Genomic DNA, 144,179 nt, shown 5'->3' on the forward strand with positions numbered 1-144,179 from the left:
CGGGGGGCGGGCCAGACCCGCTGCCGCCGCCCCTCCTCTCTCTGCGGCCGCTTCTGCCCTCCCCGGTCCCCGCTTCTCCTTCTCCTGGATCAGCAGCCAACATGGCCGCCGTGTCCCTGCGGCCGTATCTTTTTCGGCTGTTCTGGGCATGCGCTCCGCGCATGCCCAGAACGGCCGAGAAAGACACAGGCGCAGAGACAAGGGCACACACCCAAGCATTTTATTATAGAGGATACTAAATGTATCCATGTGTTTAGCCCTATTTATGTTGTCCATGCATTCAGGTTCTGCACACACATACATGCTCTTGTATAAATAACTGTACCTGCATTTATTTTAAAAGTTAACTTAGTAGAGGTCCCTCAAATGCATCATACAAATAGGAAATGTACTGCTGTATGTGCATTCAGCATAACATGTAAGTAACCATATGTGTGTACAGATCTGTACATGTGTACACTGTATACAGACTGTACACATGTTGAATACAAAATGAGAATAGGGCTTGTGTGTAACATAATATTATGTCTTATTGATTTCATCATTGGATTATTAATGAAACATCTATATATTTAATTCTCCTGGGTGAGCCTTGGAATGTGCATCCCGGCGCCCAGCTGATTGGCTGGGTGGCAGAGGTGCCTGATTGGCGCACCCAGGAGAATTGGTCACCGCGGCGGGCCTGGCTGCGGAGGCAAGGCAGAGGTGGGCCCGGCCGCGGTGGCGAGGCGGTGGGCCCAGCCACGGAGGCGAGGCGGAGGTAGTGGGTTTGGTTTGGCTGCGGCCGCGAGGCGGCTGCGGCGGGCCCAGTCCTGGCCGTGGCACTCGGCCCGGCTGCAGCGGCGGCACTCGGCCCGGCAGCCTGGGCCTGGCACAGGCCAGCTGGTGACTGGGGCAGAAGTTGGGCGGGGGGTGGGTGGAGAGGTAGCCGGTCCCACAGAGCACACAGATGCTCTGTGTGGGGGTCGGCTAGTTAGACAATATTACATCTAACTAGCCGGGCTGGGCGCAGAGCATCTGTGCCTCTGGTCGGCCGGCCAGCCCACCCACTGCTGCTGCTTTCCCCACCCCCACCGCCAGCACGCCTGGCCGACCGTCCACTTCCCCCACTGCCCACTTCTCCACTCCCTGCACTTTCTGGTCGGTGGGTGGGCCTCCTCGCCCCCACCCCACGGTTTCTGGCTGGTGAGCCAGCCCACCGGCTCCTTCCGGCTCCCAGTAGCGGCCGCCTCTTCCCACCGGCCGGCCCGGCCCACCACCTCCTTCTCCCGGCGGCTGGGCCAGTCTGCCACTGCCTCTTTCTCCCACCAGCTGGCCCACCTCGCCCAGCCTCCTGCTCCCACCGGCCAGGTTGGCCTGCCTCCTCCTCCCAGCAGCTGGGCCACCCACCGCCGCCTCTGGCCGACCGGCTGCCACCGCCATTTTCTCCTCATCCCCATCGCTATCCCCCAGGCAGCTGCTTGCAAACTCTCGCGAGAGCTGCCACGCATGGGATTAGCAACAGGCACGTTTAGGAGAATTATATATAGAGATATGCTAGTGGAATTAAGCAGTGAGTGGGTTAAAATCAAGTTTATTTGAATTCATTTATTTACATTTCCAAGGCACTCAGTGTAGCTTCATTTCTCCCCACCCAGCAATTGTTGCCCTGTTGGGCTTATGGTGGGGGAAAACTCACCGATACCTATGGTGGGTTTTTATTTATTTATTTAAAATATTTCTATGCCTCCCAAACCTTGCCTCTCTGGGCAGTTTACAATTAAAATCATTTAAAACATTAAAACATTTGAAACCCAGTATTAAAAATTTAAAGCTAGACATCTAATTAAAAGATTTATGCAGAACGATCAGGCAGGTTTAACAGGTGCTGCAATTATTTTTTCATTGCTTTCTTTTGCAAGCTATATTTTATTGTTTTAACTTTTTAGGATTATTGTTTTTGATACATGTTGTAAACTGCCTTGAGGTTTCTTATGACAGGTAATATATGAATTTAATAATAAACAAAGGGGCATTAATTCTGCAGCTCTTCACAGAGCATACAGGGCAGGAGCGTACAGCCCTTTTCACCACGCTGTTTGTTATTACATCAAGATTTGACATGAAGGCCCTCAGCTGATGCACAGTTACTCGAGAGTAAGCCCCGTCTTCCGCTCAGTGGAGCTTACTTCCAAGTAAACACGCACAGGGTCGGGCTGCGGGCATCTCTTTTCTGCTCTGCTCTCGCAAAGCATCTCAGCAGCCGCGGAAGTTTTTGTGGGTAAAACGAGTTTTCTGAAGTAAGAGCTTTCCCCCGCCCATCCCTTGTTAGCCCCGCCCCCTGCTAAGGGAATCGTGGCTCGGTGGACGTCCTTCTGCGCCTGCGTACTGCGCTCGGAGGGCGGTGCCTAGAGCGCAAGCGAAATAGCGAATGCCTGCAGAGCGTTGAGCTTCCGGGTCAGGTAAATCGGTCTGTGTGAAGGGAGGAGTCGACGCCGCGCCGCCGGGAGGCACCCAGGGCGCAATGGAGAGGGATTTGCTCCGTCAGACGCTCAGCTTCCATGGGCCCACGCTGCTCTCCCTTCTCCGTACTGAGCAGCACGACAACCCCGACTTCCGAGGCCTCCTGCCGCCTGGGGGGCCCGGCCTGGAAGCTCTGCCGCCCGCCAGGTGAGCGAGGACAAGCGGGGCTGCCCCCTCCTCCCTCGCGAGGAGGGAGGAAGGGGCGGGACCTCTGGGGCGGGGGAGGGGCGGTGTGCTCAGAAGACCTCAGTGCTTTGCTGACTGCGGTGTGGGTAACTGGAAAGTGGCTGGTTCTTTGTCTTGGAGGGAGGAGGAGAGGGCATTTTTGCTCCAGAAGTCAGATCCGCCAAGCTTCGGGGCTCGCTCAACCCTGGTGTGTATGAAGTACAGGAAACCGTGCCCCTGAACATGTGCAGAGTGCAGGATCTGTTCATCAGATAACCTACAGCAAAACCCTGCATCTCTGGGAGTAGGGATGCTTGATGACATCATTATTACTAGTTAGGTTTCTATCCTATCTATCCTCCACAAAGTTTGGGGCCGTATATAACTTTTTTGAGGTAGGTTAGGACAGTGACTGGACAGTGATTAGCTTTGTCTCTCTTCTTTTGAGAACATAACTGCTAAATTCAAACCATAACTTGTCCCTGTAATATGAATACACACATTCTTTCCCCATGTAACATCTTATATGACCAATGTGCCAAGCACAGCAGAATTGACTCTTGTATTTGTATGTCACGCATTTGAGGGTTAGCAATAGAGATGCCAAATTGCCACACATCTGTGCCCCATGCACTTGTCAATATCTTATGGAGCCTTACTAGGAATAAGACTTGTTGAATTTAGTAAGCTTGTTTCTCTGTAAACATGCTTGGGACTGCATTGCATGAATCTCTGACTTAATTTTTATTAATAAAGTTGAGTATTAGGTGAGTGTTCAGTGTGATGCTGAAGGCTAAGGAAATTGCTGAATAAGATATAACTTATTTTGAGCACACATGGATGAAGGCACCAACATCTGAATCATGTTGTTGAGCATGTAATTATGAAGCATCATCTGAAGAGAGTTGTGTACTTTGAGGCTAACATGTGCCATTCTGTTTGGTATTTGCCATTCTATTTGGTGAGTGAATGTATTAATCGAAAGTAATTGGTATTTGCCATCAAATTGCTGAGTTTCTGTTCAGAATGGCATAATTCCAACTGTTTGTCTTAGGGCATGCTAATCTCCCTTTTTTGCTCTTTTAGAAAAGAGAGAGGAATAGCTAATATTGAGATACAGCACTTCATTGCAAAAAAGGCTGATCTTCTTTTCTCTAATGCTTGGAAAACAAATGTGCCAACAACAACAGAAGGAAATGAAGAGAATGAAGGTATGATTTCTGCTAGTAAAGTCAGTCCTGTTAAGATCAGTGGGACACATTTTCAAATTTGGGTACATACAATTGGAACTTGAAGGCAGGGGCACACCACCTGCACATGAGAAGTTCAGGAAAAAATATTTGTCTTTCCCCTCTGCCTGCCCCCAGTGTGAACTGGAAACATTGGGGGAAATTTCTTTTGAATATACTTTTAGTATGATCTTCCAGTATGAAATACTTCTTAAAGTTGGCAGTGAGCTTGTTCGAGATAAATTATTGAACAATAGTTTCTTCAATACAGTTACTCCTTGAATTGACGCATGAGTAAATATATTTCATAATTAAAACTGCAGTATATTTTTAAGGTACTTAATTGTAATTATATGTTTATGGAGGTTCTGTATATCTATACTATTGTGGATAATAGTTCTGTTTTTGATATTCGGACTCTTCCAGTTCTGGACATTGAGTCTGTATTAATGATCATTGTTAACTTTAAAATGTTTAAAGGCCACATGTTTCAATAAAAAGAAAGCCTTCTTTGTGGCTGTGCCTAGACCTTGAAATTTGCTACCTAGGAAGGCTTGTTGACCTTCCATGGCTATATGAAAACTTTTTCCAGTAGGTGTATTTGACCTGTTGGGTTCGTGAATTTTTACTCTCCCTGATACATTGATGTCCTCTTATCTGCTGTTAATCATATAAATTAATATGTTGTGTGTGTGGTGGTCTATGCTGTGTGCTGTCATGAGTCTTTTAATGTGGAGTAAATGCCTTAATGAAGTTCAGATTTGATGACAAAATTTTGCATTTCCCCCAACATTTCTCTATTCTCCCTCTCTATCAGAAAAAAGTAGAGAGAATTTCCCTTGGTTCTCCTCATACTGATCAGGTTCACACAGAACATAAAACCATAATTTGTTTAGTGAAACCATGGTCTTGCATTTTGTCTGAACTTGAGCCTGTCCACGAATCATAGTTTATTTGGAGCCAACAAACCAAGATATGAAACTGTGGTTGAAGTCTGCTTGCAAACCATTGAACTGTGGCTGATGTTTTCTTGCAAACCTTAGTGCTAACGGTTGATGAACCACAGAGCCATTGCTCTGCCTTCAAACAGCTGCTGTACCATGACAATGAGAGTGAATGAAGTTGAGTACTGAGTGGATGAGAAACAAAAGCTGGCAAGCAGCTCTAAACCATAGTTTGTATGTGGTTTGTTTTGTTAAACCAAAGTTAGCACAAACTATGGTTTTGCATTAAGTTTGAACCTTTCTATTTACTGTTCAAATCCAATTTATACAATGTGGTTGTGAACAGGTTTAAGTAAAATCTGTGGGGCTGTACAAGTCTTGCATGTAGACAATCAGCTCATTGAGAACTGTCCCATATTCTTCTCACTTCTCTTGGCAATAGCCATTTTATTTATTCAATTTATATGCTGCCTTGCTTAAAACTTATCCCAAGTACGTTTTGTAACAAAATGTGAACAAAACCAGTCTGAAAACTACTTCTCGTATTCATCCCAGGTCTTTGTGAAGACAGTTGGCCAAAGACTGTGCTATTTTGAACATAACAGTGATAGGATCTCTATAGTCTCTGTATCAAATGTTCTTGGGAAATATGCTTTTTTGCATGTTTAGAATTTGATGGGTGTTTTACCATAAAGATGAAATTGTGTAGACTGCCTTATGTGTAAAGTAAAGTTGTGCCATCAAGTAGGTGTTGACTCATGGTGACCGCAGAGCCGTGCGGTTTTCTCTGGTAGAATACAGGAGGGGTTTACCATTGCCATCTCCCGTGCAGTATGAGATGATACCTTTCAGCATCTTCCTATATCACTGCTGCCCAATATAGGTGTTTTCTTGGGAAACATACCAGCGGGGATTCGAACCAGCAACCTCTTGCTCCCTAGTCAAGTTATGTGTAAGGTAAAGTGTGCCATCAAGTCTATATCGACTCCTGACGCCTACAGAGCCCTGTGGTTTTCTTCTGTAGAATACAGGAGGTTTTTACCACTGCCTCCTCTTGTGCAATATGAGATTATGCCTTTCAGCATCTTCCTATATCGCTGTTGCCTGATATAGAACCAACTGGGATTCGAACCGGCAACCTTCTACTTGTTAGTCAAGCATTTCCCCACTGCACCACTTAAGGTGGTAAGTTATGTGTAGTTCCATTGAATTAAGTGAGTCTTACCTGCTTGATCTGGTTTCTGAGTCTTTTTCTTTCCTGGATGATTGTGAATTTTTGTATCCATACAACCAACTTCTGAAATATGTAGCTGATAACCTTAAAGTACAGTATTTTTGAATGACCTGGTAGTAAAGCACTAGCACTAAAAAGGTACCATGAGGTGAAGGGCTATAATTAATTTCAAGGATCTTGATATCCACCAATTATTGTTCAATGAAAAAAAAGTAATTTTCCTGTTCAATTTTCCTTCTTAAATTATGGCATTGTAAAGGATTGTTATTGTTTGAAAATGTTGCTCTGATACTACAGTAACAATGTAGTATCAACATTGTTGTATTTCAAATAATAGCTGTGTAGTATTTAGTAACCCTTTTATTTCCATCTGTTACAGATTATTATGCTGTTATGCCACCATTGGAGCAATTCATGGATATTCCCAGTGCAGAGAGGCGAGAGTTGTTTTTCCGAGACATTGAGCGTGGAGACATAGTGATTGGAAGGATTAGTTCTATTCGTGAATTTGGTTTTTTCATGGTGCTCTTCTGTCTGCGAAGTGGTGTCATGCGAGATATAGTGGAATTAGAAATCACCGTAAGTCATGATGATGGCTATTAATTAGTGAATTTTTGCAGAACAGATATAGCTTCATTCTTGGGGTGTTGGGGTGTGTGTGTGGTGTGTGTGTGTGTGTGTGTAGCCTCTTGTACATCTAAATGGAGTAGCTTGCTTAGGGAAAGAAAATGTGAGCTGGAGAGTGGTGGATAGTTGAAAACTTTAATGTGTTCTGACCTTGAAGGTAGTGTCGTATAAGGTATTTTGATGCCTCAGCAGGACACTTCTGCTGAATGTTTTGAGGGCATAAAGGCCTTGAACTGAACTATGTTTCTTGACTGACTTTTAAAAGAAAAATGTTTCTTTCCTTCAAAATTAAACTCTGGTAAACATTTTGGGATTTTATACAGGGGCAGTTGGTTAGGATAGAAAGGAAAGGTGTGTCTGCAAAGACTCCTGCATCTTCTTTTGATGTTTCAAAATGTTTTTGTGATGATTGGTATTCTGTGTCTGGTGCTAGGACCAGTGACTTTGTTCAGAAATCTTTCTACTCTTTTTTTTCCTATTGAAAATCTTCCACTTCTAAAATAGAGTTAACCTAATGGATACAAATATGAAATTTATGAAACAGTGCATTATGAGAATTTATTTTCATTATTTATAAAACAGCTCCACAGGGAATATCCATCTGAGGAGGACTGGTTGTGGTTGCTGCCGACTCATCCAGTGGCAACTCAAGGCTGAGTCTTCTCTGTGGCTGCCCCAGTATTTTGGAATGCACTGCCTTTCAAAATAAGAGCTTCTCCATCTCTGATTGCTTTTAAAAAGACCCTTAAGACATACCTGTTTTCTCAGGCTTTTAATTAAAACTAATTCTAAACTGTTTTGTTCTGTGAAATTGTTTTTTAATTGTGATTATTCTATGAAATTGTTTGTTGTGTTAATTTTATATTGTAATTTTGGATTACGCACACCGCCTAGAGGAGGGGGTATAAAAATGATAGATAAATAAATGGATGCAAATACACTATCAGGTACGTTGGTCAAAGTGTGAGAATAGGCTGGTTCAGATGTAAAACAGAACCACTGTTAAGCCGGGTCCCATGCAACAACCCTGAGGTTTGGAAACATGCACTCCGCCACTCCCTTCGCTGCCTCATGACAAAATGTGAGCATCTCCTTGCAGTTTAGGTTAAAATAAACCAGCATCAATCAGGGCATTCAAACTGACGAGTCTCTCCTGAAATGAACAGCACCCCTGCTAACTTGGCAAAGAGGCACCTTTTAACGTGGTGATTTTCTTTATTTAGCGGGGAGAGTAACTGGCCCTATCCACCCCCAGCACAGTACCTCCAGTGACTGTTGCTGGTGTCTATCTTATGTTTCTTTTTAGATTGTGAGCCCTTTGGGGTAAACTGCTCACAACTGCTGATTTTAATGCTAAAGCTGAGTTGCTTTACCTGACACAGTGAGGGAATTGTAGAATTGGCACATGCCCAGGGAGTCTCCTGGGAAGCATGTACACACCCTCTGCCCAGCATGGTTTTCCTCGCACAAACATTGTTTCCTACACTTGTGATTTGGAGCTCAAATGCTGAATTGTCAGCACACAATGCTTGCGTGCACACAGGTGCAATTGGGTATTTTTTGCTGTAATGCTGTTAATGATATCAGTAACTGTGATCAGTTAGCATGTTCTGAACCAGGGGTTGGAGGCAGTAATGTGCTGGATGTGAGATAGAAAACTGAAATTTAATCCAAATAAGATGAAGTAGGAGACCACGGCAGGGGCGGGGAGGGCTTTGACCATGGTGTTACTCCCCTTGAAAGAGCAACTGCTTAGTCTGAGGGTACTGTTGAACCTAGCTTTGCTTTTGGGTGCTCAGGTGGAGGCAGTGGCCAGGGTGCCTTTGCACAGCTTTGGCTGGGGAACCAGCTCTGCCTGTTTCTTGAGAGGGGAGATCTGGCTACAGTGACCCATGTCTTAATTGCAGCTGGATTACTGCAGTGCAGTCTGGGTTTGCCCTTGAACAATATTTGGACACCTGAAGGGCCGCCTGCTTGGTTATTGCCCCCAGGTTTTGGAATGCTCTCCCAGGTGGTATCCCGTTCTTGACTCCTTGTGCTGCCTTTAAGAGGCAATTAAAAACCTTGCTGTATATCCAGGCCTTTAACCCTTAAATGATGTTTTTTCGGCTTTGGCTGCTGTATTTTACTGTTGGTATTTTTTGTTTTTTGTTTGACATATGGATTTTATGGTTTAAGTAAACCACCTTGGGGGTAAAACTTATGAAAGGTGGTATTAAAAACTTGCATCTACATTTATATGTATAAAAATTACAGTACAGTGGAATTGATGCCTGGATGACTACAACTAACCTAATTCAGAACTTTATTTTAGCATCAAACAAGGTGAAAAATCCTTCCTCTGAAAATGACAATAACACAATTAAGTTACAGGCAAGACTTGGGTATTGTAATTGATACTTGTCCTAATGATGAGATGGAAGTCCTCTTTTTTCTTTTTTTCTCTTTCTCTGTGTGTGCATGTGTCTTAAGTTGTGGAAAAATTGAATAAAAAGTTATTGAAAAAGAATAAGAATTAATTTTACGTAAACTTTTAGTAATTTGGTATTGGGCGCACTCACTTTTTTGGTGTTTCTGTTTCAGGCTCTCTGTCCACTGAGAGATGTGCCTTCCCATAGCAGCCATGGTGATCCTCTATCGTACTATCAAACTGGTGACCTTATCCAAGGCAAGTGTATCTGTAGCTTTTAGTGGTCTCGCTACTAGACTTGCTCCATATGTTTCCTCACAACAAACTTGACAGTGTGGTGTTTTGGGTTTTTTGTATCTTAATAGCTGCAATCAAGGATATTGATCGCTACCATGAAAAGCTTACAGTATCACTGCACAGCTCTGCTCTCTCTCCCAGTCTAGCAGGTACCAAATTGGGAGTAATTGGCTTGGAAGAATCACCTCTGCACTATAGGTATGAAATTGTAATTAACTATATCTTTCTTTATTGTTTCATACTTTGGACCTTTGTTTAAAAGGAAAACACATGCCCTTATTTATTTAGTTGTGGTGGGAGACACTGCTTTGCAGTGGTTCTGCTCCTACCTCTCGGGCAGGTTCCAGATGATGTTCCTTGGAGACATTTGTTCAAAATCTGAACTTTTGTATGGTGTCTCTCAGGGCTCCGTATTGTCTCCAGTGTTGTTTAACATCTACGTGAAACTGCTGGGAGAGATCATCAGATTTGGTGCGGGGTGTTATCAGTATGCTGATAATTCCCAAATCTTTTTCTCCATGTCAGCATCATCAGGAGAAGGCATAGCCTCCTTAAATGTCTGCCTGGAGGCAGTAATGGCTTGGATGAGGGATAACAAACTGAGGCTGAATCCAGATAAGACGGAGGTACTTATTGTGCGGGGTTGGGACTTGAGAGTTTGGTTTGATCTGCCTGTTCTGGATGGGGTCACACTTCCCTGGAACGAACAGGTAATCCAGGGGTGCTTCTGGATCCAAACCTCTCCCTGGTATCTCAGGTTGAGGCAGTTGCCAGAGTGCTATCAGCTTCGGCTGATGTGCCAGTGGTGTCATTTTCTTGAGATAAGCAGCCTCAGAACAGTGATACATATGCTGGTAGCCTCCAGACTGGATTACTGCAATGAACTCTATGTGCCTTTGTATGTAGTCCGGAAACTACAGCTGGTTCAAAATGACGCCGCTCGTCTGGTGGCTACTCAGAGACAGGCCTTCTCCGTTGTTGCCCTGAGGCTTTGGAATGCATTACCTGTTGAAATACGAACCTCCCTGTCTCTGACAACTTTTAAAAGAGCAGATAAGATGCATCTGTTCACCCAGGCTTTTAATTAGATAATGTTTAATAGTTTTAAACATTGTTTTAAATTATAAATTATTGTAATGTTTTTAACCTCTTATCTTGTTTTGTTAGAATTGTATTGTTGTAAACTGCCTAGAGATGTAAGCTTTTGGGCGGTATATAAATGTGTCGAAGAATGTATAAAATGCAGCAGCCAGATTACTGACTGGGACCACTTGCTGTGCACACATAGCTGTCCTAAGGGACTTGCACTGGTCACTCCCCCCCCCCCCCCCGTTGGTGCAATTTAAGGTGCTGGATATTACCTTTTTAAAAGCCCTATATGGTTGAGGCCCTGCTTACTTAAAGGACATTCTTCTCCCATGTGAACCTACTTGTCTGAGGCCTGCTGGGAGGGCCCTGTGTTACATGCCAATATCTAGAGGCTTGGTTGTCATGCACACAGGATAAGACATTCTGTGATTGCCCTCGGATGGGGAACTCCCTCCTGGCATTTGATGAAGGGGAGACCAGAGTTCAAGTCCGCATTCAGTCATGAGGCTCACTTAGCGATCTTGGGCCAGTCATCCTCTCAGTGCCTGAAAGGATTGTTGTGAATGTAAAGAGGGGAAGAAACCATCTGTGGAACTTCTTGAGGGAAGGGCAGGATAAAAATAACCTCCCTGAATTCCTTGATGAAGAGCAAAAAAGACTTGAAACCTGTCGGATGCCTCGTCATACATATTTTCATAGCACCTTTTAGCTAATCCCTCTTCTGAGAAGGATGGGAAAGGTCTAATCTTTTTCAAAATGGTACCAAAGAGAATTCTCATGATTGCCCTTTTAATTTTTCTTCCAGGAGGAGTGTCGAAGTAGCCAGCAGTGTAGAAACATATGACAAAGTTTTGCATAATTCCTTGGGCTTTGCCAATCCAGCAGTAGTTGAGTTTCTGGTAGGCAAACTGGAACTGAGTGAAGCCAGCCCACCATCCTTGATGAGAGGACTCCAAAGGTATACGAGGCATTACAGCCACAGAAAATGCTGAGTCTTGCCACCATGGTTCATTCCCAGGTTTATTTTCACTGTGTGAACATTGACTGATGTGACACATTGTCTTTAGAAACGAAGGTTTGGGACTCGGTCACTTTTATGCAGCCTTACACCAGACAGTATCCTTGGTACTGTGTAGCAGTCTGACCACTTAAGTGGAAATATCTGGACTTAAACTAATTTAGTCACTTTGAAGTCAATGGGTCTGAACAGGCTGAAATGCAACTGTTTGTTTTTGCGGATGAAACTGGAAGTTAACTAGGTAGTCCTAGAGAAGTGATTTGGGAGAACAAAGAAGGAGGTTATATTAAACACAACTTCTTGTTATCTGTGATAATGACATATGACACAACACTTCTGCTATCTTATTACCAGAGCAGAGATGAGTCAGTTGATCCTCATCTACAAATATAGACAATTGCTGGGCCTACAGTATTCTCTTTAATCCTGAAAAAACGGTTTCCCCTGCTTTTTCAGCATTAAGGTATCCTGTGAATAATGTGCTGAATACAAAGTATATGTCTTCTAACCAAATTGTAAGGACTTGCTAGCAATTTTTCTTGACTTAAACATTTCTTGATTATGTTTCCCCCGCCAGCAAAAATTTCAATGAAGAGGATTTTGCCACTGCATTGAGAAAAAGACAGTCTTCCTCTTGGGCCTTAAAATGGTATACACAATTTCATTTTTATTACCAAATGTTTTGTGTAAGGTTGGGAAGAACTGTCATGTTTCTCCCAGCAAAATCCATTCCTAACTTGTTCAGACTGGTAGAAACTGATAATCCTGCCCACCACAGGTGTGGGGAGATACTTGCACACAAGTACAAGTTTCCTGGTTCTTCAGGAAAAGGGCTATGCTATGGTAGTTGAAAGTACATAAGAACAGCCTGGCTGGATCAGGCTCAAGGACTATCTAATCCAGCATCCTGTTTCACACAGTGGCCCATCAGATATCCCTGGGAAGCCCACAGGCAAGAGCTGAGGGCCTGCCCTTTTTCCTGCTGTTGCTCTCCTGCAACTGGTATTGAGAGGCATCTTGCTTCTTAGGCTGGAAGTGGCCTATAGCCCTCAGACTAGTAGCCATTGGTAGGTTTAAATAAATTCATGGAGGACCACCATCTAGGCTGGTGGCTGTCAACACATCTTGAAGCAGAGAATTCCATAGGTTAATTATGCATTCTTTTGTCTGTCCTAAATTTCTTGGTAATCAGTCTCATGGGATGACCCCTGGTTCTGTTATGCAAGAGGGAGAAAGTATTCTGTCTACTCTCTCCACACCATGCATAATTTTAGACCTCTATCATGTCGTGCCTCAGTCATCTTTTTTTTCTAAATTAAAAGCCCTAGGTGTTGTAGCCTTAACTCTTAAGGAAGGTGCTCTACGCCCCTGAGCATCTTGGTTGCTCTCTTCTGCACCTTCTTCAGTTGTATGTCCTTTTTAAGGTATGGTGACCAGAACTGTACACAGTACTCCAAATGTTGCTGCACCATACTCTTGTATAAGGGCATTATGATATTAGCAGTTTTATTTTCAATCCCCTTCCTAATGATTCCTAGCATGGAATTCGCCTTTTTCACAGCTGCTGCACATTGAGTCATCACTTTCAATGAGCTGTCCACCATGACCCCAAGATCTCTCTCCTAGTCAGTCACCAACACCCCATCAGCGTATATGTAGTTGGGTTATTTTGGTCCACTATAATCACTTTACACTTGTGTACACTGAACCACATTTGCCATTTTGTTGCCCACTCCTCCAGTTTAGTCCTTTTAGAGCTCCTCACAATCTCTTGTGGATTTTACTACCATGAATAGTTTGGTGTCATCAACTAGGACCGGGGAGACCCGAGTTCAAATCCCCATTCAGCCATGATACTAGCTGGGTGACTCTTTTCCAGTCACTTCTCTCTCAGCCTAACCTACTTCACAGGGTTGTTGTGAAAGAGAAACTCAAGTATGTAGTGCACCGCTCTGGGCTCCTTGGAGGAAGAGCGGGATATAAATGTAACAACAACAACAACCTCGCAGCTCAGGTGGAATAGGAATGCTGCAAGTCCATCAAACAGTAGAGGAGGAGAAAAGAGGCCTTGAAGAATATATCAAGGACAGTGAAGAAGATGTACTTCAAATGGTCAATAATGTGAAACTATTCAACCGCCCTGAGCCATTTTTGGAAGGGCGGTATAGAAATCAAATAATAATAATAATAATAATAAAGAAAGCAGGCCTACAAGAAAGAACAAGTCAAGAACCAAGCAGAAAAATGGAAAAATAAGCCACTGCATGGTCAATATTTGCACAATCTAAGTGGAAAATCAGACATCACCAAGACCTGGCAATGGCTTAAGAATGGCAGCTTGAAGAAAGAAACAGAGGGTTTAATACTGGCTGCACAAGAACAGGCACTAAGAACAAATGCAATAAGAGCCAAAGTCAAAAAATCCACCACAAACAGCAAGTGCCGCCTTTGTAAAGAAGCAGATGAAACCGTGGACCACCTAATCAGCTGTTGTACAAAGATCGCACAGACTGACTACAAACAAAGGCATGACAAAGCAGCAGGGATGATTCACTGGAACATCTGCAACAAATACAAGCTACCTGTAGCCAAACATTGGTGGGACCATAAAATTGAAAAAGTTGAAGAAAATGAAGATGTAAAAATATTATGGGACTTCTGACTACAAACAGACAAACATCTGCCACACAGTACACCAGATATCACTGTAGTGGAGAAGAAAGAAAAGCAAGTCAAAATAATCGACATAGCAATACCAGGGGATAGCAGAATAGAAGAAAAAGAAATAGAAAAAATCACCAAACACAAAGATCTACAAATTGAAATTGAAAGGCTGTGGCAGAAAAAGACCAAAATAATCCCAGTGATAATTGGCACCCTGGGTGCAATTCCAAAAGACCTTGAAGAGCACCTCAACACCACAGGGGCCACAGAAATCACCATCAGCCAATTACAAAAAGCAGCTTTACTGGGAACAGCCTATATTCTGCAACGATATCTATAACAATTGACAATAAAATTCTGACATCCCAGGTCCTTGGGAAGGACTCAATGTCTGGATAAAACAAACCAGTCAATAACACCTGTCTGACTGTGTAAACAAGAAATAATAATAATCTGCAGATTTAGTCACTTTGCTGTTTACCCCAACTTCTAGAACATTTATGAATAAATTAAAAATCCTTAGTCCAAGTACAGATCCCTGGGACCTCTTACTTCCTTCCATTTAGAGAACTGTCCATTTATTCCTACGCTCTGTTTCCTGTCCTTCAACTAGTTACCAATCCACACATAAACCTGCCCCCTAACCCCAAGACTGCTAATTTTTTTTCTCAAGAGTCTTTGACGAGGATCTTTGTTGAGAGCTTTTTGAAAGTCCAAGTACACTATGTCAACTGGATCACCTTATCCACACACCTGTTGACACTCTCAGAGTAATTCTTAGATGTTGAGGGTACTTGAAGTTCCTGTATTAATTGTCTCATTCCATCATATTGATTTATTGTTCCCAGCTCACAAAAGTGAAATGGGTTTTCCTAGCAGTACACTTGCTGTTCATTTGCATGTGCTTCTGCTCAAAGTTCCCGTGTTTACTGTCAAGAAACAATGGAAGATAGAATTACTGTTCATATTATTCTCTCCCAACGACCTTACCATAATGTGATTAATCTCCCTGCCCTTTGGAACTTTTATTAGCCTACTTTCTGAAAGGAAGGTTTCTAGGTAGGGTACGTGACTCTAGTATGTACAGTCTGATACAAACCAAATTCACAACACATGGAAGGGGGTTCTAGGGGACTCCAATGGGAATTTTTTGTGCCGATCTGTCATGTTCATGATGGCAGCCACTCAAAGTATGGGCAACATTTCCTTGTAACACCTGCGCTGACAACTAGATACAAAGCAAACTCACAGTACGTGGAAAGAGTCTAGGTAAGAGTCAACATCTTAAATAAGTGGGAAGTTCTATTTAGAACTACTTTTAAGGAATTGTGAAGAAAATCTGCAAAGTTGATGGGAAGACCTGGATTTAGGGGTAAAACTAAAAAGATCTACTGGCTTCAGTAAATTCATATCTTTGAAGGTAATTAGTATGTTTAAACTTGCACAACAAATTAGTTCTTAATAAATCTAGTTTGTTTAGATAATCAGTCTACATTAATTTTAAAATGACAAATGTGGTTCAGTGTAATCAAGTATAAAGTGATGCATATTGGAGCAAAAAACATGAATTGTACATTAATCTTAAATGGAAGCTTTTCCAACTATTATAGAGCTGTATTTCTGATTTCTGTGTTTCTATATGTTTTGTCTTTTTTAGTGTAAAAATTGGGGTTGATTATTTTAAAGAGGGCCGCCATGTGGATGCTATGAACGAATACAACAAGGCATTGGAAATAGATGCACAAAATGTTGAAGCCTTAGTAGCCCGTGGTGCACTGTAAGTATCTGTCTGATTGGTAGATGGAAGGTAGCATTTTAATTTTTTATATTAAGTGTTTGTACTTACAAGATTTTTGCACTCCTTCTAGGTATGCAACCAAGGGAAGTTTAAATAAAGCAATAGACGATTTCGAAGTTGCTTTAGAAAGCTGTCCAACTCACAGAAATGCAAGAAAATATCTTTGTCAAACACTTGTTGAACGGGGAGGCCAGTAAGTGCAGCTTTTTCTCTTTCATTTTATTAGGTGTGCCATTCTTCTTCCTGTTACCTCCCCCCCCCCCTTCAATTGGCTGGTGAAGGCAAGGTGTGTCTTTTGCATGTAGCTGCGTGTGCAGCCAATCCGGCAAGTGAAAGATTCTGCCTCTTATTTTCGCTGCCATCTCATTTAATTGAGCAGGTCTCTGAGGGACAAAAGAAGCTCCTTCCATTTTTATTTAGTGTTTTTAAAGTCATAATTAATAACTGGAGGCCCACAGGCAAAATTTAGCTCCTTTAGGGATGTCAGATTCCCCTGTGGCCTACTATAGGAGGTGCAAGTGCTGGTTTGCTTCTTGTTTGCATCTCTAAGTGGCCCTTCAGTGACTAAGTTACTATTTCCTGGCCGACTTGCTGTCCAGTGTGTATTGTGATACCTTTCCCCCACTGCTGTATTGGATGGGATTTTTTTGAAGTAGTCTTCTACCACGCATTGTATATTAACCTCCTTTCTGATGCTTTTATTTTAGACCGGGGTGCACAACTCAAATACCCTAATAGTCCAGAACCAACCATTACTTGGTGTGTGGGGGCCAAGCACATCAGCATTAATAATGAAAGCAATTATTAGCTACTTGTTGAACTTTCCCCCCGTCAAAGAACCCACAATTTTAACTAAGGGTAGTGGCCAGAAAACAGGCCCTGTTAGTGGGGCAACTGGAGTGCATGCCAGCCTCAGACAAATACCAAGTGCTCCCTAAATCGCTGTTGCTTTCAGGCTGCAATCCTAGGCATATTTACTTGGGAGTAAGCCTTACTGAGTGCACTGTGGGATAGATTTCCAAGTACATAACAGCCCTGCTGGATCAGGCCCAAGGCCACTATAGTCCAGCATCCCGTTTCACACGGTGGCTCACCAGATGCCTCTGGGAAGCCCACAAGTAAGAGGTGAGGGTGTGCCCTATCTCTTGCTGTTGCTCCCATACAGTGGGTATTTACAGGTATCCTGCCTCTGAGGCTAGAGGTGCCTAAAGCCACCAGACTAGTAGCCATTGATAGACCTGTCCTCCATGAATTTGTATAAGCCCCTCTTAAAGCCATCCAAGCTAGTGGCCATCACCACATCCCATGCAAGAGAATTCCATAGATTAATTATGCGTTGTGTGAAAAAGTGCTTCCTTTTGTCAGTCCTAAATTTCCAGACCTTCAGTTTCATGGGATGACCCCTGGTTCTAGTGTTGTGAGAGAGGGAGAAAAATTTATCTGTTCACTCTCTCTAAAGTAAAAGTGTGCCACGAGTCGATTTCGACTCCTGACGCCCAGAGGGCCCTGTGGTTTTCTTTGGTAGAATACAGGAGGGCTTTACCATTGCCGCCTCCTGTGCAGTATGAGATGATGCCTTTCAGCATCTTCCCATATCGCTGTTGCCTGATATAGTACCAGCGGGGATTTGAACCGGCAACCTTCTGCTTGTTAGTCAAGCATTTCCCCACTGCACCACTTAAGGTGGCTACTCGAGACATAATTTTATATACCTTGATCATGTCTCCCATTAGTCGCCTCTTTTCCAAAGTAAAGAGCCCCAGATGCTGTAGCCTTGCCTCCATAAGGAAGGTGTTCCAGTCCCCTGATCATCTTGGTTGCCCTCTTCTGCTGCACAATTTCCAGTTCTACAATATCCTTCTTAAGACTTGGTGGCCAAAACTGTACGCAGTACTTCAGATGTGGCCGCACCATAGATTTGTATAAGGGCATTAAAATACTATCATTCTTATTTTCCATCCCTTTCCTAATGATCCTTAGCATGGAATTTGCCTTTTTCACTGCTGCCATGCACCGAGTTGACACTTTCAAAGAACTGTCCACCAAGACCCCAAGATCTCTCTCCTAGTCAGTCACCGACAGTTCAGCTCTCAACAGCGTATATGTGAAGCTGGCATTTTTTGCCCCAGTATGCATCACTTTACACTTGCTTACATTGAATTGCATTTGCATTTGCATTTGCCATTTTGTCACCCACTCGCCAAGTTTGGAGAGGTCTTTTTGGAGCTCTGCACAATCTGTTTTGGATTTCACTACCCTAAATAGTTTAGTGTCAGATATATATAGGATGGAGTTATAAGGCAGTTTCTAGAGAGGACAGAAGCGGAGCACAATTGGGTCCTTGTCTCCACACTCCCAACCTTTCTCACCTCAAAGAGGAATCTTCAAGCCACCCACCTGATGGTCATGGGGCCCAACTGTCCAGTGCTGGGGCCGATCCTCTCCCACTTCAACCAGGAGGGCCTATTTCCACCACAACCTTGGAACACTGCACCACATTTGGAGGCCTCTATTCCATTCTCTCCTTCGGGGCATCTCCTCCTGGCAGACCCTGCTGTGATTGCCCAAGTTGGGCTTGGTCTCCACTGGGGGGAGGAGCAGACGAAGCCCAGAAACAAGCCACGGGGATGGAAGGACTTCAGGCCCAATAGCGGCCATAGGAAAGCCAGGGAAGAGTGGCCACTGTGGAAAGGAAGAGATAGAGGCCACCACAGCACCTTGTATTAAGAATGTAAGAAAAATCCTACTGGATCAGGCGCAAAGCCTATCTAGTCCAGCATCCTGTTTCACAAAGGTGCCCATCAGATCCTTCTGGGAAGCCCACAGTCAAGATTTGAGGGCATGCCCTCTCTCCTATTGTTACTCCCCTGCAACTGGTATTTAGAGGGAGCTTGCCTCTGAGGCTGGAGGTGGCCTAGAGTCCTCAGGCGAGTAGCCATTGATAGACCTGTCTGCCATGAAATTATCTAAACCCCGCCTAAAGCCATCTGGGTCAGTGTTTCTCAACGTTTTTGGAGTCATGGACCGGTACATTATTCATAACACAGGTTCCTGGACCAGCAGTTAGTAAGGGGGTCGCCCCCACCCCCAGACACCCCCTCACCCCTACCCCCAGGCACCCCCCTAAAATACCATTTTGTTCAGTTCTCTGGAGCTCATTTCCGGGCAGCCCTTGCTGCTGGATAATGTTCATTTAGAGGAAGTGAAATGAACGTTATCAAGCAGCAAGACCTGCTTGGAAATGAGCTCTGGAGAGCTCCTGGTGGTCCCCGCTGGCCCAAAATTGTTTTTTTGGGGGTGGTTTTTATTAGTGATGCCTCACGGACCAGCACTGGTCCACGGACCGGTGGTTGAGAAACACCGATCTAGGCTGTTGGATGTCACCACATCTTGTGGCAGATAATTCCATAGGTTGATTATGCATCATGTGAAAAAGTTCTTCCGTTTTGTCAGTCTTAAATTTCATGGCAGTCAGTTTCATGGAATAGTCCCTGGTTCTAGTGTTAAGTGAGAGGGAGCAAAATTTCTCTCTCGACTTTCTCGACACATGCATGATTTTATAGACCTCTATCATGTCTCTCCTCAGTCATTTTTCCAAACTAAAAAGCCCTAGGTATTGTAGCCTTGCCTCATAAGGAAGGTACTCTAGCCCCCCAATCACCTTGGTTTCCTCCTTCTGCACCTTTTCCAGTTCTACACTGTCCTCAAGATATGGTGACCAGAATGCAGTACTCTGAATATGGCTCCATAGCTTTGTAGAAGGGTATTATATTATTAGCAGTTTTATTTTCAAATCTCTTCCTAATGATTCCAATCATGGAATTGGCCCTTTTCACAGCTGCCTCGCATTGAGTCAACACTTTCAATTAACTGTCCACCATGATCCCCTCTCCTAGTCAGTCAATGACAGTTCAGACCCCGTCAATGTATATGTGAAGTTGGGGTTTTTTTGCCTAGTATGCATCACTTTACACTTGCTAACATTGTACCGCATTTGCCATTTTGCTGCCCATTCCCCCAGATTGGAGAGATCCTTTTAGATCTCCTCACAATCTCTTGGATTTCACTACCCTAAATAGTTTGGTGTCATCTGCAAATGTGGCCACGTTGCTGGTCACCCTAACTTCTAAATCATTTACAAACATGTTAAAGAGCACTGGTTTCAGTACCAATCCATGGGGGACCCTACTTCTTACTTCCTGTCCATTTATTCCTACCTTTTGTTTCCTGTCTTTCAACCAGTTGCTCCTTTTTCCTCCAAGTTTCCAGCTTACCCTCTCTTTCCTCTTAATCATCTGACCAACTGTTCAACAAATGGTTTCTGACCTGTTTTCCTCCCACTATGTTCCCTCCTGTGTTCCAGTCAAGATTTCTTTTCTGCAGGGGTCTCACTATTACTGCTTTCGGTCAATCAACCTCCTGCACAGACTTACAATAACAGTTCACACCTTTACAAACGTAAGCTTTAACACATGACACAACAAATACATTCAAGAAGCAGTACTTAAAAAATGCGAACAGTCACAGGGGCCAGCAAAAAAGTCGCTTCATGCTGGAGCCTGCCCCCAGGCCTTCTGTTGTCCAAGCCTGTTAGACTGTCTGTCCTCTTAGTCACGTGGGGTTATGGATTCGAATAGAGCTCATGACCTCACTTTCTCTTGAGTTTCTGGCCTATTCAGAACTGGGAGTGCTTGATCAGGTTCTACCATTGCAGCTCCTTCATGCATGTGGCTCTGTTACCGTTTCCTGTGCACATGTTTTCAAGCTCATGATTTACAGCATTTCCATGGAAGAAGTACATATGAACCATGTTATAACTCCTTGTTGCTAAGGTTATCACAATAGTCCTAAACCATACGGGGGGTGGGGGCAGCTACTGATTCTTTCCTTGTGCTGAGCCTGTCTTCTGTCATGGCTCTTGGCTGTGACATCATCATCCTCATCCTCATCCTCATCATCATTATTATTATTATTTTTCATTTATATCCTGCTCTTCCTCCAATGAGCCCAGAGCGGTGTACTACATCCTTAAGTTTCTCCTCACAACAACCCTGTGAAGTAGGTTAGGCTGACATACTACACAGATGCACAGAAGATGGCTCTGCTCTATACTGAAATTGTGCTGTCGGTAAAAATCTTGATTACACTTTGCATGGCTTATTTAGATGAGCACTGATGCCAAAGCATTTATCAAGAAAGAAGTTGCACATTTCTCAGTCAAAATATACTGTTGCTGGCAGTGAATATTAAGAATTTCAGCATTTCTTAAGCATAAAGTGGTCTAGCCCTCAATGTAATGGAGACTACTTGGGGATGTCAGAATGTTTATATGTGCTATAAAATCATTTGCCAGGTTGGAAGAAGAAAAGCTGTTAAATGCTGAGAGTTATTATAAGAAGGCTTTAAACATAGATGAGACATTTCAAGAAGCCGAGGATGCCTTGCTGAAACTTCGTAAGCAGATGCAGGTGATTCTTTATTTTCTCTTAGTCAGCTAAGGTAAATATTTGAAATAATGCACCAAGTGGCAACTGCGTGTTGGTTATTTGTTGTGCTCTGTGCCTGCCATCAGTGGCATGTTTCAATTGTGAAGAATGTTGCTGAAGTTGTCAAAACCAAATGTCTGGATTGCTTGATTGCTGCTGGTCAGAGCAGGAATGCTTAGAGAGATGTGAAAATAAGCCAGTCTTCAGACTGCCTTATTGTAATCGCAATTGCTGATGCTGAAGACGACCAGATCAGATTAATCTTTCAGGACATGCCAGTGTCACAGGAACATAGAAAGCTGCCTTATTCAGAGTCAGACTATTGGTCCATCTAGCTCAGTATTGTCTACACTGACTGGCAGCAGCTACTCGAAAGTTGCAGGCAGGACAAACTGGACATACTGGTAGCTAAGGGAATTTCCTGAGCACATGTACATGGAAATAAGTATCACTACTTTTGATTGAGTTTATTTCAGTATGAGTACCTTAATTGGAAATTGGTTGCAAATCTGACACAGTGGCGTTTAAAAATGTTGCTCCAAGAGAGCCAGACTATGTTGCTCGGAAGTGTTCTTTGGACACTGTTGCTAATGAGTTGATATGGAATGGCAGATACTTTGTTGGGCTACTCGGTCCTCAAGTTGTACCACCAGTGTATTTTGCAAAGAGCCTTGACAGACAGCTTTAGTCAGCAAGCCTTCAGGGTTTGGTAATTAACGTTTTCTAGATCACAGTTTTATTTATAACATGCATGTCTGAAAGACACTGAAAGTCATGTTGTACATGCTTGTATTGCTTTTTCCTCTATGCTGGTACTTCTCCATCATGCAGAGAACACATGCAAAGTGGGATACCATGTCTGTGTTTACCAACAAATCTCCACATAACATGCCAGCAAAAAGCAGCCTGTAAATGGAAGCATCTTGGTAAAAATAGACACAGTGTCCTCCTTTGCACATGTACCTCTCTGTGTGTGGTGAGGAGCACCAGATGGTGAGAGAAAAGGTCTAAACCAGGCAAGTACAAAGCTGCCTTGAGTTACAACTGAAATTGACAAGCTGTCTTCCCGTAATACTGATGATATGTTTTTCTTCAATGCATTTTCCTCTGAACTGGAACTGTTGCTGCTGTGTCTGACCTCTGGTGCTGCTCATCACCAACAACCCACTGGAATATGATTACGTGTGTAAACCATGCATCAAACTGGGCTGTGGTACGGTTGACAAATGGTTTGTATTCATACATGGCCCCTCCCAATTGCATTTTAATTTGGATCACATTTTATGCATAAATCCCAACATTGCTTTACTTGATCCCTTTCTGCTTTATTATTTTACATGGGCAACTACTCTGCTGTGCTCTTATTTTAATCTTGCATCTGTGCCTTCTATGCTAATATAACTACGTTGGGTTATGGATACAATGTCCCCTCATTGCTTTTCAAAAAAAACTTTTAAAATACTGCAATATGGTCCTTAATACCATTTGTTCATTTCAATGTTCTATTTCTACATGATTCTTTTGTCTTGAATGTCATTTTGGGGCATGATATCCTTGGGGGTTGATGTCAACTGTGTGTGTATTATGGGGTGGGGATGGAATTTGGGGGAAATCCTTGGATTAACATTGTGGCTTGTTAATGCAATATTTTTGATGTTGGGATTCAAAAAAGAAATCTCTGGAAATGAGAGAGAAACAAGCTGCAAAAGAAGAGAGGCAGAAAGAGAAGAAAATAGAAACAAGTGCAGAAAAACTGCGTAAGCTCTTAAAAGAAGAGAAAAGGTAACATTTGTTAAATTCTACATGCTGTTTTCTTGCATCTTCCATAGACCATCACTTAGCTGATAAAGCATCACTTGTGCGTGATTAAGCTAGCCAGTATCGTAAGTATAATGGGCCATTCACCATTAGTATATTGCTTTTTTATTAATTTTTTTTGCTCCCACAGCTTTTCTCAGGTATTAAATTGGGGTTGTGTGTATATTTTAAAAGAGGCTCGGGGAATAAATATGACATGAAAAGCACGAAAGCATCTTCTAATCAAAGCTTAGTCCTGTTCTTAAATACCTTAAGCCTCTTTTTGAAAATGGAATGTGCACTTAAGGAGGGAAGATTGTGAGAATGTGGGTGGGGTTGGTCACCAGGTAGCCATCCCTGGGTGTCAAGGAATGTGTTAACAGAAATGGCTAAGGCTGGCATTGCACACAGTCACTGAAGAGAATATTTACAGTCATTTAGTGAGATCTGTGCAGTGGCCTCCACAGCACAAAATGGACTAAATAAGAATTTTTTTAGGCCAAGAATTGGAACAAGTGGGTACTTCCCAAACAAAAGCAACATCAGTGGAAGAAATTTGGAGCCACTGTTGACTTGAGAACCACCAGAGTTCCTCTGAAGCAGATTGTTTGAAAAATACAGTCTTCATCTCATGGATGCTTTGGAAATTGCACCTGTGTTCTCCGTGGATGCATGAGATTTGAAGAAATTGAGCTGTTAATTATTTTAATAATTGTGTTAAAATGTTCTTGAAGATTTTGTTCCATTTTCTTCTACCTTCATACTCAAAGCAGAAGTATTCATCAAAAGGTTTGTTTTACTCCCTTTAGATGGTTCTTTAATATCAGGATTTGGGATAACACATAGCATGGACCCAGAAAGCTAGTGAAATTTGAGAAATACTGTGAGACATCAGTTCTATACAAAACATCTATCTTGTTATAAGCACACTTTGTAATAAATTGCACAGTACAGAAGCATAACTGAAGGAATAGCCATTTCTTCAGCCTGGGTACTCATTGGATGAGGTGTGCTCTAGTATCTTTGAGAATGAGTCCATCAAGCTTGGTTTCAGACAGGAGTCTTCCCTGCCTTAACTGGAGGTGCCAAGGATTGATCCTGGGAACTTGGTCCCATGCAAAGCATGTACTATAGCGATGACCCTTCCTTGAGATCTCAGGGCTTTGCATGGATTAAAAAAAGATCCCTCCAAACTAGAACATAAGAGCAGAATTCAAGGAAGGATGCAAGAACTATTCATGTACCATTTTGAGAGCAGGGAAAAAAGTGTGTTTGTCTTTACAGAATGTACTTATAAGAGATGTTTGGTCTTTTAAAATATGTATTGTATATTATGAGTGCCTTGTGGAAGATATTTTTTCCACTCTCTCCTCACTGGAGCCTCCCAGAGGCACCCCAAAAGCCATTCCCTAGGGATGCAACATAAGTGGTTGTAGACAGGGGTGGGGGGAATTCTTTGAAATCGAGCAGACACATCTACTTATGGAAGTTTTAAAAAAAAATTAAAATATTCCTATACCGCCAAAACTTGCATCTTTGGGTGGTTTACAATTAAAATAATTTGAAACATTAAATCAATTAACAATTAAAATCATTTAAAAGATTAAAAACATTTAAAACCCAGTATTAAATTATTTAAAACTATAAATCTATTTAAAAGCCTGGGTGAATAAATGTGTCTTCAGTGCCTTTTTAAAAGTTGCCAGAGATGGGGAGGCTCTTATGTCAACAGGGAACACATTCCAAAGTTCAGGGGCAGCAATGGAGAAGGTCCGTTCCTGAATAGCCGCCAGATGAGTTGGCGGGAGTTGCAGGCAAACCTCTCCAGATGATCTTAGCAGGCAGTGGGGCTCGTGGCGAAGAAAACGTTCCCTTAAATACCCAGGGCCTAAGCTGTTTAGGGCTTTATAGGTAATGGCCAGCACCTTGTATTTTGCCCGGACACGTATTGGTAGCCAGTGCAATTTCTTCAACACAGGAGTGATATGGTCTCTCCTAGATGACCCAAAGTCAATCTGGCTGCTGCGTTCTGAACCAACTGCAGTTTCTGGACTACTTACAAAGGCAGCCCCACATAGAGCACATTGCAGTAATCCAGCCTCGAGGTTACCAGGAGATGTACCACTGTTTTGAGGTTGTTCATCTCAAGAAACGGACGCAGCTGGCACATCAGCCAAAGCTGATAAAAAAACACCTCTGGCAACCACCTCAACCTGGGACACCAGGGAGAGGTTCGGATCCAGAAAATACCCCCAGACTGCGTACCATTCCTTCCAAAGGAGCATGACCCCATCCAGAACCGGCAGATCAAAATCTTCTCCCAAGTTTTGACCCCGCAAAATAAGTACCTCTGTTTTATCTGGATTCAGTTTCAGTTTGTTATCCCTCATCCAGCCTATTACTGCCTTCAGGCAGGCGTTTAGGGAGGTTATGCCTTCTCCTGATGTTGACATGGAGAAATAGATGTGTCTGAATGGTTTCTGGGAATTCTCCCTTTCCTCGCAGTCATCTGTGCTGCATCCCACATTGTTTCTGAGGGTCCCTAGAGAACACAGTTTTGGGCTACAGTGGGGAAAATCACTTTTGTGAACAGCACTGATGATGCTATATGAGTGTGTGTGTGTGTGTGTATACACGTGTGCTCATGCATGCACACTTCACTTGGTTCATTCCTTAATATCAGAACTAGTATCTTCATTGAGAATCTGCTTTTCTTCCTCTTTCTGTTTAATCCTGCCTAAAACCATGATTTCTTCCACCGAAATGCTAGGCTATCAATTTAAGACTATTTAAGAAGCACTGAAATCAGGACTTGCCACTATTTGTAGGTTAAGGGTTCGCAGATCTGGATTATGATTGGTACATAAATGAAGGAATGATGCTTTGAATCACAGGAGAATCCATTTTAGGCTAAATATCAAACCATACTTTTAACCTTCAATCTTTAGGCACCATTCTTCAATATGTGCCTGTCTAAAATTTTTCATTATTTATCTAGTCGTCCAGCATCTATGCTGCTTCACACTTCTATAAGCAAAAAGGACAGGTCGCTGACCTTCTGAAAGATTATGACTGTCTTTAATTTAGATTGTACAGGCAAACCCTGTTATCCGCAGTTTCAGTACTCACAGTTTCATGTACCCGCAGTTATGGAATAGGCACCCGACTTAGGCATGTGCGAAAGAAAAAGAAAAGACTCACACATCTGTGGGTTGGCCACAGCCATACTTGTAAAGGGGAATCCAGCAAGGATTCCCTCTTACAAGTAAAGGGCTTGGGTTGGAGGGGGGCAAGGGGAAAGGAGGCAGCATTTTACCGCACCTCTGTGGCGATTTTAGAAGGTAAAATGCACCACCGCTGCCCCAATTCCCACTGCTGCCACCACCATCTACAGTTTTTTTAAATGGCAAAATGGCAAGGATTTTTGCCCAACTTCTGGCTGTTTTTTGGCCAATTTCTATTATAACAAAGAACACCATTTTAGTTCAATCCCCGCCACCCCCCGGAACTTAACCCCTGAGGTTCCATAGCCCCAATTACCTGGTATTTGCAGTTTCAGTATCCACAGCACTAGCCGGGAAAGGAACCCCCGCAAATACCAAGGTTTTCCTGTATACAGAAGATGGGGACAATGGTGATCTAGTGCCTCTGGAGAAAATCGGGGGAAGAGAGGCGAAGGGGAGAAGAGTAGCATGAAAAAATGCAGTTACTCATACTTGGTCTTTGTTATAGTTGTGGGTGAGGGTTAAAGGGTTAAGATGCAGTCTTCATGGAAAAGATGGAGCTCCAGACATAAGAAGCTGCAAGCAAGTTGTTTAGTTAGAGGAGTTGATTCACTTTCAATCTAATCATAGTCTCCAGAAAAGCAGTGCTGAACAAAACAAGTCTTGCGTTGTTGACTGGACTTGGTGGTTTTGTGGAGCCAAGCAACACTTGGGTAGTAAAGAGATTTCTATGGAAGATGCATGGTCTCCAAGTAATGCTTTAAAACTTGAATACTTTTATATTGGCACAGCTTCTCTCCTACAGGATTCTGTGCACTAGGAATTCTGAGCTTTTCCATAACTGCCAAACTTCAAAACATACATACCAGAATATTTTAAAACCAGCTTGCATATTTCAGAAAACATTTTTTGGGGGGTAGATCTGTGTTAAAGCCCTTTCCCTGTACATAAATTATAATCTCATCTATACCAAATAATGTCCAAACCTGTATTAGTTTAATACCTTCTTATTAATCTCTAATATGGAGCTTTGCCAAAAATGTTGAACTTTAAATGTTACTGGTAATGCCTCATGATTGGTTAACACCTTTTTAGGTTGAAGAAGAAAAGAAAAAGGTCAACCTCCTCCTCTTCCTCCTGTGATTCTTCATCTGATGAATCAACTTCCTCCTCTTCATCTGATCATAAAAAGCACAAGAAAAGGAATCGGAACCGGTCCGAATCCTCACGCATCTCTAAAAAAAGGACATCTAGGAGTTCCTTACATGAGAGCAGTAGAGATGACTGCTACTCTCCTCCAGCCAATACCTCTGCTTCCTTCCTTAATCAAAAGCATGAAATGGAGAAACTGCTGGAGAGGCAGGACAGGCTAGTCTATCAAAAGTCTGAGGTAAGAGACAAAGATAGCTATTTCTCTATATCACGGACTTCTGCTGATGATGAAGACCCTTATGGAGGTAGGTCTGAAGACTCCAGAGATTCCTATAACAGCTGCAAGACTCAGGCAAATTGTAACAAAATGGAAAAACAGGGTAAAGTAGACAGGTTTGCCTCTGATAGGAGAGATAGTGCAGGTTCTTATCACAGGAAGTCTGAAGACAAGAATAAAAACTATTTAGGAAAGTTAGAAAAGGAAGAAATGGGGAGGAAGGAATACTATCGAAAACACAGTCCAAGCCAAACAAGATATTCCACATCTCCAACAGGGTCTGATTATTCAACCAAATCGGTTGAACATTACAAACGATACACTAGCCGGTGGATAAATGAATCTAGTAGGTGCAGTGTTGACAGACATGAACTGGCCTGGGGTAAAAGTGAGAGAGCGCCTAACAGTAGGGAAAAGGAAACCACAGAAGCAAAGGACCTAGATGAGGAAGCTGCAGTCAATGGTAAAGGGCAATCAGGAAGTGGTGCTAGGAAAAAACTGCCTCAGAACTTACTCAACATATTTAATCAGATTGCTGAATTTGAGAGAGAAAAAGGAAGTAAGCAGAAAAACCAATAAAAAAATTGAAAATCTTATGCTGGGTGCAAGCAGAGGATATTGTTCAACCTCTAATCACTTAAATCTGTGTTCTTAATAGCAAAATAGAAATCGGGTTTTTTGTTCGTCCCTCTTAAGTATGCTTGTTGGATATTAATGTAGGGAAGGATAAATGCAAGACCTACATCATCTCACTCTTAAAAAAAGTTTCTTGTATTTAGGATGTTACGGTGTGCTGGTGTGGTTAGCTTAAATAACAACCCCTTAGCTACTATTAGAATTGCCAGCTATGCTAACTGGCATCTAAATTGCACTTTACAGAGGGAATCTTTTCAAGGGCACCAATGACTGTTCCTTTGTATTAATACTACCATGAACACAAATGTTTTTTAAATGAATGTGCCATCAGTGTATATAGTCAGCCTTACTATTAAATTTTTTACAAAACAACTTCCCTGGTTTTGTGTTAATGCCTCTTGCTCACTCACTGGCCTTTTAAAAAAAAACAACCTAATGTCATCCCCTCCCCACACCCAAATGAAGACTTGTCAGTTTTCCAGAAGACTACTCCTGGTAGTTCCAGTGCTGATGGTTCAGTGAGAGATACAACCTAAACTACTCAGTGAGTCAGCAGGATAAAGGAAGTTTAAAGGGGGTGGAGAATGCATAGCTGTCTTAATCAGTTAAAATTCTTCTGTACAATTAGGATGACAAGCTACAAAATGATATACATCTGAAATGTTAAAGCTGCCTGCTATGATTCTTAATCATGCTACTGCAGTGATTAAATGTACTTCATTTCCAAGTTATTTTTATTAAACATTTATTGCAGTTGCCAATAACTTAGTTTTACTTGAGATCAATAACTTCTAGCTACTTACAAAGACAAAATATGCTGCAGTTCAGTAAATAAGTATCTCTAAACATGGGGCATACTCTTAAATATTTAAACTCTTAAAAGCTCTCAAGAGATTCCCTGTAGGGCAACAATAAAAACTAATATGGGCTTTTTGAATGAGAGCTTTCAGAGGTAGTAGATCGGCTAGAAAGGCGTGAAGAAACAGGGCCACTAGATCGAGGACTGGACAAAGTCAAAGAAACGACGTTAAGATGTGCTGGACTAGAAGATGAAGCAGAACTTCCAGCAGACCTAGAAGACAAAAAACATCACAATGCTTAATTATAAAATTAGGAAATTAAAACCAGGTCTCTGCATGAAACAAAACATTACATTTGTTACATTAAAGGGGACTTCTAATACTCTTAACAGTTAACATGACATCAATTAATGACAACAGAAATCCACTCCTTAACCTTGACTTCCTGACTTTACCCTTTACCAAATGGAGTCTCCCTGAAATTAGCCTCAAATTCTGAGTTGCTTTTATAGACCCAACATAAGCCTTATGGAATTATGATTTATAAATCTGTAATTTCAAGCAAAGCAGGAGCAATAGGGAAACAAAAGTCAAGGGAGAAAAAAATAAGGTGTCCCTGGAAACCTGTTCTTTCTTTAGGCAACTGTACATGTCAAATGAGACAACCCATTCCTCATAAACTGCCTGGGCTCTTCTGCAGGGACCAGAATGACACTTTGTTTTCATGTACCTAATAAGGAAGAATAATCAGCAAAGCAATATCTAATAAACTCCCACAACCGATGGTGGGACTAAACACTCAACAATGAATGATAGCTCACCAGGACCCTCCAATTCAAAAAGTAGGTACACAGCAAGTAAGAAACTGAGCTAAAAATCATCAAGTTCTTGACCCAAATTTTGACTCTGCCATGAACTCACTAGGTTACCTTGGGCAACAGACTCTTGGCACTGCTTTATCTTGTTAATACTTAAAACCACTTGTAAAGTTCTTTTGAACACCATAAAACTGTTGGCAACCTCAGGGAAGTCACAGCCTTGATTTTGCCATACTCCTGGGCATACACGCTTTTGAGGCTATTCACACGATTGAAGAAAATCGGGCTCAATTGTGAGAACCACCGGGCTCGGCTGCGAGCCCGGTGGTTCTTGAGCGGCTAACCTGCTCAAGTAGCCCACCCCTTAGCCCGGGTTTGTGGAGTGAGTGCACCGTAAACCTTGGCTATCTGATTGTGAGTAGCTGCGGTGTGGTTCCGCGGCTACTCATGAGGGGACCCCCAGAAGGGAGGCGAAAAGCCACCTCCCAGCTCCAGGGGTCTCGCCAGCATGCCCTGCGCATTTGCGCAGGGCATGCTGGAACTTGTGGAGGCCGATTGGCCCCCGCTCCCCCCAGCTGGCTCTGTCACGGAGCCGGCAATCGTGTGGGCGGCCAATCCGGCTGCTGAGGGTTCCCTCCCCGCTCACCGCCCCAAACCGGGCCTCAATGATCGTGAGACCCGGCTCCATGTCTTTGCTTTCTTCTGGTTCTGTGGTGACTGCTCAACACTCAAGCTGACTGGGAGGAAGGTTTTGCAACAAATCCGTTTTGTGCTGCTGAGTGAAATGATTTATGTAAACTGCTTTGGGAACTTTTGTTGAAAAGTGGTATATAAATATTTATTTTTTAAAAAAGAACACCCTGGCCAGGGAGATTCTAGCTCAAACTGCTGCAACCGTCATTTTGGGCACTCGCATGCAGAAGTTCTCTGGCGGCTGTGTTCCTCAACCTTCCATGTCGGCAGCCCCTGATGGTGAGTTGGGGCCCCCTACCTTGTCACCATGTGTCCCATGTTGCCCATCTGCCCCTGCCTCCTTGCCTATCTCCGCCGTTCCCTCGGGTGACTTTGACGGTTCTGAGTCTGATTCAGGCAGAGAAGAGGGGGAGTTGTCTGGGGATGAGTATGCTGTTCCAGTGCCACAAGCCCCCTATAGGTTCTTCACCTAGTCAGATTTTCCTGTTCTTCTCCACAAGGCCTGCAAGACCCAAAGGCTGGGGGCGGGGGTTGTTCCCACTGTCCCAGACAGTACTGAGAGAGATCCTGTGGTCCTGCCTTCTTTTAAAGCCCCTGAAGTGGCGGTACCCTGCCCACAACCTTTTGCGGACATTATTCAGGCTGAGTGGGATCGGCCCACAGAAAGCAAAGGGTTCCTTCCAGGGGTTAGATGCCTTTATACCACCACCAAGACTATCATGGACAGGCTTCAGGTCCCACCAGGGGATGCTGAGGTAGCCGCCTTGGTAACTGGTGCGGTCCTCCCAAAGGATGGGGATGAAGTCTTGCAGAATTAAGATTATAAGAAATGTGATGCTGCTCTGTGCAGGTCACATGAGGTCTCCGCTCTATCTATATGGGCCTCCATGGCTAACTCTATTTTTGCTCATGCATCAGTGCTCTGGATTAAGGAGTTTGCACCCCTGGTTCCGCCTGAGTGGACAGCTCTGAGGCAGAAACTTAACAAGCTGGGCAAAGCCTCCGCCTTTATGGCAGACAGCTCTCTGGAGGCGGCCCAGTTGTCAGTCAGGGCTGTGGCCTCTGATATCACGGTCCGTCGCCATTTATGGCTTAAAAATTGGAAAGTGGACCAAAAGTCGAGGTGTAATCTGGCTAACTCTGCCTTTAAGGGGGGCAAGTTGTTTGGCGAGGCTCTAGAGCCGGTCTTGATTGAGACTAAGGACAAGAAGAAGGATCGTAAACATGTTTCTTCCAATCCTCCTTCCTCCAGGGCTTTCAAGTCTAATTTTCGTCCCTGTCAGGCGAAGCATGACAGATCTGCCTGGACAAGACCACAGGGATCCTTTCGGGACAACACGCAGCCAAGATACCAGCAACTCGGCAACCACCCAAAGCCCGAGTTCATTTTTAAAAAAATAAGAATTTTTATTAAGAAATAGACCAAAGAGGACAAAGACAAATCACCATAAAAACAATTTAAAACCAATCATTCATGATGAAAAACCATTTTTCTAATTAATTACATCAGTATAGAAAAAGTATCTAGAACAAGATAAAGCAAAAGAAATTCAGACTCTTAGAATTGTAAAGTCTAATCTGATCAGCTTCTTGTAAGTTACATATCAAAAACACTAAGTCAAATCCAGAAAATGGGAACAAAGTTTGACCATAATGGATATAACCTACTTCATAGGGTTGTTGTGAAAGAGAAACTCAAGTATGTAGTACACCGCTCTGGGCTCCTTGGAGGAAGAGCGGGATATAAATGTAAATAATAACAACAATAACAATAATATATTATTATTATTAATATTAGGCTCAGTTTGTCAGAAACTGCTGCTCCGTCCCCATCCTGATGTCCTCAGTCTAAGTCAGCTGCAGGGCATGATGGTGTCGACCATCGGGATTGTGCCCTGGGCCCGTTTCCACTCTTGGTCCCTCCAGTGGCTTCTTCTGCCCCTTCAGGACCTGGTGGTAGTCAAGTCCAGAATCAGGGTCCCTCTCAGCCCTCTGGTTCGGCAGTCCTTGGGGTGGTGGATGTCCTCAGCAATCTGCAGGGGTGTGAACTTCTTGTCGGTCAGCCGTGTCATAGTAACTACAGACGCCAGCCTACAGGGCTGGAGAGGATACTGCCACCACCAAGTGGCTCAGGTTCTAAGGACACCAGAGGAACATCTGCAGTCAATCAATTGGCTGGAACTCCATGCAATCCGCTATGCCCTTGCACAATTCCTTCCCACAGTTCACAATCACCACGTTTTAGTGAAGACTGACAGTGCGACAGCCAAAGCGCATGTCAATCGATGCGGGGGGGACGGGATGTGACGGGGACACACAAAATCCTGGCCTCTGATGCGTGAGACCTCTCTTCTGTTGCACTGGGCGGATGGAGCGGAACTTGTGTTTGCTGGAAGCCGCTCACGCCAGTGCAGTGCAGATTAGCTGAGTCACTCTCAGTTAGACCAGGCGGAGTGGTCTCTAGACGACCAGGTTTTCCAAAGGGTCATAGAATGGTTTGGAACCCCCCTCATGGACCTGTTTGCAGCCCCATCTAATGCCAAGGTGCATCACTTCCTCTCCAGATACCTGTCCCTGGGGGCTGAAGGAGTGGATGCCCTACTAATTTCCTGGCCCCAGGGCTTGCTCTACACCTTTCCTCCCCCGCCCATCCTCTGCCAGACCGTCCAAAGGCTTCGTCAGCTGAGGGTGGAAGTCATTCTCGTGGGCCCTCATTGGCCACGCCGACCTTGGTTTTTGGATCTGGTTGCTCTGTCTCTCGAACCTCCGATGTCTCTCAGGTCCAACCCTAATCTTCTCCACCAAGGACCTGTGTTCCATCCAGACCCGGAGTGGCTCGATCTCTACGCTTGGAGATTGAGCGGAGCAAGCTAGACAATTGTGGCTATTCTTCTGCTGTCCGTGAAACTATCCTTGCTTCTAGGCGCCCTCCCACTGTCAGGGTGCCTCAATCTACCTGGCAGGCTTTTTCCATCTGGTGTGACTCAGTTGGGGTGGAGCCTTTATCAGCGTCACTAGTTCAGGTTCTGGGGTTCCTGCAAGTGGGTCTGGATAGCGGGCTCCGGCCCAACACGCTCCAGCGTCAGATGTTCACCATTTCGTCCACGCTTCAGGTTCTGGGAGTTCCCTCCTTGTCTGGGCACCATCATGTTCAGAGGTTCCTGAAAGGGGCAGCAGCTCTTAAGCCCCCTCCTATCCATCAGTTTCCTACATGGGACTTGAACCTGGTTCTCAGGGTTCTTACAAAGGCTCCCTTTGAGCCCCTAAGGATGGTGGTGTTGCATCTCCTCACCCTAAAAGTTCTATATTCAGTGGCCATCACCTCTGCCCATCGGTTAATTCCCTGTTCCACAGAGCCCAGGAGCTTATGCTCCCTTCTTTTTGTCCCAGCCCCTCCTCTCCTAAGGAAAAGGAATGGCATACCCTGGATGTGCGCAGGGCAATTTGTATCTATCTAAGGCGCACCAAGACCTTTAGGGTCTCTGAGTCCTTTTGTCTCTTTCCGAGATTGTTCCCTGGGCAAGAAGGTAGCTATGTCTACTCTAGCATGCTGGATCAACCAGTGCATACAGTTGGCTTACATAACGGTTCGTGTGGCCGTGCCAGAGGGGATCACTGCTCACTCAACTCGAAGTGTGGCTTCTTCCGCTGCCCTTGCTACCCTAGTGCCTCTGGCTGATATTTGTAGAGCCACCACCTGGGCCTCTCTTTCTACCTTTGTTCGTCATTATAAAATTCACAATTGGGTTTCTGCTGATGCCTCTTTTGGCTGGCGAGTATTGAAGCGGGTAGTCCCTCCTTAGGACCAGACTCTGCTTCCCGCTCAACTTTGATAGCGGCTATGGTATATCCCATAATATTCTCAGTTGCAATCCTCTTCTGAGGGAGAATAAATTGTTGGCACTCATCTGAATGGTTATTCTCAGAAGTATGGATTGCATCCGACCTGCCCGCTTGTTCATCCAGTGTCTCCGCCCCCCCACCGCCTTTATCCAGCTTTTCACTGTCCCCTATATATTTGTGGGGAGGTGTCTTTCCTCGGGGGTGGTGTGTCTCCCCGAGGAGTTTGAGTTAGTATTTGAGCTTTGCTTGGTTTATTGTTCAGCTCATCTTGGGAGTTTCTCTGTTGCCTTACCAGGCTGCTGGGTCTCTCTTAGCTTTCTGTGTATCTCTTATCCTTTCTGAATTAGCAGGAGCATCGGCGAGCTAGTTACCGACTGAAGGCTGAGGGGCTTGCCCCTCCCTCCTGGAAGGAGGAAAAGCTCTCTGATTGGGCCTGTCTTGGAGCAGGAGGTCATGGCAACTCATAATACTCTCAGATGCAGTGAGGAAAATGACCATTCAGGTGAGTGCCAATGATTCATTCCCAGGCTTTTAAAGCTTCTAGCTACTTTACATAGTCCTGCCTCTGGAGCATTTAGGAAGGATAACTCACATGAGATGTCCTCAAATCTAGCACCAAAGAAGACTTAACTGTAAGTAACCAATGCTCCTTCCTAGTCTACCCCCACCCCCAAAGTTCCTCCTTGTATGTTTGTAAGACAGAGCAGAAGGCATTTTTATTTTATGATTAAGTTGGGCTATGTGCTTGACATTAGTTTCAGGATCACCAAGCTGGTCATGTTCCTTGGCCTTTCTGATAGGTGTTTTCAGCTTTCCAGATAGCTGTTTTCAGTCATGTTCCAGTCAAGTACTCAGATCCTCCCACACTCCCACCCAGATTTAGGTACACCTTTCAATCTGTAAATGTCAAACTATATTTTCTATAGTGGCTTGGCAGGTCGGTTCCCCATTTCAGGCGGGTCTCTTCCTCACTTTTGCTGAAAACAGGGTTCAGAAACAGAATGTGCTCACAACGTTCTGCATGAGGTGGTCGTTACACTCATGATGCAGTTTCATTTACGCAAGTTCAGAACCTAACCAATAAATTTATATGTCAAAGGGGGTGACAAATTGGAATATAGGTCATCAATGGTCAAGATTAAATCGACCAATCATTATTAGGAAAAGTGGAAAAGAAATGATGTGTGGGTGACCAGTCAAAAAGGTATATAAGTTAAGGTCTGTTAGAGGGAGAGGTAATTAATTAATTAATTAAGCAAGTACCAGGTGCCAGGCAGAAGAGGAGAAAGGAGAAGAACAGAGAAAGTGGTTTTTTTTTTCTCGGCAAGGAGGAGGGAAAAGGAAATTCAGAGACTTAACCACAAGGTATGACCACAGAGCCGGTGGGGGGTGGGGGGGGACATTAATCTTGAGCTGTTAACTTCGGTTTTATATCAGAGACATTGGCTGTTCCTACATCCTGAAAACCGCTCTGGGTGAGAAATAAAATGCTGTTAACCTCTTACTTTGCTTGTGCTTGTGCTTTTGTGAATCTTGGGGGATCATAACAGTCAGCCTTTAGCGAGAACCGGCATTCCTCCATTTGAGTGTCTCCGAGCTTTCCATTTCTCCCTTTTGCAAGGAAGGGGAGGCTTTGAGGCATCTCAAATATCATTTACATAACTGGTGTCCCGTAGGGGGAACCACCAATTCTTACCACCTTCATGAAACATGTAAGAGAGATACATGTTTCATGAAGGTGGTAATGGCAGCAGGCTCTTAGTCTGATGAGTCATTCCTGCTGAAAAGTAAACTGCATGAGTCGAAGGATCATCCCTCCTAGTGTGAAGGCAGGATAAAAATGGAGTGAAAGCTCTGCTAGTAGAACATTTTCCTTTTTAGTTCCCTTTTCAGACTGCTGGACCACTAATGGGCTAACACCCCCACCCCCACTGCTGAACTTCCAAGTCACTATAGTGTTCCCTTCCAACTCCTGCCAAGTGTCTTGCTGGGAAAGCTGAGTTCCCCCCCGCACGCACACACTCCAACATAACCCATGCCTGTCCCACTTGGATCAGTAAAGTATTTGCTATTCATTTGGAAGCAGATTTCATTATAAACCTCATAATACTAGAACTTACATGCTTGAGGATGAGCTCCGAGCAGATACTGGTCGAATACTGGGACGAGAACGCATACTTGCTGATGCTGTAGGAAGTTCTAAGGAAGCCTAAAAGTCAGAAATATATACTGGAGATTATAGTAGGCCACAGTTCAAAATAAACCAGTGTTTTTGTTTATTATATTACTACTAGTATTTTGAAGCCCGTTAAAATAACGGGCGCTAGTACCTTTATGGAGTGTGTGACTGGCAGCTCAGCAGCGACCCAGCTGCCGCCGTCTCCTGTCCGTCCCGCCGCGGCCCCCGCCCCCTCTTGCCGAGGCCGCGGCTTCGCGGCGGCCCCCGCCGCCGCCATTGGGGCCAGTCACCCCGCCGCCGCCTCACCTGCACTCCCGCCGCCAGTTGCCCCGCCGCGGCCACCACCACCTCTGGCCGTGGCCGTGGCTCCGCTGCCACCTCGCCCGCACTCTCCTCCCGGCGTGGGCGGCGGAGGCCACTTCTCCTTCTCCCAGCCCCAACATGGCCGCCTGGTGTCGGCGGCCGTGTCTCCCTCGGTCTGTTCTGGGCATGCGCTCCGCGCATGCCCAGAACAGCCCAGGGAGGCACGGACAGACGCCTTGGTGTCCGTCCACGGACGGACGCCAAGGCTTTTATTAGAGAGGATGGAATTGCATTATGTGGTTTGAATTAGGAACAGTGCATGCAAATCTCTAAAGTGAGTTCTCAAAGATAGAAGCCAAGACAAAATGTTACCTGTTCAAAGTATGTATGAAGGGCTGCCTCTAAATCTGGATTTTCTTCTGAAATGTCAAACAGCATTTTATCTATGGATCTACAGAAGTCTTTCAGTTCACGAAGTTCAATATCTTGTTCTTCAAATGTTTCTGTCTGGCTTTTCTTCAATGCTCTGACATCTCGTGATAGTCGAGAAACCTTTTTTAGCCATGAAATAATTACAAGCATTGCTTAATGAAAACGGTAAGAATGGAAATAAATGTTTATAGTATATTGGCAGTAACTTGCAATGTTGATCTCTTAATTCTGTAATTTGCTTATACTTTTAGTGCATAGCTGAATGTACTGGTTAATTTAACGTAAACCAACCTGTTTTGTGACTCTTTGCAGTTTTGGCTTCTGCTCTTTTGTTTCTTTAGTTAACTGTAAAATGCGTAATTGTTTCTCTTTTAATTTTTCTGTGTGGGCTGCCTCTTCTCTCAGAAGAGCATTAAGAGTACTTTCCATGCTCTGGAAAGATAAAAAAATCATGAACAATCTTGTTTGAAATGGCTTTTAAAATAAATTTTAAAGAACACTACAGTAAGAGCAAGAATATATTTGTATATTATCTGTTTCAGGAGTCATATCAGCTCTCAAAAATCATAGCCATTCCTAAGAGATACAGAGCAGAGATTAGACAACTCTTTAATTTATATCTCACTCTTCCAAGATTCAGGCTGGTGTACAATGTCAAACACTGGTTTAGAATTTAAATACTGTTAAACGCAAACATACTAGACTAATAGGATCTACACATTTGTGATTTTCTACATGTGGTAGGAGGCAGATCATGGCTTGTATTACCAACTTCTGATGTAGCTGGTCCATCTAACATTTACATGTGCGTTTTGTATACACTGACTTTAGTATACAGATCATGTGTGTTTGGCCTACACATACTGAGCTATATGCCATTGCGGTAATAGAGGATGGAGTGAGTTTGCAGAATCTTGTTTTGCCACACCACATATAGAAAAAAATGTTTCGCAGGCATTATAGAGTGGCTTTGAGGAGACCAAATGTAGCGAGAGGATGCAGATGTCTTTCACAGGGCTGGCTTGCCCATTAAAGGCCTAAGTTAGGGTTAGGGTGCAAAGCCAGCAAGGGCAGCAACAGTCTAGGTCACCTAATACCCATGGTCGCCACCCTCCCAGCACAATGAAGAACCCCCACCTGCTTGCTCGCGTGCCCTTGTTGCCGTCATCTCCACCTGCCACTTTCAGGGTGAGTGGGGGTGGCGGCAGCAGTGAGGAGAGTGGGTGGGTGTTCCCCATTGCCCTCCTCACTGCCACAAAGCAGCAAGTAGCAGCAGCAAGGAGGACAGGTGCGTACTCCCCATTGTGGCCAGAAGGGCACCCAGGCGGGTCATGGGGGGTGCTTGGGTGGGCTTTGTCTGGGGTGTTCCAGACATCTGGGGTGCCTTGGGCCAGACCTAGTCTTTCACATCAACAGTTGTTAGATGGAATGTGATCAGGCATGTCTAGACACTCCTATCCTCTTTCTGGCTCCCCAACAAGTAGATTGTCTCTACAGCTTGCTTCTTTTTATTTTGTATGGCTATTTTATGCTTCTATTTTAAATCTCAGATCTGTTTTTATATTTTCGCTTATATTTTAATAATGTATTTTTTATAGTCATGTGCTAATTTCTGTGTAAACCAACTTGAGATTCTTTTAATGAAAGGTGGTATATACATTTAACAATAAATAACTATGAGTACAGGTAAGGAGGTACCTCTTACTTAATCCTGCTACAATTGGCACTGTGAGATATTTCACTCCAAGACTTTAGTCTTGTACAAATATGTGCCTGAGGGCTGTGAAACCTTCAGGCACATATTTATGCAAGCATCAAGGACTTTTGCAGCAAGGGGAGAGAGGTGAAAATGACTGCCCTCCTCTGCACTAGGGTGGCCATATGCCCTCTATGTCTATAGAAGACAGTGCTCTCTTGAGGGACCATGTCCTCTCCCCTCCATCCATGTCAACGTGTTTTTTTTGTTGGTGGGGGGTGATGTGGACCTGGGTACCCAACTGACGATCAAGTCAGGGTATATAATATAGCATGATTTGTTGGGACTGCTGCTTGGTCTGGGATTCGGCCAGCATGTTGGGTGGGCAAAAAGATTTAAAAGACCTTTTTAATGTTGCCATTGGAAAAGGTTGGGCTTTTATGCTAAGTCATATGTTCATCTATACATATAAATTAACATCTGCAGATCTTATGCAAATTAGCATCTGCTTTTGTCCTATTTTTGGCCTACTTTTGTCCTATTTTCCAATAGGCTTATGAGATCACCCGGCTATCCGTGTTTGCATCCCCTGCTATCAACTTTGCAATGCCTGGACCAATATGAACCAAATCAGGTACAGTCATAGGGACACCTCAACAGCATAGTTTGTGATGATGTTATCCACCCCAATTCAATATGGCAGAAACATAAACATTTAAGGCACAGGGGACTAACTTGTGGGCTGTCTGATTTGAACCAAATTTGGTACAGTTGTAGTGAGTGACACACAGGGACACCTCAATGATGTAGTTTGTAATGGCATCCACCCCGATCCAAGATGGCGGACGTATGAACATTTGAGACGCAAGAGACTTGTAGTACTCAATTTGAACCTAATTTGGTACAGTTGTAGAGATAGTGAAAGGAAAATAGGCAGATTAGTTTTTACTAGAATAACTTGTTTTAATGATGAATGTCCTATATAACCATTCTGCTCTGCATCTGCTCAGCTGCACAAGAAGCCTTCAGCAAAGGGATACTGAAAGCTCTTAACAACTGAATTGTGGCTGGGGATGCTGGATGTTGAGTTTAGCAACATTCAGTGGACTCAACATTAAGAATCACTGTTCAAGAGATTCAAATTTGACATAAAAACAAAGCATCCTGTAGCACCTTGAAGATGAACATTTATTTCACATAAGTTTTTGTAAAATCTGCTTCATCAAGCTTCATGCACCTGATGAAGTGAACTCTTATTTCAGCATAAGATTTTGTGGACTAAACTACTGTTTTTTATTGTAACAAAGGCCTACCCTTCTGGAAAGTTTACACAGAATCAAATTTATTTCAGCTACTATTCACACCTTTATTTTACATACAGTATAAGACGCTTACTCATTTTCAGTATTAAGGGACATATGAACATATGCAGCTGCCTTGTACTCAGTCAGACCATATGTTCATCTAGGCCAGTACTGTTTTTACTGACTTGCAGGAGCTCTCTGGGGTTTTGTACAGGGATCTTTCCTAGCTCTACCTGGAGAAGTGACTGAATGTGGGACCTCTGCATGTGCTCTACCACTGAGCTACAGTTCCATCCCCTTGGAGGATTTATACAACTCATATTTGGGAGGAAAGAAAAATTGCTCTTATAGTTGGAAAGCAATAGTTGTGTGAATTCTCACTAAGAAATAAGATTAGAGGTTCCTAAAGTCAGTGGTGAGGGCCAGGGTGAGGGCCATATTTGAAAAACAGAACCAGCTTGGGAAATAATTCCTCTCCAGCACCAGCCTATATGATTAAAATTGCTCACTTAAACCAGCTGTGTGCATGTAGAGAGGGGGTGTTTGGATTATGTGCATGCACACCCCTACGCATGCAACAAAGGAACACGTTTGAATAGCACTGGGGCATTTGTGAAACTCATCATAATGGACTTCTTCTGGGTGTGTCCCCCTCTTGGGGCCAAAGCATCATCTAAGTCTAAATCTAGATAGGAATTATACTTTTACCTGGATATCTTCCTGGAGCTCCTTGATCTGCCTTCTCTTGTATCTGTATTTTTCATCAGCTGCTCTTTTCTCTTCTTCCAGCTTCACCTTTTCGTCATGCTCCTCACCTATAAAAGACCTGGATTTTGTGCTTCATGTTGGACAGGGTGTATACACTCCAGCTACAAAGACGGTTTTGACTTTTCACAATAACATAAGAAATAATACATGAAATAATACATGTGGACTCCGGTGTGGTCAAATCTTCACAAGCTGACTTTTTAAGCAATCTGGATAATATGCAATGAACTGGACTGAACAAATGCACATGAACCAATGAAAATATAATGCTAACCATTAACTGTTTTTCAGTGCTGGTTATCATTATGTCCGCAGCAGCCCAATAACTTTTAACAGAAATTGCCTGATTTGTCTTAAGTTGTGGAGATCCTTGAAAATTTATTTGTGAAGGTGATATAAATATAAGAGAACCAGTAGAGGGAGCACAAGTTAAAAGCAAATATTCTCTCTCTCCCTAGAGCTATGCTGAATATTACTTAACATTCAGTTTCAAATGATTTGGGGAGACTGAGCTGCCATTTAGGCTAGTGTTTTCCAGGTGCTATGATATTTTAGTCTGTCAATTAGGATTAGGAATGTTTTTGTCTTCCTAGGGAAAAAAGCAGGACGATCTTCACCTGTAAGCAAACTCACATTTTATTTCAAGTGCTTCTAAAGGAATAGTGTCAGAGGTGTCCAATCTTTGAAGTCTCAACTGCCAACTATTCTGTTGAGTCTCTCCCATAGTATTATTTATTTATTTTTCAAATTTGTAGACTGCCCTGTCTCCTGGGCAGTTTATGACAACAAAACAGATTAAAAATAAAAACGATGAAACAATTTAACAGGAATATGGTGAGCCACATCAGGCCTGCCAAGCCTCTCTGATCAGTCTGCTGACCATCTTCTGCCTCCCCTCTGTTGGCATTGCCCCCACCGCTTGTGCTTGCCTGGGACATACTGGATGGAATCATGGAGGCTGGGCCTGTTGCATCATCTGCCACCAAAGCATGCACGTATGTGGAAAGGTGATGGCCCTGGGACAACAGGCTGGGAAAAGGGCTGCCTGAGAACCCAAGTAAATTCTGCTTACTACTGGAAATTACAGAGAATCTTACAGTTTTTGTCTCTGACAATCCTGCTGCACTCACAATCTGTCTTTGAATTGAAGAGTTTACATGTAAACTTAAATGTATGTAAAATCTCATTTTTTACATAATACTGTCTACTCCTTCCAGCCTTCCATCCCATTTATAGCCTGCCCTTATTCCTACAATGCCTGATTTAGCCTTGCAATCACCCTAGGAGGTAAGTTATGATGGTAATTATTTGTTCAAGGTCACCCAGTGATCTTGATGGCGAAGCAGGGATTTGAATTCAAATTTGTGCAGTCCAAAACTTCATCCACTACATCACACTTGTTCTATCTAGTTTTCCTGTTCTGACTTCAAAAGAACTAATATGGCATAATGTAAAATTACATTTAAACATGTTTGTGCCAGTGCAGGTGGAAGGTTCACTGCCTTGAATCCAAAGATGCATTACCTCTAGAGGAAGATTCTTTCTATTAGAGAAAAGGTACCTCTGGAACCAACTGACCTTCTTAGCCTACTTTCCAGAAGACTTATGAGATCACCCGGCATTCCATGTGTGTCCCCACCTCCACCCGCTTTGCAATGCCTGGACCAATATGAACCAAACCAGGTACAGTTTTTGGGACACACAGAGACACCTCAATGGTGTAGTTTATGATGATGACATCCACCCTGAATCAAGATGGCGGAAGTGTAGAAGTGCAAGTGGGCTTACCTGTGGACCGTCTAACATATTTGAAACAAATTTGCTATAGAGGTAGGGACACATAGGGACAGTTCAAGGGCACAGTTTATAACAATGTCATCCACCCTGATTCAAGATAGTGAACACATGAGCGTTTGAGGTGTGTGTGGGAACTGATTTGGACCAAATTTTTTACAGTTGTAGGGACACATAGGAACACCTCAAAGACATAGTTTGAATTGCTGTCATCCACCCCAATTCAAGATAGCAATAGCACTTACATTTATATACCGCTTTATAGCCAGAGCTCTCTAAGCGGTTTACAATGATTTAGCATATTGCCCCCAACATTCTGGGTACTCATTTTACTGACCTCGGAAGGATGGAAGGCTGAGTCAAACTTGAGCCCCTGGTCAGGATCGAACTTGTAACGTTCTGGTTACAGGGCGGCAGTTTTACCACTGCGCCATCCACCAAGATGGTGGATGTATGAACATTTGAGGCACAAGCGTGCTAGCTTGTGAGCTGCCTAACTCATTTGGACCAAAATGATAGTGAAAGGAAAGAAGGCAGATTAATTAATTCTTACTGGAAGAACTTGTTTTCTTTGCTCTCGTGTCCTGAATTTATGTTGCTATTTCTAACTTCCACAATTACAACAATTTCTGCTTACTTTTCTCTGTGACCTTCTTGTAGGCGTTTCGATAGTTGCTATTGCAGTTATTAAGCACTTGCAGAGTATTCTCTAGGGCTAGGCATTCTTTCTCTGCTTGCTGGATCTTTGCATCCAAAGTGTCTCCTTCACGCTGAAGATCTTCCTTTTCCTGGGCAGCCTTAACATAAAAGATAGAATTCAGAGTTTAAAGATTAAACCTCCATATTCTGGGAATGCCTTTCTGTTGGGTATTTATTTATTACTGACTCAAATGTCAGAAAGGGATAAGACATAAGGATTTTAATACAACTACTTATGTAATCAAAAATGCTTAATTTCAGTCTTGGGTCAAGATTGAATCATGAAGTCATCTGTAAAGTCCATCAGGCTTATCTGAAGCAGTAAGGCAAATGACTGGTATCAATAATGGAAAACCAGAAGATGCAAATTAATCAACTAAGCAATGTGAATCAATCCCACACTAGATGGAGGCAGGATAGCTAGCAGTGAAACATGGCTTAAGATGCGGTATTATCAGTATGGAAGGAGATAAAGGTGAAAATTGAGAGAGAAATGATAATTCTACTAGGGATGTGCACAGAACTGGTTTGGAAGCCCTTTATGGTCCTCCAAACCAGTTTGACAGTGGGGGTGTCTAACTTTAAAAGTGGGGGAGAGTGCACTTACCCCTCCTGCTACTTTCCCTCAGCCGGCATCCATTTTTATCAAAGCCCATCAGGCGGCAGAGTACCTCCCTGCTGCCCCGTTGTCAGGATATGACTGGAAGTCTCCGATGCGCTGGTGTGCCAGATACTTCCGGTCATATCTGGACAATGGGGTAGCAGGGAGGTATGCTGCTGCCCCGATGGGCTTTGATAAAAATGGATGCCAATGGAAGAAAAGCAGTGGGTGGAGTAAGTACACCCTTCCCTGCTCTTAAAGCAGCACCCACGCCACCTTCGAGCCTCCCCTGCACGGTTCCGTGCACATCCCTAAATTCTACCAGGAGTGTTCAAGATGATAGGCAGTATCTAAGCAGGAATGTTACCTTGACGACATAATAAGTCTGAGTTTTCTCCTCTTCTCCTTCTGGAGGCATCATGACGATAGTAATGATTTCATATCTGCCTTTCAGCTTCTCAATTTTACTCAGTCGCTCATGAAACTCAGTACTAATTTGAAAGGGAAAATTCAAAGACTAACTCAGATGTTTGAGAGGAAAAAACAATTATACTCATGAGCCAATTTTCATTGGACAGCATTTAGTTGCTGATAACGCTGCTTGCCAGGGCTGCTGAAGATGCACAGGAAGCCTCAACGCTTTTAAGAATGAATGACTGTGCAAGCAGCGCTACCTTGGTTATTCCCGTTATGAATGGGAATAACTGTAGCAGCATTGCTTGTGCAAGCACTCAGGACTGCCTGCATCTCTGCAACAGCTCCAATATGGAACATTCTGGCTCATGTCAGTCATGGTTTTCAAGGCGTGTGGTGATGCACCCTAAGAAGCCAGGTGCGGCAGCTTAAGTTCATTTGTCATCCTCTTTTGGGGGAGCCAGAAGATAAGAGTGTAAGTCCCTTCCTTCCTATTGGTGTAGCACAAAAACTACTAATGCTGTGTGTCCACCCAGTTACTGAGCTGACAGAAGTTCTGAAGGTTGGTGGGGAAAACATTTATATTTCATGGATATCTTGTTTCACTAGAGTCCTTCCTGCACTAACCATAATACCTGCTGCAGGTTTCTGAGATCTTTGCTTTGAGTCTTTTCTTTGATCTTCTTGTGGCTGATACCAACTGAAGGCAGAACTATACATGACACCCCAAATCATATACCAAAGTCAGTTCTTCTGAGGAAAAGCAGCTTTGTGTGGGGATGTATTGGAGCAGAGAAAAGCCCTTTCTTGAAGGAGCTGTTTGTTAAATATATTGGAGTCTAATATGAAGTTCCATCTTGCTATGTCCACAACAGCACTCCTGTTATATTTCAGTTAAGTTTTTTCTTCACTGTTCTCAAAGAGGTCTTTCCACATTCCCTCACCAGCTCCTTGTCCCGGGCTGAAGAACCCCACTTCAACTGCCACCACAGAGCAGCCAAGGACCATTTTGCTCTGAGGGGAGGAGAAAGGAAGTAAGGCTCATGTAAAAATGTAAATGTATGGCTTGATGTATTGTCCTTTATGTAATTTTTTTGCAAACCGCTTTGGGAGGTTCGCCTGAAAAGGGGTATATGAATGAATGAATGAAATATGTGCTTCATCTACTTGGAATGGTGAAAGTGGATTCCCCCGCCACCAAAAAATAATGCAAAATTTTGTTAATGACACTTGTGCACCAGTACACACTCCAATGAATCTGATGCAATGTTCCAAAAGGGTAGAGGAGTCTTGCTGCACCACTGTGAAATAACTGCATTTCAGGAGCACCAAGCTATTAAGTCCTGCTAAAATAAATCTACCAAATTTAGCAAAGTGCCTAATTTGAATACATGCAATGATTCAAGTTTGGTGTTAGGAAGACTTCTTTAATGAAAGAGGCAGAGGGGCAACGGCTGGCACAGGAGAACGGTAGGGGACTTCTGTTCAAATTGATCATGAGATCTATTTCTTTACTCGAGTAGACACCTCTGTGCCAAAAATCACAGAAGCAGAGCACTAAACAGGAATAAAACTTGATAGTACGTGGCACAGCTCGTACAACCTCCTCATACAAGGACCTGGTAGCAGACCTTGCACAAAGCCACCAGTCTGGATCCACGCTTGGAGAGATTCATATAGTTTATTCTTGCCTCCTAAGGAGATAGTTTGCAGACACGTATACAGTGTTGGTTGCCAGCTTTGGAGGTTCCTTGGGCAAGGTACCCCTAGTAAGCCTTCCTACCTGACAATATCTACCCTACTTGTCACTGTCTCCAGTGCCTATCCATTTGCCATCCCCCTTCTAGGTCCAATCTCCAACAAAGTCCAGAGGGACAGAGCAAGGTGATCATAAATACTCCTTTTGGTCTTGTCACACCTAGGTGAAAAACAAGTTGGTTATGTGTTACAGGTGAGCTTTTGGTGATCCATGTTTACTCACAAAATGGTACTGGGCCTGCACAGTAACCCCTGTGGAATAAATCTTCAGCTCCTCAAGGTGCTCTTGACTCCTCCCACTGTGCATTATTTTCAACAGTTAGATCGCCAGTTGCTCAGTTCCTGAATGACCACTGTGAGGATCAATGAAGTGTGGATGGATGAGGACAGGTAAGTGATTATTACTGTGGAAGCATCTAGCAGCAGGGAAAGCTGGGCAGGTCTTGTGAGTGAACATGGATCGCCAAAAGGCCTGTAACAGGTAAGCAATCTGTTAAAGATAAATCCATGTTACCTCACAAAATGGGTGATTAGCGAGCTCACCAGTGGCGGGTGCTAGGATGGTCTCTAGAACTGCCCAACCAAAGTAGGCCTCTCCCGCTGCGCTAATGTTTTTCAAATGGGAGGGCTGAAGATTAAGTTGCTGCTTTGCAAATGTCCACCATACTTATTCCAGACATATGAGCTACTGACGTGGCCATTACTCTTATAGAGTGTGCCTTGATTCTAGACAGAAGCTTAACCTTCTGTATGTTGTAGCACATTAAAACTACTTCAACTAACCAGTGTGAAAGTCTTTGTCTGGAGATGGATTGTCCTTTTCTCTTTCCCTTAAAGGAGACAAATAGTCTATGGGATTTCTGGAAACTTTTTGTTCTTTCCATATAGCACAGAATAGATCTTCTAACATCCATGGAGTAAATTGGCTTCTCCAGAGGAGTAGGTTCATGAAGAAAGAAGGGAAGACTATGTCTTAGTTTATATGAAACTCTGGACTACCTTAGGTTAAATCTGTCCTCATAAGAATTTCGGGAAGAACTTTGTGTAAGGGGAGTCAGTCCTAAGAGCTGTTAGTTTGTTCATTTACTCTACTTGCTGATGTTATGGTCACTAAAGAAGTGGTCTTTAGGGAGAGTAATTTAAGTGAAGTCAAGGCTAAAGGTTCAAAGGAAGCTCTGTTAGTGCAGAAAAGACCAACGAAAGGTTCCAGGGTTCCAGTTATTGATCCCTTTCAGGAATATTTCCAAATCAGAAGAAGAGAAAACAGATCATGCATCCCACCCCAGATGTCTTGCTGAAAGTGCAGCCATATAGACTTTTATGGAGGCATTTGACAGGCAAGATTTTTTTAATTAGTTAAGTATAAAATAATCTTTTGGATAGAGGCTTTGTAGGGATCACATCCCTTAGTTGCCGCATAGTATGTGAATCTCTTCCATTTGCATTTATAACTACATCTTATTGATTCCTTCCTTTCATTTAGGGGGACGTCATCTAAAAGTTGCGCTTCCATGCAGTAAGGGAAAGTACTTGGAGGTTGTGGTGGAAGCAGAGATGCACCTAGGTAATTTTGGAGCCTGCCCCCCTCCACCATTACAAGTTAAGCATCATCACCTAAAGGCTGATGCCCCCGCCCCTTAATATATTCCCATCCAACATATTTCTTTCTCCACTCTCCCCTGTCTCTAAAGCACCCGGCTGAGGTCACAATCACAATTGGCTGCCCAGCACAGTGCAGGCCAGCAGCAACCGCATTACCCAAGACAGATTAAAGAAAATTTGGGGGAACCTCAGGGGTTGTGGAGTCCCTGGACTTCAGCCCTGAAGTCCCGGGGTAAGAGCACCACTGAGTGGAAGACGTGAAAGAGAATGCAATGAATATTTATATACCGCTTTTAAACAACAAAAAGTTATTTATTTATATCTTTTACATAGATATAAATAAATAAATAAAATTAAATGGCTCCCTATCCCCAAAGGGCTCACAATCTCAATTTCAGTGCATGTAGCACTGCTAGTACATCTAGAAAATTTGTTAGAGAGCTTTATTGTGGGGTCCATTTCCTTTTGAGCATGGTATCGTGCACAATGAGTTCCCCAATCTTTTAATGAGGCATCTGTTACAGTTATTGAAGAAGTTGAAAGGCAGAAGTCAGTCTCCTTGGACAGAGACTGCAGTTTGGTCCATCACTGGAGGGAACAAAGTACTGGAGTTGGAAGAGTGAACCATATGTTCTGGATGTCCACAACTGGTTTGAACACTGACAATGATAGCCAATCCCTCAATATTGGGTTGGTTGTCAGTGTTGAGATACGTCTGTGCTTTGACCCTGAGTGGTTAGGAGAATGATCCCTTTTTAGAATGTCAGTGATGCCCATATTTGCTGATAACTTCAAGCCTCTTAAACATGGTCTCAGAGCGTTCTTTTTCTGAGCAGTAGATCTAAGATTCTTCCCTTGGTGAGCACTCCTATGTCAACCTCGATCCTGAGGGTTATCAGCCGACATCAAAGATGCTGAAGTTGAAGGCAGCAGTGACGGCGGCATGGGTGATGCCATGGAGTCTTAACACATTTTCATGTAAAGCAACTGTAAGCTGCAGTTCCCCGGTTTTTTTTCTTGTTTCAAGAATGACAAACCAAACTTGCAGGCTCTAACACTCTTATGTTCACCCAAACAAATTAAACACCAATCGTGCCTATCAGAGGAGGGTAGAGTCCCTCCCTACAAGAAGTATATATATATTAAAATAATTTACCATCCACTAGTACCAGTCATAATCATGATCCAAAAGAGAAACATTAAACTGTCCAAGTCCAAAAACCAGGATAAAAGTATGCCAGTAATATCTCACAGGAACAGAGTTCAATCGAGAAGCAAATTCTTCACAAGGTGAACGCTGCAGTAATTGAGAAAGAACAGAGCAACTGGTGCTCTAACCACTGAAAATAATGGATGCACCTCGTGGGTGGTGGGTGGAGTCAAGAGCACCTTGAGGAGCTGAACAGTTCTTCCACAGTGGATACTGTGCAGGCACAGGACCCATTTTGTGAGGGCCTGGGGTACCTGAGGGTCAGCAGTAGACATCATGCTGAGATGTGGGCCTCGGTAGCAGCCAAACCCTCCTGACCCCTGATGCTAGCCCTAGCCCTGCCCTAGACTGATTGCCTTATAAGATTCCATAGGCTAGTTGTGTCATCGCTGTTCCTCCCAGTGACAACAGCACTTATGCTACCAGTATATCCATTGCTGGCACCCAATCCTCCCAACTCATGGTTCTTCTCAAATCCCACAAGAAAGGAGACAAAATATGGCATTACATTGCAAATTCCTGCATCATGGGGAGCAGCCATTCCAGGAACCTTACCCAAATATTTAAAGGTCTGGCATTTCAGCCTTACAGCTGCAAAAGCTGCCCCCTGCTGATTATATCTTAATATTGCTACTGCTAGAAGAGAATAAGCAACAGCAGGAGCAACCCCAAATCAAATTATATGCAAGTGCCAATTAGTCATGTAATTATCAAAGGAAAAACACAGTTTCTGCCAGCTTGGCAAGGGGTTAAGCTCCAGTCACACTAAATCACTCTAATTTCCTATTGCGTGGGCTGTGGATGGAAGAGGGGGCGGGAAGAAAAGGCTGCCAAATCAGCTAGTAGTGTGCTCATTTCCCAGTTGGGTTTAACCACCCGCTGCACAAAGATACTTACTTCCCAGTTACTTAAAAGTTGTAGAAAACAGGACTTTGGAGCTACTGTTTTAGTTTTTCTACTTTCCAAGCAATTGTTACTTGAACCCATGTCTGATACACAGAAAAAGCTGGCTTTTGATAGCAGAACTTGACTTGAGAAGTAGGGTAAATATTTGATTGTATCTAGAATGAGGAAACCCCTATCATACATTTAGCACATTCTAGCAACCAGTTATTAGTATACACTTATCTTCTAGACAAATTGCATTAGGCAACTGGTTTTTAAAAAATCAATTTTAGAAGTTTCTGTATTGCCCACTAAAGCAAATAAACTTGACTATGAACTGAAATGGTAAGCAGAAATGTGGACTGAACAATGCTAGCTGCAAAAATGGAGAATACAAGGAGATTTGTAGTGCAATGTAAGACTATGGCCTCTAGAAATTTTAATCTTGGTGTCTAAGAATGCATGAACAGTCCTGCTAGATCAGGCCCAAGGCCCATCCTTCTTCTTGGTATACATTCCAACTGAGCTTCTAGTATTGTGGTTTTAAATAAATTCCATGCTTTCTGGAGTGATTTGACACTCCTGACTTTCCCTGTCAACTTCCTTTTTACTAGTCCCCTCGTTACTGAGAAGTTTCCTCTTAAGTCCAACATGTCTGTGTTGGACTTCCTTGACAATTCTCCACTTGCATATATGCTGAATTGGATCACACTATGGTCACTGCTACCCATTAATTTTGCAACTCTTGACATCTCGCACCAGGTCCTGGGCACCACTCATGATTAAGTCCAATGTTGCCATCCCTCTGGTTGGTTCCGCAACTAACTGTTCTAAGGCACAGTCATTTAGCATATCTAGAAATTTGGCCTCTCTCATTACCTGAATGTGAATTTACCCAGTCTATGTGTGGGTAGTTGACGTCACCCATTATTACTGCCCTTTCTCTCTTTGACGCCTCTCTTATTTGCATCTCCAATTCCAGGTCACTCTCCGTGTTGTGATCCGGAGGGTGATAGCACTTCTCGAGTAACACATTTCCTTCCAGTCCTCATAATGTTACCCATAATGATTCTGTGGAGGACTCCAGTCCATCTAGGTTTTCTAGCTTGTTGGAATCTATCCCTTTGATATACACTGCTACTGCACCCCCAATCCTCTCCTCCCTGTCCCTTCTGTAGAGTTTATATTCAGGAACAACTGTGTCCCTCTGGTTCTCGCTGTTCCACCAAGTTTCTGTTATGCCCACTATATCTATGCTTTTATTAGCACTCCAGTTTACCCATCTTCACTCGGAGGCTCCTGGCATTGGTATATGGACACATAGGAACATAGGAAACTGCCATATACTGAATCAGACCATTGGTCTATCTAGCTCAGTATTGTCTTCACAGACTGGCAGTGGCTTCTCCAAGGTTGCAGGCAGGAATCTCTCTCAGCCCTATCTTGGAGATGCTGCCAGGGAGGGAACGTGAAACCTTCTGCTCTTCCCAGAGAGGCTGCATCCCCTGAGGGGAATATCTTGCAGTGCTCACACATCAAGTCCCCCATTCATATGCAACCAGGGCAGACCCTGCTTAGCTATGGGGACAAGTCATGCTTGCTACTACAAGACTAGCTCTCCTCTACCTATACACCTATATGCTAGGTCCCTCACCTGGTGTTGGCGTTGGTGTAGTTTCAACTAATTGCTGGTGGTGTTTCAACTAATTTCAGAAAAGACTTCAGCAGCGAAAAGAGCTCTAGAATACCTTTTTCTCTTGAAAAGATAAGACCCCCTCCAAAGGTCACACAGTACACAGGGTCATTACCTTATGGTTTGACGTTCCTGCTCTACCATTCTTATCTGCGTTTCGATCATGGCTTTATGAACCTTAATTTCTGCAGTTCTTTCTTCCATTGTGGCTTGTAACTGTTGCTTTCGTTTTTCAAGAGAGAGAACTTTTTCTGCCTTATTATATAGTGTATCTCTTACACGTTTCATTTCAAGCTTTAAGAGATTGTCTTCGATCATCAAATCCTTCAGTTGACAAAAGAAAAAAATATTTCATACTAAGTCCAACTTCTTATAAAATATAACTTGTGGTTTTAACGCACAGAATAATTTGGTGTCTGAAAGCACATGAGAATTATGATGCTGGGAGACTGGAAACCCAAGCAATCTGGGGCTGCAATTTTTCAATCCTCTTTAACTAAAAACATTTGCAGCCCATCTTTCCCTCAGAACAGATGTCCCAAGGAGGATTACGAAATTTAAAAACACAAAGAAATAATTCCCATAAAGATATTTAGGTGTACCAACAGAAAAGCATTTGATTGGAAAGAAACATTTTCAGGATTAAAAAGAGGATGTCAGATGCTACTCTAGAATCACACACAGCTCCCTACAATCTGAAAGCTAGACCCCAGTGTCCTCTGAAAACACAGAACAAGGAGCAAGTGGTAGACCATTATTCTTGCCAGAACTTTTTGTTTTGTCTTCCTCCTCCTTTCTTTTTTTAGGGGAAAAAGCCCTCTCACTTTGGAAAAGCCATTACCTTACCTGTTTATCTGCTCTGGCTTTTTTTAATAGCTTCTCTGATTTGTCAGTGAAAAGATTTAGTTCATCTACTCTGGTATTGAGACCAGCCATTTCTTCTCCAGTCTTATTCATAGCCAACTTGATAAAATGGGTGTCGCTCTAAAAGTGGGGGGAAAGTGTCATCATAGTGTCAATTTCTGGATCTTTGGGGTAAAAATAAAACATCACACTTGTCAGCCTGCAGCCGCTGGGACAAACATTGCTGCAGCCCCAATAAATTTCACTGTCCCAGAACTCCCCACTAAAAAATGAAAACAAGTTTTGGCCTCCCTCTTCACCTGCCCCGCCCCACCCATTTTGAGGGTGAAAGTTTAATCTCTGCTGAGCTTCCACATTACCTGAAGTTTCTGCTGCTGGGCTTGTAAAATAGTGTATGCCTGTCTCTTTTCCTCTACAAACTTTGAAAGTTCAGCAACTCTGGCTTCTAGTATTTGCCGCTCATCTGTGTTAAGCTCTCCTTTTAAGCGTGACAGCCTTCGCTCCACTTGCTGAATATAAAAATCCTGTTAAAAATAGTTTAAGCAAGAAATAAATTTAATAGGGTGGCTGAAAAACAAACAATTAGAGCGATTTCTATAAGTGCTAAAATATTAACACAAAAAAACTTCTGCTTTCGGACAGGCATCTAATTAAGTTATTGTTCTTTTACAATTGCTTCTGGCCTATAGGCCTTTTCGTTTGTAGACTGTCTTAAAATGGCTGGTGTGTGATGCTGGCTCCCAAGTAATCTGCTAAAAATATAACAAAGTGTCCCCAGCCCAGTTAGAGATTCTGCTCTAGGGAGGCTTACAGCTGAGTAGCAATCTTGCCACAACCAGTGGATGCTGATAGAAAGGGGTAAATTTTCAAAGTGGTGCATAGGGAGTATGCATATAAATCCTATTAGCAAATAACAGGATTTGTGCATGTTCATCTCTTGTATTGCTTCAAAAATTTACCCTGAAGCAGACATGGTTCAGAGGAGCCATAGCAAAAAGCTGATTTGAGAAAACATAAAACAGTGTTAAATGTATCTTCGTCAAAGTAAGTCACCCATTTATCTCAATGGAATTCACTCAGAAGGGATTTTTTTTCTTTTAAAAAACCAAGTTTCAATTATATCTCTGCAATTTACCTTCAAATAAACAGACGTTCTGATTGAAAAGGTAGAACAATGGCTTTATTCATTCAAACATTCATAAATATACTCCTACTTAACACTGGCTGACATCCTGACTAATGAAGCATGAACATAAAGAGCACCTCCAAGCACACAGAGGGACCATCCCTGCAACTCCATCAGTTTCTTTATGCACGTATGTTTGCGCAAGGGAGCCAACAGGTACATCTCTTTCCCTGCACTCCCCAAAACCTGATCCAGGGGAAATCTGCTATAGATATGCACGTAATTAGAAAAAGAATGAAAAAGCAATTGTAATATTTTAAGTATTGGAAGACAAGACCTATACTTTTTCAAATTCTCTCTTGCACTTTTATAGCAGATATCCCCTTACTGAAAATTATTTTAATTCTTAGCACTGTCTCCTTGGCTTCCAGTGCCTGGCTTTAAATACAATATATTACTCATAGTGGGAGGCAAAACTTTTAACAAAATTATAAACATATAATTTTTGTGACTGAATTAATCTTGCTATGATCCACAGCCAATTAGATGCAGGACGACTGTTTAGTTGCTTTTCAGATCTGTCTATCCACACACACACACACACACACACACTATTCCCTTGCCTGATTATATATGAGTTCCTGTTGCTTGAGTGTTTCTGCATCCAGCCGGCATAAGCGGCTGTACAGGTTTTTCATCTGTCCTCGGCGTCCATCAATTTCAGCAGTGATGCTCCTCTCCTTTTCCTTAAGTGTCTGCAACTCCTTTGTTTTTTTGAAGTGTGCCTCTCGCAGCTGCGCTGCCTGAACCTCTTTCTCCTGACAGCATTAAAGGTAAATAATATCAAGGCTGGATATGTCACTTTAGAAATCTCATTTCCAATTCTGAGAATATAACACGTAAACAAGGGTGTGGTTTTCAAGTTTAACAACATTTAAATTAATTATCTTAGGGCCTTGGATAGGTTTGTGCCTCTTTTGGGGTGTGCACCTCATAGAATTATTGGAGGGGTCCTTGTAGGCAGTCTAGTCCAACTCCCTGCTTGATGCAGGAAATTCAGTGAGAAGATCCCTGACAGATGCCTGTCCAGCTTCTCTTGAAGACATCCAGTGAGGGAGAACCTACCATTCCCCTGGGTAACTGATTCAACTGTTAAACTGCTCTTATTGTTAGGAGAAACTTTTTAATGTTCTACTGACATCTATTCTCCTGCGACTTACTGTATGTCCATTAGATCTAGTCTTGCCTTTACCCGTATCTATCTGATAGCCCTTCAGCTGTTTGTAGAGTGTATAATGTCTACCCTCAGTTTTCTCTTCTTGAGGCAAAACATACATTCTTCAGATTTTTCTCAAAGGGCTTGCTCTCCAGGCCCATTTTAGCTGTCATTCACTGAACCAGTTTCAATTTGTCTACATCCTTCATAAAGTATGGCACCCAAAACTGGATGCAGAACTTTAGATGAAGTCTCACTTGTCCAGAATAAAATGGAACTATTACTACTTGTGACTTGAAAACGACGGTTCTATTCATATAGCCAAAAATTGCATTAGTCTTTTTTGCTTCAGCATCACACTGCTGACTCATGTTCAGCTTGTGATTGAATGAAATTCCAAGATTTACACATGTACTACTGACATGCAGACATTCCCCATCATATATTTGGTGCCAGACCTTTGGTGTGGGCTGAGGCACCATATGTTATTTTATGGTTGCATAAGAAGCTGAAGCTGTTAAGAAGGCTTCTGTTGTTGAGTACTGGGTGAAGTTAGTTTACAATGTGTCTAGCCTTGTCTGGAGATGGGGAGAAAGAGGGGAGGGGTGTCCCTTGACTGTGGGGCAGTTATTCCGTGGTGGTGGGGAACAACAGAAGTAACGGCACATTAGCAGGCTGTTCCAGGGGAAGGGAAATCAGAAATATAATAGCTGTTTCCCCTTCTGGCTGTCCTGCAAGCTCTTTTACCTCGGGGAGCAGTGCCAACTACCCACAGAGCCTAACCTTGCTCCTCTCTCTGTAATGCCAGGCTAGTCCAGAATAAATCAGAAATCATCCATGATCTGATTATGAAGGGGCTGACCTGGTATGTATCACAGAAACTTGGTTGGGGAGGCTGGTGGCCCAGTTTGATCCCAGCTTCTCCGTCCAGGGTACTTTGTTGAGGAGCAGGTGAGAAGACGTGGGCGGGGAGGTGGAGTGGCTGTGGTCTATAAAAATAACTTCTCCCTTACCAGGATCCTTGTGATAAGTCTGACCATATCGAATGTGTGTCCTTAAGTTTGAGGACCAGGGATAGACTAGGACTCTTGTTGGTATACCGATCAGCCCACTGCCCAAGAGAGTCCCTAACTGAGCTGATGGACTTGGCATTGGAGTCTCCCAGGCTTTGTAGTGGTAGGGGTCTTCAGTGTTCGCTTCAAGACCAATTTGTCTCAAGCGGCTCAGGAATTCATAGCAGCCATGACAACTATGGGCCTATTAGGGGTGTGCACAGAACTGTATAGGGAGGTTCAGTTTGAATTCAAGCCAAAGTGCCGTTCCAATCTGAGTTGAACCAGCCGCCAGCTAAGTTTGTCTGGTTGAACTGGTTCGGTGGTTCAAGGGGGCTATGCTTGTAAAGCAGAATCCAGTGAGGATTCCCCTTTACAAGCACAGATGTGGGGGGGATCCTTCTAAAGCCCTTACTGGTCTGGCAGTGATTGTACCACCGCTCCTAGAGGGCTCCCAGCGCTACCCAGCAGCCCGCCCAGTGCAGTATATCAGAGCCACACTGCATGGCTGGATGGGCTGCTGGAGAGGGCCTAGGGGCCTCTAGGAGTGGCGGTACGGCCGCCAGACCAGTAAGGGCCTTGAGAAGCCTTAACAGGAAAGGTCGCCTAGAACCTGTTCAACCCAGCTTCTCGCACCGGTTCAACTGTGGAACTTCATGTCCGATACTCATGCAACCCCTAGGGGATGAACCATTTCCATCTTGTTCCATCCCCTCCTGCCAGCAGCTGGGTGCTTAGCATCCTCAAGAGCAATCACCCATTGTAAATATTCAATCTATCTAATGAACAGACCGGCCATCTAAGAGAAGAAACAATTTAGTTTTAAATGTGTATAAATTTTTAAATTCTTCATCCACCAACATGTAAAGTACAGTTAGCAATTACCATGACCTACTGAATAGGACATAATTCACTTTGACTGTAATGGAATCACATTTAGTTCCTTCTAATTTATTAAGATCTTAATAAACTTATTTTAACCATTCAAAGAAATCCTAAAATAAAGCCAGTGTGTTAAATAAGATTCATTCCCTGCAACTCTGCTTCCTACAGATACTGGGGAAGCGGTGGCAACCACTGGGGAACTGAAGCCCAAATGCGAAGAATGGGATTTTGAATGCATTATTCCCTGCCCATATCTTTTCACAGTGAATTAATAGATGTGGCAAACAGACACGCATGGCTAATTTTGATGGAAAGCACACTTCTGACTAACATATTGCAGACATTGTTCAAGAACAGTTCATCCTAGTTAAACTATCACCCCTAGGCTGCAGAACTGCTACGCTCAGATCAACTTGGGTTATCCGCCTCCTGTGAAAACAGAGAAACCCTGCAAGTGGTTTAGCTGCCCTAATAAGAGGGTTATAGATAATTTAATGCAGTCTGTAGTCAGGTTGTATCATTTCAGTGCGTTCTGTTTTCTGTATTATTTTTCTTTCTTTCTCTTTTAATTTTAAAAATCCAGAATCCCTAAAAATCCAGCAGAGTTTGAAGTGCATCCAGTTACTGAAAATCCAATCCTATGATCAGCATTTATGAGGACTGTGCCCCCTTATTAAACGCTGATTGTAGGATTGTCCTATGTCAATATAAGACCATGAGCTGGCACATCTAGGTTGTGTCACAAGCGAAATCATACTACAGATTGGCAGAACTATTATGCAAAAACACCATCTTCAGAAGACTGGCTACAAAACTAAGAGTGAGGTAGGGGTGGTTGGGAGTGTGGATGACTCAGCCACTCACTCAACTAGAGTGAGCTGTCCAGTCCACACAGGTGGCTTCTCTTGGCCTTGAGTATGTGTTACAAAAACATGAGATTGAATGATTGAGTCCTAACACTCCTTAGCTGGATGGGAAGAAAGGAAGGGCAGATTAAATTATTAAAACAGACAATTTTCTTTTCATAACACAGCCTGTATGAATTCATTATTATTCATTGTGTTACCCATCTTTCAGCCAGGTACTCTACTTACACACACACACACACACACACACACACACACACACACACACACTGAACCCTCAAATTATTAGTCAGTTACATGGCAAACTTTAGTCACACTTTAAGGGCATTCACATGACCAGCCAAAATGGGGTAGAAGCAGGAAAACCCGGGTTAAAAACCGAGGCTCCTGCAGAGCCACAGGAACCGCTCCACCCCGCTGCTCCAGAGCAGGGCTACTCTATTTTGTTTCCTCCTTAGTGTTAACCAAGTTAAGAGGGGGAAAGCCCTATGTTACCTCACAGCCCCAATTGTGTGTGTGATTGGGGCTGTTTGCAGCTGTTCCCAGCAACCCAGCTCCCTTCTAACCATCGAGTGCTGCCTATAGAGTGGCCAGGAAGCTGGGAGCTGCTGCACTGACGCAGGCAGCCTCTCCGGTGCCTGTGCAATGCATTGGGGGATACTGGAGGACTTCCTCCTCCAGATCCATACTGCAGAGATCTCTGCTGTGCCAATCGTGTGGGTAGGTGGCAGAGCACAGGCGAGGCTTTGTTTGTGTGTAGGGGGGAAGGTAGGTATAATCCTACCTTCTTCCTAATCCCAAGGATTTTGGTCGTGTGCACAACCTTCTTGACAAACAAATTTCTGGCAACTGTAAAAAAAAAAGTTACCAAAAAAACGTTGCTTTGTTCCCCCACCCTTTCCCTCTCCGGCAGCCTTTCGATTGTTGTTCTGCCCTCCCTAATTGCTCTGTCGCTGAGCAGCTGGACCAAACTTGCCCCTTTAGGTGAGTGAGAGTCACTTGAGGATTCCCCCCCACTTTCTGGCCCTTAAAAAGGTGGGCTGAGAGTTGAGGCCAATGGATTATTTTTGGGTCCTAGAAGGAAGATCCTTCTTCATTATATTGTTGTTGTTGCCTAGTAATTGGCTGTGCCTGGTACAGGTACAGATGTCTTGGGTTGTTCAAAGATGGGGAGGCGGGGGACAACTCTGGGACAGCTCTTCCAGATAGATATGGTGCTGGTAGGTCAGTGGGCTGTTACAAGGGAAGGGAACTCAGAAATAGGCCTACCAACTGTTTGACCTTGGAGAGCAGTGCAACTATAGGCCTACTTCAAGTGGTTTCTAGACCAATGCACGATGCTGGTCACATGCTCGATTAGGTCTTTTGTTCTGATTAGGGTGATGTTCCATGGGTGGGGACTCCTGTCATCTCCCCATTGTCATGGACGGATCACCATCTTATTAAGGTAGGACGTGCAGCCACAACCCACCTCTGCAGGGGCAAAGGACCCATTAGGTTAGTCCACCCAAGAAGGATCCAATAAGATTCCAAGGAGACTTGGAAGGGTTTGGAGTTGGCTCTGCTAATGATTCTGTTGATGCTATGGTGCAAACATGGAATAATGAACTAACTAGAGTGTTAGACACAATTGCTCCTAAGTGTCCTCTCTGACCTGCTTCAAAGTTAGCATGGTGTTCAGAAGAACTACGGAAGCTGAAGTGGCGAGGTAGACTAGAGCACAAGCGGAGGAAGACTCAGCATAAACCCAACAGATCACAACACAGCGCACTTAAGATGTATGCTCCGGTAGCATGAGCAGCAAAAAAGCAGTTCTTTTCTGCCTGCATTGCTTCCACAACTTCACGCCCTGCTGAGTTTGTCTAGGGTTGTGAGGGCACTAGTTTATAACCCCCTCCCTTGAATTTGAAACTGGAACCATCAGTCACTCACTGTGATGTTTTGAATGATTTCTCTGCGGATAAAATCTCTCGTATTCGGGCCGAACTGGATCCCACAGTTATTGCAGAGTCTGTTGTAGAGGTGTCACTTTCAGTTTGTGACTGCTGAAGTTTTGGACAAACAGCTTTGGACTATGAGTACTACAACCTGTTATCTTGACCCTTGCCCAACTTGGCTTATTTCATTTGGTAATCATATTATCAGAGAGAGTCTGGTAAATATTATAAATGCTTCTCTGAGGGAATGCAGGATGCAGCGTTCCCTCTAAGGTGTGTGTGTCTGCATGCACTCACTTTTTTTTGTCAGCTCAGTTAATTTTAGATTGTGCTCAGGCTGAATCAGGAAGGTCCCACTAGGAATGCACATGTGCACAGACTGCCTTGATACTGCCACTCAGAACAAAACTCTTTCCGCACACAAATGAAAAAAATTAGAGAGAACACTAGCAGGATGCCTCCTTGTCTTAAGAAGGCTATTATTAGACTCTGTTTGAGGAAACCTGCATTGGACCCCTTGGTGTTGGCGAATTACAGAACCATTTCTAATCTTCCATGATTGAGCAAGGTGATTAAGCGGGTGGTGACCTCTAAGTTCCAGGCAATTTTGGATGATGCAGATTATCTAGACCCATTTCAAACTAGCTTTGGTGTGGGCTATGGGGTTGAGACTGCCTTGGTCGGCCTGATGGATGATCTCCAACTGGCTATCGATAGAGGGAATGTGACTCTGCTGATCCTTTTGGATCTCGTGATGGCTTTCAATACCATTGACCATGGTATCCTTCTGGGTCTCTTGAGGAGGGGGTGGGATTGGGTGGCACTGTTTTACAGTGGTTCTGTTCCTACCTCTCTTGTAGATTCCAGATGGTGTCATGTGCAAAGCAAGAGTTAAAGTGTGGAATTCCAGAAGGCTCCATACTGTCTCCAATTCTTTTTAACATCTACATGAAGACACTGGGAGAAATCATCAGGGGATTTGGTGCAGGGTGTTATCAATATATTGACGCACCCAAATCTATTTCTTCATACCAACTTCATCAGGAAATGGTGCAACCTCCCTAAATGCCTGCCTGGAGGCAGTAATGGGCTGGATGAAGGATAACAAACTGAAGTTGAATCCAAATAAGATGGAGGTACTGACTGTGGGAGGTCAGGACCTGAGAGTTGGTTTAGATCTGCCTGTTCTGGATAGGAAGACCCTCAAGACATACCCTCTGAAAGATCAGGTACATAGCTTGGGAGTGCTCATGGATCCCAAACTCTCTCTGGTTTCTCAGGTTGAGACAGTGGCCAGGAGAGCTTTTCATCAGCTTTGGCTGTTAGTTACACCTATTTTTGGAGGTAAATGATCTTAAAACAGTACTCCATATGCTGGTAATTTCTAAGTTTGATGCACTCCATGTGGGGCTGCCTTTGTACGTAGTATGGAAACTACAATTGGTACAGAATTTGGCAGCCCGATTGGTCTCTGGGTCAACCTGAAGGGACCATATAACACTGATTTTGAAAGAATTGCACTGGCTGCCGATATGTTTCCCAACGAAATACAAAGTGCTGTTTTTCACCAATAAAGCACTTAATAGCTTGAGTCCAGGGTACTTAAGAGAGCACCTGTCATGAACCCTGTCACCTACTAAGATCATCTGGAGAGGTCTGGTTAAGATTGCCAGCTTGTTTGGTGGCAACCTGAGATTGGGACTTCTCTGTAGCTAACCTGGGGCTCTAGAATATGCTCCCTGTCAAAATAAGAGCATCTCCTTCTCTGTTTGTTTTTAGGAAGACCCTCAAGACATACCCGTTTCCTCAGGCTTTTAAGTGAATTTTAGTGTTTTTAATGTGTCTTATCTTTTGAGCTTGTTTCGTGAATTTTAACTGGTTTTATATCCGCTGTGTTTTTTAACTTTGAACACCACCTAGAGATACATATATCAGGTTATGGAGAAATATAATAGAAATATGATAGATAAAAGAATTGCCTTCACCTTTACACTTCTCTCTTTCTCTTTCAGTAGCTCTTCCATTCTGGTTGCTTTTTCTTCTAAACTCATTGCTTGTTCTCTCATAAATTTCAGTTTATTTGAAAGACCATCATTCTGGTCCTTAATAAAGATCATCCTAAACAGGGATTTATGTGGTGAAAAAGAGGAGAGAGATGGTTATACACAGATTGATCAAAAGCTGTTGAAGCAATACAGAATCAACACTCCTAACACAACTCCTCAAATTTAGCTCAAGTACATGTTACAGTAGAAAACACTATGTATACTAGTTAGGACCTTCTTGTTATCTAGGAAACATCCCAAATTCCAGCCATTATTTTGATTTTTTTTTAATGACAAAAAAATGAGATGTTAAATTAGATGGTTTGATCTCATTACCATATCATGCATTAAGATATTAATCAGACAAGTCATTTGAGGCTTTATTAAAACTGCAATCAAGAGATGGGTTTCCTCATGGTCAGCACACCAACCATTCTAGGGAAGTGGGTGGGGCATTGCAATAAAGATAGGTGATCCACCAACTGGCGCAGAGAAGGGAAAATGAGAGAGAGAAATAGTAGGCATGGAGATGGAGGGGACATTATTCAGGCCACACTGAGCCATGTGCTAGACCATATCCCAAGCAGCTATCTCTAAATTTCCATTCAGTTCATGTATATGGCTTTCTTCTGAGGACTGTCAGCCAATTGTTCTTATAAACATGAAGAGAATACACCCATTAATGACTTCAACAATCGTAAAGTGGCCATCACTGTGAACCTGTCCATGCTGTACTTGTTCAGCATCCTAAAAATCCTAGCTTCCATCATTGTTATTAATGTATTTAGAACAAATTGGTTTTTTTTAAAAAGTACACTAGCAACCACCTCACTATTTAAAATCCCTACCTTGAAGTTTTGTCCTGAATTTCCTTCTTAAGATTAGCTACTAAGTTTCTCATAGATTCTAGTTCAGAAGCAGTTCCATCCACAGTAGCTTTCAACGTGTCCAGCTAATAATTTAAGTGAATTTAAAGACAACATGTGAACGTATGAGTGATTCAAAGCACTTTAGGCATTTATAAAGTTCCTGTTTTCAGGCACTTCCCTGCCCCTTCCAAATACACACCACAGTAGTATCTGCATAACCCTCATAAGAGCAACAAAATGTTATTTTCTTGTTTTCTAAAAAAAAAACCCCAGTAGTTATATAGATTACTGTGATACAGAAAACCTAGAATGCAAAAAACTTATTTTAGTTAAGTACCCCTTTCATCTATATCTTTCTGCTTTTAATTTTATGTACATTTTCCAACTGGTTGCCCATTCAAAACCATTTTGCTCAAGAAAAAAAGATGGAATTGTGCTTTAGCCTGTGCAGTGTTGACCTTGTATCAGTCTATGAGGACTCCATGACTCCCGGGTACATATTCCTGGCAATGAACGGGGCTGTTGCAGGGAGCAGAAAGAACTAAAAATCACCTCCTGATCCTCTGCTCAGCACGCTACACTGTGGGGCAAACCTGCAAAACAGCTAGTATACGAGCTCCCTGTGATGGCAGAGCTTTTGCTCCATGCTTGTAGGGCTGAAGAGAATGTGGGCCACTGACCATTCAAACCGTTTTCTCACAATAAGCACTGAAGGGAAATGAGGTGCTTTCACTTATAGGGGAATCTCATTTTGCATCCAGCTCTAGAAATTTGTCTCCATTTCTGTAGGGCTGCGGAGCATAAACTATGCTGCATGGCAACCTGACTGAGATTACAGCATAATTCTGCTACTTTGATACAGGCAGACATTTTATTCCCAAGTGACACTAAATTGAGAGATTATGAATACTGCACATGCCAGTTTCAGTATTCGTTGTTACAATGTTAAATTACCTCATCCTGGAGCTGAGTTCGATTTGCCTCCTCTTTTTGATAATCTAGTCTCAGTTTGGTAGCTTGTCGATCGGCTACACCAATTCTCTTTTCGTACTCCACATTATTGCCACTCTCATTTGCCAGAAACTGGATCTTGTCTTTAAGCACGCTTTCTTTTGCTCGGATTGCCCTTCTTGCCTGTGCTAACAGCTAGCCATAAAAATGAAGCATGTTTACATGAAGCATGTTTAACAGCACAACCTGTTCAACAACCCCGTAACCACCAAAATGGATGATGAAGATGGATGAGTGTGTGAGTGCACGCATGCACAACATATTGTAACAGTTCACTATGATACATTATAGAATAAGACAGGCTATAAAATAAAACTCAGTTGTAAATAAGAGCAGAAGTGTAGATGCATACATGGTTCAGCTCATTAGTACATGGAAGTCCAGATGATATTCTATATCAGGGATTCTCAACGTGTGGGTCCCCAGATGTAATTGGACTTCAACTCCCATAATTCCTACCAAAGGCCACTGGGGCTGGGGATTATGGGAGCTGAAGTCCAATCACATCTGGGGACCCACACGTTGAGAAACCCTGTTCTATATCTTAATATAGGTAGATATGTCGGCAGTGCAATGCACATATTAACTCCAACTCTCAGCAAAAATACTCTTTATTGTGCAAAATTTCTTATACCTTTAAGAAAGCAAAACAAAATGGTTTACCAAAGCACACTGATCTATTTCTTGATCTCTTTTCTGCATTTGTTCTATGGTGCTTTCCCACTGTCTGATAAGTTCTTGTCTTTCATGATGAACCCTGCGGAAATCTTCAGCTGCTTTATCTAATTCTATCTGTAAAGAGATGTGGGATCCACTAGTAAAACATTTGAGATATAAGAAATGCTTACAATACTGCTGCATAATTAATTTTCCAACTGATCTGTGGACAAACCTGAGCAGCTAAGGTTTCTGTAAGCTCGTTGTCAAGAATTCTGCGTTTCTGATTAAACTGTACGGTCAGCATTTCTATCTGTAGAGTCAACACCTGAAATGAAAGGGTAATGAAACTTACTATTCTTTTAAACACTGAACATTGATCAAGTACAATTAGGATTTACCAAAGTATTACAATTTCTATATTTTAAAAAACAATGAGACACCAAGTTCTTATAATCCTAAACCTAGGAGGAACCCAAAGGTTTATCTAGTCCAGCTACACAGAGCTCTATGTTATGTATTTCTTAGAATAAGCAGAACATTTTGTCCAAATATCCAAGTCAATTTACTGTATGCCTCATAGTAAGAGTTAACATTGGGCTTTAATACTTAGGAAAAATAGTTCTAGTAGTGCAAGAGAGTATTTAAGGTATGTGTCCTAACCGATTGCACAGCTGATTTCCCAACACACACACACTTCTTATTTATTTATCATGTTTTTATACTGCCTGATATCTACATCTCTAAGCGGTGTACAAAATTTTAAAAACACAGAATACACAAGACACAATAAAAAGTACAAAACAGTTATTAAAACAAATTATTAAAATTAATTCTAATTAAAAGCTTACAAGAACAGGAAAGTCTTGAGGATCTTCTTGAAAGCAAACAGAGAAGGAGATGCTCTTATTTCAGTAGGGAGCATATTCCAAAGCCCTGGGGCAGCCACAGAGAAAGCCTGGTCCTGAGTCACCACCAAAGGAGCCAGTGGCAACTGGAACTGGAACTCTCCAGAAGATCATAAAAGGTGGCAGGGTTCATGACAAAGGAGGCACCCTCTTAAATAGCCTGGACCCAAGCCGTTAAGGGCTTTATAAGTAATAACTAGCACTTAGTTTTTCACCCAGAAAAATATTGGCAGCCAGTGCAGTTCTTTCAAAACTGGTATTATAGTTTTGTCCTTCGTGTTGTCCCAGAGACCAACCTTGCTGCCACATTTTGTACCAATTGTAGTTTCCGGACTACATACAAAGGTAGTCCCACATAAAGTGCATCACAGTAGTCAAACCTGGAGGTTACCAGCATACGGACCACTGTTTTAAGGTCATTTACCTCTAGGAATGGACATAGCTGACATATCAGCCAAAGCTGATAAAAAGCACTCCTGGTCACTGTCTCAACCTGGGAAACAAGGGAGAGCTTTGTGTCTAGGAATACTCCCAAGCTACATACCTGATCTTTCAGGGGGAGTGTAACCTCATCCAGAACAGGCAGAGCATACTCATATGGATTCAGTCTCAGTTTGTCATCCCTCATCCAACCTATTACTGCCTCCAGGCAGGCATTTAGGGAAGATGTGCCATTTCCAGATGAGGTTGGCATGGAGAAGTAGATCTGAGTGTCACCAGCATATTGATAACACCCAGCACCAAACCTCCTGATGATCTCTCCGAGCAATTTCATGTAGATGTTAAAGAACACTGGAGACAGTATGGAGCCTTGTGGAACAACAGTCTCCAAGTGACACAATTTGGAATCTACCAAACAGTGCCACCCAATCCCACCTCCCTCAGGCAGTCCAGAAGGATACCATGGTTGATGGTATCGAAAGCTGCAGAGAGATCCAAAAGGATCAACAAAGTCACACTCCCTCGGTCGATAACCAGTTGGAGAGGATTCATCAGGCTGAACAAGGCAGTCTCGACCCCATAGCCCAGATGAAAGCCAGTTTGAAATAGGTATAGATAATCTGCATCATCTGCCTGGAGCTGAGAGTCCACTACCTGCTCGATCACCTTGACCAACCATGGAAGGTTAGAAACAGGTCTGTAATTAGCTAATTTCTTCTCAGAAATTCCTTGAAATCATTTTGACGCACTGAAAACAAGGCATTTCCTATGGATCAAACAAAGGATGTGCACAAGCCATCCGTGCAGGCATGGGCAGGGAGCAGCTCCCTTAAGCAGCAGGTAAGCAGGTCCTTACCTGCTCTGCTGCCCCTCCACCATTTTTCTGAGAGTGGCACTCACTCAAGCAAAGGCCATGTGCAGCTGCAGCGCTGTTCCCAGCAGCCTGCGTGGGCCGCGGCAGCACACACATGGCCAGTGCACATGCACGACGCCCATGTGCATGCCAATGCCACACGTGTACACTGCAGGGAACAGTGCTGCAGCTGTACACGGCCTTTGCTTGAGTGTGCACGCACACTGAAAAGCAGCAGAGCAGTAGCAGAGCAGGTAAGGACCTGCTTTTCTCCTTAAGGGAACTGCTCTCCGCCCCACCAAACTGGTTCGGCTGCGGGTGCCTGAGCTGGTTCGGCGCTTCCCAAAGGAGGTGCCAAACCAGCTCATGCACATCCCTTAGCCAAACCAGGTATGACTCATAAAACATATGGCATGTGACTCTTTTTTGTTTTACTTTCCTGCATCTCTGGGAGGCTCCAAATTTGATCAGAGCAGCAGCATGGTGAAGTGCTTAACCCTTTCCCTATGGGTCACTTTCTCAATCAAAACCATGCCTCTTCTTGCTTTTTTCCTCACAGGGGAAAACTCCAAGGAGCTCAGGGTAGTGTACATTGTTCTCCCTGCTCCATTTTATCCTTGCAACAACTCCATGAGGCAAGTTAGGCCAAGGCACCCAGTGAACAAAGCAGCTGAATGGGGATTTGAGCCCAGCTCTCCACAACTCTAGTCCGAAACACTAGCCATTACATCCCACTGTCTTGTAAAACGTAGTAATATGGATTTTCTGCTAAAAACACATGACTTTTTTTAAAAATATATATATATACATACTCGTAATTTGCCATCATCTTGCTGTACATATTTCTGGATCGTAACAGCATCATTGTCTTTACGAGCGGACTCTTCCAACCAAGCCTCCAAAGCTTGTTGGTCCCAGTTCATTTGACATCTTAAGGTTTCCAGCTTCTGAGTCACTTTGAAAATGTTATTCTAATAATGGAAGAAAAAGGAGGGAATTCAGAAGACACAATTAAAATCCGTACAAAATCATATTCATACAAGATTGGCATGCCTCTTACATTTACAACTACATTTGCTCAGCCAAGGCTACAACCTGCAAACATCCTGAGCTTAAACAATGCTAATAAGCTTTGTATATTGTGCAGTCTTCCATCTCTTTTCTTACAGTAATCTCAAATCCTGCTGAAGTGAATGACGTTATCTGAAGGCCGTGAATGATGCCTTAGAGGGTGATGGGCCCCTTTTGTGATAGCTTGTTTTTATGACAGAGGGTGAACATCTTGGAAAGACGTTGATACCTATTACTGCTTCCAAGAAAAATAAGAGGGCTGGCAAGCTGCTCTTAAATCATTGCTGTATCTGTGTCTTTTGCGGGAGGTAATAACGTATTTTATTTATTATGACGGGGATTCAAAGACCTGCTTATGAACATAGAAGAGGCTTGTGCTAGCCCAACTGAATGTTGTACTTCTTTGAGCAGTTGACTCATATCACTAACTGCTTTGGAATCTGTGCTTGATTTTAGTTTGCAGGACTGCTGTTCAAGAAAAATCAAGTCTAAAGATCTCTTGGCCTCATGAGATGAACTTTGTAGTTCTTTGGAGCCTAGTCTGCATTTTTATCTCAATTAAGTTTTTTAAAGCCCAGGACAGGTTACAACAAAAATCGTAATATTGTAAAAACATTTACAGCTAAGATAAAATATCAGGATAGCATACTAATTTTAAGTATAAAGCTATCTGCTGCCCAAGATCCATGCCCAACACCAAGCGTGATGAAAACACTGTCTAAACTTGGGGGGAGGGGATAGGAACAAGACCTTCCAAAGGTTCCCCCGCTCCAAGGTAAAATGGGGCAGTTACAGATTACAGGAAGAAAATGCCTTCCTTCCCTGATATATTTAGAAACACAAGTGATAGGCCATTTGCACACCTGTTTCTAATATGGTTGCATACAGTGATTTGGTACTAACTCAACAAATGTAAGCAAGAATGTAAATGCAGATTTGGCATTAGCCGTATCAACCTGAAAGTGGAGTATGCATGTCTGGCAAAAGAGCAAGGAAGAGAGCAGAAGACAGCATAGCATTCCTAACTTTGTTTAGGAGATCAGGCAGTATTACGTCTGTACTAGCCCAATGTGGGAAGTGAGATAATACAACTGGAAGGGCAATATCCTTTAATAATAACCAATAAGTAACCTAGAAGCTGACCCAATAAAAAGTACTGCATTACTGTCTTTCAGCAGTTGCTTGACTGCAAGCAAAACTAAAGAAACAAGAAAGAATTGATCTCACAGTAAGAAAATATATAATCATTTTTATTTTGTTTAAACCAACTTTTAAGAAGTGGCAAAACTTTAGTATGCGCAGGAACGACTGCTGGCACTGCGAGTCAAGCTGCTTGTTATATATAAGCCCACGTAACCATAGCCTGGCAGCTTTTTAAAAGCCACTTCAGGAGGAAGAAACTGTAAGCAGTGGAGAAGCAGCAGGGGAAAGGGGGAGCTTAACATTTCCCTTGCCTGCAGTCCTATTTTAGTCATTTAAGAGATTTAATATCTAGCCCTTTAGACAAACAATCTCACAAGCTGGCTTACAAAAATAAGGTACAAAATGCAATAAAAGGCAATCCAGTAACAACATCCATACACAAAGAGGCTGTTCTCATGAGCAGCCAAGACAGGGCTCAAGCAGCCAAGCCTGAGAGAACCGCCAGGAGCCACATGGCTCCTGGCGGCGCCTCGGCAGCAAACCAAGCTGTGAATCCTGGCTACTAAATGAGATTAAGGGAGCGAGTGCTCCTTAACCCTGTTTAACTGGCCGTGTGTCAGCGCCAGCTGCTTTCAGTCGGCACTGAGATACTGAGGGGCACCTGCCTGTCGCCAGGGGGATACCCACAATGCACAGTGCACTCGTGCAGTAATACATTGTGAGATTTCTGTGGTCCGGGACGACGCACCCCAGCCCTCACAACTCCATGTGGCCTGGGATAGCCGTACATCATCTGGGTGTGCGATCTGCACACCCAGCAACTGGGACCCAGTTGTCTGTGGGGGAGGTAAGCTTCTGTAACCTTCCTCCCTGCACATCCTCCCACAGACTGATCATGAGAAAGGGCCCAAAATCTTCAACAGCCACAACAGATAAGAAGCCAGCAGCAATTACAGAATATTAAGCTACATCAATTGAAAGCCACATTTTTAAAAGATACATTTTAATGCCTTTTCTAAACCAACTAAGGTGTAGCCTGGCAAATATCCCAGTGAGGGAGTTCCATTACTGCAGTGCCACCACTGAAAAAGCCCCTTTACTGGTCACTGTCAAATGTACATAAAATGTTGGGCCAGAGAGCAGGACTTGCAAGGCTGATAAAACTCAGGCAGGTTCATAGAAGCACAGGGGGCAGTCCTCAAAACTGGGCTCAAAAGCAAACTAGTAACCAGTATCTCTGCTTCAGATCTCCTCCCAGAGTTTTTTCTCTCTTCATGGGCTTTTCACATGCATGTTTACATGTACTTTAGACATAGTAGACAACATCCAGATGAGTTAATCATGACTAAGCACCATTAAAATAAATCAGGCAAGTTAGTCATGACTAACTTAAGTCCCACTAATGAGACTTAGAGTGGGTTCACACATAACTCGGAACCTGAGGTTCCCCCAGCCTGAGATCTGGAGGGAACCTGAAGTTAGTGCTGCATACGATCACATATCTCAGTTTGCTGGAGGTAGCTGGGTTGAGTCAGAGGTACACCCCCTGTCTGGGCCTTGCAGCGAGGCCCTCGATGCAACCCACCCTGCCTTGTGCTGCTATTGGTCCAGATGGCAAAGGGGGCGGGCTTGCCTGGAACAAACCAGAAGTTCATGAAGAGCATTGGTTCAGACTTAATGTGCAACTCAGCAGGAGTAGAACATAAGAAGCTGCCATATAGCGAGTCAGACCATTGGTCTAACTAGCTCAGTATTGTCTACACAGCCTGGCAGCAGCTTCTCCAAGGCTGCAGGCAGGAATCTATCTCAGCCCTATCTTGGAGAAGCCAGGGAGGGAACTTGAACCTTCTGCATGCAAGCAGGCAGGTGCTCTTCCCAGAGCAGCTCCATCCCCTAAGAGGTATATTTTACAGTGTTCACATGTGGTCTCCCATTCAAATGCAACCAGGGCAGACCATGCTTAGCTAAGGGAACAAGTCATGCTTGCTACCACAAGACAAGCTCTCCTCTCTAAGCACTTGGTTTGGCAAGACAACTTCAAATCTTGGTTACACATCTCAGTATGAGGACCCAAGTGAAGCTCAGGATCCTGCCTTGATGTGGGTTCAGCCAGCAACCAACAAGTCTTTTATCAACTTAGCAAGTAGGTTCCGTGTTATGTGTGAACCCACCCAAAGTCATGATTAACTCATTTTAAATGTTGTCCATTAAGCACAGTTTGTCCTTAAGTAAACACACAAATTGCTAAGATCAATCATTTAGTACAAATCCATGGTTAGACCAAGAGAAGTGGATGGATAACCACTTTAACTATATATTGCTTTAAGATTTTAAAAAACAGCATAAAGATTTGCATTATTAAGACAGTGTAGAAAGAAGAGCAGCAGGATTAGTAAATGTTCCCATGTAATATCTTTCATTTAATTAAGCAACACTGCTCACTGCAAAAATAGCAGTGGAAATAGATTCCCTCTTTGGCAAGATATTGTTAACATATATGATGAAATATACTTCTTGAATCATACTTCTTGACTATTTTTCTTCTCTCTTAATGAAACCATCTCATTCTCCAGTCTTTGAATCTCACTTTTCAGGCGCCCCACTTCTCTCTCTGCTAGGGCTTTAAAATGCTGCTCAGTTTCAATTTCATTCTCTCTGGCTCTGAAAAGAGACTAAAAAGAAAGTTTGCAAGGTTAATGAGCACAGATAATTAACTGGCATATTTTGTTTGTTTTGCTTTTCAAAAGGGAATTATAAAGTTAAAAATGGATTTAAAATTATAAAACAAAACTAAGGATTTCCACTGGTACTGTATGAATATAGACCAACTCTATCAACAGGTATTTAGACTATAAAAGGTATAGATTTTGTATCAGAAGAGATCCAACATTCTCTATCAAACCAATTTTCTATAGGTAGCTATCTTAGTGACACAAAATTCTTAGATGAGATTTTGAATCCATTATTTTGCTATTCTGTAGCCCAGAGAGGAACAAGAATAATTATACTATATTCACATAGATCCCTCTCATCGGTTTGGAACTTGTTTGATCCAGAAAGCATGCCTTCAGTGAAGGTCTTACTGTTTTGAGCTGATATATGATTAGCTAACAGTTATACAGATAATGTTATATATTTTTCCAGATAAAATATCCCATCTTGTACATTGTTCAATAAGGTTATGTATATAGATTGTTAATCAACATATATTTTATGGGGTGTTAAATTTAGCCCATTACTAAGGGGCAAACTACACATTATTAAGCCCATCATCAGTGCTGACTGGCTTAGCATTTCTTTTAAAAATAACAGTTAGATTGGCTCCCCTGCAGATCAGGACCAGAAGGAAAAAAGCTTCAATTCTGCCTCCCCCCACCCCCCGCATCATGGTCCTGATCTGATTCCAAATCTCCTCCACAGCTGCCACTTGACAAGGAAAAAAGTTACTGTTGGCACCTTTGGACCTGCAGCAAAGGGTAGGATTGAAAACTGGTCTTGTGGTAGCAAGCATGACTTGTCCCCTTAGCTAAGCAGTGTCTACCCTGGTTGCATATGAATGGGAGACTTGATGCGTGAGCACTGCAAGAGATTCCCCTCAGGGGATGAAGCCGCTCTGGGAAGAGCAGAAGGTTTCCAGTTCCCTCTCTGGCATCTCCAAGATAGGGCTGAGAGAGATTCCTGCCTGCAACCTTGGAGAAGCTGCTGCCAGTCTGTGAAGACAATACTGAGCTAGATGGACCAATAGTCTGACTCAGTATATGGCAGCTTCCTATGTTCGTATGGTGGCTCAGTGGGGAAATGCTTGACTAACAAGCAGAAGGTTGCCAGTTTGAATCCCCGCAGGTACTATATTGGGCAGCAGTGATATAGGAAGATGATGAAACGCATCGTCTCATACTGCGTGGCAGAAGGCAGTGGTAAACCACTCCCGTATTCTTCCAAAAGAAAACCACAGGGCTCTGTAGGTGCCAGGAGTCAAAATCGACTTGACGGCACACTTTACCTTACATGCTTCTCCCACTGTGGTCGCAATCTGCAGAGAGTCAAATCCAGCTGCTATTTTGGAAAATGAAAGTTAAGCTAGTCAGCACTAATGACAGGCTCAACTCTATATAGTCTGGCCCAAAGCTCCCTTTTGGTTTCAAGGTATTTTAAATCCCTTTAACTCTTAAAAGCAAAAGATTATACCTGAACAATCAATGATCTTATTGTGCTTGTTAGTCATACAAAAATTTGCAGAAAGCTTATTTTCAAGTAAAACAATATGAGAAGGGGGAATTGCAGGCCCTACAGATAAAAAAAGTTTGTATTCAAGAAATACATAAACACATGCAGCTTCAGCCATTTGCATTTCTTTAGTTCAGAAAGTGAAGCTCTTGCACACATGAACATGATTAACATCCCTTCCTCTTTCAGGCATCTGATCCTACACGTTTACTCATAAGTTAGTCCCACTGAGCTCAATGTAACTTATTCACAAGTAATTGTTCACTGAATTAAAACAATGCATTGCAATCTTATGCTGTTTATTCAAAAGTAAATCCCACCATTCACTGATAGGTACAGTACATTCCTATGCATTCTTACTTGGAAGTAACTCCCATTATGTTCAATGGGGCTTATTCCCAGGTAAAGTTGTTTAGGATTGCAGCATTAAATGTGCTTCACCAACGCAAAAGGCTCAGCCATTTACCTGTGTCAAATTAAACTCCTGCCTGACGTTCTTCAAATGCCCCGTCATCGCTGCAATGCGGTCCTCATAGTCAGTCACCTGATTTTGCAAGTTTGCCTTTTCTTTTTGCTGCTTTCGCAGCTGTAAACAAAACATTCAAAGTATTAACCAATGTTTGCAGTAGGTAGCAAGTTCTTAACGTAAATATAAGCCATTTCCCCCATATTCAGCTTTCTCATCCTACCACACTTAGATTGAAGTGTAGGAGTGAAAGTGCAAAAATTGAAAAACTATAAAATTTTAAAATAGTCATCTCTATTTTTAAAAGCATTTTAATGTTATTGTTCATTGTAAACCATTTTTGAGCACAAAGTAGTAGAAAAGTGGTATAACATGAAAATAAATAAATAAATGTTATCCTCTTAGGTAATATTGTACTGAAGAGTACTGAATACAGGAGCTTTCCCAGACAGCAGGCTTTACCATGGCTTTACTGCACGTTCAAGGCATAATGGATACTCCGACACAGAAAGTGGGTTTTTCTACCCGGGACATAAATCAGACTAGGCTCCAATATGCAGGCGCGGAGCCTGACCACCAGCAGCCCGTGTGCGGTGGCAGGCATTTACAGGTGAAACTCGGAAAATTAGAATATCGTGCAAAAGTCCATTAATTTCAGTAATGCAAATTAAAAGGTGAAACTGATATATGAGGCAGACGCATTACATGCAAAGCGAGATAAGTCAAGCCTTAATTTGTTATAATTGTGATGATCATGGCGTACAGCTCATGAAAACCCCAAATCCACAATCCCAGAAAATTAGAATATTACATGGAACCAAGAAGACAAGGATTGTAGAATATAGCAATATCAGACCTCTGAAAAGTATAAGCGCGCATATGTATTCAGTACTTGGTTTGGGCCCCTTTTGCAGCAATTACTGCCTCAATGCGGCGTGGCATGGATGCTATCAGCCTGTGGCACTGATGAGGTATTATGGAAGACCAGGATGCTTCATTAGCGGCCTTCAGCTCTTCTGCATTGTTTGGTCTCATGTCTCTCATCCTTCTCTTGGCAATGCCCCATAGATTCTCTATGGGGTCAGGTCAGGCGAGTTTGCTGGCCAATCAAGCACAGTACACTGTATACTTTTCAGAGGTCCGATATTGTTCTATTCTACAATTCTTGTCTTCTTGGTTCCATGTAATATTCTAATTTTCTGGGATTGTGGATTTGGGGTTTTCATGAGCTGTACGCCATGATCATCACAATTATAACAAATTAAGGCTTGACTTATCTCGCTTTGCATGTAATGCGTCTGTCTCATATATCAGTTTCACCTTTTAATTTACATTACTGAAATTAATGGACTTTTGCACGATATTCTAATTTTCCGAGTTTCACCTGTAACTCCCGAAGGAGCCACGTGGCCTCTTCGGGAGCTAGACTGGGCTGGCGCTGTGTGCGCAGTGCAGCCAAGAGCCTCTCCTGGCCGCGCCGCGAATGCAGTGGCCCTTTAACTCCCAAACGGCCCCTGTGTGTGTGTCAGGGGTGTGTGTGTGTCAGGGCTGTGAGGTGCAGCCCCTGACTGGGCACAGCCCGGGTTCTTTGAACCCATTCGCCCAATGGTGGCTCCGCCCCTGCCAATATGCAGGGGAAATCCCAATTGTGTAGGGAGTACCCTCTGATATGTTGCACGGACTTTAGAGTAAATCTGGCCAATATGTGAATGCACACACTCCATTCCAGTGGAGATATGAGATAAAAGTCCCCAGCTGGAAATGCTCCAGATGACCCTCATTATTTGCGGTCCTGGCACCCACAGTTTTGTGTATCCACGGTCAGCAATATAGACCCAACCTCATTATCCGCTGTTTAAAAAACAGGCAAAATTTGTGGTTCCTGGGTGGCTGGAACCAGCCGCCATTTTGTGGGTCATTAAAAAAAATATTCCTATGTTTTGTGGAAAATCAGAGGAATTGGGGGCTTGGGGGGCAGACATTGCTGGACAGCGGGAGACCTGAAGTGTATGGTACAGTACATACTCTCTCTTATTTCTGCTTCCTCCCCAATTTTTTTATCCTCAAAGAACCTAACCCTCCAATTCCCATTGACTCAAGGTTTTGTTATCCACAATTATAAGCCAGAATAGAACCACATGGATAACAAGAGACATCTGTAATCCAATCACACTCTGTGCAATAATGGGACAGAATTACATGTTATCCACAGAAAGGGTTGATTGCTCTGGGCATGCCCCGCTTCCAGTGTAAAAAATCATGCAGGTAGGCAGCCAGCAGAAATGTTTTGGTTCAGAGGAGCCTTGCATTCATTTATAGTTCATACATCACTAGTCACTTTGTTTTACTTAAATTTTTTCTATGCTTTTCTTAATAAAACAGACAAACTGAAAGTGGCTTACATCAAAATAAACAGCAAGATACCCAAACAAATTATAATTAATTCAAACGACACTGCAACAGAAACAAATCTATCCTAATAACCACTCCAAAAGGATCATCATAAAACAAAATCAACATCACAGAACCATATGCTACATGGCAAACTGGACACTACTCTTCTAGAAGAGGCACATTTTCACCTGGCATCAGAAGACCTACAATGTTGGCGCCTAACAAGTCTCCCTGGGAAGGGCATTCCAAATTGCTGGCACTGCCACTGAAAAAGCCCTGTTCCTAGTAGACACCCACAGAATTTCAGAAAGGGAGGGTACACACGGAGCGTTGAAGACAGGGTTCAAGGAGTATATAGGAACTGGTGGAAACAAGAGGAAGCCAGAGCCGACCGCAGAATCGGTGCAATATACTCCCGAACCAGCAACAGCTCTGTCTTCCCTAGAATGGAGGGGCGCAGCAGGGAACACAAAGGCGTGTCTAAAAAGGGAGCCCCAGCTTGGGAGGGAGGAGCGTCCCCCGCCCCAAGTCAAGACGCTGGGCGGTCTTCAGGACGGAGGGAACGCCCTCCCAGATCCCTGGAAATCCCTCCCAGGGAAGGGTGGGCGAGTGGGGGGTGAGGAAGACACACACACACCCCTGCACCAGGAAAGGGGTGTGCTGGTTTAGAGATCTTTGCGTGGCTCGGCCGGGGAGGCGGCAAAACTGAAGGGGTTAACCCCTTTCCAGGTGAAAATGGGAGCGTCATCAGCACCACCACCCACTCGCCCACCCATTCCAAGCACGTGTGCATGCTTCTCCATTGCCTCCCACGGGCCGAGAGGGGTCCATAGTAGGGTGGCTGGTGGTTGGGGGCGCTTGGAGGAGACTGGAGGCACCCGCGGCCTCCCCCCCCCCCCTTCTTGCTTTGCGACTGCAGAGTCCCAATAAAGCAACCGCGCAGGCAGAGAAGCGTTTCGGCATCCCCCACCGCCCGCCGGCCCCGCGGCTCTTGCCTCTTCCTCCAGAGCCTTGTTTTCCGCATTGGCCACGGGTATGGCGAACCCATCGTCCCAGTCGAGCTCGGCCAGCACCGAACTGGTGGAGCTGCTGCCGTCCCTCTGGCTCATGGCGCCCCTTCTGCGCTCCCCCAGCCGGCCCCAGCCTCCGCGCTAGCCGCCGCTGCAGGAAGAGCGGCCGCGCCGTTGGTTCCCTTGGCAACGGCCGCCGCCGCCACCAGCAGCGCGAGGCCTTGGCAACCGGCTCCCGGGCTCCGCTTCCACGCACACACCACCCTCCTCGCCACCGTGTGCGCACACGCCTGCAGAACTGGCTAGCGAAGGCGAACTGGCGAAGGGAGGCAGCTACCCTGCCCTCCCCCAAACCAGCGTGTGTGCAGCCCGGTTCTCTCGATGGCATTAGGCGTATGTGACCCTGTATGAGGCGGGGAAGAGGAAGCGCAGATACATCCCCCCCCCCTCTCGTGCCTGATTGAGTGATTAAGTGCCATCAAGTGGGTGTCCACTCTTAGCGACCACGTAGACAGAATCTCTCCAGGATGATCTGTCTTCAACTTGGCCTCTTAAGGTCTCTCGGTGCCTTCATTGCTGTCGTAATCAAATCCATCCACCTTGCTGCTGGGCGTCCTCTTCTCTTTCCTTCAACTTCCCCCAGCATTATTATTATTTATTTAAAATATTTATACCCTGCCCCTCCAGTGCACTACTACTCCAGGCGGCTCACAACAATACGATAGACACAGATACAATAAAAGTTATAAAATTAACTATTTTTTTAAAAAAAAATCAGATTAAAAACCACAATTATGGACTTCTCAAGGGAGCTGGGTCTTCGCATAAGGTGTCCGAAATATGATAGTTTGAGCCTGGTCATTTGTGCCTCGAGTGAAAATTCTGGATTGCTTTGTTCTATGATCCATTTGTCTTGTTTTCCTGGCTGTCCAGGGTATCCTCAATAGTCTTCTCCAGCACCAAAGTTCATGCCAGGCGATGGTGCCTTGTGACACTGCAATTCAGGGTCACCATTCAGACATTAGCCCTATTCACACATCAAACGCACGTACTTCTGCTACGATGGCTACTACTACTATTTATATACCGCTTTTTAACAAAAGTTTCCAAAGCAGTTTATAGAAAAATAAATGATAAATACATAAGATGGTCGTCTGCCCCCCAATGGGCTCACAATCTAAAAAGAAACACAAGGTAGACACCAACAATAGCCACTGGAGGGATGCTGTGCGGGGGTTGGCTAGGGCCAGCTAAATATAAGAGAATCATCACCACTCTCCCCCAGCTAAATATAAGAGATTCACCACTTTCGAAGGTGCCTCTTTGCTCAGTTCGCAGGGGTTGTATGAGTGTACAGACATCTGTACTCTTGTACCATATAATGTCTGAATAGGACTTTTCACATTTTTGTGTGATCTATCTATCTATCTATCTATTGTTAAATTTATATGCTGCCTTTCATTAAAACAATCCCAAGGCGATACACACAGAAAAATTCAAAGAAGACTCTAAAAATACACAATTAAAATATTAAGCTAAAATACAAAAACATGAATCTGACTAAAAAGTTTTAAAATACAAGCATAAAATAACCATACAAAATACAAGCAGTAATTTTTTATAGAAGCAGTATTTATTTACCTGCATTCATTTTAAAAGTGAACCTGGGTACAGGCTCCCTGAAATGAAGGATGCAAATTAGTGATGTGCACGGTCCGGAGAAGTCCGGACCGGCACCGAAGGGGGGCCTTGTTTTTAGGGCGGGGAGGGCTTGCTTAGCCCTCCCGCCTCCTTGCCCCCGCCAGCGCCCGTATTTTCTAGTATAGGGGCGCTGGAAACCAGCCGCCCCCCCCCGCCGCGGCCGCGGCGAAAGAGCCCCCAATGCCAGCCCTCCCTCCCTCCCAGCTAGCTGCCCGCCCACTCGCTCACCGCTCACCGGATAGGAAACGAGAGGAGCTCCGGCACAGAGCTCCTCTCGTTTGGAAGGCCTCCGGCAGAATGGTGTTTTGCGCGCGCGCGCATGCGCGCGCCGCAAAGCACACCGTTCGCCGGAGGCCCGGTCTACCCGCCGGGAAAGGGCCGGGTAGACCGGGCCTCCGATCGCTGGGTAGACCGGGCCTCCGGCGATCGGAGGCCCGGTCTACCCGGCCCTTTCCCGGTGGGTAGACCGGGCCTCCAGCGAATGGCGTGCTTTGCGGCGCGCGCATGCGCGCACGCGCAAAACACCATTCTGCCGGAGGCCTTCCAAACGAGAGGAGCTCTGTGCCGGAGCTCCTCTCATTTCCTATCTGGTGAGCGGTGAGCGAGCGGGCGGGCGGGCGGGCAGCTAGCTGGGAGGGAGGGAGGGCTGGCATTGGGGGCTCTTTCGCCACGGCGGCAGGGGGGCGGCTGGTTTCCAGCGCCCCTATACTAGAAAATACGGGCGCTGGCGGGGGCAAGGAGGCGGGAGGGCTAAGCAAGCCCTCCCCGCCCTTAAAGGCATACCCCCCCACCCGGACCCGAACCAGGCAGGGCCGGACCGGTCCGGCAGTTCGGCCATTCTTTGGAATGGCCGCCGGACCGGTTCGGGCACACCACTAATGCAAATAGGAAATATACAGCTACACCTTTGTACAACAGAACCTGTGAATAACTGTACTTCCTGAGAAGAAAATAGGGGTGACTTAAATGGTACAGCAGGGAAATAACTTGCCTAGGGAGCAAGAGGTTGCTGCTTCAAATCCCCACTGGTAGGGACATAGGAAGTTGTCATATACTGCCTAGCAGTGGCTTCTCCAAGGTTGCAGGCAGGAATCTCTCTCAGCCCTATGGACATAGGACGTAACCCCCCCCCATTACCTGATGTGCCTTGTAATTCCCCATCCCAGAGTTACAGTACCGCCTGCATATACTTTATAACCCTGTGGGTCTCTAAATCCTTGTGTGTAAATCTTTGTAGGTATATGACGTACAAACAACTACTTTGTATATAATTGTGCTTTGGCAACGTACTGTATGCTTTGGTAGTTTGTTGGTTCAATTAAAAAATCTTATCCTATTAAAAAAAATCTTGTCCTATCTTGGAGATGCTGGGGAGGGAACGTGGAACTTACATGCTCTTCTCAGAGTGGCTCCATCCCCTGAGGGGAATATCTTACAGTGCTCACACATCAGTCTCTCATTCATATGCAACCAGGGCAGACCCTCCTAAGCTAAGGGGACAAGTCATGCTTGCTACCACTAGACCAACATTCTTCTTATATGTGTCCCAGATTATTGCAAACACCTATATGGGTCAGCAGCGATATAGGAAGATGCTGAAAGGCATCATCTCATACTGCACAGGAGATGGCGATGGTAAACCCCTCCTGTATTCTACCAAAGAAAACCACATGGCTCTGCGGTCGCCAGGAGTCGACACCGACTCAACCTTTAAAATATATATCTATGCTTGCTGGGGAGGGAATTCATTTTTGTATATGCCTTTTTATGGGGCTGAATGGCTTTATGTCACCTAACTACCTCAAAGTCAAACTACACATTATGAGAAGCATAATTCTACCTGTCCATGCTTCTGTACTTTTTTTTTTTTAAGGAAATGTCATGAGTCAGTGCCTCACAACTACTACTGGCTCAAGGAGGGGGGAATTCACTGGTGATGACAGCTCAGTTCTGTTCCTGAGATTATCCTCCATCATCAAAACCTGAGCATCTCCATAAACTACTGAAGGACATTATGATGTATGTCAGCAGTCAGTGACCAAAGATAAGCATATTTTAGTTGTATATTTAACATTTCTTAAATGTTATTTTTTTTTCTTTTAAAAAAGGTTATCACCCTTTTTTATTTGGGAATATGGAATACCGTAAGTAATATCTTACAGCCAAAATTTCTTCCAGATTAAAGTTTGGTTCCCATGTGTATGGTGGAAGCAAATTCTAGGCTTCAAAGATGCATAGGCAACTGATTATCAGCTATTCACTGTACTCAGTTGTAGTACTCAGCAGACTCCTTCATACATTTTCAAATACAAATGCACATGGATAAAGGGCAGCATCCATGTTTAGTGTTCTATGTGAACAGCCTGCATGTGCAACCATGTGTGCACATGTTGTAACACTCCAAACAGCAACACATTCCCAGAACATGTGACCTAAGCAAACAATACACATGAGTTCATGGCTCTAAACATGGTATCATGATCATACAATAAACTAAACAGAAGTTTTTTTCTTTTTCTACATTTTTACTGCATATACTCAAGTTATTTGGGGGAACATCACACTTTAGAGCAGCTGAAGCGTTACATAGCAATCATATTTACCATAAGAACACCAGGATTTCCCAGAGGAAATAGCCACACATCCCTAATTATCTGTGCACACATGTGCGTAAGGTGTAACTCTCTAAACTGGTAGCAAACACAATTGCTTCATGAAGTGTGGAGTTATACTTAAGTGGCCTCCCTTGTCCATTGAAAAGCCATAGTAATTTTGCCTGGAAGGCCAGATGTGTAATTAAGGCAGTCAGGCTTTCATAAAAACTCTATGATGCTGGATGTATTCTGCCTCTGATACTATTTATAACTTGTAATCGACAGGGTTTTATTCTACGACTGTGACCTTTATTTGTTTTTTGGCTGGGGTTCTGTGCCTTTAAAACCTTCATAACAGACAGAATCTAGCAATTATGGGGAAACCCTCATCACTGAATTTCTGCCTGTCATGCAGCTCTTAAAGTTGCAGTACTCCTTTCAGGGGAAATGATGGCAATATGTTCAACCCACACATTTGCAAATCAAGTGAACCATAACTTTACAATGCTCTCTTGTCCATCAAAGCACCTGGGAACTTCCCACTGTCTGGGAAAACATGGCATTAGAAACTATCAAGACTAATTTGATTCATGGTTCCTTCCCAGCTTGAAAATGGAACAAATATTCCTAGCATGTGCTCCAAGTTCATATATAGAAGATGCATTATTCCAGCAGATGGTGCTGCATGTCTGTATATTTCAATGGGTTGAATTTAAATAAATAAATAAATAAATAAATAAATTCATCAATCTGCCTCCTAAAGAGTAGCTTTGTATTAAAACAACAAATTCAAAAGGTTTTTGCTAGTTTTACTTCCATATTACTTCCATATGGAAACAAAGTCAAAGGCGTTATTGTGAATAAAATACCATAAACGACAATTTAGTATCTTTTTGCAATGAAAGACTTTAGTGGTCTTTCATTTTTTAAGCTGTTGTGTCATTTTTTCTTATTCAAGGTTCCTATGCCTTTTAATAGCTGTGTGAGAGGAAGATATTAATCAGTTGCTGCTTTTCCTAACACAGGGATGTTCTGAAAGGAAAAGGATCTTGCTTGTATCTGATGAATCTCTGTTTGTCATTCAGATGTGAAAGGCACAGGTGCCCTACCTGAAAGAAAGGGGAAACCTAAACTGCTTCATGTCCTTTTATTAGCCTACTTTCCAGTAGGCTTATGAGATCACCCGACATTCTGTGTGTGTGTCCCCCTCTATCAATTTCGCAATGCCTGGACTAATATGAACCAAAATGGGTATAGTTGTAGGGACACACAGGGACACCTCATTGGGTCGGACCTCAATGGCATAGTTTGTGATGATGTCATTCACCCCAGTTCAAGATGGTGGACATGTAAACTTTTGAGACGCAAGTGGGCTAACTTGTGAACCGCCTAACCGATTTGAACCAAATTTGCTACAGCTGTAGGGGCACATGGGGAAACCTCACTGGCATGGTTTGTGATGATGTCATCTACCCCAATCCAAGGTGGTGGATGCGTGAATGTTTGAGGCGCAAGTGGGCTAACTTATGGACTGTCTAACCGCTTTGAACCAAATGTGGTACAGTTGTAGTGAGTGACACACAGGGACACCTCAATGGCCTAGTTTGTGATGATGTCATCCACCCCAGTTCAAGATGGCGGACATGTGAACATTTGACATGCAAATGGGCTAACTTGTGGACTTTCTAACCAATTTGAACCAAATGTGGTACAGCTGTTGTGAGTGACACACAGGAACACCTCAATGGCATAGTTTGTGATGATGTTATCCACCCAATTCAAGATAGCAGACATGTGACCTTTTGAGGTGCAAGTACACTAACCTGAGGACTATCTAAGCAATTTGGACCAAATTAGGTACTGTTGTAGTGAGTGACACACAGGGACACCTCAATGGTGTAGTTTGTAATGATGTCATCTACCCCGATCCAGGATGGTGGACGTATGAACATTTGAGGTGCAAGAGATCTAACTTGTGGACCTTGATTTGAACCAAATTTAGTCCAGTTATAGAGATTGTGAAAGGAAAGTAGGCAGATTAGTTCTTATTAGAATAACTTGTTGCATCTGTGACAGTAAAGCCTCTAACACTGATTGATTGATTGATTGATTGATTGATTCAGTTGGTGTGTGGGCTGGCAAGTTCAGTTACTTATGGAATTAAAACAGTATGCAGTTCAGCTTCTGTGAGGGAATGGAAACTTGTCAGGTTGGCTACAATTAATGCCTAACCAGAGGAGTAGCTTCATTCTAGGCCTCACCCCCTACTGTACAAGCAGCTGGCAGCACAGCATCTACCTCCTGTCCCCACACATTTTGTAACTGAAAAAACAGACAGGAAAGGAAGAAGGGGAAATTAGAACTACTTTTCTGTGTTTGTTTTGTAGCGCTATGTATGTTATATTCCTACTATTTAAGCAGATTTCAATATGGGTCAATATGAGACAAAATGGCAAATGCGGTTCAGTGTTGGCAAGTGTAAAATGATGCACATTGGGACAAAAGAACCAACTTCATGTATACACTGACAGGATCTGAGCTGTCAGTGACTGACCAGGAGAGGGCCGTGGTGGACAGCTCGTTGAAAGTGTTGACTCAATGTACAGCAGCTGTGAAAAAGACCAATTCTATGCTAGGGATCATCAGGGGACTGAAAATAAAATGGCTAACATTATAATGCCCTTATACAAAACTATGGTGCGACCACACTTGGAGTGCTGCATACAATTCTGGTTACCACATCTTAAAAAAGACATTCTAGAACTGGAAAAGGTGTAGAAGAGGGCAACCAAGATGATCAGGGGCCTAGGGCACCTTGCTTATGAGGCAAGGCTACAACACCTGGGGCTTTTTAGTTTAGAAAAAATACGACTGCAGGGAGACATGATAGAGGTCTATAAAATCATGCATGGTGTGGAGAAAGTGGAGAGAGAGAAATTTTTCTCCCCCTCTCATAACACTAGAACCAGGGGTCATCCCATGAAATTGATTGCCAAGAAATTTAGGACCAATAAAGGGAAGTACTTTTGCACACAACACATAATCAACTTGTGGAATTCTCTGCCACAAGATGTGGTGATAGCCAACAACCAGGATGGCTTTAAGAGGGGTTTGGATAACTTCATGGAGGAGAGGTCTATCAACTGCTACTAGTTGGAGGGCTATAGGCCGCCTTCAACCTCAGAAGCAGGAAGCCTCTGAATACCAGTTGCAGGGGAGTAACAGCAGGAGGGAGGACATGCCCTCAACTCCTGCCTGTAGACTTCCAGTGGCATCTGGTGGTCCACTGTGTGAAACAGGATGCTGGACTAGATGGGCCTTGGGCCTGATCCAGCAGAGCTGTTCTTATGTTCTAACGCCATATGCCCAGCCACAAAAACCCCCACCATATTTCATACTGCACAAAATGTGCCTAGCTAAACATTAGAATGAACCATGGAAAAGATCAGAGGAGACAGAGATCTGAGGAAAGAAGTGGCAAATCAGAGAGGAGACTCTGAAGAAAAGTCACCATATTTAAAATGGAGAGGGGGGCTTATGTTGGTGGGGGGGATATTTATTTATTTAATACTAGCTGACCTGGTGCAGAGCATCTGCACCACTAGTTCTCCCTGTTCCCCCGCCCTCTTCAGCCCCATTTCGTTCTGCCACCCTCAGCCCGGTTCATTCTTCCCTTGCCCCAGTTTCTTCTCCCCCCACCAGCTCATTTTCCCTCTGTGGCTGGCTGTCCTGGCTACCGCTTCCCTTATGTGGCCGGCCAGCCAGCCTGGCCTCTGCTTTCCCTCTGCGGCCAGCCGGGCCACTTCCTTTCTGCGGCCTCCATGTGGACCATGGAGTCTGAGAGGTATAAGACCTTATCGGAAATTATACCTAGATCTTTTCAGAAATTATGTCTAGATCTTGTCAGAAATTATGTCACTTGTTGTGGCTGCAGCATTGTAACCTGTCAACCCAAAGGTATGGGGGCACCTAAGTTCTGAATGCATATCGGTTTGAACTAAGCACTCAACTTCTTGATGGCATTCTAGTTGTTAAACATGCTGCTTTGTGTAATCTTGAGTTCTTTCATTGCCTTTAGATATTGAGAAATCAAATCTATACTTAACTGAGACACTTGAAAAATTGCCTGAAAACATCCAAACACATTTGAAATATGTAGATACCTAATATGCATGCCATATCATACTTCTGACACGTTACTTCAAACACTATCATACTTTGGACACATTATGCGAAGATCTAGCTCCCTTGAGAAGTCCATAATGCTGGGAAAAGTTGAAGGAAAGAGAAGAAGAGGATGACCAGCAGCAAGGTGGATGGACTTGATTACGACAACAATGAATGCACCACTGATAGACCTTAAAGGCCAAGTTGAAGACAGATCATCCTGGAGAGAATCTATCTATGTGGTTGCTAAGAGTCAACACCGACTTGACGTCACGTAATCAATCAATCAATCAATCAATCAGTCAATATGCATGCTATCTAGAGATGGGTGAACTCCTCAGAGATTATCTCTAACCAGCCCAGAAATTATCCAAGTTATTTCCCAGCAATTCGGAAAGAACTGGGATCATTTGCTGAGCCAATTTGGGCTAGACTGGAGAAGTTCTCCACTCTCTTCCTACCAGCCCCTCCCTATATTCTTAATGGTCGCAGCAGTGGCAGGGCAGCAGGAGAAGCAGGAGCAGTGCCACTGTGCCAGAGAAGTGAGGGGCCACTTTCTTCCCTGGCCTGGGGACCTCTGCTTCCTCCCTCAGCACTCCTGGAGAAAAGCAGTGGTGGTGCTGCCAGAAAGGGACTGGTAGGCTTCCCCCAACTCACATCCCCTTGTTGCTCTGAGCAACAAAGGGCTATTGCAATTCCAGATCTCAAGGGCCACTGTGCCTTTGCCAGTAACACAAGCATCCTTGGAAACCAGGTCCACTCTCAGTCTATGAACTCTGCATTGGAATGATGGAGATGCATGTTGTCCGTCTTACCATGGGTAAACGTAAACTGCAACAAATTCACATTCTTCTCCACTGTAAATTCCATTTATATCCTACGGAACGTCTTATTACTCCTTTAATATGTAAACTGGTAGATCAATCCGATGAAAATCTTGTAAAACATCTGCTCTCAGATAAAGATGCTTCAATCTCTATTTCTGTAGCTAAGTTTAGTTATATCGCTTTTAAGAGGTATAATGGGACATCATCCTAATTCTAAACTGTACATATATATATATATATTTAATGTTTACTAGTTTTTACTCTCTGTTTGGTCTAATGACTGTAAATAAAATTACAATTACAATTACCTGTACTCCTCAGCAGCTGTACTCCTCAGCAGACCTGTACTCCTCAGCAGCAGCTGAGGACCTGTACTCCTCAGCAGCAGCTCCAAAAATGGAAATAAATTGGAAAACTCTTCAAAGAAAAACTCAAGGTGCGTGTGCTATTCTGAAATGCCCCTTCTGCTTGCTTGCTTGCTTAAGTGCCGTCAAGTCGGTGTGGACTCTTAGCGACCACATAGATAGATTCTCTCCAGGATGATCTGTCTTCAACTGGTGCTTCAACTGCTTCCACCTTGTTGCTGGTTGTCCTCTTCTTCTCTTTCCTTCAACTTTTACCACCATTATGGACTTCTCAAGGGAGCTGGGTTTTCACATAATAGCAATAGCAATAGCAATAGCACTTACATTTATATACCGCTCTATAGCCAAAGCTCTCTAAGTGATTTACAATGATTTAGCATATTGCCCCCCAACATTCTGGGTACTCATTTTACCGACCTCGGAAGGATGGAAGGCTGAGTCAACCTTGAGCCCCTGGTCAGGATCGAACTTGCAACCTTCTGGTTACAGGGAGGCAGTTTTACCACTGCGCCACCAGGGGCTCTTTGTGTCCGAAGTATGATAGTTTGAGCCTGGTCAGCTTATACCAAAAAGCTGGTGTAGAAGCAACTAGGGGGATGAGTTGCAAATCAGGATTTTCCTGGTTCAAATCTTCTCTCTCTCTCATTAGCCCACAAGATGGCCTTAGGTAAGGAGCTCCCTCTCCGCCTCAGCTGCAATATGGGCAGAATGCTAGTCATTTATCTTATGGAGTTGTTGTAAGGATTATATCACGATAATACACGTGAGGTGTTTGGCAAACTCAGTAAGTGCTATACAAATGTCAGTCATTGGAAAAGCTAATGAGAAATGTAACTGGTTAAAATTAATCACTATTAACCTTAAATATTAACTTGAGTTAAGTTACACAATCCTACTTTCAACTAGTAAATTACATAGTTCAACTTTCAACTAGTTAAACGCTAAGTTAAAAAGATATTAACTGGTTTAAAAGGTTCATAGATCAATAAAATATATGAAATATGGTAAATTGCATAATAGTATCATTTTGCATTTTCAAATGCAGTTAGAGGGTTTCTTTTCCATAAGCCCACAGAAGCACACTAAGTTACTCAGAACTAAACTTTCCTGAAATTACGATTATACTTAGCCTAGTTCAATTTCAAAAGGGAAACCTGAACATGTTTGAAATTTTAAAAGGTGGGCATTCTCAAAAGTTGCCAGATTTCAAATTTGTTAAATATTTCATTTCAGCTCCAGGAAAAAGCCTCTCTATAGAAGCTTTCTTAGCCATCTAATGGTGCAAAAGGGAAATGGCTTGACTACCAAGTCAGAGATTGCCAGTTCAAATCCCCGCTGGTATGTTTCACAGACTATGGGAAACACCTATCTCGGGCAGCAGCAATATAGGAAGATGCTGAAAGGCATCATCTCATACTGTGAGGGAGGAGGTAATGGTAAACCCCTCTGTGGTCGCCAGGAGTCGACACTGACTCAATGGCATACTTTATCTTTAGAAGCTTTCTTAGTGCGTACATTAATTAAAGCTGGTACCTTAACTTTTCTTCATACAATACCATAATCCTAATCAGTAGCTAACATGATGTATTAAGTCAAACATTTATTTCATGATGTCAGTAAGCATCATGTCATAGTGATGTGTTCACTTTTCCAAGTCTTGGTTGCACAATGCTCTATTAAAAGGTTCTGTTATACCAGCAATGTTTCCAAAATGCATTGTTTGGTGACCTTATCATTGCTATAAGGGCCACCTTCTTCTGTATGAATCTACCAATTTTTAATTATTTTTTTAAGTTCAGCATTCAAAGGGATCACCTAGGATACAATCCTTTCCTCAGTGGCACTGAAGCCCCCTATTCTGCCTTTTCCACTGTCGACCTTTTGGCAACAGTGATTAGGCTATCAATTTCAGAGGGCATTTGGGGCCCTTTCAAATGCTGCATTAGGGGATTTATTTATTAACTTATACACCGACCAAACTTTCATCTCTGGGTGGTTAACAATGACATAAAAACAATTAAAATAAATATAAAAGAACAGTTTAACAATTTAAAAACAGCATAAAACTAAAACCTACAAAGTTAAAAAGCTGAAAAACCTTGGCTGAAGAGTTGGGTCTTCAGACGTTTTTTAAAACTAGTCAGAGATGGGGAGGATCATATCTCAGCAGGGAGCGCATTCCACAGTCTCGGGGCAGCAGTCGAGAAGGCCCGTCTCCGTGTGGCCACCAGACGAGCGGGCGGTAACTGGAGACGGATCTCCTCAAGTGACCTCAATGGGCGGTGGGGCACATAACGAAGAAGACATTCTCTTAAATACCCAGGGCCTAAGCCATTTCTGCTTAGCTTTCCTGCTGGTTATTTTGTTGTGCTGTTGTTTGCTGATGCTTTCAGTTGTTGCATTTGTTTTTTTTCATATGGTTAGCTGCCTTGGAGTGCCTTGGTGCAAAAAAACAACAACCAGGCTATAAATATTTCTAATAAATCTATTGAGCAATAAAGTATCAGGAGCAAACCTGCACCTCAGCAGCAGCTATCACAAGGCAATTGTTCATATGACTGGGTGCACTTGTAACATACATGGGTTATCACGTCCCACTACTGGCAAGAGAGTCGTTCATTTTGATTGCAAACAGTTGGCTTTTGTGTGCAGATATATAGCACAGAGAGCTAGAGACTCTCAGCCTGCAGATGGCATCGTAGGTAGGTGTTAAACATCTCCATTGCCCCAGTGGCGCACTTTCCCTGTTTTGGAAATGGCTCCCATCCCTTAAACACATTTCTAGAGTTTGGCTAATAACCTCCTCACTGACACAATCTGCCTTCATTCTCCTCCCACTCCTGCGTTCTTCTAATGCCTTTTGCAGCTCTCGCTGCACACAGCGTGAAACCTTGGAGCTGTATTCATCAGTGACTCACACCCTTGCTTAGGGTCCAATTTTCATGGTTGCTATACGGGGGAAAGCATGAAAAGTTCCTCTCCCATGCAGTGCGTAAGACAGAAATCTGTATTCATTACTACTCCAAAAGACTTGGTGCCCTTTGGAGATGTTCAGCCATTAGGGGTGTGCATGTGTATAGAACTTAGTCACCTTTAACTTTCACTGCTTTTTAAAAAAAGTATCATTATTATGATTGATACTGGTCAGTTGAAAGATTTCTGAAGATCTGGTTAAGTACACAACTGCCAATAGCCGGTAAAGAGAAGGAAGGGTTTGATCTGGTTCAGATTAAAAATATATGTCCTGAACCTACAAGCAAACACCTTGTTAAAATTCTCCCTTTCAGTCAGGATGGAATCAGAGCCTTGTCAGAAGTTTTAGAAAAGGAAGAAAACTTTGGCTTGTAGGGAACTGAACTATTAAAAGTAATTGCTGAGGTGCTGTGGAGAAGCTTGCTATTTTTGCTAAAACAAAACTGATGCATTAATTTCAGAAGCAGTCGAGTTGAGCTTAGCATAAAAAACCATATGGAAATACTTTCTAACCAAGCATATCACTAAAGGGATAATTTCTGTTTTACTTTAAATCCTTGAAACATATGCTGTCTTCTTATGAGTAAACCCAAACAGTGTTCAGTGTCCCTAAAGGGGTTGTTCAGGATGGTAGAAGCTGGACAGTTCAAAGAACAACATTCAGTGCAGTCATATGAGGCTATCTCATAGTCCTCATCTTCTATGCTTTCCAGAGGGAAATCACACATCTTCCTGTGGTGGAGAGAGGCATTATGGGAAAGGATAGGCTCTATTCAAAGAGTGTTTGTATGATTCTTTGTGGCCCCAGGAAAATGCAAAGGAGTGTTCAAAACACAGAGGCTATTCACACGAGCATGAAAAATCGGGCAAAGGGAGCCCAGCCTGGTTTTGCACGCTCATGTGAACCACCGGGATCATGCCCGATCCTGGTGGCTACATGTGGGCAAACCTGCCTATTGAGCCACCCAGTTAAATGAGGTTAAGGGAGTGAGTATTCCCCTAACCTTGTTTTTTAAATCTTGTGTCAGCCATGGCTGCTTGCAGCCACAGTTGGCACACTTTGGCGGGGGGGTGTATCCCAGTAATGCACTGCGCACTTGCACATTGCATTATTTGGGCTCTGGGGTGGCACGTCCCATCACCCTGACCCCGGGAGCTGCCGCGGGAGCCACTGCTCATCTGGGCAGGCAATCCACCCGCCGAGGGACTTACAGGAGATCGTCTGTGGGGAAGGTACATTAAACCCTCCTTCCCCGCATACCACCCACAAGCTCTTCTGATGGATCATGAGAAGAGCTCTCATGTCTTTTTCATCAACACAACAACTAGTTTCCGTGGTTGCCTGCTTGACTAGGCTGAGCCTAGAGAGACCGGGGTCCAAACTAGTGGTGCAGAAACTCCTTGTTCGGAGCTCTCAACCTCTTTTTGTCCCTCAAGAAGCTAACTGGATTGGGACTCCTTGGGGAGTCTAACCATTTCCCCATGTACTGATTCAGATAATCACCTCCCAGAAACTGCTATTAACCATGAAAAACTTACAAGCACAAAACTGTGCCAATATGTCTTCCCTTATATTACAGCAGCTTCTGGAGACCAGACCAGGGAGTGGGGGCATGATTTAAGTCAGGGAACCAACATGGAGGTAAAGGGTCAAAAAATCTTCCTCCTACATTGCAGTGATGATCTAAATTGCCCCCCTGCATGCCTGCTTCTTAAAAAAATTATTAGTTATTTTTATTTTCCTACTTAATATAATACAAATGAGCAAACAATACAAAGGAAAATGAAAGGGGAAAACAAGGGGATTGGGAGTGGGAATTTAGGGGTAAGTGTGGCAATTTATCCATACTGTCATGTGTAGAAGAGTTCGATCCTACTGTTGGTCCAATCAATGTGGGTCCAGTCAACAATCCAGTGAGTCTATTTGACAAAATCAGAAGGTCATACAAGCACGTCTATATAAGATTTCAAAATTTCAGTGTAAATGTCTAGCTTCTGAAGCTGGTGGTACATTATTAATTCAAACGAGGCCACAGAAGATCAATAAGTAGTCAATCAATGAACTGACAGGCAATCTATATATTTAATTCTCTTAAATGTACCCGTCGCTAATCCCATGCGTGGCAGCTCTTGCGAGAGAATGCGAGCAGCTGCCGGGGGATAAGCGATGGGGACAGGGAGAGAAAACAGCCATGGCCGCTGGCGGAGCAGCACTGGTGGGAGGAGGTGGCCGGCTGGTGGAGCCACGCTGGTGGGCAAAGCCACGCCGGTGGGAGGAGGAGGCCAGAGGGCAAAGCCGCGCCAGCAGGAGGAGGTGGCTGGCGGGAGGAGGAGGAGGCTGGCCGACTGAGGAAGTGGTGGCAGGCCAGCTGGCTGGAGGCGGCTGGCAGGCGGGTGGATGGGAAGTTAGGCACCGGCAGGCTGGCAGCGAGAAAATGGCAGCAGCGAGCGGGAGAAAATGGCTAGGCCAAACTAGAGGCGCAGATGTTCTGCGCCTGGCCCAGCTAATATTTATTATTCTAGTTCTGTAAAACAATATGGTTGATGACTGGGAGCGCCCTGCATATCCACTGCCTATGTCCGGAAGTATATAACAGAAAACCCAGAAGGGATGTTCTATCAGTATACTGTAAAACTAAATTGATGTAGAGGAAACAACGTCTAACCAAAATGAGGTTGTCATAGCCCAGTCTCAACCAGCCCCATGATCTAACAAACCTTAGCACTGCCACCAGGTAGAGTTCTTTATTCTTCTGGCTGTCTCTGCCAAACAGTCCTGCCGACCACTGTCTACAACTTATACCAGGTAGAATGGTGAGGCAACTAAGTGTGGGGTGCAGAATATACACAGAGACAAGTGTTTAATCAAAACTGTGATATTTTTACTTAATACATAAATAGTCCAATTCAAACAGTAGGCTTTTTGTAAAATGTTAGAGATGAAAAAAATCACAGTAATTATAAGAACATAAGGAACAAATGAACTTTGGAATAAACATATTGCGCTTGTCTATACTCCAGACAGGGACACTCATCAGCTTCTGGGGAACTCTCACTGTTCTTCTGTAGTAAGTCTCTGGTCTCAGCTTTCCAATAGGCCTCTCACTCTTCTGCAGCAGAACTTGCTTGCTCTCTGCCTAACCCTGGAAAGTAGCTCTGAGATTCAGCTCTCCAAGAGATTTTAGCTCTGATTCCAGCTCTCAGCTTCCCAGTTCTAGGTGATCTCAGCTCACAGAGTGATTTTAGTAGCTCTTCAGCCAACGAATGCTGCTCAAAAAAACCCCTTTTTATGCACTAAACTCCACCCTCTCCTTCCGAGTTACCCAATAAAGGCTAACAAAAACTAGACAAACATTTACAAAATCCAGCTGGAAAAGAAACCTTGGACTTTTGATCTTATTATGTACACAAAATAGGGGACAGGCAACCATTTTAAACATAACATAAAATCAAGCAAATATGAAACAAAATGGAGAACAAGCAAAGAAACACAAAATGGAGAATTAGGTTGTCACCCATCCTCCACAGGGGTGATAATACAATATTGTCACATTGTATGGGTTAAAGACCCCTCAGAAACACTGGAGTGTTGACAACCGATGATGTAGAGAAGCAGTAATGTCAGTCCCACTTCAAGTCAATCGAGGTGAATACAATTATGCATGGAGTGGAGAGGGTGGACGGAGAGAATTTTTTCTCCCTCTCTAACAACACTAGAACCAGGGGTCATCCCTTGAAATTGAACGTTGGTAAATTTAGGACCAACAAGATGAAGTACTTTTTCACACCCTGCATAATTAATCTATGGAATTCTTTGCCATGGGATGTGGTGATGGCCACCAGCTTAGATGGCTTTAAAAGTGGCTTAGACAGATTCATGGTGGGCAGGTCTATCAATGGATACTAGTCTGGTGACTATGGGCCACCTCTAGCCTCAGAGACAAGATGCCTCTAAATAACAATTACAATCCAATCCAATCTTTATTACAGTCATAGACCAGAGTACAAAAACACAAAGAAGAACAGACAATCACAGAGAAACAACAGCAAGAGAGAGGGCATGCACATACCTTTTGCCTGTGGGCTCCCCAGAGGCATCTGGTGGAGCATTTTGTGAAACAGGACGCTGGACTGGGTGATCCAGCAGGGCTGTTCTTATGTTCTTATGAGTGCCACCACATGGGAGAAGCTGCCAAATTTCTCATCAATAGCTATTAGGGCATCCTGTGGAATAATAATATCTATGTAAACCACTTTGGGAACTTGTGTTGACACACGGTATCTAAATATTCATCAGCATATAATTGTGGAATAATAATTACTGCTGTATCAGAAGCAACCTGAGGTCAAGAGTGGAGCTCATGATCACTGAAAGCACTGCTTTCAATTGAGATGGGTGCATTTGTGTTTTCACTTCGCTGTCCCACTCTGCATGGGAGGAGGGAGGGTCATAGTTAGGGACAGGATCATAGCTCAGTGGTAGAGCATCTGCTTTACGTGTAGAAAGTCCCAGGTTCAATGCCGAGCAACTCCAGATAGGGCTTGGAAAGACTTTTGCATGAAGCCTTGGAGAAGCTGCTGCCAGTCAGCAACCTGCCATTAGGGATGTGCACAATTTGATTTTTTTAAATTCCATTTGTGCCCAAAAGAAATCACTCCCCGCCAATCACCCCTGATTCAATTTGTATTTGATTCAATTTGATTTGGATTCAGATCTATTAGGACCACTTAACAAGGTCCTAGGGGCACCAAATTTGGTTGGTGGGTAGGTCCCCATGGGTGCCACCTACCACCCAAATTTCAAGGTGGAGGGCTGTTTGGTTTATTTTTAATGATTTCTTTTAGTTTTTACTGATTTTGTATATTTCCACTATAGGAAATAATGGGGATTTGAAGTCTCCCTATCCTAATCCTAACATGGATCCGCTTCTTTCTTTCTTTCTTTCTTTCTTTCTTTCTTTCTTTCTTTCTTTCTTTCTTTCTTTCTTTCTTTCTTTCTTTCTTTCTCTTAAAGCTAAGCTCTAGCCCTTGTAGAAGTGTAGTTATGGAGCAAAATGTGTGGTCATTATTTTTCAAGTGTTTGGATTCCTTGGTGTATAATAACTTTTCCTCATAATGGATCCCTATGAGGATTCATTGTACACCTTCATTTCTTCTGTTCATTTTGACTGTCATGCCAACTGTCAACTGCCATGTGCCAACTACACACACACACCCCACCTGCAAGGCAGTGGGGTACTTGTTTTATTTTTTAGGAATTTTGAAGTGTTTAGATTATTTGGTGTCTAATAACCTTTCCTCATAATGAATCCCTATGAGGATTCATTATACACCTTCGTTTCTTCTGTTCATTTTGACTATCATTGGACAGTGCCAAATGTCAATTGCCATGTGTCAGCTACACCCCCACATACCCACACACACTAGAGTACTCAGTTTATTTTTTAATGAATTTTTGAAGTGTTTAGATTCTTTGGTGTCTTCATTACAAACCTTCGTTTCTTCTGTTCATTTTGACCCCACTGCTTTGCAGGTGGGGGTGGGGAATTAGTGGCATCCCTTGTTCCAACTACTCCCCCGCCAACCCACAAGCAACTGGGTACTCAGTTTATATTTTAGGATTTTTTGAGGTGTTTAGACTCTTTGGTGTGTAATGAATCCTCATAGGGATCCATTATGAGGAAAGGTTATTAGACACCAAAGAGCCTAAACACTTGAAAAAATTCCTAGAACATAAACTGAGTAGTACCCCACTGCTTTGCGGGTGGGAGGGGGGTGTAGTTGGCACATGGCAGTTGACATTTGGCATTGTCCAAAAGACAGTCAAAATGAATAGAAGAAATGAAGGTGTGTAATCAATCCTCATAGGGATTCATTGAGGAAAAGTTATTATACACCAAAGAATCGAAACACTTGAAAAATAGTGACCAGAAATTTTGCTCCATAACTCCACTTCTACAAGGGCTAGAGCTTCATTTGTTTGTTTTTTAGTGAAAGCTGGGAATCTTGGGGAATTAATGGGAAGGATCCGAATCTCGAATAGATTCGAATCAAACCAGGTGTGATTCAATTTGGACCCGAATCTAGCCAATGGACCACAGGGGTGATTTGTTTTGTCTCCAAATCACCTGAATCAGCTAGATTTGAGTACAAATCGATTTGTACCTGAATTGATTTGCACATCCCTACCTGCCATATATGGAGATATCAAAGAACTGAACCTGAGACTTTTTGCATGTGCTCTGTCACTAAACTGTAGCCCCTCCCTGGGACCCTGAACTGTGGAATCTAGTGACTGTTTCAGTGTCATTCATTAAAAGGGGGAAAGACTGCTGACTGTCACTCTGCAAATGTATGGGATATATTTTGTTATCTAGTAAGTGAATGAATTTTTTAAAAAGCTAATGGATGTACAAGAAGGAATAAATACAAAGGTTAAGAACTTTACATCAAACAAAGACATTTCTGTTTCGTACGTTAGATGCACTCTAGACACATCTGCTTGCTTTATCTCATAATAAACTAGCATACACTGTGCTGCAAGGCATTATTTGCACAGATGCAAATAATATTCCATCTGCTGAATATATATAATGTATATATCTCACATGCTTTTGTTCCTCTGCAGCAAAATCATATTTCTCTGCACTGAAGTGCTCTTGTTGATGAGAACTGAAGTGCAGGACAATAGACACAAATCCATTATCAAACAAATACAGCGGAGGGAGCGTTCTAAAAAAGTCATCAGAGGGGAATTCTGCCTTTTTCTCTATCCTTAAGTCAGCTAATTCACATGCTTATGCAAACAGGACTTGGGTGTTGTTTTCGGTATATTATGCTCAAAGTGGGCTGCTTTGTCAAATGTCTGTCTATTTCCAGTTTTTGTGTGACAATGGTTTTATGGTTAAAGCTGAAATGAGATAATTATTGTGTGGTGTTAACTCTTTCAAAAGCAGGCTATTCCAAGTTTACCTGCAATAGTCTTGTTTCGCAGCATCCCAGCGGGCTCTGGAACCTCTTGGGAATTATATACTGTGTTGTTTGAGTAGGTTTGTGCAGTGTATTGGCAAAGTTATCACCAAGGTTTTGTGTACTAGTGGTGCTACAGATTCCATAACGGAAGGGTAGGTTTCAGACCGGCCCAGGATTTTAGACGTAGGAAAATTCACTTTGTTCTCAGCATCTTTGGAGGCTGAAAGGTGAGAATATCACAACTAACTCACAAGCAGAGCTGTCCCTTGCTGATGACATCATCCACCTGGACAGAAGACAAGTCCTTTCTAGTACAAGACTTTCTTTACACCATGTATGGAGAGCTTACCATGGTGAGTGGGGGCCCACACAAGCAGGGCCCTGTTTGTTGGGTTAGCTCAACTCATGAGCGCATAGTCCTACGGAAGACTGAGGGTGTTTACCCAAATGGTCCTGCCCAGTAGATAGAGAGGCCCAGTAGACTGGCCCTCTCATAAGAGTGCAAGCCCACCGGCAGCAAGCTGCCAGTGGAGCAAGAGTGTGGTTTGGTCTGCATGGACTGCTTTGCCATGGTAAGCTCTTGTAAGCACATCCTAGGTCATGGCAGCACCAAGCCCCTAGGATCCTTTGCCCTCCCTCATGGACATACCCCCTCCTCTGAGATCATCATGTTCCCTTCCCTTTCCCAACTAGTAGGGAAATAGTGCCCCCCAAGCCCCCGCCCCAAATCATGCTTGTGCAGGTCTGTTTGGGTGCAGGGTGGGGGTGCCATCACTGTCAGAATAAGCACTGACATGTCATGTCATATAAAGGAATTTAAATGCCCTTTCCATGTCAAGGATGGGTGGACCCTTCCAAAAATGTACAATCACATTTGGCACGCCCCCTTCAAGATCATGGCCAATCACGGCTGCTCCCCTGATGTACTGACACCTTGCCCACTGTGGCAGGCCATGGAGCTTGCTGAGATCTGCATCGGCAGCTGAGGAGCAGGAGAAAGAGTGTTGGAGAAATGTCTGCAATTCAATTCATGGTTTCAAATTGAAACATGGGTTTGTCAACCTCCAGTTTCACGTTACATGTGAATGCAGTCAGTGAGTGTGTCTGAGAGACTGCCTAGGGAAAGGGCTGGGTTAAAGAGAACCAGGAAAGAGTCTGTAAAAATAAACATAATTGTAACTCTAATGTATGAGCTCTGGGGGGAAAGAATGTGTAAGACCAGACTCATAGAAGTGTGTATACCAGAAGTAACTGAAAGTAAACAGTATTATCAAAGAAACTGTTATGTAATTAAGCAAGATAACTACCCTACTTATTAAGTGGAGAAACAAGGAAACCTCAGCAACTGAAAACTGATAAATCTATATCTGTTTTGTGAAATTAAAAAGGAGAATGTCTCTGTCTGTACCCCTCCCACTGCACCTACATCTCTGCATAAGCAAACCTGAAGACCTCCATAAAAAGAGTTCTTGATTATTAAGAAAGCTCTAGCCGACCCCGCACAGAGCATCTGTGCGCTTTGGGGCCGGCTGTTTCCCCCTCCCTTTCCCTCCTGCCCCGGTCTCTCCTCCCCCCCCCCACTCCAGCCCTGCACTCTCTAGCCCTTCCCCTTCCGTTCCTTCCCCCTTCCCCCACACAGAGCCTCACCAGGTGGCGGGCGACCAAAAAGGGCCCCACCGCAGCCATTACAGCCCGTTCCCCACTCACCCCTGCCGGCGCCACCAGGGCCAGTCTGTCCCGCTACCTTCCGCCTCCTCCCAGCCCAGGCTGTGGCCACGACAGTCGCAACTGCGGCTGGGCTAGGCCTGCAGCGGCCGGGCCAATAAGCAGCCGGATTGGCTGGGCGGTGGGAGCTCACACACGGCTGTGGCCGCTGCCATCTCCTCACCATGGCCACTGCCATTTCCCCCCGCAGCAGCACTCAACGGCCTCCTGCCGCGTGAGCTCCCATTGTCCAGCCAATCCGGCACCTTCACTGCCCAGCCAATCCGCTGGGTTGCCGGGACGCATCCCCACAGAGGCACGTCTACAAGAACTAATATAATAGATACTGTATGTGGTGGCAGCAAAACAAGATCCTGTGGGGAAGATTAGAAAGGGGGAACATTTAAAGAAAACCTTAGTAAATACACACAAAATCTTCCCCCCACCTTGCCACAGTTTGTAACATATTTCACTTATTCTGAAAATAAAGAAGCTTCTATAAGGAAAGTTTTTTGTCTCCCTCTCCACTTATTTAACTTTTGTATACTTTATTTTTTATTGCATGTGTAGCTCCTTTTGCAACTTGGATACACAATTTGCATGCATGATTTATCCCTACTTCAGTCTGTAAATCTGAATTCGAGTCTGTACATCTGTATCTATCTCTGCCATTTATAAGCAAAGAAAAGCAAATGTGTTTCCTAGAAATGTACAGAAGCTCTAGTGATTTCATTGAGCTATCCCTTTGGAGTCCACTGGTGCCGCAGCTTTCAGGAACATATTTTCAGAAGGCACAGTAGACTGGAGAGGGAAGGAGAGATCGGTGGAACTCAGTACGTAGTCTGGAAACTGCAGTTGGTACAGAATGCGGCGGCCAGGTTGGTCCCTGGGTCATCTAGGAGAGACCATATTACTCCTGTGTTGAAGGAGCTACACTAGCTGCCGATAGGTTTCTGGGCAAAATACAAGGTGCTGGTTATTACCTATAAAGCCCTAAGCAGCAGGGATGTGCGGAACCAGTCCAGGGGTACGGTGGTTCAGTTCGGGGGTTTGGGGGTTCGGGGTCAAACCGAATGCCCTTCCGGTTCCATCTGAACCGGAACTGAACCCCAGTGCAAGTCCGTGAATTTTTTAAAAATTTAATTTAATGTGCAAATGGCCTCTGCGAGGCCCGGCATGGCCCAGGGCCTCACAAAGACCATTTGCGCATGCACGGTGACCAATTTTTTTTTAAATCGCTGCCAAAATATGGCCACCACACATGCACAAATGGTCTCTGCGAGGTCCTGGGCCATGCCAGGCCTTGAAGAGGCCATTTGTGCATGTGCGGTGGCCTCCAAAATGGCCACCGCTCTGCTCTACAGAGGCCCAAATGGGCCAGAAAAGAGACTCCAAATGGGCCGTGGCAGTGATGTGAGAAGCCAGCAGGGGGAGGGGGAACCTTCGTGGACCGACCACCCCCCACCTGCGGCCCACAGGAAGCCTTTTGAAGGGGCTGAAAGTTAAAAATATTATTATTATTTTTAAAAAATAAATATTTCGCGAACCCGCCCCCCCCGACTGAACTGGACTGGGGAGTGGTGTTCAAAGGGGTGTGGGACCATCTGGTTTTATGCACACCCCTACTAAACAGCTTAGGCGCTGGGTATTTAAGAGAACACCTTCTTCACCATGAGCCTCACCACCTGTTAAGATCATCTGGTGAGGTTCATCTGTGGTTGCCACCAGCTTGTCTGGCGGCTACTCAGGGACAGGCCTTCTCCGTTGCTGCCCCTGGATTTTCAAATGCGCTCCCTGTTGAAATAAGAGCCTCCCCATCTCTGGCAACCTTTTAAAAGGCACTGGAGACATATTTATTCACCCAGGCTTTTAATTAGATTTATAGTTTTAATACTTTTAATGTTGGTTTTAAATGATTTTAATCTTAATAATTTTAATGTTCAAATAATTGTAATTGTCCAGAGACACATGTTTTAAATAATAAAATAATAAATAAACAAACAAACGAATAAATGAATAAATAAATAATAGTCTCTCCCCCATTGTACATGCAAAACATTTGTGGGGGGAGGGCATGCGTAGTGTTAGTCTGGATGTCAGCCATCAAGACTAGTAGCTACAGATTAGGGATGGGCCCGGACCGGTCCGGAGGCCATTAAAAAGGCCTCTGGACCAGTCCGGACCAGTCCAGAGCTGGGTGCTTCGGTCCGGGGGTGGGGTGTACCTTTAAGAGCGGCGGGAGCGTTTACTTACCCCTCCCGCCGCTTTCCGCTGTGGCGCCCGTAATCTTCTTTGTAATTGGGGTGGCAGGACACCTCCCTGCCGCCCCTTCCCCAATGTTACTTGCAAAAAACTGCAGTAGTCCTTTGCGCACGCGCGCACGTCACAGAGACGTGCGCGCGCTCGTCTCTGTGACGTGTGCGTGCAAAGGACTGCTGGGGTTTTTTGCAAGTAACGTCGGGGAAGGGGTGGCAGGGAGGTGTCCTGCCGCCCCAATTACACAGCGGGTTATGGGCACCACAGTGGAAAGCGGCAGGAGAGGTAAGTAAACCCTCCCGCTGCTCTTAAAGGTACCCCCCACCCCAGTTCCGTGCACACCCCTACTACAGATAAACTTGTCATCCATTAATTTGTCTAAGCCTCTTTAAAATAATCCAAGCTAGTGGTCATCACCACATCGCTAAGCAACAAATTTTAGACACCAACTATTGCTGTGTGAAGAATTTTCCTTTGTCTGTCCTAAATTTACTGGCAGTCAGTTTCATGTGATGACTTTTGTTTCCAGTTAACTCTCTGTTAACTCTCTCTGCACCATGCATAATTTTGTAAATGTTATCTTTTTATAATATATATTTTGAAGTTTGTTGGCTTGTGCAAAATAAAGTACTTCCCAAGTACCTACAGATACCAAATTTTGCATATGATTTCATGCCACTGAAATTAGCTGAATGCACTACCTTTTGCACCAGAATATGCTTGTGGAAAGGTGTGGGGGAAAATTCTGTGTTTTTTAAAGAAGGAATTCTGAATATAATAATATTTTAATTGTGGTTCTCAGCAGAATTTTAACACTCACTAATAATATTAAAGATTCCAAAATGGCATCATGCCCAAGAGAAACAGAAGATCTTTCTCAGATTATTATTTTTTAAACTATGATTCAAATTTACCATATATGGTAATAATTCAATAAAATGAATAATGTTTGAAGTTGAAACCCTACCAATTCCAAACTGTTTTTGCTTCCCTTTTGAAAGCACATTAATAACAAATTTTATTGCATATATTTAATTTCTTGAACTTTCCTGTAAATGTAATCTATGCAAAATGCCTTTGCCCATTCAACAACAGGCCTCACCTGCTTGTGGCTTAAATACCAGCTCTTCCTGAATGTAATGGCCTTTTGGATTCAGCAGTTCTTTAATAAGGCCATTTAGCAACTGTTTGCAAAGCCACTGGTTAATGCCAAATACATTCTATGGCACAGCAATATTCCAGCCTACAAGGAGTGGTCAGAGAAACAGCACTGGCGGCTAGAGCTCCATCCCTTGAGTCAAACTGGTCCCAAGCCCTAGTTGTCTTGCCAACTGGCCGGAATTTCATCCTCTTCCTGTCAAGTTGCCAAAGTACAAGGTTGGAAAGTCGACATTTGCACATCTTTTAATTACTATTTCTCCACTTTTCTAGGAGATTATTTTCTCAGAAGAAAGATGGTACCCTTCAACTCGTGGTTTGGCAGGGGGCATTTTTCACATATTCAGGGACCCTCTGTCTTTATACAAATATATTTTAAAAGCAGAGCAGAAATGTTGTACTCTGAGCATAATCAGGGGCCATGTGTTTTGGTTCAGTTTGTTAAACAGAAGATTGATCCCTTCACTCTAGAGATGTTCAGACACACTGTTTCCTTAAATCTTTTAAAAGATCCCTTTTAACACTCATCCTGCATCATGATTCTTTACATACAAGTAGAACATGTTTCCCAGACTATGGGAAATACCTATATTGGGCAGCAGCGATATAGGAAAATGCTGAAAGGCATCTTCTCATACTGTGCAGGAGATGGCAATGGTAAACCCCTCCTGTATTCTACCAAAGAAAACCATATGGCTCTGTGGTTGCCAGGAGTCGACACCAACTCAATGGCACAACTCTACTTTAGAACTGCCAAATAGTCCCCATGGTTACACTGGATGCACCCCAACTTTTCTAGACCATATTACCTACAATAGCAGTATATTTTGCTTCTGGAGAGTGCAGCTATGACACCACCCCTAGCCCAAACATGGTGCCCTGTGTGACCACACAACTAACTGGAAATGCAAGTTGCTACCTAAGAAAAATGGACATTTTAATCCCAACGCTAATGAGGATGCAAAGCTCAACATCTCCGTTCTCAGCATTTCAGCTGAAAGGACACACTGTGACCGACCTAAAGGCAATCATCACACGTCTGGGAGCTGGTCAAGTGCATTTTACATCTCCCACAATCATCACATTTTTTGCTTGGTTTCTTGTCAGCTGTCTTGGGTACACACAATGCCAACATCTTCTGCCCATCCAAACGAAACACGAATGTAGTTGCATCTCTGCGGGTATGCCTGGCTTGTTGTGTCTCATAGCGCCTACATAGGTCAGCGACATGATCAGGAGAGCCTCTGCCAGCTGTACACTGGGAGAAACGTTATCCCTCACCACAACCTCCTGGGGTCAGGTTCAGATGAACACAGCCCTGCACATATTATAACATAATGGCAGTGGCAAGAACACACCTGCCCTGATGTCACTGGTGGGCATGCCAATGTGTTCTTGGCATATTCTTTCATTGCATGAGGGGGTGCTTATCTGAATCACCCTCTACACACACTCCAACAGGGTTTTGGAGTGCATTTAGAGGGGTGATTCACCAGAAGCGACCCCAAGGTAAACATCTCCTGTCAGTGGGTGGGATATTTCTTAATCCCAGCATTGCTCTCCCCTTTCTGGGTGAATTAGGCAGAAGGTGTGGAGTGACATTGTCTCTGATTGTTTCACATGCTGCCTATGTGTGTTCACATATGATGTCTGCACTGGGCCAGTGATGAACTGGTTGTGGTGTTGTATCCTGCCAGGAGAACTGAGAAAAGAACAGACAGACGTACTGTAGATGGTTGATCCACTGATGCCAGGCTTACTGAAGCTGACATATTGTGATTGCTTCCGTTGTGATCCTTTTGGCTTTGTTCTGCTGGCTAAAATCCCTGCTTCTGCAAAGTCAGATGCTTTTGAATGATTTCCTTGTTCCAAATACTAAGTCTGACATTGTGAGAGGGGTGATTTCATCTGCCCTGAAACAGAAACGCAGAATTATGCAGTGCCTCAAACTATTTTTTAGAAACAATAATTTTTCAAGGTCAATTGAGCTTGCAAGGGGAAACAAAATTGAAGTTTGCAAAGAGAAACAGCATGCTGTCTCCTATCCCAAATGGCTTAACGTGGGAATGGGATAGAAACTACCCCACCATAGAAAGTCCATTCATTTCTGGAGTTATCCCCCTCCCCAGCTCTCAATTGACTTAAAGTGGGAATGGGATATAAACCAATCCACCATTGATTTTGAAATGATTTTCAACCCTGTGCTATATTTTTATTCATTACATAAATATAACTTGTTAGGGGGCCATGCTTGTGGATATGTTACCAAAGTGCAGGTGAGAGTGTGTGATAACAAAGGCACAGCTGAGAATGTAGTGGTTTGCTTGTTTACGGACATTTACACAGCCGGGGGTTGAAATCTACCCAAAAATCTGCATGAGGCATAAGAATAAGAATAAGAATAAGAAGAAGAAGAAGAAGAAGAAGAAGAAGAAGAAGAAGAAGAAGAAGAAAGAAACAGAGGGTTTAATACTGGCTGCACAAGAACAGGCACTAAGAACAAATGCAATAAGAGCCAAAGTCGAAAAATCCACAACAAACAGCAAGTGCCGCCTTTGTAAAGAAACAGATGAAATCATGGACCACCTAATCAGCTGTTGTAAAAAGATTGCACAGACTGACTACAAACAAAGGCATGACAAAGTAGCAGGGATGATACACTGGAACATCTGCAAAAAAATACAAGCTACCTGTAGCCAAACATTGGTGGGACCATAAAATTGAAAAAGTTGAAGAAAATGAAGATGTAAAAATATTATGGGACTTCCGACTACAAACAGACAAACATCTGCCACACAATACACCAGATATAACTGTAGTCGAGAAGAAAGAAAAACAAGTCAAAATAATCAACATAGCAATACCAGGGGATAGCAGAATAGAAGAAAAAGAAATAGAAAAAATCACCAAATACCAAGATCTACAAATTGAAATTGAAAGGCTGTGGCAGAAGAAGACCAAAATAATCCCAGTGGTCATTGTCGCCCTGGGTGCTGTTCCAAAAGACCTTGAAGAGCACCTCAACACCATAGGGGCCACAGAAATCACCATCAGCCAATTACAAAAAGCAGCTTTACTGGGAACAGCCTATATTCTGCGACGATATCTATAACAATTGACAATAAAATTCAGCCATCCCAGGTTCTTGGGAAGGACTCGATGTCTGGATAAAACAAACCAGTCAATAACACCTGTCTGACTGTGTAAACAAGAAATAATAATAATATAGTTGACAGAAGGGACATGCTCAGAGATGCATAGTTTGAGGAATCAGAATTCTTGAAAACAAAAAATGGCAGCGCTAAACTCTGAACACATCAAGTCTCTGTCCTGTATCCATCACAGAGACATTGAGAAAATGTCTGTTGTGCACTGCTTTTTAAAGAGGTGAGCCCAAGGCAATGTGAGGGAAGGCGGGGGCTAATTTTAGTTCTGCAGCAGAAACTGACTTGTATGATTTCCTCAGGGTGCTTAACACTCCTAGGCCCAAAGAGACTAGGAACCAGAAAAACAAGTTGTGCTTGTTTTTCTTTCCACCAATCTAAGTTTTATGCAATGGGCCTAACCAGTGAGGAGTTAGCTATATAAATAGCTGAATTATTCGCAGAGGTCTGCTGCGTGCTCACATATTCAATAATTTCCTCTAACTCCCTGCCAACCACTCCCACATTGCTGAGCCATGCAGGACAGGGTGACCTGCCATTCCTCTGACTCCTTCCTTTCTGACATCTGTACTTTAGGATAGTATGGTGGCTGGCAAGTGTCACCAGGGAGTTAGTCACACATGGCTTCATGCCCCAGGGTATCTGAAGAGCGAATCTGCTTCGCAGCAGCTTCACAGATGTTTAATTCGGGGGATTAAATGGACAGTTCACATAGGGTCAAGCTCCTCTCCGCAATCCTTGCAGATCTTTTTCCTTGTGAACTCCCGCAGCTTGCTCTGGGTTTTTTCTCCAACCAATCACATCCCCAGAGCTGAAGAGGAAGCAAGAGAGCTTTTTTGTTGTTGTGAGTTTGACAGCTGGTTACGGAAGAATGGCATGACAGGTTGCCAAGCAGCCAGATCAAACAGCAGGACGCTTAACCCAAACCTGCTGAATCTGACCCAAATCTTTGTTGGTTTTTATAATGAACTTGCCTTTGTGAGTGAATGCCTTCATCACCTCATGTCCTCCCACCCCACCCCTGATCATCTAAGAGGCAGAGAAGTTTAAAGTAGAAACTGTTGCTTTCTCTCTGTCATGAAGAAAAATGCAGGCGAATCAGCTCAGACAAAAAGTGCTCAGGTTACATTGAACCTGTTGTCTCCATTCTGCATATCTAAAGCCTATGTAAAGCATAAGAAGACCCACATCTTGTAGTTTCTGCTTGCGTTTAACTCAGGAATTTCTCCCTCCCCTCCCCTTCCCCTTCTGGACTCCCTCCACAGAATTTCACCAATCTTCCACAACCCCTCCCCGCCCGTGCTTGCAACTGCAAACCAAGCAGACTATACCTAACACAGCTGTCGAACTCCCCTTGGTTGAATTTTGAAAAATGCCAAATTACTGGCAATGACCCCTCCACACATCAAGGGAGAAGTGGAGGGGCATAACAGAAGCCTCGGGGTTGGTTTGTTTTTTAAAGCTGCTGAAAATCGAGGATTTTTTAAGCCAGACATAATTTGGTCTAAGCCAGAATGTGCAGCCTTGATTCAGGGGAAAATAGAGTCCTGTCTGTACTGGTCCCTGATAGCCGGCAGGGACTTTGGGGTAAATGCCACTAATATGTGGACTGGCACACTCAATTCTGGTGGAGATTCAGAGTAAAAGCCCTGTGTGTAAAGCCTCCAGCCACCCGAAACAACACTCAGTGAGAACTCATGAGGGCTCTGGGGACATAGGTCAAGAATTGAGACTGGTCCATTTGACAATTCGGCTGGTTAACATTGCATCATGCAATGTTATTTTTAGGGTTTTTCTCCCCATGAAACAGATAAGAAGCCCATGCTGGGAGTGTGCATCAGTGGGGTAAAGATCAGGTGACAGGATTACTTGGGCAATGAATAACAGTCTTCCCACTTCCAGTTATAGAGGGTGATGCGTCTTCTCTTGGGCCACTCCTTTTCATAACAACCTCCCCTCCCCTGCTACTGCATTTGTCTCAGAAGAGCAGGCACAGCCCTTGGTCCTTCTTCTAATCATGTTCCTACACACTGGTGGAAGTGAAATCACAAGATTCATGCCTATTAGCTTTGTCAGCTTTACTTGTACAAAGGTTTCATTTTCATTGCTTCCTTTTTGCATCTCCTAAAACAGGGATTCCCAACCTTGGGTCTCCAGATGATGTTGGACTACAGCTCCCATCATCCCCAGCTACAATGGCAAAAGGTTATTGTGACTGGAGATGATGGGAGTTGTAGTCCAACAACATCTGGGGACCCAAGCTATAGACCCTTTGTCTTACAACAGTAAGGTAAAGGTAAAATGTGCCATCAAGTCAATTTCAACTCCTGGCGCCCACTTAGCCCTGTGGTTGTCTTTGGTAGAATACAGGAGGGGTTTACCATTGCCATCTCCTGTGCAGTATGAGATGATGCCTTTCAGCATCTTTCTTTATCGCTGCTGCCCAATATAATACCAGCAGGGATTCGAACCAGCAACCTTCTGCTTGTTAGTCAAGCATTTCCCCACTGCACCACTTAAGGTGACTGTCTTACAACAGTAGCTAGTTTTAAGTGTGTGTGTGTTTGTGTATGTGTGTGTAAAATATGGGAAAAGACATAAAATAATATAATGCTTGAAGGAAAATAATGCTCCAGGCTGCATTAAAAAGAGTGCAATTTGAGAAATGAATGGGATTGCCACTGCTGCTGAAACCCATCACACAAGCAGTTGAGCCTAAAAAGAGCAAAATAATATCATTAACAGAAATTAAAGTTAAAGCCACCGTGAACTATGGACTTGAAAGACCTGCAAGAAAATGAAAACCCATTGTCTGTTCTAAAGCCAAGGGGTCATATAGTCACCAACCAGCCAAAACCTTCACCAATTGCCTGAAACGTACAGTGCTTCAAAATCCAATTAACTGTTTCAAGGAGAAAGTCCTCATTTTTCCCTTTCATCAGGAAGGGAAATTTGCAATCATATATTCCAATGAAAGTTAAGTTGTTTTTGATCTGATAATTGTCAGATGCATTTATCTTAATTTGTAAGGTTTCTAATGCTAAAGCTCCAAACTGCAGAGATATAACAGAAGTGCTGGGAAATGAGGTACAAAAAAAGTGGGGGAATTCAAATTAACCAATAAATATATTTTAATATATATCAGCAGGACTCTAGAGGATTCCATTAATGTTGAAAAATAGAAAGGATTTAGGTTAATTTGGTAAGAAGGCAGGTCAGAACGTTTACAACAGTGGCACAGAATTGTATAGAGATGCAAAAATTTTCAAGAGAGTGGAATTTTTTTTCAAAAACGCTGACTCTAGCTGTCACAGCCCTGCCTTGGTTAAATCCAGTGGAGAGATATGCGGACTTTCTAATTTGCTTTCCCTCTATTTTAATAATAGCTGTGCATAAGTAATTTATGAAAGGCCAACCAGGCAGTGGGCAACAGAAAATTAAACTCATTTTATCGGAAAGCAGGTGGATTTCTATATATCATTAGCATGCATTGAATTCTCACAATGTTATTTCTCATACTGATGGAATGTAACCAAATAATATATGAGTTTTTTGCTTATGCACAAGTGAAATTTTTAGATAAAAGTGTCGGCCCCAATGGCAATTTTCTGCAGAACGAAAACTAATTCTGCGAAGCTTCTTATTACTGGGAAGACTCATTTAGCTTGCATTAGAGACTGACATAAGTGACTTTCGGATTTTGCTAACAGATTAGATGAGATGGGGCCACAAGCTGTAATGTCATTAGAGAATGTCGCAGCAGCCAGAGAAGAGTTTTGTGACACTTAAGGAGACCGTCCCAAGTAAATTGTTTTCCATTTTTGACACACTTTCAATGATTCTTTTTTGCCCTGATGAGAAAATGGTTTGTTTTTATTTTTTTTATTCTTTCCTAACTTCTGCTCTTCTTTCCCCTCACTAAATTTAAAAGAAACTTCTAAGTTAAGCCTTTTATGGTATTTTGCATGAATGCTAATCCTAGCATCTGGGCCTTATATCTCCTATATCTAGGGTTTCCGATCCTCCCCTCATAGCCAGGAGTTTACCGGAATCAGCACCGATCTCCTGGTAATTATAAGTAATCTAGGAGATTTTAATAGCATAAATTCATTAATTTGCCATTCAGGAAAGAACTGCCACTGGCCCGACTGCCAGGAAACATTCTGGTAATCATAGGCCTCTGAGGGAGAGGTGTGAGACAAAATGGGAAGCTGGACTACAGCAGGACTGGTGTGGGAGAAAGCCCTAAATAACTGCAAAAAGCCTTGTTGACTCCTCCCTTTTCACAGCCGCGAATGCGGTTCAGTGTGGTGATGGCCACAAGCTTAGATGGCATTAAAAGGGGCTTAGACAATGGTGGCTATAGACCACCTTCGGTTCCGTGCACATCCCTAGTCAGTCATACAAACACATGTACGAGTGTACAGACATCTATACACTTGTACAGCATAATGTCTGAATCGAGCTTTGGAGGTGATTGGCATGAGGATAGAGAGAAGAGGGGTAAAACTGTCATAAGACTGGGGAGATTGGGGTGGGGAGAACTGACATACTATTATAATATTTTGTCATATTGGGATGGGGGGCTCTCTTGGAATAGTTTCCAGAGAGCAACCTTACCTATAGCACTTAGGGCGCCTACATTAGAAAAGCAATGAAAGGTCCAGCCAAACTGTGGATAACTACTATTCTTTAATCCAGCCGAAGATCCCCTGCTCTCCTAAGATCCCCTGCTCCATCAATTTTTCCTTGCCTTCCCAAATATGGAACTGTTGTGATCCTGGATCCAGCCCCCCCCCCCGCCCATTGTGGGATGAGGCAAACAGTTTGTGGAGTTGGGGTGGGTGGGGAACTATAACCCAGAAACCAGTGACCCCATGATGCCAGGATCCCCCACATTAGACTACCCTGAGGACACAGCTATGCCTTCATCCTTGGACTCAGAGGAGACCCCTGAAGATCTGCTAGTCCTAGCAGAGTCCCTCCAAGGTCCGCTGGAGCCAGTGCTTACGAAATTGGGCAAAGGTCCTTTAAGAAACAGAGCCTTCCCTAGGGAAGAGGCAGGGCAGTTCAGTCTGCCTGGCTAGCAACCATAAATCCAAGCATGCTGCTGGGAAAAATCCGTTGTATGTTCCCATACCCAGCTCTGGTGGTCCTGATTGGCTCTGGCCAAGGTGCTGACTCCTTTGCCCTTGGAGCTGTCTGAAGTCTGTATTAACCCTGGAACCTGCCAGGGTAGAGATTCCAGCTCAGCCAAGAACAGGATAGGAACTGCCTCTCCCAACATGTATGTGGCACCACCTCCCGTCTTTCTTTCAGATTCATCTTCAAAACCCACCATATCCATCTGGCTTATCCTCTCAATCCTCATTCCCATTGTTAACCAAACTTTACCTAAGAGAGTGCCGCCTTCTGCATAATCCTCGCCTCAGGGGAGGTCCGTCTCCAGCTGCCACTGGCCCCTTGCGACCAGGCCTTCTCCACAGCTGCTCCTAGGTTGTGGGATGGACATTTGAGGTTTAACAACTCTAATTGCCTTCAAGCAAGCCCTTTTATTTAGTCCTCAACGGCTTTTACATTTTACATGTTTAGTCCTCAACGGCTTTTACATTTTACATGTTTTAATTGTTTTAAATTGTTTTAACTGTTCATCGTTTTGTTATTTTGATTGATTATAAATTGTTTTATTGCCCAGTAAACTACCCAGAGGTATTAATTTAGATTGGGCAGTATAAAAATGTAATAGATAAATAAATGATAGATAAATAAGTGCATGTAATGTACCTGCCCACATGTGCCCCTCCCTACCCTTTTCTTTCCTCCTCACTCCCCTATTGTTTTCCTGGTGTTTATTTTAGGTGATATGTTTTCTGGAGGAAACAATCGACGAATCCCGTCTGAGAAATACTCATCGTCCAACAGAAAAACAATAGCAAGACACCACTGCTGACAAGTATCGGAGACTGGTTGAACTTATAGGACACTTGAAAAAGACACATGGAAACAGCATATAATACCAGATAGCTGTTGTGTGGTCTCATAGTTTTCAATATTATTGTTCTTTTGTTTGTACATATGTATTGTTATAAATGTTTGGTCATTACATCTTATTTATATATAACCAGATCACTATATACAAATTATTGATCTACTTTCAATACAATTTATATTCATATATTTAGTGCCCTTGCTAACTGAGCAAAGGGGCACCTTTTAAAAGTGGTGACTCTTTACTGAGCAGGGGGAGAAGAACTGGCCCTATCCAGCTGCAGCACAGCATCCCTGCAGTGGCTGTTGCTGGTGTTTGTCTTACGTTTCTTTTTTAGATTGTGAGCCCTTTGGGGACAGGGAGCCATCTTTATTTATTGTTATTTCTCTTTGTAAACCGCTTTGCGAACTTTAGTTGAAAAGCAGTATATAAATATCCATTGTTGTTGTTCTTCTTGTTGTTTTGTTTTTTTAGTTAAATTATCAAGATCTGTTGTTTTGTTTTTATGTACATGTCTAATTCTGTCATATACACTAATGTGCTGTCCCTTTAACGATACTCTCAAGTTTCCTATGCTACTCTAGCCTAATGGTAGAGCCGGTTCAGTAAGCAACTCTAAAGTTTCCACATTATGATGATGCATTTTTAAACCCTAGGTTTTACATAGCTGTTGGAAACTGGAAAATACTGAGATCATGTCTCTGTTTCCAACTGTTTCTATACTTTTCTAAAGTTAACCACATCAGATAAACGGAGAGGAGGAAGGAAAGGAAGGAGAAGATATCTATGATTATTGCTTCCTCAACTGTAGCCTTACGGCTTCTATCTCCTGTTATACCTTATTTAGCAAAAATTGGCACATGCTATTACCACATTTATCCCTGAAGCAAAAAGAAGAGAATGAAAGAACGTGATAGCACCAATTTCTGTTACATCTGAACAAAGGAATTTGTTTCTAAGTGAGCATGCTTCCAGCATCTCATCCCCATCCCCACCCAGGAAAGAGATGTGGAATTAGGGTGCATCTGCCCTGACTACCTCCTGCCCTGGCTGCCAGCTGGGCACCATAGACTGCGTAATATATTGACAGTTACTGAAATCAATATTGCCATTAATTAAAAATAATATTTTTAAAATCTGCCCAATGAAGTGGGGTACCTTTTGGTTCAGTCCAAAGGTTTGTAATCAATCAATTACATATTGCTACCATAAGAACATAAGAACAGCCCTGCTGGATCAGGCCCAAGAATGCCCATCTAGTCCAGCATACTTTTTCACACAGTGGCCCACCAGATGCCTCTGGGGAGCCCACAGGCAAGAGGTATGTGCATGCCCTCTCTCCTGCTGTTGCTCCCCTTCAACATATTGAGAGGCATCGTGCCTCTGAGGCTGGAGATGGCCCATAGCCACCAGACTAGTAGAATATTTATTCTACTTCTTCTCCTATTTACCTACCACTTTTTAATGAAAAAGTTCTCTAAATGGTTTGCATAGAGAATCATCATCACCACTACCATCATCATATGGTTGTGTGTCCCCCAAAGAACTCACAGTCTAAAAAGAACACAAGATAGATACTAGCGACTGCCACTGAAGAAATTCTGTACTGGAGTTGAATAGGGCCAGTTGTTCTCCCCAGGGGTGGAGCCACCATTGAGCGTACAGGTTCAAAGAATCCAGTTGCGTGCCACAGATGGGCCATGCAAGGCCTCCGGAGTTCATTCCCAAACAGCGTTTGCTGGCTGGGTGCATTTATTTCCCTTTCTCTCCCTCGCTGGATCCCCTCTGGTGATCAGGTCACGACATCACGTGCATGTGACGCACAGGGGGCATTATGTGCAGGAGGCATCACTGGCCCATGCGCTGTGCGCATGGCAGGGCCACCTCGGATGGGGTAGGACCTGGGCCTCCGTTCCCTGCTCTGCCACTGGCTCTCCTCCTATTTCCCTACACCTAGAGCCTTTGAAGGCAGGTAGTATATAAAATAAATAAAATAATAAATAAAATAAAAGCCACACCACTGTTTCTCACATGACACCCTTTTTGGTAGCCACTTATGCTACATCCTCAGCACAGTTTTGACCATGTAGTCTGAGCCACACTCAATGGCACAAATTGGGCATCAACGCCACCATTTTGGTTAAAGGAACTTTTCTGCCTTGCAATGAGACCTTTATCAGCCTTTCACACCTCTTTGAGCGCAATTAGCCCCCAAAAGGCAGGAGCATTTTCTCTGAGATTGTAGATGAAGGGCTTAGGGATATCCAGGAATTTTGCAAATGATTGCTGAGTTCAATACAAGTGTATGGCACATGATCAAATGACATGGAGGAGGTACAAAACTGTGCATGCTTACATGGGATTATTGGGGAATAATAAACCCCATTGAACGCAGTGGGATTTACTCACCTGCAAGTAAACACATATAGAGGTTATTCACACAATCAAAAACTGTGTTCTACCTGGTTTGGGAGCTATGTGTGCTCCCAATTTTCGGTTGTCGGAAGCAAGGTCGGAGGAAAACCTGGGTGGAAGTGATTGTGTAGAAGCTAGGCAGCAAAGTAGGTAGCTTTTCCTCCTACCTTGCTTCAACACAATCACTTCTACCCAGGTTTCCCCCTCACCTTGCTTCCACACAACTGAAAACTAGGATCACACACAGCTCGCAAACCCAGGTACAACACAGTTTTTGATTGTGCGAATGACCTCATTGGATAGCATTGCTCACTGTGTGGCTATTTTTCATGCTGTCAACAGGTGGCACCATTGGTTTGCCTAACTCACTTTTAAAGGCTGCTCTGGTTAAAGGAATACTGAGCAAGCTTCCCCATCCTTTAACCAGAGTATACCTCCAGAGGGGCATCCTGGGAAGGAGTTCTCCTTCCCTAAATGGCACTCCTGAAGCACAGTTAAAATAATTCAGTGGGTCAAAGAAATGCTAGATGTTCCGTTGGTAAGAAAGGAAGGTTTGTTTGGATACCAGACCCACCATTCCGAAATCAATACGGTAGTGGAAGGATTTTTGATCCTAATTTGTTTAGTGATTGGTGATATCATGTAACATCACAAAGGAGCTGACATTTACATGGGGATTGATTTTTCCGTTATTGGAGTGTGTTGAAGGTCTCTTTTGATGCTGAGTTGTGTTCAAATGGGTGAAGGAAATGGATATCTCCTCTTTTAAATTAGGAGGAAGATTGAGAATGTGCATTTGCCAAACCTAGACTTTATCTTAAACAGCATGGAAAGCAAAATGTCAGAGGGAATTTTGACTTCAAACATAGACACCCTCCTGCAGAAGGCAAAACACACTCATGGATTGACATAATTGGTATTAAGAGAGAATAGAAATATAGATAATACTGGTGGAGGAAAACCCAAATAGACCTTTGTCAGTTATTATAATCTGTATTCTCTGTTTCATCTCAAAGAACAATGAACAACCCGTCTAGTATCTTATTGACTAAGAGTGCCTCCAAATGTATATTATTTGAGCAGTGGAGCTATTCTGGTAGCAAAATCACTGCTTTTTCATATCAGGGATGAGGCCAAGGGGTAGTGGGCACTCCCCCACCCAACAATATTCCCCACTCCCCCATTCCCCTCCCCATCCACCAGACTAAAACTTTACAGCAAAGTGTCAGATAATGCAGTCATTGTATACCAAGGCCCTATAGTATGAATTAATTATTGTAAAAGGAGTCCGTTGTTTAAAGAAGCCTCATTCACTCACTCCTTTACCCCAGAACAAGCAGCAGAAGCAGATGCAGCCAGGTAGGTAAGAGACTCCTCCAGCTTCCCAAGAGCCAGGCCAACCCATTAGCTTCCTTCCTGGCCAGGAACTGGACTGGATGAGACCATGTGTGCACGGCCATCTCCTCTGCAGATTTCAGCTGGGCTGGTATTGATCTTTCCCCCCACCCCATCTTTTCTGGGACATGGCCTTGGACTGGGATAGAAAACAAACTTGGGAAGCAGACTGGAGGTTTGACTTAACCTAGGAGGACAGTATTTTAGAAAAATACTGATACTGAGGAATCTGATCCATTTTCTGAATATGCTTTGTTACGAGAGGAGCTTTTTATCCCATTGAGGGACCTTGTAAGCTAGGTTAAAAGCTAGCTAGGTTAAGCTAGGATAAAACAGGCAGTTTCATGAGAATTGCCAGACCTAAATTTCCAGTACTTCAGTTTCATGGGATGATCCCTGGCTCTAGTGTTGTGAGAGAGGGAGAAAATGTTCTCTCTGTTCACTCTCTTCACACCATGCATAATTTTATACATCTCTACCATGTCTCCCCATAGTTGACTCCTTTCCAAAGTAAAGAGTCCCAAATGCTGTAGCCTAGCCTCATAAGAAAGGTGCTCCAGGCCCCTGATAATCTTGGTTGCCTTCTGCACCTTTCCCAGTTCTACAATATCCTTCTTAATATATGGTGACCAAAACTGTATGCCATATTCCAGATGTGGTCACACCATATATTTGTAGAAGGGCATTATAATATTAGCATTTTTGTTTTCAGTCCCTTTGTAATGATCCCTAGCATGGAATTTGTTGGGAATTCTCTCTGGTAAGAGATACCCTTCTATTACAGTAGCGTGCACAGAGGCAAAACACAGCAGAGTCTGCCCAGGCATGCTTGTTTGCAGAGAGCAAAAGAAACTTGGAGCCAGTTCATAGTTTCTAATCAATATAAGGAGTCTTTGTTGGAGAACTCCATTCTAGATAGGAAAGTGGAGAGATAGAATCTCTAATTTATCTAGCTAGCTGGATACACAGAGATGTTGCATGCATCTCTGCACACATGGTGCAGAAAGAGAGGCCATGTGTGTGTGATAGAGGGAAGAAAGGAAGGAAGGAATTGAGAGAGAGGCAGGAAGGAAGTCCCTGAGAGTAGCAATCTACATATCAAAGGGATAGTGTCAGAGCAGTAGAGAGAAGGGATGCCCAACGTCTTGACCCCTCTAGCCCTCTGACTCACTAATCTGTCCCCCTCTGTCAGTGAGGCATGAAGCAGTGCAGAGTCCTTCACATCCAACAGAATTGGCCTTTTTCACAGCTACCGCATGCTGAGTCGACACTGATGGAGATTGAAGGTAGCCGTACCTCCATTCTTAGGTAGGCACTAGGGATCTGCACAAAGTGTTTTGTGCACATCCGGGGCAGTGGAGAATGGGCACTTTAAAAGGGAGAAGGCAGGTCTTACCCACTCCTCCATTATACCTTCACTACCCCGCCCCTGCGGCCCCAGAGTGGCGCTGTTTGTATTAAGCAGCCGGGCTTTCTGTTTGACTGGCTGCATTTGCTTAGAAACAGAAAGCTCCCTGTTCCCAGAAGGAAATGGCATCTGAGCATGTGTGGATAACATCTCGAGTGGTTGATTCTGACCACTGAAGATGGCATCCTCACGCTCTGGAGCAGCGGGGGGCAGCGAAGGTGTAACCGAGGGTCAGGTAAGACCTGCCCTCCTCCCTTTAAAGTGATCACTTGTCCCCAGCCGAAATGATTCTGCTGGGGTAGCTCGAAGCATTTTGGGACCTGGAAATAGAGGTGCCCAGATGCTCTGAGCACACCACTAGTATGCAGCAGGAATGCCCTGGCAGGGCGCATCTTATTTTTAATGAATAAGAGTGAGTGAATGCTTTGCTTCTTCGCATGTACAGAAAGGAGGGAAATTTTTTGACCTTCCTGCCTTCTCTCTGCAGCTGTCTGCACCTACTGAAACTATGTCCCCAAAGGACCCCCTACCTTCAGGGACATATTTTGGGAAGGCACTGGTGCTTGCAGAGGAAAGAAAACATTACTCTTGCCCTCTGAGATTGGTTTGGTGGCAATATATGGGGAGCCTTCTCTGTAATGGCACCCATCCTGTGGAACTCCCTTCCATGAAGTGTCAGATTGACCTTCTCACTGCTAGTGATTCAGCTTCAACTAAAGGCCCATTCACACATTCAGCACTTGTACAATGAGTGTACACAGGTACACCTCTCTATACTGGTACAGTCATTCACATGTTATGTTGAATGCAGGTACAGAAGTACACTTCCTATCTGTACCATGCATTTGAAGGGCCAGGTTAACTTTTTAAATGGACACAGGTACAGTCATTCATTCAAACACATGTATGAGTATGCAAACATCTGTATACTCATACAGCAAAATACGAATATGATGAATATTTATATACTGTTTTTCAGCAAAGGTTCCCAAAGCGGTATAAATAGAAATAAATAAATAAAATTGCTCCCTGTCCCCAAAGGGCTCACAACTGGAATAACTGAATTGGGCTTAAGACATGTTGGAGATGCAGCTCCCACATGGCATCGACTCTTAACACCAGTCACCCTATTGACCACTAGGAGCATTAGGGTAGAGACAGCCAGCAAAGACATTCCCTCTCTGACCATGCTATCTCCACTCTACTTTCCCTTTGTTAGACTGATAGCATCAGGTTTCATTCTTTCCCAAGGAGCTTTCTCATACTGGGGCTTTTACCCAAATCTCCTCCGGAAGGGAGGTTGTGTGTTCTCACTGCAGCCGGATTCCTGCTGAGGTCAGTTCAATTTGGAAGCAACCCACACACAAATCGGGCTTTTCCTTCCAGATTTCACTTTATCCTGATTTATGTCAGAGTTTTTACAATCTTGTTCTACCCCGGAGTTTTTGGAGATAAACCGCAGCAGGCGCTGACGTAAGTCTTCACATTAACATAATAAGAGCAAGTCACACCTATGAAATGCAAATACTGTAGAAAGTTGCCCAGAGACAAAAGAGTGGATTTCTCTCTTTTCTGCTCTTAGAAAGTTTTTGGAGGGGGGAGATCTGGAGAGGAGAGATAATTTAGAGTCTGCAGAGGGCTTTCCTTGCAGAAAATGAGCATTTCCTTGCTATCCAAGGATCATGCAATCCGAGCTAGAAGGGGGCTTCAAAAACAGAGGTGATGCTGCAAGAAGGCCAACACAGGCCAACACATGCTGGGGACTTGTGTGTATGTGTCTGTTGGAGTCGTGGGGTGGGTGGTGGGATAGAAAGCCAAGGCTGATGCCTAATTAAGTGTGTGAGTGTGTGTGTGTGTGTTTCAACAGAGCCAGATCATGGAGGGTGTTTTAATTATAGTACTAAGCCTTTGGGGGGAAAGAGGCGTGGCATCCCACCCCCTCTAGGAAGCCATTGGTCATAAGTAAAATATGGAAGTGGGCTGTATATGAAAAGACACACAAAATAAAATTTGGAGCAGAGAGGGGAGGGGCGGTTTATGTAGAGGAAGAATGGCAGTTCAGTCCCCAAATAGAAGAGCAAAACCAGTTTGGTGAGAAAGCAGCAAAGCAAGAGGTCTTGAAACAGTTCTTTAGTACTGAAGAACTACAAAGATTTATTTAAAGAAAAGGCTACAAACAAATGTGAAAAACCCTGCAGCTTAATTTCAGCTGTAGCTCATGACTGAAGAGAGAGACCAAAACAAACAGCCATCTCTGGAGAGACAAAATGGAGACTAACACTGGAAGAAAAAAGAGGGGAGGAATCCAGCACTTTTATCCATGACCCCCAACCCCCCCCCCCAGTGGACACTACAAGACCTTGAAGCTGAGAGCTGATGCTGCCAGGGTCCTAGATCCAACACTCCTTCCCATCGGCTCGTGCTGCTGTCTATAAGTCCCAACTTCTCTCTCAAGGTTTTGAAACAATCCCTGGGCAATGGCTTAGTTAGCACATCTGCTACCATTTGTTCACTTGGACAATACATCAATTTTACGTCCTTTTTCTTGTGCATCCCAGACATAATGATATTTGGTTTCAATGTGTTCTAAATTTAATTTTCTCCATTTGTAAGAACTGGATACAGCTTTGATTATCCTTGAACATCTCAGTGGGTTTTGGTTCATCTATGTTGAAATCTGACATTAGGTTGTGCAGCCACATGACCTCTTGACATGCTTGAGTGGCAGATACATATTCTGCTGCAGTAGATGTGAGAGCAACTGTTGATTGCTTACAGCTACACCAACTGACTGCTCCACCACCATAAAAGAATACATAACCACTGATTGACTTCCAGTCTATTTGATCCTCAGCCCAGTCTGCATCCATATAATCTACTAATTTGGATTCACTACTAGCAGGCAACTTTAATTTTAGATGGATTATCCCTTTTAGGTACCTGCCTAGTCTCTTTACCACAGTCCAGTCAACTTTGCTGGGTGTGCTTACTTTCCACTCAAGAATCCCACAGATGCAGCTATATCCGGTCTCGTTATCATAGCTACATATAAAAGTTTTCCAGTCGCTGTCCTGTACTCACTGTTGTCTGGTAGAAGTTCACTCTCCTCCTTCTGTTTAAAGTGTGTCATCAAGTCAATTTCAACTCCTGGCACCCACAGAGCCCTGTGGTTTTATTTTGGTAGAATACAGGAGGGGTTTGCCATTGCCTCCTCCCGCGCAGTATGAGATGATGCCTTTCAGCTTCTTCCTATATCACTGCTGCCCAATATAGTACCAGCGGGGATTTGAATTAGCAACCTTCTGCTTGTTAGTCAAGCATTTTCCCGATGCACCATTAGGTGGCTTATCCTTCTGTTTTAGGTAACCTGTTTCCATAGGTGTACTCATTTCTTTAGCCTCTGTAAGTTCCAAATACTGTGGTAAACCATTTATTTTCTGGTTTTGGTTAAGCAAATAGCTTCCATCCTCTTCTCCCTCTATGTTGTTAATGCAACTTGCCCAGGGGTGTTTGATCGGCACCCCCAATGTTCGGGCTGTGTGGGGAATTAGCTGTTAAAGGAGTCAGCCGTACCAGTTTTAATTTGTGCAAACATTTGGACTCAAGAAATGACTGGATTTGAGGCAAGGATTTAGATTCAAAATTAAAAGAAGAATTTATTTGAGAGATAGTGGGGGTACAGGAAGAGATTAAAGTAATACAAGTTACTACGTTACTAAGCAAATTAACTGCAATGAGGTGTTTCTAATTTAAAGAGCAATAAAGTATGTTTCTAAATAAACCAACTGCGATGAGGCATCTTAGTTTAAGGTTCCAAATTGTATAAGTTCCCAGACGGGCAAGAGAGAGATACTGAGTGGGGGGGGGAGAGAGATGGGGTTGGATTTAAGAAAGGGGAGCAGAGAGAGTTTCGGGGCCGGAGGAGGGGAGAAGGCTATATTCACCTGATCTGGATGACAAGATTTCTGGGCTGTAGAATCTTGCTCTTCAGCATGGTGGAAAGTAGGAGGGGTGCAGCAAATAGTATAAGGACGGATGCCCACGAGAATGGCTTATCTTTGGGTCAGCTTACTATAGGTGAGAGGCATGCTGGATGAATTGGCACAAAGACCGATCCAGATAGTGATTTCAGGTTCTTTGTAGGTTGCAAGAGAGAATATGGAATGCTCAGTGGGGTCCCAAGTATAGCATACGAGGGAACACGAGGGTGGCTGGATGGAATCTCGAGTGGAGCACAAGAGAATGCTTGTTGCAATGGAGTCCCAGCTGGTAAGACCAAAGTAGCACCAAGACTGCTTGCTGGAGTCCCAAGTGTAAAGCACAAGGGAGCACACTAGGTCATTGAACTAGGGATACTTATATCCCAAAACATGCCTTGGGGGTACATTCCTACTGTCATGCTTTGCTGTTTTGAAATGTCTGGGTGGACCTCTACGGAATTCATTGTGTCTGATCGATCTTTTCCTGGTATTATAATGGGGGCATGCCTTTTGCAAGTAAGGCTGTTTGTGATGAAAATCAGAGTATGCAGGTGCGTGAAAGAATATCTGTGGCGGGACGGGCTCTCCAGTAATCCTATCAATAATTGCAATGGGTACACCTTTAGGTCTATGTCACTGACTCATCTCCTTTGTGATGGGGAGAACATTACTTCACCATCTTATCTGCTTTCTCCTTGCTTGGCATAATCAGCTCATTAGCTTGTTGCTATCTCCTGTGAAAGCAGGGGGAGGATCAAGGTGGTTCACTCTAAGTTTAGAGTGGCCTTGGGAGTTAACTCACTATAGTTAACTCTGGAGTCTTCTTAGCTGGGACCCCCACCTAGGGAGGAGACGTGGATCTGATACCCATTCCAATTTGCGTTCTTCATATCCAAATCTAGGGGTGACTAGTCCACTACCAACTAAGTGACCTGTCCCCATGTGTACTATAAACTGAGAGCTCACATTGTGGTCCAGCTCCTGAGCATATCCGAAATGCAATCTCCAAGCCTGGAGATGCAACTGCAAACAGGGAGGCTCCTGGGAGCCAGGTAAAATAAGCATGGATAGAATAAACAATGTGTATCCCAAGATAGTGTGAAGCAGATCCAAGTTCTTTTACTTCTATCTCACTATTTACTTCTATCTCACTATTTAGATGCTTTATTATTTCAAAGCTGTCCTCTCTATTTTCATAACAAATTATCAGATCATCAATGAAAGTCAGTATATAGATCCATCTGTTGTCTTTCAGTCTCAAGTACAGGCAAGGGTCAGCCTTTCTTTGGGTAAATCCCTCATTGACTAGCAACTGGTTTAATTTGACATGCCAAGCTCTTGTAGCCCCCTGCTTTAGTCCATAAATACTTTTCTGCAGCTTACATACAAGTTTTTCTTTACCAGTTCCACAAATCCTGGTGGCTGTTCCATATAAATACGTATCTTCTTTGATGTCTCTATGAAGAAATGCAGTTTTCACATCTATGTGATCCACTTGCATTTTCTTTGCTGCTGCAATGCTTAGGAGTGTCCTTACTGAGATGTGTTTTATAACGGGAGCAAATGTCTCATCATAATCTTCTCCATATATTTACAAGAATCTCTTTGCCACCAGTCTCACTTTGTAATGCTGGACATCTCCTTCTGCATGTTGCTTAGTTTTAAAAATCCACTTGCACCTCACAGTTCTTCTTCCCTCAGGTAGCTCTGTGAGTATCCATGTGTTATTTTTGTGCAATGATTCCATTTCTTCTTTTGCAGTGTCCTTCCACTTTTGTGCTTCAGTTGCAGGTAAGTGGTCAATTTTTTTCCACATGCTTGGTTCTTGAAACCATTCTCCCTTTGCAATGTAGGAAAGTTTCTTAGGAGGAACTTCTTTATTTTATCGTGTTGAACGCCACACCCTTTGTTTATAATCAGCATCCGCTTCTGCTGAATTGCTGCCAGGTGTAAAACTTACAGTGAATCCTTCCTTTTGGTCATGTTGCCTTGATTCTTTCTCCAACTGAAAAGTTTGGCAGTTTGCTAGTGGTTGTTTTTTCAATTTCACTGAAGTATATTACATTGCATATTTTAATTGTTTCTGTGGCAAGATCTAAAATCCTATATCCTTTACATCCTATGCAATAGCCAACAAGTATTCCTTCCTCAGATCTACAGTTGAGTTTGGTCCTTTGGGTATAGAGGTGTATGCTTTAGATCCAAACACTCTTAAAGGACTCAAAAAGTGCTTGTTGCTATGCCATAACTCATGTGGTGCTGTTCCTGTGGCATTTGTTGGCAATCTGTTTGGCAGGTAAGTAGCAGTCATCACTGCATCTCCCCAAAATTTAGTAGCCAAACCAGCATCTACAAGCATGTTGCTTTAGTAGCCAAACCAGCATCTACAAGCATGTTGCTTTAGTAGCCAAACCAGCATCTACAAGCATTTCCATAAGAGTATGGTTCTTTCTTTCTGCCACTCCATTTTGCTCTGGAGTATAAGGAACAGTCTTTTGGTGTTTGGTGCCCTCCTCCTTCAGGAATCTTATGACATCTTTTCCAGTGCATTCACCACCATTGTCAGTGCGGAGGATCTGTGGCTTTCTCCCAAACTTGTTGCTCACTCTTGCAAAATATGCTTTTAGTTTTTCTAGTACTTGTCTCTTTTCACTCAACAGGTATGCATATGTGTATCTAAAATAGTAATAAATGAAAGTAAGAACATATTTATTCCCACCTGATGTATGGACTTGCATAGGTCCACAAACATCACTATGAATCAAATCAAAAGGATGCTGTGTTTTTCTTTCTTTGTGTGGAAGAAAAACAGGCCATGTTGCCTTTGCTCTTATACAGCATGCACACTTTGATTCAGTGCTGCAGGGGGCTATTTTTATACCCTTTACCAAATTCAACTTTTCAGCCTGACAAATCATTTTGGAATCTCTATGGCCTAACCCTCTGTGCCACAAAATCAGACATCATTTGTGTCTGCATTCTTTCAGAGTTTTGTCCTTTTCAGTCACACATGCAAGGGTGTAACTATAATAGGGCAAGGGGAGACAGTTGTCTGGGGGCCCACTGCCTTGCCCCCCCGAGGCAAGTCACATGACTGACTCCCCCAGATGCACATCCTCTGAAATTGATGTGAGTGTTAAGACCTGGAGCTACCAGAACAACATGTCTTTCCCTAGTACCATTAAATGACTTGCATCGTCCACAATTTACAAAACCTTTAAAAAAAATTAGGATAATGTTCTATTGTGGTGCGCGCGCGTGCGCACACACACACACACACACACACACATTTCACTATGCTTTTTGTTACCACTGTTCAGCCTCTTTTAAGATTTCTTTACTTCATGAGCTGAGCTTCAGTGAAGGGGGGCCATTTTAAAATCTTGTCTCTGGGCCCATTCCAACCTTGCTACACCCCTGCACACATGCTTCTTCAAACAATCCATTTTCTTGTAAAACTGCTTTCATAAGCAATTCCTGTTTATGAGTAATGAGACAGTGCCTTCCTTTACATTTTGCTTCATAGCCCATTTCTGTAGCATATTTTACAGACATCAGACTTGTTTCTAGAGTAGGCCCATACAAAGCTTCTTCAATTGTTAATCCAATGTTTTCTCCTTTCTCCAGTTTACAGAGCAAATGTGCAGATCCTTTCCCTTCTGCACACATCATTTCCCCATCTGTTAGATATATAGGGATTTTACACCTTGTATCTAGTTGTATCTTATAAATCTGTCTTCTATAATCAGGTTGCTTGTAGCACCTGAGTCAATGCAAATGCCACTGCTGCATTTCTCAGATTTAGCTTCCAAAACTGTGTCTGTCCTTGTAAGGTATATCCTTTGCTTATTAGCTTTAGTCCCTGATTGCTTGTAAGTTCTGTACTCTGTGTTTCCAGATGACTCACTCTCTTTGCAACTTTGTTTTGCTTGCCTTTTGTCTGCAAACTCTTTATTCTTGGGGTACTTATTCTGCAAATGTTTAGGACTTCCACAAATAAAGCATTTCTTATTTCTTTGCAGGGTTCTAAATGCATTTTCTTCACTTTCCTTTGGTTGCCTATCATCCCTTCTGTGCAAATCAAAGTCCTCTAGATGGTTTATTACAAATTGTAAGTCTGCCTCCTCCTTGACTCCCAAGGCACTAGTCACACCATCAAAGCAATGTGGCAAACTGTTCAACAGCAATCCTATCAAAACTGTTTCTGGCATGATTACTTCTTCAGCTTGCAGTTGCCTAGATATTTCTAACTTTTCATTTATGTGCTTGGACAAACTTTCTCCTTCTCTAGGTCTTTTATTCCTCAGTTTTCTTAATAGATGTACTTTGGAAACCACAGACTTCTTTTTATATAATCCCTTCAGAGTTTCCCACATATCCTTTGCATTTTCTTTGTCTCTTAGATGCACTAAGATTGGATCACTCACCACCAAGCAAATCATTCCTGATGCCTTTTCATCTCCTCTGTCCCATTCTTTCTGCTCCTTTCCTGCATCTGCAGGATGCTGGGTGTGCAGAACACTGCCAAGTCCATGACTCTTGAGGAGCATCTCCATCTTGAAAGACTAGAGCTCATACTCAGGACCTTGCAACTTTTCAATCATCTGAAATTCTTGTGCTGCCTCCATTTTCAAAGATTTTCTCTTTGCTTTGCTTTTTATTTAACTAGTTAGGCTTTTCTCTTTTATTTACTGACTTCTGGGCCCATAACCCTTTGTAGGGGAAGAATGGCAGTTCAGTCCCCAAATAGAAGAGCAAAACCAGTTTGGTGAGAGAGCAGCTAGTGGTGTGCATGGAACCAGCGACTACCGGTTCGAAGGTGGGGTGGGTAGCTTTAAAGACTGGGGGAGGGTGCTCTTACACCCCCCACTACATTCCCCCCCACTGGCACTGTGTCTAAAAATGACCCCGAGGGGCGGTAGTGCAGTACCTGGAAGTGCCCGGTGCGCATGATCATGTCATGAAGTGCCCGGTGTGTGTGCTCATGTCACTTCCAGTCTGATGTACACTGGGGCAGCAAGGAGGTACACTGCTGCCCCAGGGGACCATTTTTAGACACAGTGCTCATGGGGAAAATGCAGCATGGGGGAGAGCACCCTCCCCTAATCCTTAAAGCTATCCTCCCACCTTCGAACTGGCTACACTGCAGGACTGTTGCACTGGTTCAGAGGTCTGTAAAAGGGAGTCCGAACGGGTTCGTGCACATCCCTAAAAGCAGCAAAGCAAGACAGTTCTTTAGAACTACACAGTTCTTGAAGAACTACACAGATTTGTTTAAATAAAAGTTTGCAGACAAATGTGAAAAACCCTGCAGCTTAATTTCAGCTGTAGCTCATGGCTGAAGAGAGAGACCAAAACAAACAGCCATCTCTGGAGGAACAAAATGGAGACTAACCCCAGAAGAAAAAAGAGGGGAGGAGTCCAGCACTTTTATCCATAACCCCTTCCCCCATTGGTCACTACGAGACCTTGCTGCGGAGAGCTGATGCTGCCAGGGTTCTAGCTCCAACTGTTTCCCTAAAGCTGCGAGTCTAATTCGAAGTGGCTTCACTGGCTGGATAGTCTGAGAACTGGAAGCCCTGTCTGTAAAGGCTCCTGGAGAGAGTGACTTCCTTCTTCTCCCTTCTCCCACTTCCTGTATGTAGCTAGCAAAGAGGCACGATAGGTCTTAATCTAGCTTTAATCAATAGATAAAGTAGCTAAATAAACTACTTTATTTGGAACTTATAGTTTAAAGTAGCTTAATAAACTACTTTATTTGGAACTTTAACTCCATGTCTCCAGACACTATTAATTAGCAGTGCTTCCTTACCTGTGCACTTCTGCTGTAGTTAAGGCAGATAAAGAAATCTTCACCACCACCACCCTAAGCTCTGTAACAAGAAACTCCTACTTCAACAGGCTTTCTCTGATGATCTTGGATGAGACGATGTGTTCTCTTTGGAATATGTATTAATTGACTGATCTATTGTTACTAATGCTTTTATTTGCTTTGAATATTTTCAAAAATGTTGTGAGCCCCTTTGGACTGCTGTGAAGGGCATCCTCATTTTATAATTAAAATAAGAGGGGTAAGTACTTTATGAATTGAATGCATCTTTTATTCAAATTCTTCCTGCAAGAGAATGACTACCTCCTAAGTAAAAATGTGTATATATTTAATCTGGCATAGTTATTGTCATTCTACTTTTTCTCCTTGTTTGAAGTATTATCAAACAGATGAAGTCTGCTGGTTGGGGGGAAAGGAGAAAAGTAGGAGAATGGCACTAAGCACAGCAGACTAAAAATATACACATTTGTAGTTAAGAGATACATATACTTGAGATACTTGAGGGAAGAACTTCAATCTAAAATATAAAAGCTTGGCAATGTATTGGCATCCAGAGTGGGGTAGGTTCCTAGCCTGCCAAACTTGTTATGTTAGCTTATATGTAGCATAAAGTCCCCATATTTTCTCTATCCGTCCACTTGTCTCTCTCTTTAGCATAGGGCTGCTCAACGTGGGGCCCCCGGCAGATGTTGGCCTACAACTCCCATAATCCCTGGCTATTGGCCACTGTGGTTGGGGATTATGGGAGCTGTCATCCAAAAACAGCTGGGGGAGAGGGCTAAGTCAAGCAGGCCTGGCCTGCTTTAGCAGCTAATGTTTCCTAGAAGGTAGGAGGGGAGGAACATAGGAACATAGGAAGCTGCCATATACTGAGTCAGACCATTGGTCTATCTAGCTCAGTATTGTCTTCACAGACTGGCAGCGGCTTCTCCAAGGTTGCAGGCAGGAATCTCTCTCAGCTCATCTTGGAGAAGCCAGGGAGGGAACTTGAAACCTTATGCTCTTCCCAGAGCGGCTTCATCCCACTCTGGGAAGGATCAGGAACTTGTTAACCGACAGAGCTGGTCTGCTCTTATGTGGTGAGTGTAATGTGCAATTTCGCTCTGAATCAGGACTCATTGAAGACACCATATTTGAATATGGATAATCCTATCAGGAATCATCATGTCCAACCTTCTCTTTGGGAGGAATGTGGTAGAACTCATGATGTCACACAGCTCCAGGATCACCTTGGAAGGCACTGGGTTTTCCAGTCTGTGGTTGATGTTTCTTGCTGGGTTATGGAACTGGTAGTGCTCCAAACTTTGCCTGGAGATGACATCCAGTTACACATCCCATTTTTCCTCAGAGGTAGGTTAGCAGAGAGGTTAACCTGACTAAAATCAATGTGAATATACTAAACGTTCAAGAAATGTTCTTGTGGAGGAACAAGGCCTAGACCTCTTGGGTTTCTGTAAATAAGCCCCTGTATTGTATAGTGTATTAATATTCCCCAAACCTCTTATTTTTGTAAATAGCACTTGTATTATGAATGGATTATATATTGCATTAATATTCTTAAAATTCCTGCAATATTGTAAATAGGATTTCTGTGCTTGCAAATCCCTGTGCATGGAGAAGGATGGCAGGGTCAAAAGTTCATTCTTGATTTTCTGTAGTTTCACTTTTGGTTTAGCATTTTTGACAGTTGATTTTTGGAGTGAAATGTTTGGAGGGATTTAATGGATGGTTTAAAAAAACAGTTGGGCCAGAGAAACTGTATATATTGGGAGTGTTTGCGAGGGAATCCTGAGAAAGAGTCCTAAAAGAGAAAGTCCTGGAAGGAGAAGTCAAGAGAGTTTATTGAGGGTGTAAACCTTTAAACAGTGTAGTTCCTTTACTGATGGAGCTACATTGGCTGTCGATAGGTTTCCGAACAAAATACAAAGTGCTATTTATAACTTATAAAGCCCTAAATGGCCTAGGCCCTGGGTATTTAAGAGAGCGTCGTCTTCACTTCCCATTGAGGTCTTCTGAGGAGGTCCGTCTCCAGTGACCGCCAACTCGTTTGGTGGCTACACAGAGACGGGCCTTCTCAGTCGCTGCCCCGAGATTGTGGAATGCGCTCCCTGTTGAGATACAATCCTCCCCATCTCTGGCAATTTTTAAAAAACACCTGAAAACCCATCTTTTCTCCCAAGCTTTCTCAGCTTTTTAAATTTCTTAGGTTTTAATCTCTGGTTTATTTTTAAATTGTTAAATAGTTTTAAGTTTTTGTATATGTTTTTAACTTGTTTTATGCTACTGTTAACTGCCCAGAGATGAAAGTTTGGGGCGGTGTACAAATTTGATAGATAAATAAATAAAGAGAGTCTGCTGGAGCAAGTCAGAGGTAGAGGTTGCAGAAAAAGGAAGCGAGTCTGGAAGTCTGCTAGAGTGAGTCCAGGAAAGCAGAGAGTGAGCCGCCAGCAAGAAGAGCAGCTGAGCTGAAATCACTAGCAAAGCAAGAGCCAGGCTGGATTGAGCCCCAGACCTGTGCTGTAATTATGAGAGAGTCCCCAGCCAGGAAGTAGCTAAGAAGAAAGAAAGCACAGAGAACTCTGAGTAGGGATGAGTATAGTGCCAGGTAGTGATGGCATTTTTCCAGTTTTTATTTTACCCTTACCTGCTCTGTTAGTAACTGTTTTGAATTTGTAATTTTTGTTGCAAAAGTAATGTTTTAATTGAACCAATTTTTCTAAAAGTAAACATCCTTGTTATTTAAAAAATTTTTAGAAGCTTATTGATTGTCTCCATCCCACACCTATAAGCTTTTCCACACTACTGAGGGGTTTGGGGGGTTGTGGGGGGGGTAGTGGTAATTTTTTGGGAACCCATTCACTGGGGTGAGATGGGGTTTGTAAATCAGCCCCTTCAGCTGCCAACCCCTCACTCCCCAGCTCATGTGGAGGGTCTCCCGACCTGACCCTTTGACGATAGTTTTTGGGAAAGCACATGAGGAAATTGGTGAAACATGCCCCCACCACATAGTGGAAACAGTGACTTCTGCATGTGCAGCAGGTAGGCATGTGCACAAAACTATTTTGTCTGGTTTGGTTAGAATCCGAGCTGGATTTGAATCAGACTGGACTGGTTCGTTTTTGCCCCCTCCAGCCCAGGGCCCTGCCCGACTTGAATTCAAGCCACTTGGGGTCCAGTTCAAGGGGGGTGGGGGTCTTCCCTAAGTGCATATTCTTCAATAAAATTGAGGTACTTACTCTCAGAAGTGGTTGTGGTGGCTGTGGGGGGCTGTGGCAGCTCCCCTCCCCCTGCCGGCCTCCCCCCGAGTCTCCCGGGCCTCTGTGCGTATGCTGTGGCCATGGTTTTGGCCTCCATGCATGAGTGCGGGCCATTTGCGTGACCACATGGTCACACAAATGGCCCACACTCATGCACAGAGACCAAAATGATGGCCACTGTGGCAGAGGGCCAAAATGGGCTCAAAATGGGCCAAAACAGGCCTGGAAGACTCAGGGGTCAGCAGAGGTAGGGCAAGATGCCACAGCCCCCTCCCTTCTGCCACAGCCCCCTCTTGTGGCCACCACGAGTAAATACTTCAATTTTACTGAAGAATATATCACTTAGCAAAGCCCCCCACCCCACCCCTCTTGAGCTGGCCTGAGCGGTTCAGCGTGATCTCTGTCCAAACCGGACCCGGTTCATTCCGAGGTCAAGCCTTCAAACCAAACTGGTTCAAATGCAAGCCAGCTCAAATATGAGCCAGTTCACACATCCCTAAAATCAAGATCTTTGGATTCAAGCTTTTATTGTATTTAAAGAAATATACACAGAGCAACAAAACGAGAACATGAAAAAGAAGACGTTTTTATGTTCTCGTTGTCTGCATTAAATTTCTCATAGTAATTATTCTAACAGAGCATGTAATATCTACACTATTTATAAGAATCTCAAGTTCTCAATTTCCCTTCCTTAAATCTAACACAATACATTAACAAGTAAAAGTTAAGATATTCTAAATATTGGATGATAGCTTGCATTTAATAGCAAGCATCTTATAATTTTTGCAGGGGTTTTTTTGAGGGGTGGGTGGGTGGAAGGCAGTTTTGCTAATAACAGTCCTGTGGATACTGACAAAATGAAAATCAGCTCTATTTGTACCTTTAATCTTAAATTGTTCAAGTAACCAGGAAGGATAATTAGAAGTCCACTGAGATTAAAAACCTGGCCATATCTTCAGTCTCCTTAAAAACATATTCCCAACATAAGGCTATTTGGAGAAAGGACCACTGGAGATGACATTAATCTGTTCTCTCAATTCTAGCCCTCCAATAATTTGAGTAGACAAGATGATATTTGCCTCAGTCCCTGCGGAATCAAGCACGACCAAGCAAAGAAGTATTTTTGATAGGCTACTATAAAGTGATCACCTCATTCCTGTTCTCCTGTATAATCCCATGCTTCGCTTGGTTGAGTTTTCTCAAGCTCCCCCTCCCCACCGCCCACATTGTTTGCTTCCATAATATTAACTGTTATGTTGTTGGTGGTAGAAGCTATTAAATACATCTGATCACAATTTATAGATTCTTTACAATAATTCCACCTTTCTGATAAAAGATGTGATCTCTGATCTGGGTGAAAAAGACCAGTTCATTCAGTTCCGAAACTAAGGGTGGCTTCACATGATCACCGGCAAGTCGAGGAAATGAGGAAATGTCAGGAACTGGGAACATGTGCTTCAGATTTGAAGTTGGAGGGAGAGAGTTGGTAGAATTTTGGGCAGACAGCTCAGGAACTGGCCTTGAGCGGGTACACACAGCACCCTTGCTGAGAGTGCACGCTCCGGGTTCCCAGCATTTTCCTGGGCACCAAACTTGCCTAAAGAGTGTGTAGTTTGGCCCTTGTGTGCTTGTTTTCAAAAAGGAAATAGAAAGCCAAGGAGGGAGAGCAAAAAGCCAATTTCAATAACATATTTTTACACACTACTTCCAGGAGCAGGGGTGGAGCCACCATTGGGCGAGTGGGTTCAAAGAACCCGGGCCGCCACCCCCAGGGGTTGGGGTGCCACCTCCAGGGTTCACCGCTCCCTTGCGGCCTCAGACACGGGGAGGGCATTATTTCACTCCCAAACAGGGTTGCATGGGCCCATTTGGGAGGGAGATTGGCCCGCGCTGTGTTGGCAGAATGGCTGGAATGGCTCTAGCAGGGAGAGTCGCTCTGGCCCATGCTGTCCAACGCAGCACAGACCAATCTCCTTCCCAAACGGGACCACACAGCACCAATTTGGAGGGAGACCATGCCCCTGCGTCTGACATCAGGTGTGGAGTGTGTGGCTAGCCAGCCCCCTGCATCTGACATCAGACACAGGGGTGGGGCTGGGGGGGGGCGCAGCAGCCAAACATGTTAGGGGTTGTTGATTTCTACCCACAATAGGTAAAACAGCAGAGCACTAAGGAATGAGCACACACTCCAGTTACAGAGTAGGTAGCAGAGGATGGTTTGGATATTGCAGCTCTTTAGAGAAAACACATGGAGATCCTTGTATGACTAAACACTAAACATTTATTGGTTAAATACACTTAGATAGAAAAGACCTTTATCTAATCTAAAGGACTACATAATGGATAGGTTAGGGGAGAGAGAGAGAGAGAGAGAGAGAGAGAGAGAGAGAGAGATGTTTCCATCTGCTCTCTAGGAGGAAAGGGAGAATTGTGACTCAGCACAGGAAGTGCTGCAGAGTCAGTTCAGGGGCCATAGAGTAGGGACAGATAAGGAGACCCTGACTCACTGTCTCTACTCCCAATGCCCCTAGTGGTCATTAGGACAGTTGGTGCAAAAGGTCGATGCACTGGAAGTTCATCTCCAACAGAACATTGGCTACCGCCAACCTCCCTCCACCACTGTCCGGGAGACAATTAAACCCTGATCACACAACATCCCTGTTAGGAACATGTGGAGGGAAGAAGGAGGATATTGTGCATGCCATAGTTCCTGTCCACAGTTTCCAAATACTTCATCAAGTCTGGGGCAGAATGAGTGCAAGAGCTTTTGCCCCTGCTCCACATGTTCACATGTTCATATCCACAGATACAGTACGTTGTATCTGTGGAGAGCTGGTCTTGGGGTAGCAAGCATGAGTTATCCCCTTTGTTAAGCATGGTGTGCCCTGGTTTGCATTTGAATGTGAGATTACATGTGAGTACTCTAAGATATTCCCCTCAGGGGATGGGGCCGCTCTGGGAAGAGCACCTGCATGCAGAAGGTTCCAAGTTCCCTCCCTGGCAGCAACTCCAAGAGAGGGCTGAGAGAGACTCCTGCCTGCAACCTTGGAGAAGCTGCTGCCAGTCTGTGTAGACAATACTGAGCGAGATAGACCAATGGTCTGACTCAGTATATGGCAGCATCCTCTGTTCCTATGTTCCTAAATGAACTTTAGGCTTGGGATTTGCTGAGTTTGCACACCACGTGGCAAAGGCTAATGTTCTTTATGGAAAGCATGGTATCGTCTGTATAACTGACTATCCATAGAGTTTATTGTGCATCAAGGAGAAGAGAGGAAGTAAAGACATTACAAAGAAGGAATTGTGGTTAAAATGAGAAATGTGTCAAGTGAAGGAGAGGAGTGTAAAAGTGTGACATAAGCAAGGTTTTAACTTCACTTTGTTGTACTGAGATAGCTTTGAACTTAGAGCAGGGATTTCTAGTCTTGGGTCCCCAGATCCTATTGAACTATGGCTCCCATCTTCCTCAGCCACAGTGGCTGATCCTTGAACTTGTTTGCCACTGTTTCAATCCAGAGGGCAAAGAGGACAGAGATACTGGACACTTTCCTGAGTAATAACAATGTATATGGTGGGGCTCTTATACCTGTAAGGGATGCATAGAAGGGAGAATTCTTCCAGATCTTCTCCAGTCACTACAGCATTGAAATGAGAAAAGACATACCTGTTGAAATTCTCTCTTATAAAAATGGCAGTTTGTGGAAATGACTGCATGGGCATTTCAAGCTCCCAAGATATTTAATTTAGAATCTCATGCTTAGGTGAAAGATGCTAAGGGCACAGTTAAGAGTACGAGGTTGATGTATAGAGTCATATTTCATTTCATTTCATTTCATTTCATTTATTTATTTATTACATTTTATATCCCGCTCTTCCTCCAAGGAGCCCAGAGCGGTGTACTACATACGTATGTTTCTCCTCACAACAACCCTGTGAAGTAGGTTAGTCTGAGAATGATTTGTATTTCTGTTATCGCTCAGTTGGTTAGTTAGTACAGGGGTTCCCAGCCTTGGGTCTCAAACATTGTTGGACTACAACTCCCATCATTCCTGGCCACAATGGCCAAATCCTTCTCAACATGAATGTATATAATTGTTCTGAATTTTCATGTTTTTAATTTTTTCCTGCTTTGTTATGTTTGATATCTCTATGCAATTCTGTTATTTTATCCTGCAATAATTTCAGTTAAGTATTTATTTTATTTTATTTATTAAAAAATTCTTGTATACAGCCTCCTCCAAAGCCTTCAGGCAGTGAACAATAACAATAGCTATTTTTTATTTTAAAAAATAAAGGGTAAAAGCCTGGCGGAAACAGTAGGTCTTAAGAAGGGACTTAAAAGCCACTAAGGAGGGGGCTGAATGAATCTGCGGGAGGAGGGTGTTCCAAAGAAGAGGGGCGGCCACAGAGAAGGCCCTCCTATGGGCCCAGGGACCACGCCCTACACCAAGGCCCTGGACACTAAGGAGGGCCAATATGTGTTTTTAAAAACCAGCTCAGCAACAAAAAGCCCCTCTGAACAGGAAAAATGAAACAAAACACCAAACCCATACATTTTCTAAAGTAGGGGCAGGGTGAAGGTAGTTTGGGATCTACTGGTGGATCTTTGGGTGAAATGGATCTCTGGAATGTAAACTGGGCAGTTTACAACAAAGTTGTTGCTTATGTTACTTTGTAAAGCACTATGTACAGTGGTGGTAGTGATAGTGATAGTTTATATAGTTTATCTAATATTTTATATAGTATCATCTATGTCCATGGCACTGTAAAACAGGTTCCTGCCCAAATGGGCTTATATTATCTAAATTTCAACAGTGGGAGGAGACAGAAAGAAAATTTCAAAGACTCGTGCAGGATAGTAACCTCTCTCTATATATATAAGGCCAAGAGAGAATGTGTAAATGCATTAGTCTGCAGTTCCTAAAATCCAGCTGCATAAATAAACCAGCAACAGAATTCTGATTAGATTCCCATAATGTTTCAAGTTCTAGAAAGAGACAATTCTCAGTTTCCCCTTTTTGTTGCGCGCGCGTGTGTGTGTGTGTGTGTGTTAATGGTAGGGGGAGGGGGGGGGATTTTGCTAATATTGTCACCCTGGAAAGCCATAATAGCGTCTGATTTCCAATATTGGGCAAAGCGCAAATATATAAAATATACTTGAAGCTCAGCTATAAGTAGATTATAAACATTTAATATAGAATGTTATCATAATATTCAGAGCACCAAATTGCAGACTTCTGTCACCCACTTTCAAGCATGCTTCTGAAGATCATAGTTAATTCTGCTGATTTATGGTAATGCTGGAGCACTATCATATGCAGCATCAGAAACCACTAACAAGCTTAGTATAAGCTTGGACTGAAATGGTTTGAGGTTTAAATTTCTGTAACGATTATAAACTAGAAGGAGTAAAATCCCACTTCAGCAAAAAAGAAAAAAAAGAAGAAAAAGGAGGTGGGGGGGGCTTGTTACAATTCAGTATTGCACGCCTCACACACACACTCTCTCCTTTTCATGTTGCCATATTTTTAGGGGAGGGGAGTCATCTGAAGTCAGGATGGCTTTTTTTTTTGGAACAAAAATAATCCTTTTGTATGATAATTGTGCTTCATAATTAGGAAGCACAATGTTAGTGCTTCTTAGCTGGGAGACATTGCTCATCCAGAAAGTATTAAAATAATCTGGATGAGTTTGTAATTTAAAAAAAAAAAATTCTGCCCATTGCTTTCTGAGTAATAGCTATCTTACAAGTAGGCAGAGATCTCAAAGGGTCTGTGAGTCCAACCCTCCCTCTCATCCCTGAACTCCGCCATTGGGGTTGCTAGCCCCCAACCAAAAGCTTGGAGTTGTAATAGTTTTAAATTCAGGAGGACAAAGCAAAGGTGGGAGTGTGGCTTTCCACGGCATGCAGTTGAGAGTCATAGTTCCTGCATAATATCATGCTTCCTGGAAGCTCTTAAAGCAAAGCAACAGGCTGTGTTTCTAGGTCTTGAATTGATAAGACTTTATGTACTGGTTAGATTCTTTGAGCTCCAAGGATGTAGATGTTGGACTCTGGAAAAAAGCAGATTCTACAGCTTCCTGACCATTCTTTCATTAATCAATCATTTGGAGAGCAAATTCATATGGAATCGGATTAGGGTTGCAAACTGTCCCTCATTACGCAGGATGTCCCTCATTTCAGGGATGAAATGTTGGTCCCTATAGGGACATCATTTGTCCCTCATTTATTCAATAGGATATAATTCAATTACATATACATCAATGATACTCAGGCTCTTGATTACTACTGCATATGTCTCCCAGCCCCACCCCCCAGCCAGCCCCCACAAACTTGTGTCCCTTATTCTGGAACTATTCTGGCAATGAAATGTTGGCAACCCTAAGTGGGATGGCCAATCTGAGGCTCTTCAGCTGGCTCTCCAGACTATATGGCAGCAAGGTAGACAACTTGGCAGCAAGGTAGACGACTGGAGTGCAGGTGGAGAAAGACTCGGCTTGAATCCAACGGATTGCAACATAGAGCTGATTTGAAGACCTATGTTCAGGTAATATAGGCGGCAAAGAAGCGATTCTTTTCTGCCCGTATTGCATCTGCAAGTTCACGTCCAGTGGAGTTGTTCAGGGTTGTAAGAGGGCTAGTATGTGCCCCTCCTCTCTTGAATCAGATCTGGAACCATCAATTATCCACTGTGATGTGTTTAGTGCATTCTTTGTGGAAAAAATATCTTGTATTTGGGCCGACTTAGATTCCATCTCCACAATTACTTCAGTGTCTGATGTGGAGGTATCCAGCAACTCCTTTTATGTGGTTAGGTTGGATCCTGAGGATGTGGACAATCTGATTGGAACGGTGTGGCCCACTACCTCTCCTCTTGACCCTTGCCCAACATGGCTTATATTATCTGGCAGGGGGGTTGTTGTAGAAGGCCTGGTAGAGATTATAAATAGTCTCTGAGGGAAGGTAGGATGCCTCCTTTTCTTAAGGAGGCAATTGACTGCTTCTGAAGAAGCCTACCTTGGATCCCTCAGAGTTGAGTAACTACAGGCTTGTCTCCAACCTTTCGTGGCTGGGCAAGGTAACTGAGAGGGTGGTGGCCTCCCAGCTCCAGACAGTCTTGGAGGAAACTGATTATCTAGACCCATTTCAAACTGGCTTCCGGGCTGCCTATGGGGTGGAGACTGCCTTGGTCAGCCTGATGGATAATCTCCAACTAGGAATTGACAGAGGAAGTGTGACTCTGTTGGTCCTTTTGGACCTCTCGGCGGCTTTTGATACTATCAACCATAGTATCCTTCTGGGGCGTCTGAGGGGTTTGGGAGAAAGAGGCATTGCTTTGTGGTGGTTCTGCTTCTACCTCTCGGGCAGGTTCCAGATGGTGTCCCTTGGAGACTGTTGTTCTTCAAAATCTGAACTTTTGTATGATTTGCCTCAGGGCTCCATATTGTCTCCGATGTTGTTTAACATCTACATGAAACCGCTGGGAGAGATCATCAGGAGATTTGGTGCAGGGTGTTATCAATATGCTGATGATGCCCAGATCTATTTCTCCATGTCAGCATCATCGGGAGAGGGCATAACCTCCCTAAATGCCTGCCTGGAGGCGGTAATGGGCTGGATGAGGGATAAAAAACTGAATCCAGATAAGACGAAGGTACTCATTGTGAGGGGTCGAAACTCGAGAGATGATTTTGATCTGCCTGTTCTGGATGGGGTCACACTTCTCCAGAAGGAACAGGTACGCAGTCTAGAGGTGCTTCTGGATCCAAACCTCTCCCTGGTATCCCAGGTTGAGGCAGTGGCCACAGGTGCCTTCTATCAACTTCGGCTGATACGCCAACTGAGTCTATTTCTTGAGATAGATGACCTCAAAACAGTGGTACATCTGCTGGTAACCTCCAGACTGGACTACTGCAATGCGCTCTATGTGGGGCTGCCCTTGTACGTAGTCTGGAAACTACAGTCGGTCCAGAATGTGGCAGCCAGGTTGGTCTCTGGGTCATCTCGGAGAGACCATATAACTCCTGTATTGAAGGAGCTACACTGGCTGCTGATATGTTTCCGGGCAAAATACAAGGTGTTGGTTATAACCTATAAAGCCCTAAGCAGCTTGGGCCCTGGGTATTTAAGAGAACTTCTTCTTCGTCATGAGCCCCACTGCTCACTGAGATCATCAGGAGAAGTCCGTCTGCATTTGCCACCGGCTCGTCTGGTGGCTACTTAGGGATGGGCCTTCTCCATTGCTGCCCTGAGGCTTTGAAATGCGCTCCCTAATGAAATAAGAGCCTCCCCATCTCTGACATCTTTTTAAAAGTCTTTAAAGACGCATCTGTTCACCCAGGCTTTTAACTGATGTTGTTTTGATTGTTTTAATGTTGTTTTTAGAATATTGTTTTAAAAATTTTAAATTGTTTTTTAAACTAATGTTTTACTTTTGTTTTACCTTGTTGTAAACTGCCCAGAGACGTAAGTTTTGGGCGGTATTAAAATATGTTAAATAAATAAATAAATCTCCCACCCTCCCCTGTTACTGGGGAGAATGGGAGTTATAGTCTAACCGCAGCTGGAGAACCTCAGGTTGATCATTCTGGATATGGAGCGATGAGTGAGTGCTGGGGGCACCGATTCAGCGTCTGACATCCAAAAGCTTAGCTGGAGATTCTGCCAGTCCCCAGTTTGGCTACTGCAGCTCCCAGAGCTAGTTCACACTTCCATGTGGAGGCTGAACAATGCTTTTCCCTGGAGTCAGTTCATGCATTCAGCTGTGGATCAGTACAGATTGTTGCTGCAGAGAAATCAAGTGTGGAACATATATACCTGAGCCTAGTTCATACATGCATTAATAAAGTGATGCACCAGCTGTAAGTAAACAAGCAGGATCAGCACAGGTGGCACAGTGACAGTCACTTAACCAAAGTCACACTGAACCATTGCTCCAGACTAGGAAACATATCTTCTTAGAGGTACTCCCTGCTGTACTTGTATTGATGCTCCAGTCATTGAAGGGGGGAACTGTCTGGAAGCATCCATTGTAGTTAATCAATTCTTCTTAATGATATCCAGCCTGTAAATGTTTTGCTATTTGTGTATTACATTTTGAATAATTCTCTAGTTCTCCAAAGAGCCCAAGGCAACATATATGGTCCCCACCCCCATTTTGTACCCACAACCACCCTATAAGATAGGTTAGGCTGAGAGATGATGACTAGCCCAAAGTCACACAGTCAGCTTCATGGCTAAGTGGGACTTTGAACCTACCCAGGTGTTCATGGTCCTCGTCCAATACTTTAACTACTGTACCACACAGGCTCTCTGTTGTCACTTGAGTTCATTGCTTGTCATAAGAACATAAGAACAGCCCTGCTGGAGCACAAGGCCCATCTAGTCCAGCATCCTATTTCACACAGTGGCCCACCAGATGCCACTGGAAGCCTACAGGCAGGAGTTGAGGGCATGCCTTCTCTCCTGCTGTTGCTCCCCTGCAACTGGTATCCAGACGCATCCTGCTTTTTGAGTCTGGAGGTGGGCTATAGACACCAGACTGGTAGCCATTGATAGACCATGAATCTGTCTAAGCCTCTTTTAAAGCCATCCAAGCTGGTGGCCATCACCACATCCCATGGCAAAGAATTCCATAGATTAATTATGTGCTGTGTGCAAAAGTACTTCCTCTTGTCAGTCCTAAATTTCCTACTTTCAATGGCCATGGCAAACATCTGCTCTCATCTTTTCTTATGGGAGATCTATAGCCGCTACTGTTTATCTCCACTTTTCCAGTCTGTCTTCCTCCAGTTTCTCCAACCCAGATACTTTAAAATGTTCTCTCATTCACTTACCATGTGTCCTAAATTGTTCATCATGTTTATGACCCTTCTCTGAATCCTTTCTTTCCTAAGGCGATGTAAACACACACACACACACACACACACACACACACACACACACACACACGAAGACAAAGTACTCCAGATGAGACCTAGCTAGGCTGAAATGAAATAGAAAATAATTATGTTGGACCTTTTGTAAGTGGCACTGAAGGAACAGAAACAATTTTCGACAAAGTTGTTGCACCATTCCTGGTTTTTTGGGGAGTTGTTGAGTGATGTTTCCAGACTGCCCTGTAGAATGTCACCGTGTTGCTGAAACAATCAAATCCACATGGAAAAAAAGCAAAATATTATTATCTTCCAAGAAAACCAACCCACTGTATTTGATCACAATGGAGTAAACATACCAAAGCTGAGCTTGCATATTCTCACAGATATCAGACCAAATTTCCTACTTAAAGGGGTTCAGAAGGGTCCCCAGGTCTTAATAATGAGAATGAGGACTTTGAAATCAGAATGACCATTATGTTTGTGCAAAGAAAACAAAATGCAAAATCATGGCAAATATAAACTGACCATTCTGAAAAGCTTCAGTGTGCTCTAATACACCATCCTGATAATTTCAGCAGAGGAGTTAATCCGTATGCAAAGATTGCCAGCTAAATGCAAACAAGGTCAGTGAGCTCTACAGCTTTGGCTGAATAAGTGCTGGATGCTGCTAAACAAGTTAGAACTGTTCAGCAGTGGGGCTTTTATTTAGGAGAGTCGGTGTTTACTCAAAGGGTGCTGTTAGGGAAGAGAAAATATGTTCCACTTGGCCTAACTCTTTTTTCCTAACCGTACCATCTTCTATCATTAATGAAATGTCAGATGTAGATGATAGACTACTTCCAAGAATAAACAGTTGCGCTGCTTGTACTTTAATTAATTATTATTATTATTTAATAATAATAAATAATTTAATAATAAATAAATAATTTGACACATGGTTACCCTGCTTTTCTACAGAAGACATTCAAAGTGGCTTACAAGTTAATAATAATATCATATAGAATATATTCTATTAAAAAATCAATATGTTAAAACAGATAAAACAAGGAACAACATAAAACAGCAATCTCATAAGCACCAGCAGAACAAATTCTGTATGGAGGAGTCAACCAACAGCCTAAGGCCTGTTGAAATAAGTGGGTCTTAACTGTCTTGCCAAACACAAGCCATGATGGAGTCATGTGCCTCACCCCTAGAAGGGTATTCCACACTCTGGGTGCTACAAAAGAACAGGCCCTGCCTTTTGCAACACAGTGATGGGGTACAGTGTTGATTTTCTATTTCCCCCTTTCTTGTACTCTAGGTAAGAAAAGCAGCTTGATACAGGGCAGTCTGCTTTCTGCGGAGAGAGACAGACATTGAGCTGGTTTGGGCAATACTTTTCTGGCTGACCGCATGTGTGTGCCGTGCGCATGCACAGCCAGCATGGTGTAGTGGTCCGAGTGTTGGACTAGGACCAGGGAGACTAGAGTTCAAATCCCCATTCAGCCATGAAACTCACTGGGTAACTTTGGGCCAGTCACTTATCTCTCAGTCTAACCTTCCTCATTGGGTTGTTGCTTCTTGGAGGAAGAGTGGGCTATAAGTGTACATATATTTTTAAAAAAATCTCCCCCAACTCCCTGTGTGCTGGGACACCTTTCTCTAATTATTTGTAGAAGAATAGATCAGATGAGCCATCCCACCACACAATTAGGGGAAGGTGCCCCCAGAGCACCAGGGTGGGGGAGGACATGCACACTTATGATGTGCACATGTTTTTATCGCATGGGGTAGTAGGTGGAGGATGAAGTAGCTCCCAAACCAGCCCTAAGTTATCTGGAGCTCTGCCTGGATTCTAGGAATCAGTAGAAGAGAAATATTTTATGATCCTGTCCATTGTTTACAGATCTCCATAAGTACTTTCTTCTGACTGAGAGTCCCATTAAAGTCCCATACATACACTATTATGGAGTACCTGCAGAAGCCACTAGTTGGTATGCACGGTTGCTAGCCTACCTAGGACAAAACTTAGTGCTTTAACCACTTGACTGTGTTGTCTCTCACACAATGTATTATGTTACACCGAAGGGGGTCTATAAGAACATAAGAAAAGCCTTACTGGATTAAGTCCAAAGATTACCTAGTCTGGCACCCTGTTTCCCACAGTTTCCCACCAAATGCCTCTGGGATGCCCACAAGCCAGGAGATGAAGGCATGCCCCTTCTCCTGCTGTTGTTCCCCTGCAACTGGTATTTGGAGGCATTTGGAGGAATACTGAACATGGAGGTAGTCTTTAGCCATCAAGATTAAAAGCCATTGATAGACCTGTTCTCCGTGACTGTGTTGGTCTTTTGCATCAAAAACAATCTTATAGCACCTGAAAATGTATGATTTATTTAAGATTCACTAACAAATGTATTGTAGCATAAGCTTTTGTGGACAAAAGCCTACTTCCTCAAGTACACTTGATTGCATCTTTCTTACAATAAATTTGTTTAACTTTAAGATGTGGCACAAGATTCAGATAATTAGCTGTTTCCCACATTTTTATATAGATTTCTTATTTGATTATACACCTATTTGTTGGCAGAAATGAAGTAGTTTTAGTAAACTCTTAAACATTATTATTTTTTTTAATCTTCAGATTTAAAAAAAAATGGAATGAGATATTTTCTTCTGAGTGCCAGCAAGCCTGCATATAAGTTTCTTGTGTTGACTTGCAGCTGACGGCTAAAAACAGCTTATACTGATTTTGTTTGTTTGGAGGGCAGATGATAAAATGTTCCACCCAAATTAGTAATGACAATTTTTGTCTCCAGAAATGTACATGCAAATGTAATGGTGTTTGTTGTCATTTCAACATCTCTGCCATTATTGAAACAGAAGAGCCGGTACTAATGCTTGCTGTCATATTTTTTTCAAAACGAAAATAAGGCTTTTAAAGAGTCGTCAAGGTTTTCAATGCTGATCATTCATTTCTGGCATGCTCTTAGGAGAACACTCTCAGCAAAACAGAAAAACAAAAGCTAACTAGAGTTCTGGTTTCTAATCTGTTTAGGAAACATGCTCTGTGACACTTCTGACTTGAGAATTTCTCTGAAACTTAAGGAAGCATTAAGGGGGAAAAGGTGTGAGGATCTCTCATGCAGAGCTGCTTCCACATGGCAATAAAGTGCGGGATATTCAAAGCTTTCAAGCAAATTCTTAGCACAATATCTTAGGGAGCAGCACAGAAGCCTGCAGTGTCATGTGTTCAGGGAGTGAGATCACAGCTGGAACTGAAGTTTCAAGCATCCCACACCTGATTGCCGTATGGAAGTGGTAACGGCTTGTGTTTCCTGCTTTATTACTGATCTGAATATCAGCTTAATGTCAAATCCCAACCCACAGCATCCATGCCTCCAAACTAGGGTTGAGCCCTCTCCCATGTTCACTAACATAAGAATATAAGAACCGCCTGGCTGGATCAGGCCCAAGGCCTATCCAGCCCAGCATCCTTTCTCATAGTGGCCCACCAGGTGCCTCTGAGAAGTGCACAGGCAGGAGATGAGGGCATGCCCACTCTCCTGCTGTTTCTCCCCTGCAACTGGCATTTGGAGGCATCTTGCCTCTTAGGCTGGAGGTGGCCTATAGGCACCAGACTAGTAGCCATTGATAGACTTTTCCTCCATGAATTTATTCAATCCACTTTTAAAGCATCCAAGCTAGTGGCCATCACCACATCCTGTGGCAGAGAATTCTATGGGTTAATTATGCACTGTGTGAAAAAGTACTTCATTTTGTTGGTCCTACATTTCCTGGCATCCAGTTTCATGGGATTCACTGCCTCATTTGCAGGTGGTGAAAATGGGGAGCCATTTCAGCAATTTGTTCAGGAGTGGGGGTGAAATCAAGGACATGAAAGTTGCCAGTGGCAGTATTCCCCCAATAGGTGACAGACTCCATATCCCTGGAGCAGAGGGCAGTCCGGCTCCTAATTTTGGAGGCTGGCTGCTGGAGCCAAATAAAAATGGTCAAAGCCTGTTTCTGCTACTGTTCTGTTAACCGTATGCCCATATCTGTTGTTAGTTTTATATGACGGAGAAAAATCAACATAATACTTTTGTATCATTACTTAGTGTATCCTAATTCGGGAAAGTTAGTTGTGCCCATTAACATTAATGGGACAGTTAATTAAGTGTCTAATTGAAGGCCCACAGATTTCAAGAAGAAATAACCCTCATTCAGGCATTCTCGCCCCATTTTCCTTGAAGGCAAGGAGCTAGCTAGCTACACAGCTTATGCCAATGCCTTCAGCTCAGATTCCATATTGCATGGAGAAACCCTCCCACACTCAGTGCTGTCATCTGTCCAGTCACTACTGCATGGTTGATGCTTATGGGCCTTTGAGTGGGCCCCTGTTAACCTAGGGCCCCATCAGTGGGCCCCCATTAATCTGGGAAAGGTGGGGTATGCAAACACCTGCAGTGTTTGAACTATTTCCTTTGCAGCTACGAAGCAGACAGGATTGTAAATTACTGTGGGCTGGCTGAGACAGCAGTGTGGTCTAGAGCAGGGTTTCTTAACCTTGGGCCCCCAGATTTTGTTGGACTACAACTCCCATCACCCTCAGCCACAAAGGCCATGTCTGGGGATGATGGGAGTTGTAGTCCAACAACATCTGGGGGCCCAAGGTTAAGAAATCTTGGTCTAGAGAGCCAGTATTGTATAACGGCTAGAGAGTTGGTCTGTGATTGGATTGGGAAGACCTGGGTTCAGATCTTTGCTTCTCCAGGAAGCTTCCTGGTGACCATGGGCCAGTCATTCTTCCTCAGTCTAATCTACTTCACAGGGTTGTTGTGATGGTAATGGGGGAGGGGGAGAACCATGCACATTGCCATGAGCTCATCAAAGGAAGAGTGGGATTAATGTGTGATAGCTATAAAATAAATAATAGTTCAAGATGCATTGGGAAAGTCTACATTAAAGGGGGACTGTAGACATTTCTGGACAAAGCAATGAATCAAAGAATTATGTATTTGGGTTCACTTCCATTTCAGCTCCGGCTGAAATTGTTCTTATTTTGTTCAAGAAATTAAGGT

At 43.4% G+C, this 144,179-nt stretch overlaps 2 protein-coding genes across 9 annotated transcripts; one reads left to right on the top strand and one right to left on the bottom strand.

Moving 5' to 3' along the window:
- Window positions 1–2,292: 2,292 nt before the first annotated feature.
- Window positions 2,293–28,921, top strand: TTC14 (tetratricopeptide repeat domain 14). Of its 7 annotated transcripts, XM_053305979.1 has the most exons (13): window positions 2,293–2,649; window positions 3,754–3,878; window positions 6,454–6,653; window positions 9,285–9,369; window positions 9,477–9,606; window positions 11,303–11,455; window positions 12,093–12,164; window positions 15,837–15,956; window positions 16,048–16,170; window positions 21,331–21,445; window positions 23,136–23,245; window positions 24,034–24,049; window positions 27,580–27,761. In XM_053305979.1, the coding sequence occupies exons 1-13, from the start codon at window positions 2,504–2,506 to the stop codon at window positions 27,625–27,627; spliced, it is 1,443 nt and encodes a 480-aa protein (XP_053161954.1). In that variant the 5' UTR covers window positions 2,293–2,503; the 3' UTR covers window positions 27,628–27,761. The 7 variants fall into 7 exon arrangements, 4 of the variants coding, with proteins under 4 accessions (XP_053161954.1, XP_053161953.1, XP_053161951.1 ...); XM_053305978.1 differs by lacking the exons at window positions 24,034–24,049; window positions 27,580–27,761 and adding an exon at window positions 23,759–24,027; XR_008318839.1 differs by lacking the exon at window positions 24,034–24,049 and having other exon boundaries at window positions 2,295–2,649; window positions 21,331–22,692; window positions 27,580–27,608.
- A 344-nt stretch (window positions 28,922–29,265) lies between these two features.
- Window positions 29,266–77,464, bottom strand: CCDC39 (coiled-coil domain containing 39). Of its 2 annotated transcripts, none has more exons than XM_053305973.1 (20): window positions 77,068–77,464; window positions 73,679–73,798; window positions 71,511–71,657; window positions 67,584–67,742; window positions 64,805–64,897; window positions 64,576–64,704; window positions 63,856–64,047; window positions 62,881–62,984; window positions 61,973–62,105; window positions 54,655–54,849; window positions 53,265–53,429; window positions 52,888–53,025; window positions 52,157–52,365; window positions 44,847–44,970; window positions 43,817–43,976; window positions 41,326–41,432; window positions 37,909–38,049; window positions 37,558–37,737; window positions 36,824–36,912; window positions 29,266–29,621 (listed from the first exon to the last, which is right to left on the bottom strand). In XM_053305973.1, exons 1-20 carry the CDS (start codon window positions 77,179–77,181, stop codon window positions 29,468–29,470), a joined length of 2,853 nt encoding a protein of 950 aa, XP_053161948.1. In that variant the 5' UTR covers window positions 77,182–77,464; the 3' UTR covers window positions 29,266–29,467. The 2 variants fall into 2 exon arrangements, with proteins under 2 accessions (XP_053161948.1, XP_053161949.1); XM_053305974.1 differs by lacking the exon at window positions 29,266–29,621 and adding an exon at window positions 32,243–32,996.
- Window positions 77,465–144,179: the final 66,715 nt, after the last annotated feature.

The sequence above is a fragment of the Hemicordylus capensis genome, chromosome 3 (assembly GCF_027244095.1).
Source record: "Hemicordylus capensis ecotype Gifberg chromosome 3, rHemCap1.1.pri, whole genome shotgun sequence".
Classification (NCBI taxonomy): Eukaryota; Metazoa; Chordata; class Lepidosauria; order Squamata; family Cordylidae; genus Hemicordylus; species Hemicordylus capensis.

What these genes read in the sequence shown, in the direction of transcription:
- TTC14 (XM_053305976.1), top strand. Translation starts at nt 2,504, where the DNA reads ATGGAGAGGGATTTGCTCCGTCAGACGCTCAGCTTCCATGGGCCCACG. An exon ending in GAAGCTCTGCCGCCCGCCAG is followed by an intron (nt 2,650 to 3,753) that starts GTGAGCGAGGAC and finishes TTGCTCTTTTAG; the next exon opens with AAAAGAGAGAGGAATAGCTA. An exon ending in TTGATGAGAGGACTCCAAAG is followed by an intron (nt 11,456 to 12,092) that starts GTATACGAGGCA and finishes TTCCCCCGCCAG; the next exon opens with CAAAAATTTCAATGAAGAGG.
- CCDC39 (XM_053305973.1), bottom strand. Translation starts at nt 77,181, where the DNA reads ATGAGCCAGAGGGACGGCAGCAGCTCCACCAGTTCGGTGCTGGCCGAG. An exon ending in AAGATGATGGCAAATTACGA is followed by an intron (nt 64,898 to 67,583) that starts GTATGTATATAT and finishes CTTTCATTTCAG; the next exon opens with GTGTTGACTCTACAGATAGA. An exon ending in AGCTCCAGGAAGATATCCAG is followed by an intron (nt 38,050 to 41,325) that starts GTAAAAGTATAA and finishes TTATCTTTCCAG; the next exon opens with AGCATGGAAAGTACTCTTAA.